Genomic DNA, 144,179 nt, shown 5'->3' with positions numbered 1-144,179 from the left:
TTAGTTTGGACAGATTTGATGAAAATGAATGAATGATAGTGAAATAAGCCGGGTTTAATGACGGTAGTTGACTTGACGGTACAGAGATGCCGGGACAGTCCTAACAATCCTGTCCACAGCATCTCTTCAGTGGAACTACATGTTTTAGTCAAGCAGCTTCTCTTTTTAAAGTAGGTCTGTTCCCCCGGAGTTGGCGTCTAGTTTACACTCCTTACCTTGTAATAATAGACCTCGGGTTCCTGATGCCGGTGCACGAATCTCATTTCATATGCATTTCTGAGACCTATGCACCCACCCCCATAAATAATTAAAGGAAAAAGTGATAATAATATTTTATATGGATTAAAACATCTATAATTTAGAAACTCTTGAGGACACACTGTATTTGGGGGGTGTTTTTAAGTTCAATATAAGTTCAGTTTATACAGGACTGTCTCAGAAAATTAGAATATTGTGATAAAGTCCTTTATTTTCTGTAATGCAAAAATGTCATACATTCTGGATTCATTACAAATCAACTGAAATATTGCAAGCCTTTTATTATTTTAATATTGCTGATCATGGTTTACAGCTTAAGAAAACTCTAATATCCTATCTCAAAAAATTAGAATATCCTGGGAATCTTAATCTTTTTGCATTACATAAAACAAAGAACTTTATCACAATATTCAAATTTTCTGAGACAGTCCTGTATATAAATATGCATATATATATATATATATACATATATATATATATATATATATATATACATATATACAGAGGTGGACAGAGTACTCGACCCCAGTACTTGAGTAAGAGTACAAATACTACTGGTCAAAATTTACTCCGTTACAAGTAAAAGTAGCTCAGTAAAAATATTACTCGAGTAAGAGTAGAAAAGTACTTGCTTTTACAGGTACTTAAGTATCAAAAGTAAATGCTTTTAAATTTACTTTAAGTAAAAGTAAGAGTAAGAGTAAATTTCTTATTTTCCACATCAGTAAATTACTATATTTTTTCTAAATTAATTTAAGGATCTTTTAACTCTTGTTTCTGAGAATTAACTCTTTGAAACCAGCTGCACTGATGTGCTGCTTTTAGAACCACAATGTTATATAAAACCTGCAGAAACACCAAAAACAAATCAAATGAATGGGATCATAAGAGGACAGCAGATGATGCAGAGTTTATTAACTTTCTTCTCCTGACGCAGGCGTAGCCATTGTTGCAGCTCTGTCTTGACTTGTTGCGGCTCTGTCTTGACAAACACAGGCTACTTTGGTGGTATCGTTTTGAGGAGGCTTGACGTATTTCCGGTTTACGTACATCCCAGTGGAGAGCGTGCACTGTGACAGGTCTCCTCCTTTGACAAAAACAGCTTGTGTCCAATAGGATTTTAAGAAAAAAGAGCAGACCTGAAAGTAACGAGTACTTTTCAGCCTTCCTAGAAATTTACTCGAGTAAAAGTAAAAATATTTGTCTTGGAAATGTATTCAAGTAAGAGTAATAAGTACCAAAGAAATCTAATACTCAAGTAAATTACAAATCCTCTGGATATGTACTTAAGTACAGTACTCAAGTAAATTTACTCCGTTACTGTCCACCACTGCATATATATATATATATATATATATATATATATATATATATATATATATATATATATATATAAGCCAGGTGTTCAAGGGTTGAAGCAGCTTTGGCTCACACTTGTCAACGGCAGCCCTGAGATCCAGCAGAAATAAATGGGAAGTTCTCTGCGAGTCAGAGTTGATCTTTAGGTCATCGATTACTCTGAGTTGAGCTGTTAACATGCGGGGCCTGACTCTGAGACCTGATTGGTATGCACCGTAGACACGCGTTTAAAGGATATTCACCCGGCGGTTCACAGACAGTTTCTCCAGTATTTTACAGAAACAAAGGAAGGGTCGGGTATCGACATGTGATCATAGATGGATTGACTTTTCTCTCTTCGGTAGAGGCATGATTACAGCACACTTGAAATAAAACGGGAAAATGCCAGTCTGTTGGGGACTATTGATTATATTAATATGTTTTTTTGTTCAGCATTGAGATGCAGTTTGGAATGGTTTTAGTGACATGAGCTCCAGAGAGTTGAATTGATCTGTTTCGTTACTTATTGACCGATAGATAAAGACACAATGTAATGTGTCACATGCTGATCTGCAGTTGGATCCAAGTCATTTTAAGAGCCAGTGAGGAGTCGATGAATTACAACATGCAGCACTAGAAACTCACAATCCCTTAGAGATCCCTTTTCTCGATCCTTCGCTATCCTCTGGCAAACACTGAGCTGAGCCCTGACACCTACTGATGAGGTGATGAAACAATACACTTGCATCCTAATGAGCTCCTCTTTTCATTTGTTTTTTCTTCCATTTTTCACTTTATTTTGTGTAGAGGGACATTGTACATTGATAAACATTTTAAAATGTAAATAAACCCAATTGTAGCCAAAAGGCTCATTTGCATTGGCATTGGCAAGACTCAGTAAAAAGATACAATCAACATTACACAACTCACAATATTAACAACATTTAAAAGTGTGCATTTGTTACATACAAATCAGATCTTACACCTTGTAGCACCCTATAATGTAATAATTTCCTATAATATAATAATTTCACCCTATAATGTAATAATTTCCTATAATATAATTTCACCCTATAATGTAATAATTTCCTATAATATAATTTCACCCTATAATGTAATAATTTCCTATAATATAATAATTTCACCCTATAATGTAATAATTTCCTGAAAATATAATAACGCCTGAAAATGAAATAAAATTTGCACTTAACTCAATCGAAAAATGTAATAAAACCCAATAATGTAATAACTTCCCCAATAATGTAATAAAATATCCTGACGGATATTGTAATAACATTTTTACCAATAATGTAATACCTTATTACATTATTGGGAATTTATTACATGGTACTCAAAGTCTGCAATTTAACCCAATAGTCATTCTGGTGATTCAAATCCAGCGTATATAACATTCTTAGATACTTAAAACACAAAATGTAGAACTCTGGAGTGAAAATGAACATATATATTACATTATCAGTTTTGGTGAAAAAAAAAAAACCCACCTGAAAATACATTCCCAATAATGTAATAAGGTATTACATTGTCTGTAAAAATGTTATTACAATATCCGTCAGGATATTTTATTACATTATTGGTGAAGTTATTACATTATTGGATTTTATTACATTTTCGATTGAGTTAAGTGCAAATTTTATTACATTTTCAGGCGTTATTACAATTTCAGGAAATGATTACATTATAGGGTGCTACACACCTATTCTACTATTACTACTACTTATCTAGCACACAGATACACTTTGCTGATGGAAGAGAAGTCTGAGAAGCCTTGTAATACAACCTTTCTCCACTAGAGATCAAAATCATTGTAGCCTTCAGTCACGAAAAAGCCTTCGTACAGAGCGCAGCCGTGTCACTCTGGGACACGCCCACTGCACATCAATCGTCGTTAGCTTTGCTCCCAGATCTTTCAGCTGCAACCCCGCTCAAATATCTGCAGATCAGCCCTTTACTACGCTGGCCGAGAGAAAATAAAAGTAACGCTGCAAACAGAAACAAACGCCGCTGAAAATTAAAGAAACGCTGAAAATATAAATAAACCCCGTTGCAAATAAAATAAAAAAGCCACAACGGAAGTGAATTACCGGGAACTATTTTGGCCGATGCACCGGTGTTTTTATGTGAAATTACACGTATGTTAAACACTAACCTTTTCACTTATTTTCTTGTTCGTTGTTCTTCTTATTACTCGCTCTTCCTATTTCTTCCTTTTCACATATGTCCGCTTCGTCTTCTTCTTCTTCTCTCACGTAAAAAAAATATTTTTGTATCAGCAAAAATAGTCCCCGGTAATTCACTTCCGTTGTGGCTTTTTTATTTGCGTGTTTTTTTTTTTTTATTTGCAGCGGGGTGTCTTTATATTAGCAGCGTTTATTTTATTTGCAAAGCGTTTATTTTATTTGCAGCAGCGTTTATTTTTATTTGCAGCGTTTCTTTAATTTGCAGCGGCGTTTGTTTCTGTTTGCAGCTTTACTTTTATTTTCAGCAATGGCAGGTCTCGGCCACCGTACTTTACAGCGGGGTACACCGTTTAATACAGTGCTTTAAGTGGGCCGGTACGCACCGGTACAGAGTACCCGCACTCCTCAATATTAGCCTCTGGGGTACCGGGACTTTTTACGGCGTACCGGGACTTCTCATGAGCTCACAGTACTCTGTTCTCTCCTTGCGATTTGGCTATACAGTGGCGTCTCCATGACAACACGACTGCTCCTCGCGAGACGTTAACTCGTAAAGCCTGATTTATGGTTCCGCGCTAAATCGACACAGAGCCTACGCGGCGGCAGAGTACACGGCGACGTGCAACGCCGCGTACCATACCGCGTAGGCTCTGCGTTGGTGTAATATGGAACCATAATTCACTTTACGGAGGTCCCGCGAGTCGAGTGTGCCAGAAAGCAATAGAAAGAACGCGAAGAAGAAGATATTTTATTTCTTTCTTTAAAAGTGGAGAGGAGAAGAAGTATTCAAGGATTTGGGGAATACAAGGAGCTGAGGGGATCCCGGACACCAGCAGCTCTGAAACCTCTGTTAAAAGCTGTCCATACCACTGCTGTGTCTACCAGTGAATGTGAGCATGCCTTGAGTTTTATGAACAACATTCTTACAGACAGAAGGAACTCCCTTGCTGTTACCAGACTTTCAAACCTGATATTTCTGAAATGTAATGGGTCACCATTAGAACGGTTCAGTCCACAAAGCTATGTGATTTCACGGCTGGCGAAGGGGAGACGAAGCGCAGGAGACGGGAATGTGAAGCTCCAAGCCGTTCCAGCAAAGATGAGCCCAAGACCTGCTGGAGCCTTTTCTAAGTAGGTTGAAATATTATCACAATTGTCTTATACAGGTAAAAGCCAGTAAATTAGAATATTTAGAAAAACTTGATTTATTTCAGTAATTGCAGTCAAAAGGTGTAACTTGTACATTATATGTATTCATTGCACACAGACTGATGCATTCAAATGTTTATTTCATTTAATTTTGATGATTAGAAGTGGCAATAAATGAAAATCCAAAATTCCGTGTGTCACAAAATTAGAATATTGTGTAAGGGTTACATTTTGAAGACACCTGGTGCCTCAAAACACCTGCAAAGGGCTTTAAATGGTCTCTCAGTCCAGTTCTGAAGCCTACACAAACATGGGGAAGACTTCAGATTTGACAGCTGTCCAAAAGGCGACCATCGACACATTGCACAAGGAGGGCAAGACACAAAAGGTTATTGCTGAAGAGGCTGGCTGTTCTCAGAGCTCTGTGTCCAAACACATTAATGGAGAGGCAAAGGGAAGGAAAAACTGTGGTAAGAAAAAGTGTACAAGCGATAGGGATCACCGCGCCCTGGTCAAGATTGTGAAAAAAACCCCATTCAAAAATGTGGGGGAGATTCACAAGGAGTGGACAGCTGCTGGAGTCAGTGCTTCAACATCCACCACCAAGAGACGCTTGAAAGACATGGGTTTCAACTGCCGCATACCTCGTGTCAAGCCACTGTTGACCAAGAAACAGCGCAAAAAGCGTCTCACCTGGGCTAAGGAAAAAAGAGCTGGACTGCTGCTGAGTGGTCCAAGGTCATGTTTTCTGACGAAAGCAAATTTAGCATTTCCTTTGGAAATGGAGGTCCCAGAGTCTGGAGGAGGACAGGAGAGGCACCGGATCCACATTGCCTGAAGTCTAGTGTAAAGTTTCCACCATCAGTGATGGTTTGGGGTGCCATGTCATCTGCTGGTGTCGGTCCACTCTGTTTCCTGAGATCTAGGGTCAACGCAGCAGTCTACCAGCAAGTTTTAGAGCACTTCATGCTTCCTGCTGCTGACCTGCTCTATGGAGATGGAGATTTCAAGTTCCAACAGGACTTGGCGCCTGCACACAGCGCAAAATCTACCCGTGCCTGGTTTACGGACCATGGTATTTCTGTTCTAAATTGGCCAGCCAACTCCCCTGACCTTAGCCCCATAGAAAATCTGTGGGGTATTGTGAAAAGGAAGATGCAGAATGCCAGACCCAAAAATGCAGAAGAGTTGAAGGCCACTATCAGAGCAACCTGGGCTCTCATAACACCTGAGCAGTGCCAGAAACTCATCGACTCCATGCCACGCCGCATTAATGCAGTAATTGAGGCAAAAGGAGCTCCAACCAAGTATTGAGTATTGTACATGCACATATTTTTCATTTTCATACTTTTCAGTTGGCCAACATTTCTAAAAATCCCTTTTTTGTATTTGCCTTAAGTAATATTCTAATTTTGTGACACACGGAATTTTGGATTTTCATTTGTTGCCACTTCAAATCATCACAATTAAATGAAATAAACATTCGAATGCATCAGTCTGTGTGCAATGAATACATATAATGTACAAGTTACACCTTTTGACTGCAATTACTGAAAAAAATCAAGTTTTTCCAAATATTCTAATTTACTGGCTTTTACCTGTATATTCACAGTTCACTTCTTTTGACACATTTGTACAATATAATGCAAACCAGAAGTGCAACACTGCTATGAATTCTACTTAAAAAAGCATCGTAGTTTTTAACATTTGTTGTCTGAAAAAATAATGATTCTTCTTTATGTTTATTATGGGTCTGTGTGTTATTTTCTCCATGCCTTGTCTCCATATTTTATCTATGTGTGTCTCTCATGTGTCCGTCCACAGGGAACTCTAGGTCCAGTTAGTTTGGTTGTGCATCAGCCTCTCTGCTACCTGAGAAAATAAAAATAAATAAATAGAAAAAAGGACAAAAAAATACATAAATAAATTAAAAACATAGGCAATTTGTTTTAAGATGAGAGTATAATGACAACTTAAAACAATGAAAAGAGGTAATAGAACGGAAAAAGAGAGGAAGATTATTCCAATCTGATGGAGCTTTAAAATAAAATGATCTTTTACAAACCTCTTTTAAAATTCTAGGAACAAAGAAAAAAGGAAAATTCATATGTCTAAGTGAGTATGGAGAGTTATATGGAATCATGAGTTCTTTTGAATATGGAGGACAGTGAAAATAAACATATTTATAAAGGAACTGAAGCCAGTGAAATTGCCGTCTAGATTTGGGTTGAAACCAGTTCAATGAATCAAACATAAAACAATGATGTTCTGAAAGGACAACGTACCACAAATCTACATAATTAATTAAATAACACAGTCAGAGGTTTAAGATGGGTATCTGGAGTATTTTGATAAACAATATCTGCATAATCAATAAGTGGTAGTATGAGTTGAGAAATTAACCTTTTTCTGACAGGAAGTGTGAAACAGTTGATTGAACGGTAAAGTGAAGCGAGACAGCCATATGCTTTTTTAACAGTATAATCAATGTGAGGTTTAAAGGTAAGTTCCGGGTCAATCCAAAGTCCAAGATATTTGAATGTGTCAACTTTATCAACAAGAGATCCAATGAAAAATAAATATGAAAATCAGATGAGCGGGATCGGAGGTGACGTGTACTGAAAACCTGCTACAGGACTTCTTTTTGTTCTATATGAGTTTGTTCTTACGGAACCAGTCTTAAACCATATTAAAATCAAGCTGTAAAGAGTTCTGGATGTGTAACCCTGCGTTCACACTGAAAGCGTCACGGGCGTCATAGGCAGCCGGCTGCCATTCATTTCCTATGAAAACGCGCGTGGAGAGGCAGCCGGAGCAGAGCGTCAATTTGAAGTTGAAAAATCTGAACTTTATGCAAATGAGCAACGGCGACACCGAGGCGTCGTCCAATCACAGACCGGGATTCCCGAAGCGAGAAGCCTCAATGCAGATTGTACTTTCATGTACACACAAACGTACACTCATTCATATGCGTACATGAGCAGAGCTGGGCACTAACAAACTTATTTTATGAGGAATTAATATATTTCATCCAGCAAACTGACATTTTTGCTGATTTGACTGCTGTTTTTACCTGAACTGATCATGTGAAACAGTAACTGATGGTTGAGGAGGTGGATGGTCCCAATCAGGGGCGCCACTAGGCCCTTTTTGGGGGGGCTTGAGCCCCCCCAAAAGAAGTCTCAGCCCCCCCAAAAAAATAGAGACAATTTTTTTTTTTTTTTTTTTTTTTTTTTTTTCCCCTCTGGTGGTCATTACTAGCAGTTTCTGATTCCACTCAATGCGCTGTGTGTGAGTTCCCCCCTCTATGTTCTTAGGGTGTGCTGACAAACATTTAGGGGGGTTCATCCCACCAAGGGGGCCCTGACTCAGCCCACCCGAAAAGTTTCTAGAACCGCTACTGCCAGGCGCTCCCTCCTCCATCTATGTGCCTAATCCCTTCACTTCACACAGGTCACACACACACACACACACAACGAAGTAGCCTTTTACAGTCAACAATCATTCTCCCCAGTCCCCACTCATGATGAGACTGTGAGGTGAGCATTGAGCAGTCAGAGTCGTTAGTTACTCAATTAGCGCATATTGATGTGCAAATTAGCGCATACCGTTGTAGTAGCTAAACAAAATAACTTGTCATGTGCCTGCCAGACAGGTGACGATTGGCAAGGCTACCATGACACACCAAGCCAGCCAGCCATCATGCTAGCTCGCAGTAAAGCGGGTCTAAATGGATGCAATGTCTTTTGAGAAACAATATGGGCATAAGTGAAGAACATATTTTCAAACGGGTCTCTTGTCTTCTGAATGAAATTAAGCCCTTCAGAATCGCAAGTGGCTGCTTTTCAACTAGTTGACTGCAAACTCCTGCTTTAGCTTACAGTATATTATTATCTTGTCGGAATATTATTCCAGCCAATAAGTTAGGAAGTTCCATTTGATTTGATTTAATTTTACTTTTGCCTACAAAGCAAAATATTACTTTACTTGAGTCTCCCCTGAAGTGATTTTGGTATTATTTATGCAAGCAAAATTCTACCATAACCTGTATGCAGAATATATATAGGGAAACAATTATTTTTTCATCGCTGTAAAACCACAGAACAGTAAAGAAGATATTGATGTGTATAGGTCTTCATAGATCTAGTCTCTTCATTTTGACCTCAAAGTGCACCAGATTGATCCATTTTTACTTAAAATCTACAAATTTTTCTTCCGGGGGGGCATGCCCCCGGACCCCCCTAGGGGTTCTGTGGTCCATGAACTTTGGTAGGCTGAGCCCCCCCAAAGCTCTGATGCTAAAATCGCCCCTGGTCCCAATTATTTGCTACATTGATGCAACGAAAAATAATAAAAAACCATGCTTATTAATCACAAAACACAGGTTAAACATCATGACCAAATCCGCTCCGACCCGGTGTGTCAGTGATCAGCGCAGACAGACTGCAGTGAAGCCTGAATTATGGTTCCGCGTTAAATCGACGGCGTAGCCGACGGCGTAGGGTCGTGGTACGGTGTGCGTCGCCGCGTACCCCACGCCATCGGTTCTGCGTTGGTGTGACGCGGAACCATAAATCAGCCTAGGCGGATTTATGGTTCACCAGGAGTAAGGCAGGGCTGTACAGTGCGACAGTTTTCATCGCATTTGCGAATAAAAATCATCCGGTGCGAAGAGAAATATGTATCCACTCGCATTTGTGCGAGTGAGTTGCGCTGGGGTCATGTTAAAAAAAGTGTGAAAATCAATATGAATGTCTCTTGACCTACATCAGCCTCTCTCAACCGGGGTGTCGCGGCACCCTGGGGTGTCGACAAAAAAATGACCTATTCTGACATTTCATATATAAATACCGTATTTTCGCGACCATACGGCCGGGGCGCCGTGTGGAAAGGCTATTAATACTATTAATACATCCATGATCCGACCGCGCGTGGCGACTGCGCCTCGACACGCGGACCAAAATCTTACTCCGCTCAGAAGAAAGTAGAACCTTTTTGCGGTCCCGATCACGGGACTCTAGCGGGGTTTTGAGCTCTGAACTTTTAAGTCTGGTGTAGAGTTAAGCCTTACCTTATTAAATTAAACCGTTTTCGGGTCGTGCGTAGGATAAACAGAGGACAACTTCTGCTGAGTTTGAGAGTACTTTACTGTCCGCTCAACAGTGTAGGATTTTAGAACATCAACACAGCAGCTAGTGCTGTATCACTCCGCCCAATCTAAAACATATTAACAACTACAGATAAACTGACTAGTGTCATTATAGTCCCTGATTTACATCAGAATATAAAGAATATATTTATAAAATAATGAACCCTGAATTACCAAAATAACCTTAACAAAAATAAATCTCCTCTTACACTTATAAGGTGAGCATGAATCAATCTTTTTTATTATGTAAAATTGTATGTATTTATTTACTTTTATTTATTTAATTTTAGTTGTTACATTTATGGAAAAGAAAAAAGTCAAATCATACATGATAGAAACTATTCAGTTTGTGGCAAAATATTTGTACTTGTATGAAACTGAAGATGCATAATGCAAACCTGACATTTACTTTTAGTTCATTTTGTGGAAAATGGTTGGCCTGGCTTTCTCTTTAAAACTTAAACAGTTATAAAACATTACAAACTGTAACAATAGGGCAAACGCACAGAATTGTTTTGTATTTTGTGTCTTTCAAATAAAAGACAATTTTTTCCAGTCATATGTTCCTCATGCAAGGTTGTTAAAAAAATACTGCTATAATATCGTATCTTATCGTTATCGTGACCTCAATATCGTGTATCGTGAGATTAGTGTAACGTTACACCCCTACTAACTGTCCACCCGGGTGTGCTAGTAAATTTTTATTTGTGCTACTAAAATTTTTAACTTCCTAGCACCAGTGCTACCATTCAAAAAAGTAAGCGTACAGCCCTGTAAGGGCTTGCTGATGGTTGATGTTGATCCGCGGACCAAACTTGTTAAGGAGCATCAAACTCTCTTATCTACGCGGAAATAACGCTAAAATATAAAGAAGGCGTCCCAAAGCGTGATCTATGGTGAAATAGGAAACTGAAGATGTGCAGCTATATGTGTAGGCTGTTCCCACTGTTCCCTCCAGTTCTGCAGCAGCTTTAGCCCCACCCACTGCAGCTTTAGCTCCGCCCACTGCAGCGTTAGCCCCGCCCACTGCCGATGTAGCCCCGCCCATTGCAGCTTTAGCCCCGCCCACTGCAGGCGTCGACAGTACATGCAGCTTTCAGTGTGAACGCTCCAAACAGCGAGATGCTGGCGTCAGGAGATTTTTGACGCTTTCAGTGTGAACGCAGGGTAATATATCAAAGTTTGAGGTGTATATAACAGTGTCATCAGCATATAAGTGGGTATGACAATTAGAACAGATACTCGGCAAATCATTAAGAAAAATAGAAAAAAGAAGCGGACCCAATGTGGAGCCTTGAGGAACACCTTTGTCAATAATTAAAAAGTCAGACTGATGACCCTGAACAACAACACATTGACGACGATTATGGAAATAAGCATTAAACCAGAGAAGAGCATTTTGATCAAGACCAATAGCAAAAAGTTTGTCGAGAAGTAAATAGTGATCAACCAGGTCAATAAAAATTGCACCAGTAAATTGGCCATGATCAAAGGAGGTGAACACATCATTTGTGAATTTCAATAAATCTGTTGTTGTGGAAAAGTTTGGTCTAAATCCTGATTGGAAAGGTGATAGAATGTTGGATGAGTTTAAATAAAGTGACAGTTGATTAAAAATAAGCCTTTCAATTGTTGTCATGGGGCCCCCGGCTCTGGAGTGGTACGGTTACCTCGTGTGCTTTTGAACAAATCAAAGATTATATTCGTGAATACTTCAAAACCACACATTGGAAATCTTTTTCCATTCTTGGGGAAACAAATGAGTCAGTCTCATTAAAGTTAGCTGCATCCTTAGATGACAGATGTGCTGATTTGCAAGGTGAGACAGAAATGTAGAATCACTGATTCCATTTTACATGAGCTCTTTAATTACTTTTACACCACATTTCATTTCATTAAGGTTAGCCGGCTGTCCATCATGAAGCTTCTCACTTTCATAGCCTGGAGCCTTGACAGCAGGCTTTCGCTTGGACGTCAGGATCATGCACAATCCATGTACTATTTCCAATTAACGGGACTTCATAAACAGAATGATGATCACTTTGATGAAGGGCAAGCTTTGATTTGATAAAAAAAATCGATCACCAGGCTAGCAGTTAACTCTAACCTTCCTCTACCTCTATAACCCAACCGTGTCACTTTGTTTGGGACTCCGTCAGTCTGAAAATCTGTCTTTTAGGGAACTGTTCAGGTTTATAGGGTGGCGTGCCTTGACGAGTTATTCACAACTATGGTTTTGTAGATGAACAGCAACCCGTGAGATTCCTCTAACGTGACTAACTAACGTGAAGGCCGGTTACACAGAGGAAGCAGTGGAGAGTGTTGAATGAGTGGAAAAGAAAACCAATCCTGGATATGACTATACTGAGCATTTATGTGCGTTTCAAACGAGAGTTCATTGTCAAGCCAGTTTCAAAGATAATAAATCTCACAACCATCAAGCAATGACATTTTAATGGCACCCGTTTTATTAGTCTTTAAAAGTAAGTGAAGACTGGCGAACGCACGCTGACCGCTGCTGAAACTGGTCTGTAATGCGTACACTGCAATAGTCAGGGAAGAACCCGAGGTATAGATAGAATAGAATAAAATAAAATAGAATAGAAAGCCTTTATTATCGTTATACTGGTACAATGAGGTTAGGCAGCAGCTCCGTAAAAGTGCACACATGCAAAGACTATGTAAACAAAATAAATAGATATAGATAATGATGAAGTCAGTATATAAATGTACATGAGTCTCCCGGCAGCAAATGTAATGGTATTAATGTAAATGTTACGGTTAATGTAGAAAAACGGCTATTTTGCAAAATAGCCGGCAGGGCGGCTAATGTAGAAAAACGGCTATTTTGCAAAGTACATACATTTTTAAGCTCATGGTGCGCGGACATCACATTTTTAATCATCTCTCCAGTCTCAATGCTCCGGTCAGCTCGAGACAATTGTCTCAATTAAAGCAATTATTCTGAGCCCAAATCCTGTGCATTATATTCCTCAATTGAGTATTCCAAAACGAATAATGCAAACTACAGATCACGTCATTGGCACCCCAGAATAGAGCGTTGCCACCGAGGTGGCAAAGCGCAGTGGAGTTCACTCACCTCTACCAGCCTTATAGGTCTGGGAAATGTACTGTAAATATCCAGTGTGACAGTCTTTGTGAGGAAAGATCTATTCCCACCTTCTCTTTGCACCTCCAAAACAGACAAACAGTCTCTCTCATGGAAGGTGAAGCTCCTAAATTCGAATCGCGCAAACCCGAAGCGCGCGCGTGATGAGATGAGGTCTCTCCTCCTCCTCCATTTGCACAAATTGATGAAACCAAAACAAACTGAGCAAACGTAATTCATTTGGTAGATAGAGTCCAGTTACTACAGAACAGCCTACAGTTCAGTTGAATGGATGAAATTCGCGCTTCAAATCAGTCACTTACAGTCGCCAATCAGTGCAGCCAATGGAAGAAGCCCATACGCTGCACATGCTTGTTGTTGACAAGGCTATTTATGGCTGTTGAAGAATCCTAACGTTACACTCCCCGAAAAAGTGTCGGGTCGGACACATCCACAGCATTAACCGCCTACTGCCTTTTTTCTACATTAGCCGCCCTGACGGTTATTTTGCATATTAGCCGGCTATTTTGCAAAATAACTGTTTGGCCGGCTATTTTACATATTCACCGCCCTGCCGGTTATTTTGCACATTAGCCGTTTTTTTTTATATTTTTATTAGGGGGTAAGGCACAGTTGAACAGGAATAAACAAAAAAAGATATACAGTCTACCTCCTTTTTTTTTTTTTTGGATTAAGAAAAGAACAAAAAATCCACACAAAACAATGACAAATACACGAAAATTATTGTATTCTTATATATAAGTAATATTTAAGTATTTAAGCTAAACAGTATGAATTAAAAAAAATAGATGAATAAAAAGGGGGAGAAAAAAAAGAAAACAAAAAACCCAAAGCAAAAAAAAACAAAAAAAAAACAAAAAAAACCCAAAAACAAAAGAAAAGTAAATAAGAAGATAAATAAAAAGGAGGAAGAAAGAGAGGAATGAGAGAAGAGAGGGAGGGGGGGGGATCCGTCAATCAGGAGGCAGGGACTGGAGAGAGTGGAAGAATGTAAGAAAGGGAAGCCACTTATTATAAAATTTGTTGCAACTACCCTTCAGTGAATATTTAATCTTTTCCAGCTTCAGAAAAAACATGGTGTCGTTGAGCCACTGGGTACTAGAAGGAGCCTTAGTCGACTTCCAGTGGAGAAGAAGGTGGCGTCTTGCCAGTAAGGAAGTAAAAGCCAAAATGTCTATTTGATTTGAAGTAAACCGGCCATGGTCCTCTGGGAGCCCGAATATGGCAACATGGGGGGAGACTTTTATATTCACCAAGAGTATTTTTGACATGGTGTCAAAATAATTCCACCAAAAGCGAGAAAGTAGTGGGCAAGAGTAAAACATATGGGTAAAATTGCAGGACGAGGCATGACATTTGTCGCATTCGTCAGTGACACTGGGATAGATCTGTGAGAGTCGAGCTTTAGAAAAGTGGACTCTAAACAGTACTTTACACTGTATAAGTGTAAGACGAGCGCAGGATGAACTTGTGTCAATTTTTTTAAGAGCAGCGTCCCACCAGTCATCCTCCAAATTTAGATCCAGTTCATCTTCCCAGACAGCCCTAACTTTAATAACTGGAGAGAGATCGAAAAACAGAAGGTCATCGTAAACCTTAGAGATCAGTGATTTTTGAAGTGGATCATGGTTTAAAAGCACCTCCCACTGTAGAGTCGGCGGAGAGGATGGAAAAACTGGAAACAAAGCTTTAGCGCAGTGTCTAATCTGAAAGTATCGAAAGAGATGAGAAGGCGGGAGATTAAATTCACCTGAGAGATCTGCAAAGCTGCGAAAGATACCATCCTTATAAAGATCTCCAAAACTTTTCAGGCCCTTATTATGCCATATGAGAAAGGTTGAATCTGTAAGCGGAGGTCGAAATAAATGATTGTTCAGTAATGGAGCTAAAGTAGATGCTGACTTAAATTTGAAGTGTTTCCTAAATTGATACCAAATTTTAAGTGTGGAGTGAACCACTTGATTATTTGTAAAGACAGAGAGGTTGGATGGAATAGATGAGGTAAGTAGAGCAGGTAAAGAGGATGAAATGCATGACTGTGCCTCCAATTTACACCATGGCATATTCACCGATTTGAACCAAAATTAAATTTTTTGAATATGTGCTGCCCAATAATACAGTTGGAAATTGGGAAGTGCCAGTCCGCCATTGAATTTACATCTCTGAAGTGTGGATTTGCGGATTCTAGGAGCCTTCCCACACCATAAGAAGTCAGAAATAGTTTGATCAATTATTTTAAAAAAGTGTTTTGGTAAGAAAAGTGGAAGACAATGGAACAGAAATAGAAATTTGGGCAAAATATTAATTTTAACTGCGTTAATTCTTCCAATTAACGAAAGAGGTAAGCTTTTCCATCTATGGAGGTCAGATTTAATTGTAGACATTAAAGGTGAGAGATTAGCAGAAAAAAGAGAGCTTAACGTTCTGGTTACGTTGATCCCAAGATACCTAAAGCCGGAAGGACTAATCTTAAAAGGGATATCTGACTGTACGAGCTGTGTTGCTGAGTCATTAATGGGATAGCATTCACTTTTAGATAAGTTCACTTTATAGCCTGAGAAAGACCTGAATCTCTGGAAAGCAGATAAAATTGAAGGAATGGAGAGGACAGGATCCGAGACATATAACAATAAGTCATCAGCGTAAAGTGACAGCTTATATTCTGTTCCCAATCGGGAGATCCCAGTAAAAGTGGGGGAGGACCTCAGAAAGATTGACAGGGGCTCTATAGCTAGTGCGAATAATAGGGGAGAGAGGGGACACCCCTGTCTGGTGCCACGGGCTAGAGTAAAAAAATTGGACTGAATGCCATTAGTGGAAACGCTTGCTTGTGGAGACGTGTAAAGGAGACGTATCAAAGAAATGAACCCATTCCCCAGCCCAAACTTCTTCAGTACAGTAAATAAATAGTCCCATTCAATCCTATCAAATGCCTTTTCAGCATGGACCGAGATTACGACTTCAGGTGTTGTGGTGACAGTTTTAGAGTGAATAATATTTAAAAGTGTCCGCACATTAAAGAATAACTGTCGCCCCTTGACAAATCCTGTCTGTTCATTTGAGACAATAGTTGGCACAATGTTCTCCAAGCGATAAGCCAAGGCTTTAGCAAGGATCTTAGCATCTACATTTATTAACGAAAGAGGTCTGTATGAGCCGCAGAGAGTTGGATCCTTATCTTTTTTTAAGAGGAGACTTATGGAGGCTTGCCTTAAAGTGGGAGGGAGAGTGCCATGTTCCAGTGATTCCTTATAAACAGCATGCAATAAAGGGGACAATTTATCCTGAAATTTCTTAAAAAATTCCACTGGAAATCCATCAGGGCCAGGAGCTTTGTTATTTTGCATACTTCTCAGAGCGAGATTAATTTCTTCTACCGTTAATGGCGAGTCAAGATTTTTAGCAGCATCGGAGCCTATAACAGGAAAGTTGAGGCTATCTAAGAATTAATTCAATTCAGTGGAGCCAGATGGAGATTCAGACGTATATAAAGAGGAATAAAATGAGTGAAAGACAGAATTAATGGCGGTGGGATCCTGATGCAATGAGCCTGATGAATCTTTTATCTGAAGGATCATACGTGAGGCTGCCTGGCGACGTAACTGATGAGCCATGAGCCGACTTGCCTTGTCTCCATGTTCATAATATACGGAGCGTGATCGTAAGAGAAGTCGCTCTGCGTCATTAGTGGTAAGGAGATCAAATTCAGTCTGTAAATCGACACGTTGCTTAAGAAAACTGGGAGAGGGGCAAGTAGCAAGTTGTTGGTCCAATTTTGTGATCTTAATAGAGAGTTCTTGTAATTTGGCTTTCCGGGACTTATTCAAGTGAGCAGAGAAGGAGATAATTTGTCCCCGCAAATATGCTTTTAATGATTCCCACAGCAGTGAAGATGAAATTGGTTCCATATCATTTTGATTTATAGAGATGTAATCATCAATTTTAGTTGTAATAAAATTGGTGAACTTATCATCTGAGAGAAGTAATGTATTGAACCTCCAAGATGTTGAGTAGCGTGGCTGCAAAGAGAACTGAATATCCAAAGAAAGAGGAGCGTGGTCGGAAATCACAATAGGATGATAATCAACAGACAGTACTTTGGGAATTAGTTTAGCATCAATAAAATAATAATCAATCCGAGAGAAAGATTGATGCATCTGAGAAAAGAAGGAATATTTTTTGGTACGAGGGTTATAAAATCTCCAAGGATCGGTGCAACCGTTCTTGGACACAAAATCTGAAAGAGACCTCGACATTGAAGAAGGAGTCAGATTTCGTGGGCTGGAGCGGTCTAGTTTGGGGTCAATTACGCAGTTCATATCCCCGCCAATTATAAGAAGACTGTCGTTCAATGAGGGGAGACATTCAAAAAGCTTGTTCATAAAGTGTGGGTTGTCAAAATTGGGGGCATATATATTAACTAATAATATGGGAATATGAAATAGCGTACCCGCCACAATTAAGTATCTGCCGTTTTTGTCTGAAATCACCTTAGAAGCTGAAAACTGCATTGACTTACCAATTAATATAGCAACCCCTCTGGCCTTAGAGTTGAAATCAGAGTGAAACACCTCAGAAACCCAGGGACATTTAAGTCTGACCTGGTCTTTGGTGCGCATGTGGGTTTCCTGAAGGAACACTAAGTCAGCTTTAAGACGTCTCAGGTGAGCAAATATTCTCGATCTCTTAATTGGACTCCCCATGCCTTTAATATTCCAGCTCAACAATCTCACAGAAGTACCAGTATTAGTGGCCATATGTTAAATTCCTAAAGATAGAGATGTACCGAATGCGGATCCCCAAGGAAGGAAAGGAAAGGAAAGAAAGGGATGGAGGGAGGAAAGAAAGAAAGAAAGAAAGAAAGAAAGAAAGAAAGAAAGAAAGAAAGAAAGAAAGAAAGAAAGAAAGAAAGAAAGAAAGAAAGAAAGAAAGAAAGAAAGAAAGAAAGAAAGAAAGAAAGAAGAAGAAGAAAAAAAAAGGGGGGGAAAATTGAAAACAACAACAAACTTAACCTACTGAACCCCCCACCCCCCACCCCCCAATTGCACTTACAACGACCCCATCCCCAAACGATGGAGAACCCAGTGCAAACTCCAGAAGGAGTCAGATCCCTGAAAAGAACACTTACGGCTTTAAGCATAACTAATAACTAACAAGCTTCGTGTTGAGCTCCCGCAAGCCCAGCAACATTAACAGAGAGGTACAACCAATCACGACCAAGTTAAACTGAAAACCACATACCGACGGGGGGTCACCACGAGGCGGGGATGCGGCGTGCGGAGAGGGCCGCGGCGGTGGTGCGGATGGTTTGAGTTTTGGAGGCATTTTGGTCGGAAAAAATACGGGGCCAAAGTAGAATAATGAAGGTCGGGAAAAATAAACCGAAGGAAGATGAAAAAGCTGTACCAAAAATAGATATTTTTAAAGGTTGTTGCAGGAGCTCAAAAAAACACGTCCTACTCCATTTAGTCGCTACACCGGAAGTCTCGGACACTTGTATTTTAAAGTGTGTGAGAAGAAACCAAACTAAGGAGATTATCCTGCACAACTAAGGAGTGAAAGCCCATGAGGCAGAACTCAAATGCAGACTATTTTACTATCCGGCAGTTTATTGCCGGACGGGAACTTGATATCATTGGGAGTGGGATATATGGAGGACAGGTGGTATCCAGGTAGAGCAGATCTCCAGAAGCTCAAGAGAGTAATGGATACATGTCAGGCCCGTGGGATCCAGAGGTTGGGGACAGATGAACTACATAAAGCTGACAGTTGACATACAATGGAAATTTGAAAATTTGAATATGGCATGTGATCCCAATATAGTTTTTGCTCTCTTGAATTTCCTAGAGAATTTTGATTGTTTGATAAAAAAAGCACTTTTCGTGTCCATCACAGATAAAATCATTTTCATATTCTGCCCCACATCTCCACATCAGGGCCGCCGCAAGGGGTGTGCGAACTGTGCGACCGCACGGGTCCTTGCGCGCTTTTTTTTTTTTTCATTTTTTTTCCTTCTTTCCCTTATAAATATCATCAGTAAATATATGTGCAATGATGTGCTTGCTGATTGATGTCGCTGCGCAGCTGCGCGTGTCTGTTGTTCAATACAACTGCGTCTGACCAAGCGCAGACACAAGCTGCTCTGATCCAGACGGGTGGAGTTGGAACAAACTGTCACACAATGTCGAGAGAACGAGACAGATTCAGGAAATTTCCATCAGGGAATGAAAAAAGAAAAAACTAAAGAAAATGGAAGAGTTTAATGCCTCTCTGAAAGGCTCGTTTGATAAATTTGTTACAAAAATCACCGATCCGACCGGGTCTCAAGCAGCCGTGGGGCCCCGCGTCGAGGCAAGAGATGATGATGAGGCAGGGGAAGGTAAAATTGTGCATATACTTTAAACACCCGACCCGAAAAACCCAAAATTTTCGCGAGGGCCCCCCCCCGGCCATTTCGCTCACAAATCTGCCAGACGGCTCTGCCCCACATGACCAAGACTTCCATCCATTTCCATCCTTTGCAGGGTCACGGTGGAGCTGGAGCCTCTCCCAGCACATCACAGGCGAGAGGCAGGGCTTCACCTGGACAGGTCACCAGTCCAACACAGGGCCACATATACAGACAGACAACCATACACACTTGCACTCACACCTACGGGCATTTTAGAAACATTAATTAACCTAACACGCATGTTTTTGAACTGTGGGAGGAAGCCGGAGGAAACCCACGCAGGCACAGGGAGAACATGCAAACTCCACACAGAAAGACTCAAGAACCACCGTGCTGTGAGCCTCCGTGCTGCCCGTGACCAGGCTTAGTAACATCTATTCATGAATAACATTTATTCAGAGGCCAAGATTGGAATGGAAATCAGATTTGACATCATAATTATTATTATTTGTTTTTTGCATAGGCTACGCATTTATGCACACCCATCCATCATTTACACCCCCTAATTTCTATTCAAGGTCAGGCTGGCACGTATCCCAGCTCCAGCTCTGAAAAGCAGTTTTACACCTTGGACAGGTGGCGAGTCTCTGGTAGTGCCACACATTGAAGGAAAAAGAAGGAAAAACCCACACACGCTCACTCCAACAGCCAGTTTACAATCACCGGTTGATCCGACACGCATGGTTTTGGATTGTGGGAGGAAACCCGGAGAAAACCCCTTCAAACTCAGCCGCAGTTTTAAATCTCCTAACTGACTGACAGTGAATTTAAAATAATCTGCAGATCTTTTCATCTACATTCCCAGAATCGTCTCATATAGTTTAACGTATTGTTAGAGAGAAAAAACACTCAGTGATCTGAAGAAAGAGGCTGAGACATCTTATTTTCTTGCATGCAAGGGTAGGCGCACGAGCAGCGAACTACAACGGTCCTGCCCCCAGCAAAGTTTATTTAAAGACATGAAAAAATGGGTGTGTATTTACAGAAGAAAAGGGTGTAGATTTCAGAGTACAATCAGGAAGTAGGTGTGCCGTGGGTGTGGTGTGGATCACATCATCGCACAGTAGATTCAGATGAGGCGACCTTGACACGGCTCACATGATGCAGCCAAGAATGGTGAGAAAAGCAGATAGATAAAAGAAACAAATCAAACAGGCCACATCATGGGAAAATATTCTCACTCTAACATTCCCCCCTGTTTATCATTTTAGGATAATGCACATGCAGTATATCAAATCTTCGTAACTTGACAAGCATTTTCTACCAGATCATCATTAATTACACGTCATCATCCTGCATCGCCTGTTGGAATTTCGCCTCCAGCAGTGCGAGGTCCGAATCTTCAGCAGTGGACGCATAGCATAGCATAGCAGTATATTGAATCATGGAGACGTTGATCATACATGATATCATACAGCGGACAGAGGGTATGATGCAGCTAATGAACACACAGAATACAATACACTTAAATTGCAAGACATAGTTAATCTGAACACCACTTTGATAATGTACAAGGCTTATAACAAATCACTTCCGGGCTGCAGGAACTGTTCAAGCCAAGAGAGGGCAAATACGACCTCAGGGGAACAGCAATGTTTGACACAACAGCAATAAGAACAAACACAAAAGGCAGATGTATATCTGTTTTAGGAGTAAAACTGTGGAACTCATTACACAACGACCTTAAACAAACTCAATAAAAGCATACAAGATATTATTCAAAGCAAAGGTAATACACATATATAGAAACACAATAAGCAAACAAAGAAGAATGTACACATGCATGAGATAAAATGACAACTTAAATTGGGTTTGTCGGGTTTCCTCAGCATCTTTTCACTTTCTGTTTTCAGAGCTATCATTATTATCATCATCATTATTATTGCCATTACTGTTGTTATTATTATTATTATTATCATAATTGTCATTATTGGTATTATTATCACTATTACTATTATTATTATTTTGTGTAGACCCATGATACTTAATTTGTTCTTCTTGTATATTCTATTCTGTTAAAAGGTGGGCAAGACAAGCTTTATGCCTCAAGCCCAGACCTCCTCGGCCAAAACAATCACAACGTTGACCAGGGAAAAACCTGTGTTAACTCATTTGTTGATTTTTTTGTGATTTACCGAAATAAATATTAACTATAACTATAATAATATGGGAACACTACCAACGGGCATAAGTAGCTTAATAGGTCTTCCAGACCAGCCTCCTGACCAGATCCAGGACCATATATCCCAGCCGGAGGCGGATTCATAAGCATCACCTTTTTTCATTTGCGCAAGCAGATCATTCATATGACTGAGGGTGTCAGAAATATTTGCAGCCGCATCAGGAATGTAAGTACAACGTTTTTCACCAATGACATGACACAAACCTCCTTGTGAGGCTAAGATCAGCCTGGTACGCGTGGCGATCATGACGGGCGGGAGAGATGACATGCCCTTAGTCAGAATTGCTGTTAAGTTCTCCAATTGAACATGCACTGCTTCTACGCCGTGAGCATTCTTAACAGCCCCCCACCACGGAAACACACCGGCAAAGAACTTCTCTCCTACGGTGGTCTGTACTGGAACATCGCCAGCACGCTTCTGCCTGTAGTGGGGATAATGACGGTGGAGTATGTCAACTGGTTGTACAGGGTAATAGCAGGTGTGAGTTCAATCAGGTTGCAGGTCCCGATCCAACCGTAGGGAGGGACCTGATACACATCATAACCACAGAGCCAGGCAGCGCTGGTGGGGCTGCTGCATCCTTCATCAGAAGGCCAGGAAACAGCATCTGTGTCAGAAAAGTTACCTGTCAGGTCACTTACAGAGGCGGCGTTAGCGCGGGGACCGAGGCAAACCGACTGATTATAAAAAGGCCCTTCACCACACGTGGCGTGGACTGTCATCCGACAGCCGGAGGTGGAGCCTACTGGAACGCTCGGTTTAGCACCCTCATATGAACGCCTGAAACAAAGTTGAAAGTTTTCAGGAACTTGTGCAGGTTCAATAGACATCACAGGCTGGTTAAGGTCAGGGTGTTCTCTGGCTTCCGTGCCATTCACTCTGATCAGATTCTGATTCCAGCGAGAACATTCGGAGACATCAGTTAAGTTCAACTTTAACCACTTCGTCCTGACAGGTTTTCCAGACGTATTTGTTGCTTTGAACATACCCTTTAACACACAGATAACATCAGAGACAGTCAATGGTTTAGGTTTTACAAAGGACGAGTCCCGCTGTGAGTGGGACATGAGGGAACATGCATAACAAGAGGAGTTAACATGTAAGGCGTCAACAATAGACTTCACAGCCGTCCACCAGGAGTTTACTCGTCCTGCAGGATCTCGGTCGGACCCTGCATCTGTAATGGGAGCAGACATTGTTTCACCTTTACCATTGATTAGAACATGTTTATCATGTTTACTCTTCACATTCCCATTCCATGTTGTGATTTCAACTTTGGGAGCACTGTCCGTGTAGCAGATCTTGTACTGGTACCGGGGAGGCTTCGCCTCCACCCAAGGAGAGATGAGGAAATCAGCACAAGATGCAGCGTTAGGTGAGCTGCGATGGTCAGGTCGCAGAGTGATGACGAGGTTTCTTCTGGAGGATGTGAGGCTGAGTTGCTTCCTCCACTGTAGAGCTTTCCGGTCAGTGGTGGAGGACGACCAGTCGGCGCTGGACTCACCTACAAGGTATTTCCAGGACCATGTGTAATAGTCACCGAGAGTCATGTACCAAATCATTTAAGGATACGTGTCACCAGACATCCTCATCACCCCACTCATGTCGATTCGCCACACGTCGTTGGACTTGGGTGACGTGTGGAAGGGGATGACGAAGGTGGTGTTCTTGGTTCGTGGAGCACATAAAATGGTGTTATGCGGGTCAGAGGTGAAACATTTCATCACATCAGTCACAGACCTTTTTCTCCTGGCAGTAGTGCGTTGAATGTCCGATGAGGAACGAAGCATCAGCAGGGTACACGCCACGAGGCCCAAAAAGGCCAGGATCACCAGACAGCGCAGAGCCATGTCTTCTTTTCTTCACCGGTTTGAGACGACAGGCCCCTATTGGTTCCTGCCCCCTTTGTAGCCGGGCTTCGTTGCTACTCTATCAGTAGATTCTCACTCTGGCTCGGTGATGATGCGCTTACAGTGTGACTGGTGGATCCAAGAGGGCCTTTCCGCAATTTTAATCGCCGTGGGTGTCGTCAGGAGAACTTGATACGGCCCGTCCCATCGTGGTGCCGCCCAGTTGTCTCGCCGTAGGACTTTGACGAGGACAAAGTCTCCGGCCTTGAGTGCCTGTAAGATAGGAGCAGAAGACTCTGGGAGATCATTGTGTTCCTTGACAAGCCTGTGGGAAAACATGCTTTTCATCCAGTCCGCCAATGTGTGCTCATTATCACTCTTGGTAAGAGGCACGTCTGTATTAGGGAGGGGGAACCTTCTCCCATGTACTATTTCGAAGGGAGTTAACCCTCCGTGGCATGCAGTAATACGCATCCACATTTTAACTAGAGACAGACAATCGGGCCAAGGTCTTCTAGTTTCCGCCATAGTTTTGCTGAGCCTCTCTTTAATCGTAGCATTGGTTCTTTCCACTAGTCCTGCACTTTGGAGGTGATATGAGCAATGATTTTTCAGCTCAAACCCCAGGGTGGTGGCACACAATGCTAACACTTCATTTACAAAATGAGTTCCATTATCTGATCTTATGATAAGAGGAATACCATAAGTCGGGAAAAAATGTGAACACAGGTGTTTAGCCACTGTTACAGCATCACAACGCTTTACAGGGTACATTTCTGGCCATTTAGAAAATGTGTCTACTATCACCAAACAGTATTTACATCCTTGTGATGGTGAAAGTTCAATGAAGTCCATGTGAATTACTTCAAATGGATGTTTTGGTTCTGGGAACCTTCCCCTTTTGGGTCTCAGTCTCCCTTGTGCATTATGTTTCATACATATCATGCACCGTCTGCAGAAGTCTCTGGCATAATCCGAAAAATTTAAAGTATGGAATGTTTCATTTACTATGTTTACCATCCCCCCTGTTGAGACATGGGTCAAACCCGTGACTCATCTGTGCTGCGCCTTTAAAAAGTGACTTGGGAAGGATTGGCTTGCCATTTACATACTGAACATCATTTTTTATTCCGGGTCTGAATTTTAACCACGTCTTTTGTTCATTCAAAGGTTCTGTCTTTTGAGCGTCACTTATGATCGTGGAATCGAGTGGAGCTAAGATAAAAAGTAAGTCAGCGTGAGGGTCATTTCGAGTGGCAGCTCGTTTTGCTGCCTGACCTGCAGTACGGCCTTCATAAAACCCTCTGCTGCATCAACCGAAAGATAAAACGGTCTATCGTCATCAGGCAATGCCAGGACGATATTTGTTTGCAACAACTGTTTCAGTGTTATGAATGCCTGAATAGTGGCTGGGTTCCAAATTACCTTGTCTGTGAGAGACAGGCTGTTACCATTGATAATGTTTTGAATAGGCTGGATAACTTTAGCATATTCTGGAATCCAGGTCCTGCAGAAGTTACACAGCTCAGGAATCACAAAGACAGCGATAGTTTTCACCTTGAATACTGAGGGTTATGAATGGCAATTCATTATTTTGTCGGGCATGTTTAAGGGCTGCAAAGATGTCTACCACATCGTTTGGACCCTGTTTCGGAGGTTCAGGTACTACTCATTTCTGTTGGGCTGAGTTGGGATTATTTGGGCGTTTATCTTGCTGTGGCTGTTTCTTTTATTTGCAGGATTAATCTTGCAATCCCTGGAAAAATGTCCAGGTTTCCCGCAATGCCAGCAATTTGGATCAGATTTTGGTCTGTTTTCCCAATTTCCTCCTGTATTCCTCCCCCCTGACTTTTCTTTCACAGCCAGCGCCCTTTGTGCGTGGGAGGCAAATTCCACGGCCTGTGCTACAGAGAACGTGGTCTGATGAACCCAGTATTTCGTTACAAAGTGTCGCTGTGGTCCCTCCAGGAACGCTTTTTTTTATTTTTGCTGGTAAGCTCCATTGTCTGCGGGGTCATAAGGAATGCCAGAATTATGCCGGAAAACCGCTTCTAAACGAACTACGTATTCTTCAGCAGGTTCTGGATCCCTTTGTTTGCATACCGCAATACGGGTGTAGTCTGCGCCTCGACGGAAGGTCGTAATAATACGATTGTTTAACCGTGTTACTGCTTCGGTCAAGGCCTGAGAGTCAGTAGGTAAAATCACTGGAGGATTTGCTGCGTCATGTCCAGTGAAGTCACCTTGTATACGTCCAAGTCTGTGCCCAAGTTTTTTACTGACTACATGAAGCACCTCTAAGCCATTCAGGTGAAAGCTGTTCATCAATTCTACCAAGTCAGTTACGAACTGGTCGGCATCCTGAAATGGGTCTGCAACACCATCAGCAGCTTTCATCATTTCATCTTTGGACCACGCTCGAAAAACCATAATGGTCGGGTTGTCATCACCACCTTGACCGTAACGTGGATTGGCCACCTGGATTAATGGACAACTCAGGTCGGTGGGGGGCGCGGCACATCCTGGGTCAGATTCAGAGTCTGGGTCAGAGTCTGAGCCGGAGCCTGAGTCCGCCTCACCATATCCAGGTTTTTGTTTTATTTCTTTAAGGTCGGACACAGGATACAGCTCTTTCTTCTGTTTGCGAAGTTCAACTTTATGTTTTGTTTTTACGTCTTGGGTTTGTTGAACCCGAGATGGTGCAGGAAAAGCACGTTTCGAGATCTTTTTCAGTTTAACAGAATCCTTACTATTCTTACGGGAGTCACGCGTATTCGTTTTAGCAGTCTCGGGTTCGTTTTGATCAGTTACAGTTGGTCATTAGGGCGTCCCCTATTACCGTTCTCAACATCACAGTTTCTCCGTGAAGAAGTCGTTTCTTCATCTTCTTTTATCATTGCATATATTTTTTCAGCTTTCTTTTTCTCCTCCTCCTCTCGTCTCTTACTCTGTCAGCCACTGCTCAGAAAATCCATAATGGACCTTTAATTCTACTTTTCTTTTCTTCTTCAAATTAATCAGAATTTATTTACAAAGTCCTAAACAAAACTTAGGATAAATTCTGATGCTTAAACTACACATAAACAACAACTAACTAAACATTAAACACAAACTTGAGATCATCTATGTGTGGGTTTGTGTATCAGTGCGTATGTGTGAATTATTTCTTTTCAAACTAAATTCTTGAGTGAATTTTTCAGAGTGAACTAAAAACACGAGTGTTCTTATGCAGTGAAACACCGTCCTGAACACGACTTCACATCTGCAAAAACGTCCTCTCTGAAGCTCACGTGTTGTTTACCAGATAAAAAGTCTCCCTCGTGTGAAACAGATTACATCATCCAAAGAGAGCTGGTTATTCGTATTATTTTAACAAAAATGTCAACAGAGAACCTCATAGGAAATTTAACATTGAACTTATGGACATCTAGTCTTAAAATGACAGGGTATTTCTATTCGCAGGCTTCATTAAGCCTCCAACTTACGCAGCTTCTCGTGAACGCGCATCAGACAGGCAACCTTGGAGCGCGCTTTCTCACACACTGCTGCAGCCGTTACATACAGTACACACACACACTGTGCTCACACATTGGCCACAACGGCTTTGTTTTCTCTTTCATATATATATAGCATCCTTAGTCAATACACACTGTTTCGAGTTAGAGGTACCCATGGTTCTGTGTAAAATGTCACTGACACACAAATTGACAGTAGGTTCATGAACACACTGTATCTAAAATACACGGGTGCTCATTTTACGGGCTGAAACCCAACCTGTTGAAACCGTCAATTGTCAGTACATGATTTTACGACAGATAAAATAAAAAAAATGACTGATATGTTTCACGCTCGTGTAACAATCAATCCAGTCATACACATCTTATTCATACAATGGCATGAATTACGTTTCATTCCGGTCAAAACGTACAAAACCAGGTCAAATACAGCATTACAACAGTAATCTGTGCCAATTCGTGCGGTGAATCAACCCTAATTTAACAATTCTATGCCACAAGTGACGAGAATTACGTTTCTATACGGTCAAAACGTACAAAGACCGGGTCAAATACAGTATTACAACAGTAATCTGTGCCAATTCGTGCGGTGAATCAACCCTAATTTAACAATTCAACGTCACTTCACCTGCAGGGCTTTTTGCAACACAAACTTTTCCAACACTAACTTCGCGCGGTTCCAATCATACATCTCACCCTTTCCGAGATCACTGGTTTTGAGTTCGTTGATCCCTCAGCCTCCCACCGCCGTCGAGGACCAAACTAAGGCCACCGACCTGGGATGAATTCACGTCCCAGGATTTTGGCACCGCAGATGGCTATTCAGCGATGACTGTCGACAGATTTCAGTGGTGGTTATCTTGGCGTCGGCGGGAGGTCTTCGGGATCCGGCTCGAAGGACCAATTTATGTTAGAGAGAAAAAACACTCAGTGATCTGAAGAAAGAGGCTGAGACATCTTATTTTCTTGCATGCAAGGGTAGGCGCACGAGCAGCGAACTACAACGGTCCTGCCCCCAGCAAAGTTTATTTAAAGACATGAAAAAATGGGTGTGTATTTACAGAAGAAAAGGGTGTAGATTTCAGAGTACAATCAGGAAGTAGGTGTGCCGTGGGTGTGGTGTGGATCACATCATCGCACAGTAGATTCAGATGAGGCGACCTTGACACGGCTCACATGATGCAGCCAAGAATGGTGAGAAAAGCAGATAGATAAAAGAAACAAATCAAACAGGCCACATCATGGGAAAATATTCTCACTCTAACACGTATTATGGATACATCATAACTCCAGGCAAAACTACGAGTCTTTGCTCAAGCGCCATAAGCTTTTAATGAAACGTACATGGCTGAGCGTGGTTCCTGCTGCTCCCCAGCACCTCCAAGAGTGTTGTTTTAGATGGAGCTGAAATATTTAGGAGTTGGGCGAGCAGTTAGCACTGTCGGTGCTGTCAGGAGCCTCAGCAGCTTTCACTGAGAACAGGGAGATAAGGAGAGCTTCCCTGTGGACACTCAGCTTAAAAGATTCTCAGCTCTTTTTTCCCCATCTTCAGAAAGTCGTTTTCCATTTCAAAACTCGGAGAGCCGTGCGGCGCTGAGAATAATGTGCATTTTCTGTGTGAGAGGATGATAATTTTCTTCAGAAATGTTGAGTGGCTCGCTGTGAGCTGAAGGACAGTTCCCCTAATTGAAAGCATCATCCAAACAGAGAGGATTTCAGGGGCGCAGCGCAATAATCAATCCCAAAATGGATTCCTCAAAAGTGAAATGGCAATTGTTATTTTGTTGGCCATGCTGAAAGTTAATCAATTTAGCCACTCTTAAAAGCAAAACAGTTGACAGTTGACGCCTTACTGGGTCTTAATTGAATCAGAAAATTCTTCTTATTAACCTAAAATGCCCAGTACACCCAGCAGCCACTGTTTTCATCGCCTCTCTAGTCCCAAAAATGAACCAACCAATAACAACAAATTTTCTGACACTGCTTGAAACTTAAAAGTAAGACAAATCTCCTTCCTTGTGTTTAATTTCCAAGACATTTCCTTTGGATCTGACTGAAGAGTCCTTACCAAGTAAAACCATAACCTGTGAAACATTTCTTTTGCACTTGGCTGAGGAAGGTTGAATGCAGCCAGATAATATTCAGCATGGTTGTGACTCAGATCATTCATGTAGATTAAAAACCCTTCCTAACCATACAGATGTTCGAGATTTCTCCAGACCCATTTCAAACCTTTAAAGATGGTCCAGAATCCAGCACCAGAACACCAGGTGCTCAGCTATCTAAATAGGACTCGTGTCACACCATTACTCAAATGTTTCCTACAAATAAGATCTGGATCTGCACCCACTTTACACCCTATCCTTGAAACGTTCGACCCAGCCTGATCATTACATTCTTGTCTGGAATGCCGTCTGGCATCGGCACCACTGTACACATGGCAGCCATAACCGTTCTCATGTGGACTTCCAGGGTGGTGGAAGGAGCGACCACAGGCATCCCTCTCCACTTTCAAGATTCTCTTGAGGATGCATCTCTTCCAAGAACACTGTGGCAGGGTGGAAGGGCAGCCACTCAGCTGATTGGGCACAGGTGTGCCCAATCAACCTCTCCACCCTGCCTGGCTACATAAAAAGCGGCTGCACAGCAGCAAGGGTCTCTGCTGAGAGGAAGGGCAGAGCTACTGAGGGTGCTGTCACACTTGTGTCTGGGTGAATAAAACGTTTCCTGCAGGAAACCCTGTGTCCTCTGTCCTGTCGGGTGACCCCAGTAGCACGAGCTTGCTACAGTGGCTAGCCCGGATGGTCCCCGGCCTGAGTCGGGCGATGGGGGTGTGTGGCAGGGTGGAGGAGCAGCCACTCAGCTGATTGGGCAGCTGTGCCCAATAAACCTCTCCACCCTGCCTGGCTACATAAAAAGCGGCTGCAGTCTGCCACTCCCCATGGCTCTGTAACAGGGCTGCCAGGTCCGCCAGCACCTCTGCCAGTATCTCCAGGGTCCGCTCCCCGCATTCCTCCTCCATCCTGTTGGGCGCCACTGTAGCAAGCTCGTGCTACTGGGGTCACCCGACAGGACAGAGGACACAGGGTTTAATGCAGGAAACGTTTTATTCACCCAGACACACGTGCCAGCAGCTCTCCTCTCTCCCAGTAGAGACCCATTGCTGGTGTGCAGCCGCTTTTTATGTAGCCAGGCAGGGTGGAGAGGTTGATTGGGCACACCTGTGCCCATCAGCTGAGTGGCTGCTCCTCCACCCTGCCACAAACACCTCCTCCCCTTACCTCGCAAACATCCAAACTTATCTAACTGGCATCTTACAGGACTTTTAGACCTCCGCAGCTCTACCTTTCATTTGTCCTTTTTTGCCACCGAAAGCCTGATTTCTGCTTCTGATTCGAGTCAACAGCTTCATGACGCAGGGCCTCCCGGTCAATGTGAACCCCACCTTCTGCATCATTGGACATACAACTCCAACGTTTTTCTGACTACGCGCCAACGTGGCCCCAAACCTTGAGGGTTGTGACCGGAACATCAGTTCCGGTACTTTGCTTTTGCTTCACAGACTACCTCCTCCCATGACTTTTCTTTCGTTTAAGATGTGACATTTTCAATTAAAGTATTTGCTGTTCCAACTCCAATGATGTCTTCTCCCACAGAAAGCCCCAACAAGGGCGTAAACCCATGACCTTCATCTGATTCATTAAGGATCTTTTGCAAACTTGACACTAGGGCTGGGCGATATATCGAGTATAGTTGATGTTTCGCGGCTTCTACTCTGTGCGATGTACAAAATGACTATATCGTGAATATTCGGGTATACATTGTCACGCATTTGCTTTTAGCCGCAGGCTTTAAATTACAGGCTTTTCTCACTCTCGTCTCGTCTCTTTCTCAGAGAGATAAAACAAGTTTTCTCCTTGCACGCCACGCTGATGCAGCTCCAACTATCCGCTCAGTGCAACACGCGTCTGCGCGCCGCCGAGCCTTTCTCTTAACATCACCTAGTGTTGCTTAAATGTGGCCGCATGAAATCAATCACTATCATCGAAACAAAGTCAAATAAGACAATATGACGTCATATTTTCTAAAAGTAAGTGAAAGTGATGCAAAGTAAAGGAGGAGAGGATGAAACAATGCAGTCCCTACACCTACAATAGTCTGAATATAAAGGTGCTGTAAAGGCCCCTCCTGCTCAGAGCAGCTCATCCTGGTAAAACCAGGTAAAACCAGGTAAAACCAGGTAAAACCGGGACCAGAACATGTTCTTAGAAAATGTCCTTCAGACGGGAATCAGAGATGCAACGTGCACTTTCTGTTTTGAAATTACACTTTTTATGTCTGTGCCACTCACTGCTTAGTAAATGTTGAATAAATACAGTTTTGGTAAATTTGACTTATTCCCCCTTTTTGCATGAAAGTTAGTTAAAATGAGCATATATTAATGCAGTATGAACAAGAATGTTTTAATGTAGACATATAGAATCATCCTACTTGTCAGGATGCGGTTTTAGGGAATGACAAGACCATATACACATGACAGAACTGAAACTCACAATCTGGGGGGAAGTGTCAAACCCTGACACTACTGGTGTGATTGTAGGCATCAAAGTGTTAATTCAAGGCTAAGGCAAAATATCGAGATATATATCGTGTATCGTGACATGGGCTAAGAATATTGAGATATTAATAAAAGGCCTTATTGCCCAGCCCTACTTTACACCCCCTAGCTTTTAATTGATACGAACTAATGGCAGGGTCTTTAACTGTATGATGGGTTGCTTGTTATTCCTCTCTTGTACATTATTTTGGATAACAGTGTCTGCTAAATAATTGCGTCTTCAACGACTGCATATAAGCCCCCCGGGTTGTGTGAACAACCAAAGTTCTTCATTCTGGGTGAAATTAGAGCAATGCACATGGGTTTGTTTGGTTAATAATACCATGACTACTGCTTACATAATAATTACGTTTGCATCACGATTCAAAATGACGCAGACATTGTGGTGACAAATAAAACTTCCTACTGTAATTGATTACTCTTAAAGTCATGCATGAAAGAAAAATACAACTTCAGGCATCAAAACTTCCTGATTAGTTTTTGGAAAAGTTTCAAGTTATCACTGTGCATTAAATGAGATGGTTCAGAACTTTAAGAAGGCTGCGTTTTTATTTCCTCATTAACAGCTCATAGAGAGGAGCCAGAAGAGTTTCTCCCTTCAGTATAACCTAGCGAGGGGGGACCCAGAAACTTGCTGTATTTCAAAAATTTCCCCCGTATATCTTATCTATAATGCTCATGGTTGTTCATTTAGGCCTTTCTGAATATCTTCTGTTTTTTTTTTCTGGTGTTAATTAAGAAGATAGCTGAGGGCTTAACATTTCCATCAAACTGCCAGGAGAGGATTATGCACCTCTGCACATTTACATATCGCATGTAAAGACGGAAGCTTGGAAGGCTAACCCTCCCGGTTTATCCAAAAAGCCCAGTCTGATCTAATTGGTACAGTAGCTTCGGTATCCTGATGAGGCACCGCCCACCATTCTCCACCAGCTCCACAGACTGTATACATTATGGATGAAGCTATTTGCAGTTGGAAGTCAGTAAAAATTTCCCCCAGGAGTAATTTCAGTCCCAGTGGCTAAATTCATAGCTGTCTCAAACGCACCAGTCAGCTTTATCGCGCTCCTGTTTCACCTTCTTGTCCAACTGTGGTCACTTCCAGCCTCACACTGGCGAACAGGTTGTCAAAATGGCAGTAGTGCATGAACCCGTCGGTGATGTCACTGGGGGTTTGACCATTCGTTTATACTCAGTCATTAACAAGCACCACTGAAATCCAAAAGTCAAGATCATATTTAATTGGATGCAAATTTATAAGATGCCCTGAGTGCAGGGGGTTTCATCAGCATTTTAGAGCATTTCATAGAAAATCATCAGCAAATTTGAAAAAAAGGTAATGAAGTACACCCACAAAACTACTCTTTCCCTCCGGGCTGGACCTGAATAGCTACTAGATATCCAGGTATCAGCTTGTTAGGTGGACATCCAGCTCTCAATTTAGTCAATTTTAGTTGCGTTCAAAGAATATTCTGGAGTTAGTACAGTAGATCTCAATAAAGGTCAACTTTTGTGAGGGAGAAAACTGAGGTGAATTTGCAGTTTAATTGCCATTAACTCTAGTCCAGAGGGCAACGTCAGAATAAATGGCTATTTTAAGCCTCTGACAAGAGTTAAAAGTGTTGTTCCAGTTAAGTAATGGTGTGGACAGGGTCCCTACAGACAAACCAAGCTAATTATGGGCAGGCCATTATTGGCATGTCCAAAGGGCCATTTTGCAAGCATTTTGCTAACAAGCTAAAGTCGCAAAAGTACAGCATGACCCCGCTCTGATATGGAAAAAAAAATCCCCAAAAAATAAGACACGCCCGAAAAATTCGGCCACCATCAACACTGCCTGACTTCTTTTTGACGTTGCAGTTCCAGTAACAGAACTCCGATCGGGAGTATTATGATTGTATAGTTTGAGCAGACGGGTCGCATCAGAGCATCGGGACGTACAGTGTGAGACTCATGGGCTGCCAACTTTTGAACTCAGCGATCTAGTCATGCAGTTTGAGATGGGGCTGAATCCATCGATTTAAAATATTACACAGTGTATGCCCGGCTTAACTGCCCAATACAGGCAGATTTTGCGGCTGAAATCGGGATGTCCCTTCTATGAAGGCTGCGCGCTCCCGATCGGATCGCGGATGAAAGCTCAATAATATAATAATATAATAAAATAAAATAATTGCAAAGCGGCTGCTCTGCTCCGATAGCTCAGCCAGATCACACCGCGTCTTTGGATGTAATGATCTTAAAGGGATTGTGACATGAAAAACACATTTTTCTTGATTTTTTGTGTTTTTGTGATTTTTTGTGTTTTGTTGGGTGTCTTGACATCAACTGCTGCGAGTTCCTGTTGGAACTCGCAGCAGCAGCAGCAGCAGCGCACGTGTGAGTGCACGCGGGGGCGATTTTCTCCGTCGCGCCAGCGGCGACAGCCCCAGCCACCACCAGTGACTCCGACCGGCGGCGGTTCCGCCTTGCGGCGGTTCCGACCACCAGAGGCTCCGACCGGCGGAGGTTCCGACCTCCAGAGGCTCCGACTGGCGGCGGTTCCGTCCTGCGGCGGTTCCGACCTCCAGAGGCTCCGACCAGCGGCGATTCCGACCATCTGAGGCTCCGACCGGCGGAGGTTCCGACCTCCAGAGGCTCCAGCCAGCGGCGGTTCCGACCACCAGAGGCTCCGACCGGCGGAGGTTCCGACCTCCAGAGGCTCCGACTGGCGGCGGTTCCGTCCTGCGGCGGTTCCGACCTCCAGAGGCTCCGACCAGCGGCGATTCCGACCATCTGAGGCTCCGACCGGCGGAGGTTCCGTCCTGCGGCGGTTCCGACCTCCAGAGGCTCCAGCCAGCGGCGGTTCCGACCACCAGAGGCTCCGACCGGCGGAGGTTCCGTCCTGCGGCGGTTCCGACCTCCAGAAGCTCCGACCAGCGGCGGTTCCAACCTCCAGAGGCTCCGACCGGCGGAGGTTCCGTCCTGCGGCGGTTCCGACCACCAGAGGCTCCGACCAGCGGCGGTTCCGACCACCAGAGGCTCCGACCAGCGGCGGTTCCGACCACCAGAGGCTCCGACCAGCGGCGGTTCCGACCACCAGAGGCTCCAACCGGCGGCGGCTCCGACCACCAGAGGCTCCAACCGGCGGCGGTTCCGACCACCAGAGGCTCCAACCGGCGGCGGCTCCGACCACCAGAGGCTCCAACCGGCGGCGGCTCCGACCACCAGAGGCTCCGACCAGCGGCGGTTCTGACCCACGGCGGTTCTGACCCACGGCGGTTCTGACCCACGGCGGTTCTGACCCACGGCAGTTCTGACCCACGGCGGTTCTGACCCACGGCGGTTCCGACCAACGGCAGTTCCGACCAACGGCAGTTCTGACCAACGGCAGTTCCGACCAACGGCAGTTCCGACCAACGGCAGTTCTGACCAACGGCAGTTCCGACCAACGGCAGTTCTGACCAACGGCAGTTCCGACCAACGGCGGTTCCGACCACCAGAGGCTCCGACCAGCGGCGGTTCTGACCCACGGCGGTTCTGACCCACGGCGGCTCTGACCCACGGCGGCTCTGACCCACGGCGGCTCTGACCCACGGCGGTTCTGACCCACGGCGGTTCTGACCCACGGCGGTTCCGACCAACGGCGGTTCCGACCAACGGCAGTTCCGACCAACGGCAGTTCCGACCAACGGCAGTTCCGACCAACGGCAGTTCCGACCAACGGCAGTTCCGACCAACGGCAGTTCCGACCAACGGCAACCAGGCCCAGGCCCAGGCCTTGCAGCAGTTTAGCCACCAGGCCACGCCCTGCAGTTGCTTCTAAATTGAAATTGCGGCTTTTGGTGGCAAGATGGCCACTAAGGAAATTAAAAAAGACATTGAGGAATTGAAGAATGCTGTGAGCATGATGACTGAAGAACTGGCAAATATAGCCAACCAGCAACGTTCAATACTAAATCTGATGAATGAAATTAAAGAGCTCAAGAAACAGAATGAGGAGCAAAAGAGCAAAATTAATTTCCTTGAGAACCGAGTATCGGACTTAGAACAGTACTCGAGAATGAACAATGTCATTATAACTGGTCTGTCGATCAAGCCACGATCTTATGCCAAGGCCCTGAAAGGAGTGCAACAAGACGACACTGATGAACATGATGAATCAACAGAGGCACAGGTAACAACTTTCCTTCATGACAATGACATCTCTATAAACAGGGTGGACATTGAAGCATGTCACATTGTACCATCAAAGGTCCAAAAAGGCAAACAAGTTGTCATTGTCCGTTTTGCTAACAGAAAGAACAAAACTGACCTGCTTAAGCAGGGCAGGAAATTGAAGGGCACAAATGTGTATATTAACGAGCATCTCACTAAAGTAAATGCTGATATAGCAAAACAAGCACGGTTCCTGAAAAAGAAGGGGAAAATTCAGTCCACGTGGACTGCAAATTGCAAGGTGTTCGTTAAATTAAATGGTAGTCCTGAACAGGCCAAAGTGATATGTATTAGGAGCACTGAGCAGCTGGATAAGTTATGTAACCATTAGTTCAAATATGTTCATGATTCTGAATAACCTAGTGAATAGGTAGTAATGTTTAGTTTAGATATTTTTAAATGTTCTTTTTGTTTGTTTTGCTATTGTTCTCATCTTTACCACAAACATGTCTGATAACATAAATGATTTTCAGTATATTGAGCATCTCAACCTGGGACAAAACTTAATAGAATATGAACAGGATATAGATCCAGAATATAATCTTTTTAAAAATATAAACACCAGTTGCTGTTATTATACAGAGAAGCAGTTTAACAATAATATTACTATTGAACATGGGATACATATTATTCATTTCAACAGCAGAAGTTTATATACAAACTTCCAAAGTATAAAAGAATATTTATCACAGTTCAAAACGCATTTTAATATTATCGCCGTCTCAGAAACATGGCTTAACGAAGGAAGAGGCACAGATTTTGTTTTGCAGGGATATGAGCTGAATTACATTAGTAGAGAAAGCAAAGTTGGAGGAGGTGTGGCTCTATTTGTTGATAAAGGCCTCAGATATAAGGTTGTGAACAATATGTCGGTTACCATTGATGATGTAATGGAGTGCATTACTATTGAAATATGCATGGAAAAAATTAAAAATGTAATTGTCAGTTGTGTGTATAGGAAACCTGGGTCAAACATTGGAATCTTTATAGAAAATATGGAAAAGGTGTTCACTAAAGAAAAGCAAAAAGTCAAATATGTCTGTGGGGATTTTAACATTGACTTGTTGAATCCCAGCAGGCATAAAATGACAGATGACTTTGTTGAGGCAATGTACAGTATGGGTTTATTTCCAACAATCATAAAACCAACCAGAATAACATCCCACTCAGCCACTTTGATTGACAACATTTTTACAAACAATATGGACAATACTGTAAGCGGAGTATTAGTTAATGATATTAGTGATCACCTGCCTGTCTTTGTGATTCATGAATGTAGCTACAAAAGGAACTGGTCGTGTAAAGAAGTTGAGTACAGGAGAGTAAGATCTGAGGAATCGATAACAGCATTTAGAAATGACTTAATGAATTATAATTGGAAAGTACTTTGTGAAGAAACTGATGTTAACAAAGCGTATGAATTATTTTTAGACATATTCAAAAATGCATATGACAAAAACTGTCCAATCAAACAATGTACTAGTAACAAAAAGTATTCTGAAAACCCCTGGATGACGAAGGGACTGCAAAATGCCTGTAAGAAAAAGAATACTCTGTATAGGCATTTTATAAAATATAGAACAAAAGAGGCGGAGGTTAAATATAAGAAATATAAAAACAAATTAACTAATATTATGAGGGTATGTAAGAAGGATTATTATAATAAATTATTGGATAATAATAAAAATAACATAAAAAGTACATGGACTATATTAAATAATATTATTAGAAAAAAACAAAACAAACCAGACTACCCTGAATGGTTTACGGACAAAGACATAACAATTACTAATAGGAATGAAGTGGTTGATAGATTTAACAATTTCTTTGTTAATGTGGGTCCTGAACTGGCCAAAGAAATAAAAAACTCCGGGAAGAAATTTGCTGAGGAAAAATGGGTGGAGAGAAATCCAAACTCAATCATACTGGGAACTGTAGAAAGTAAGGAAATTATAGATATTGTAAATAAGTGTACAAGTAAGACATCAAAAGATTGGAATGATATTGATATGTTTCTTGTAAAGAAAATAATACATGGAATTGTGAAACCGCTAACTCACTTATGTAATTTATCATTCAAAACAGGAACATTTCCAGAAAAAATGAAAGTGGCTAAAGTAATTCCGTTGTATAAAGATGGTGACAAACACCTGTTCACCAACTATAGACCTGTATCCTTGCTTTCTCAGTTCTCAAAAATAATCGAAAAACTTTTTGTTACAAGACTGGATAATTTCATTGAAAAAAACAATATACTAATGGACAGTCAGTATGGGTTTAGGTCGGGCAGATCAACTTCCATGGCATTAATTGAGTTGGTAGAGGAAATAACAAACTGTATAGAGGATAAGAAATATGCTATGGGAATATTTGTTGACCTAAAAAAAGCATTTGACACAATTGATCATGAGATACTACTAAAAAAACTGGAGCGGCATGGCATAAGAGGGGTTGCATCTGATTGGATTAAGAGCTACATTAAAAACAGGCGTCAATTTGTGCAGATGGGTCAGCATAAGTCAAAGAGTCTTAATATTACCTGTGGTGTCCCACAAGGGTCAGTCTTAGGCCCAAAACTTTTTATTTTGTATATCAATGATATTTGTAAAGTTTCAAAGGTACTTAAGTTTGTTGTATTTGCGGATGACACAAATATTTTTTGTTCTGGAGAAGACTTGCCGCAGCTCGTGGAAGTGGTCACGAATGAATTGGTTAAATTAAAATGTTGGTTTGATACAAATAAGTTATCATTGAATTTGAAGAAAACTAAATTTATGTTATTTGGAAATCGTAAAATGAATGAAGATGTTCAAATAGAAATGAATAATGTTGTATTAGAAAGAGTTTATGAAAACAAATTTTTGGGTGTCTTAATAGACCACAAGTTATGCTGGAAGGCCCACATTAGGTATCTGTGTTCTAAAATGGCAAGGAGTATTGGAGTGCTGAATAAATGTAGACACATCTTGAACCAAACAACACTATACAATCTGTACTGTGCACTCATATTACCATATCTGATCTATTGTGTTGAAATCTGGGGTAATACTTACAAGAGCACCTTACAAAGGATATGCACATTGCAAAAAAGAGCAGTAAGGATAATAAATCATGCTGGGTATCTCGATCACACCAATCCTCTATTTCTTAAATTACAGACTTTGAAATTTATGGACTTAGTGAAAATTAGAACAGCAATAATAATGTTCAAAGCAAGAAATAATTCACTGCCTGAAAACATTCAAAAAATGTTTCAAGCTAATGAAGGACAATATAGTCTAAGAGGAAAATTACATTTTAAACAACCATGTGTACGCACTACTCTTAAAACTATGTGCGTATCAGTTTGTGGGGTAACTTTGTGGAATGGTCTTGATGATAAAATCAAACATAGTACTAACTCTATACAGTTTAAAAACACATACAAGAAAGCAATTCTTGACAAGTATAATAATGGGGACCTCTAAGGAAAGTAATTCACATTACATATGTATTTCTTTGATTATTATTTTGTTTTATTGTGAATGGAGTATATATGATACAAATATAACTGCCAGCATTCAAGGCTGTTCGTGGATCATTGTAGAGGTGACTGGGAGATGGACTCTGGAATTTAGGATATTGAGGAGACCGGTTCAATTATGATTATAATTACGGATATTGCTTATTGGTTGTTTGTGTTGTATTTATTTATTTTTTGTTATATTTTTTTTTTTTTTCTTTTAACTTTATTTAATTTTTATAGTTTATATATGATATTGTGAGGAAGGGACAGGACTAAATAAGCGTTCTGCTTCCTCCTGTTCCCTCTCGAACACATTGTTTTGATTTGTGTTTTACTTTTGAATGAGACTGTTAAATTGTTTTGCTTTTATTTTATTTTTTTATTCTGATGCTTTTAATTTGATTGGGTTTTGTTGTGTTCGAGACAAAGCCAATAAATAAAAAAAAAAAAAAAAAAAAAAAATTACACCCAAAAAACAACGAACTTTTAACATTCAGTGTATTGTGTGCTTTCTGGGATTTTCCGCATAACTGTGCAAAAACGGCGCATGTGGTTTGCTGGCGGATCGTTACGTAACGATCCGCTAAATCACCGCCCCCTCCACCCAGCTCCCTGCCTCCTCTCCTCTCCAGCGCACCATAAAGGCTGATTTATGGTTCCGCGTTACATCGACGCAGAGGCTACGGCGTAGGCTCTGCGTCGATTTAACGCGGAACCATAAATGAGGCTTAACACGGAGCTGTTTAGAGCGTCTTTTGTTCTAATCACCGGAGGAAAACTGCTAAGAAGACCTGCGGCCACTGACTGGACTTAAGATAAGGGGACAGTGCTGCTTGCATGCCTTTATTTTTATGATTGTTTGCTGTGGTTCGCCCTGCTGCTTTTCCGTGCATGCTTCGCCTGTCGCTCCCGGCTTAACTCTCCGACGCCGCTGTGAGCGTATGGCTGGAGGAGGAGGAGGTTTGGAGGAGGAGCGGAGCAATGATTGACAGGAAAGGGGGGAAAGGAAGCATTTTTCACGGCGCAAAAAAACACTGTAATAAAAAGCCAGGAATAGAGTACTAGAGTGAAGTTTTTCTTGTTACACTCTTTTAGACACATTTGAGGGATGTTGGCCAAGACTTTTAATAGTGTTAAAAGCATGTTAAAAATGATGTCACAATACCTTTAAATCCCCCAAAACTCAGTCACGCTCGTTAAATACAGTCCAACACACATTAAACACACATTAAACACAATACTTACGTGACTCTGTGAATCCACACATTGCTGCAACTATAACACGCGAGAGGGAACTGCGCGCGCAGATTGGCTAATTGGCTCCCCATGACATTTGGGGATAGGGCTCCAACACACATGGTAGCTGGATGTCTGGATACTATACTCCCACCCCTTCACTCAAGTAATGATTGAGCCTTACTAAAAGGATGCTGTCTCTAAACATAACTAGGATTGTGCATGTAAACACAGGCAGTGCTATTGGTATTAAGACAACATGACAATATAGGTCTAATTTATTGGGCCAAACGAATGGCATTGATACACACGGAGGCTTCTTCATATTCTTGCCTGTGCTTCAGGTGATTCCTTCCCCTTTTCTTCAACCAAGCAACAATGTGTATCTTTCTCAAATTAGTGAAAGTGAAAGGAACCGATATTCCTAATCCTTGTGCATATTGTGGTTTTGCTTTTCCCCCCAGCGGGAGACAGATGGAAGATCGAATGTGTGAGGGAGAGGCAATAACAAATAACCAGCGAGGTTATTAACATCCAGTCAATATTCAGCCTGAGACCGGCTCAGTTATTGAGATCAGTCTTTGAAAGAGACTTTCCTGGCAGCTCTGAAGGTTCAGCTGCCGGCACCCTGAGCTCTGCCTCCACCGGGGGATTAAAGTCCTTCTCACGCCTAACCAAGCAGCTCTGACCGGGTAAAGCTCGTCCGTGTCTCTGGTAAAGCTCGTCCGTCTCTTCCGCTGAAGCTGGAGATTCAAAGTGAATCTCACTGTCCCTAAACTAAATATCTATCCAACGTCGGTGCTCTCGAATCTGCATCTTAATCTGGGATGTTTAATTACTTTCAGATGCTAACTGGATTCGTAGCGTCTGTGGATTTTCTTGTAGTTGGTCGAGTCAATGTTGACATTTTATAAAGAATTATTGAATGTTTGGTTCTTTCTGGAAGAATTATGCACATTTTCTGATTCAATAATGTTTATTTATAAGACTTTACAGGTTTTTTTTTAAGCATTCCTTACATTCAGTGGATATTAGTCCTGGGCTTGTTTATCCCAACGCAGCAATAGGACTTGACAGGATTAATAACCTTCACTGTCTTTGTAATCAATCCCTCAGTCTTTTCTCCTTCTTTTTTCCATCTCATCTTTCTTCTTTCTTCTCCCTTGCTTTCTTTTGTTCACCCTGCCATCTCTCACTTCATCATTTCCTGTACTGTATGCTCTTCTCCCATTCATTTCAGTTGTAGCGGCATTCAACTCAACTCCCCTGCGCTCTTTGCCCACCACCCTCCTCCTCCTCCTCCTCCTCCTCCTCCCCTTCCTCTCCCTCTTTATTTTAATGACTGCTGTGTGTTTCATCTCCCGAGCACTGGCTGCATCTCTGATCTCTGCAGCATTGCATCAAATGCTCCTCGAGGCCTGTGGGGATTGGAACCGTCCTGCAGTGTGATCCTTCAGGCTGCTGCAGACGGGAGCGCCAGCATTTCATCTGGTTGTTTTTTTTTTCTAATTCTTCCTCAGCGATATATTTATGCACAAATTCTTTTGGTGGGGTGTGTGATCCAGAACCAATCAATGAACTAACAGCCGAGCACCTGCCAGTCTTCAGTCGTTAATCAAAACACATATTTGGACTAAAAGTTTGCACAACTATTGTTGATGGACATAACTCTGGAGGTTCCTACGGTGGCCGAGACCCGCCATTGCGGAAAATTAAAGAAACGCTGCAAATAAAAAGAAACGCTTTGCAAATAAAATAAACGCTGAAAATAAAAACAAACGCTGCTGCAAATAAAAGAAACGCTGCAAATATAAAGAAACGCAGCTGCAAAAAAAAACAAAAAACGATGCAAATAAAAAAGCCACAACGGAAGTGAATTACCGGGGACTATTTTTGCTGATGCACCGGTATTTTTTACGTGAGAGGAGAAGAAGAAGACGAAGAGGACGTAAGTGAAAAGGAGAAAATAAGAAGAGCGAGGAATAAGAAGAACAACGAACGAGAAAATAAGTGAAAAGGTTAGTGTTCAACGTCGCTACGTGTAATTTTTAATGTGCAACACCGGTGCATCGGCAAAAATAGTCCCCGGTAATTCACTTCCGTTGTGGCTCTTTTAATTGCGTTGTTTTTTTATTTTATTTGCAGCGTTTCTTTTATTTGCAGCGTTTCTTTTATTTGCAGCTGCGTTTCTTTTTGTTTGCAGCATTTATTTTATTTGCTAAGCGTTTATTTTATTTGCAGCGGCGTTTGTTTCTGTTTGCAGCGTTACTTTTATTTTCAGCAATGACGGGTCTCGGCCACCGTAGGTTCCTGTGGTGGAAGGATGCACAGAAAGAAATGGTGGCATTTTTGCAATCACTCTGCAGTTGAAAGTTTTCTGCATAATAATTGGCAGCGCCTCAATTTGGAAGCTCTTGTATACGTGACGTCTGCCGTATGCTCAAATGATTGCAGTTCCCATGGAAGCGTAAAGAGTAAATCCTTCCCACTTAACACTCTTGACATGTTGCAACTGAAACGCTGCACAAAAATCATATAAAATCATCATATTGGATATGATTTAATGGTCTTTGTCAGATGCATTTTAATGTACGAACTGCGATGGGAACTTCCCAGAGGAGTGTTCATACAAGCGAGGGCTGATGGTCGGTAGTGGCCTTTTACTGTTCACTTTATTCATACTGTATACACACACACACACACATCTTATTTTTCCGCTTTCTCTGTTGGAGAGTTCAGATTTTACAAGTTAATACATTTGACTCAGAAGTCTTTTTTTTTAGAAATGAATAGAGCCTCATGAATGTGTTGAGATGTCAAACTTGAGACACATTTGATTTAAATCCACCTCAGGTGAATTTAAATCTATTTCAAGGGCCAGAAAAGCCTCCTCTTGGATCGCGGGACTGCCCTGAGTGACGGTAAATCGCGTCTTGTTTGTGTGTGTGCGTTGACTGTTTTCTGTCTTTTCTGTATTTATAATGCAACTTTTGTGGCTTTTGGGATTTGCAACGCCTCTTCTCTCTGCTTCTTTTAAAGGAGATTTTTAATCTCAATGAGAATTTGGTTGTATTTACATGTGGATGACTGTTTAAACACAAAAGAAGAAGAAGAAGAAGCATTAATTGATTTTCTCCAAGTTTTATGAGCTAATCTTTGAATCATCTTTGAATATTCTCAGTATTTTCAGAAGTCCAGAAGAGTTTTTCTGTTACTATGACACAAATGTATTGCTTTTTGTGTATTTTTTCCACATCAGTTTCACAAGCTGTGTTTTAAAAGAGAATAATTTCCGGCTTTAAACCTGTATTCTTGCTTAGAGCGCTATTTTTAGTGATGAACTGTCATTTTCACCTCTCGTACATTCAGAGTCTGACGGGCAGTACTGGAGTTGAGGGGGGATGAGGGGGGATGAGGGGGGACGGCATCCCCCCCTGAAATAAAAACCGTCCAAATCATCCCCCTGTAAAACTTTCATCCCTCCTTTCCATCCCTTATGTCATTTCATCAATGAATGTGGTTTTACTGCTATTTCAACATTTAGAGTCATCACCAGAAAAATAACACCAGAAAAATAACTTATTTGACAATTTTCACCTGTTTCAAGTAAGTTTTCACTTGAAATAAGTAGAACAATCTGCCAGTGGGACAAGATTTATCTTCTCATTACAAGCAAAAAAATCTTGTTCCACTGGCAGATTTTTCTACTTATTTCAAGTGAAAATCTACTTGAAACAGGTGAAAATTGTTGTTTTTTCCAGTGATGAGTCTTGTTTTAAGTGTAATGAGATTTTTTTACTAAAATGAGACATTTTAACTAGAAATAAGACAAATATTCTTGTTAAGATTGTGAGTTTTTGCAGTGATCCATGTTACTTATCCTGTGAAGGACAGAGTCATATTGATAAGTTCAGAAAAGTGTTTTTTATTGTTGTGTTTTGATGTATTTGATGTAAGCCCAGTGGATATTTAAAGCTTACAGAAGGCTGCATTTAACTGCTGCTATGTCATTCCTGCAGTATTTCTGCAGCTGTTTTGGTCACTGCTATTATTTGTAATATATTATATTATTTGTAATCAGCACAAATTATCTGTCCCCATATGATAAAATCCACCATCCCCCCTGATTTCTTTTACAACTGGAGTACTGCTGACGGGCAATATCTTGTTTCACCAAAGAGTCTCTGCAGTCGGTCCTGAGACGGGAGTACCGGTCTGTCTGGAGAGTAGATTAGTTTGGTCACTGGCCAGACGTCGCATCTGTCCGGCTGGTGAAGCTAAACTCCGTCTGCTTCCTGGTTAATCAGCTGCAGTCACACTTGTGAGTTTGTCATCTATAGTTGAAGATTTAATCCTTCACCTGGATCCACCTGTGCAGGAATGTCGAACCAACACATTATTAAACCTCTTTCCCAGAAGGTGCTTTTGTGAAGACTTCATTAACTTGCAATCTGCTCCTTGTTCTTCTCTAATTATCTCCTCTCCCTTCTTACTTCTCACTCGTCTTTTATCCATCTCTCCTCACCTGCCTTTTGATTCCCTCTCTCCTCCTCACCTCTCCTCCTTCAGGAGACGGTAGTTGACCGGCGGTGTTGCTCCCGGCGACAGGCAGCCTCTCAGATCTCCCTGTTACCGCAGCAACCACCTTCAGACTACAGAAGACGGTGCAGGATTGGATCTTGTGCAGGTTTGTGTGTTTAACTGAAGAGAAACCAGACAGCTGTCATGTTTCTCTCCAGTAACATCACGGCCAAAGAAAGAAATATAAAGCGATTTCTGACTTTCAGCTGAATCTTTCAGCGCCTTTGGTCAGTATTTCTGGTCCAGAGAAAAGCTGTTTCTAAAGATAGTTCTGATTTTTATCACAATTGTCTTTAGCAGAGCTGGTAGAGGAGCCAAACATTGTACTCAAGTAAAAGTACTGTTACTTCAGAATAATATGACTCAAGTAAAGTAAAAAGTAGTCATCCAAATAATTACTTGAGTAAAAGTAAAAAAGAACTTGGTGAAAAAACTACTCAAGTACTGAGTAACTGTTGAGTAACGTCTGATTTATTTTTTTAACACAACCATTCAAACAGACAAAAGTACAAAATAATCATCTTCAGGCAAATTAAATCAATAAAATAATAAAATAAATTAAAAATAATAAAAAATAAAAAGTAGCTTAAATTAAAATAATCTTAAAGTAAATTCAAGTACTTTAATAAATGATAAAATAAATAAAATAATAATAGAATAAAAAAATAAATTAAGCACAAGTAGCACAAAATGTCCAGCCTTTGTACTTTTCTTTTTTAACCAGCAGAACTAGAACAAACATGAACTCATAGAAACTCTGTGTGTGTTTCAGTCTGTGTAAATGTGACAAAACATGCAAAAAAAAACATTTTTCCCCAAAGAATCACCCAGTGATGTCATGAGATTGACGCGTACGCGGATAAAAGGTGTTAGGTTCCTAAATCATCACAACATAAATAACTTGGAAAAAGACACCAGAGACCTGTGGAATGATTTTCAAGGCCTTCTGCAGAAGGTTGGAGAGAAGTCTGAGGAGCTTCAGGGGCAACACGACCCTCCTCTTAGAGCTCGTCAGGCATCTCCCCAAAATCTCCTTGCAGAGCTGGCACTTTTATTCAGCAAGGATGACAGGAATGACCATATTCGGAACAGTGACTGTAGGGAGACCGGGTACAGTTGTAACACATTTTGCTTTTCCCCCTCCCATTTGATGACTGTTAGTGCTAATCCTCTCAAACTTTGAAAGATTGGAGCCCAAGTTGTGTTCTACAAATAGACATCACAGGGAGGGTGCTACATAGCTCCAAAGGTCCGTGATTATATCTCAAATAAAGAGAGACACATTGTTACTACCGTACCCGGTACCAGGTACAGTTGTAACACTGTCCAAGGACAGTAGTAACAGTGAGAGTTATTAAAGCAAATAAGCTTTGGATAATCCAATATTTGCAGCAATCTTTATTCTATCACAAAAATAAACAGGATATGACAATGGGGAACATGTCAACAATAAAACACAAGTTGTCAAATTTTAAAACTGAATTCAAAAGACTTTACTTAATTAGAGAGAACCAATGAGTCCACTGCACTCTTCTTAAATTTGAAAAAGGTTTAATTTAGGGCTTAGTTCATATTTGAATTAAAAAACTGCCACTCTACTTAATTAATTGAACTTCCTGTGGAACATTAGAACTTGGAACAACAGTGAGAGTCCAGTGTATGTGTGTGGACTAAGTTCCTACTCACATGGTCTTTGCACATACAAAGGCCAGTGCCTGGGGTGCAGGCCTCATGGGCCAAGAGCTTGCATTCAAAGCATCGAACCCACTTCTCCTTCTCCTTGCCCATGTCCATGCAAACGATGCATAAATTGTCTTCATCATCAGATGAATCTGTCAGTGTGGGGCTTCTTGCTCTTTTCTTCCTTTGGTTTTTGGTTTGTTTTTTGGGTTTTTTGGAAGGAGACTGATTTAGCTTTCTCTTGGCACGGGGTGCCATTTTCTTTTTCTTTTCTCTGGCCTCTTCCTCACGTGCAGCCTTCACAGGGGTGTCTGTGAGGATCTCGCTTTGTACCTTCTTCCGGTTGCCCTTCACGGTTTTCCTGGGTGCCGCTTTAGCAAGGGGACGCACAGATGCTGGACTGAATACAAGTGGAGCAGAGCTGGTTGTTGGGTGGGACGGCGTGGCAGGGCTGGTTGTTGGGTGGGACTGGGTGGCAGGGTTGGTTGTCAAAGTCGGATCGGGTCGATCGGTAACCTGTGATGCCTACAGACCTTATGCATCTCTTATGTAGGAGTATGAAATGTGCCTTACGGGTACCGTTGTAACATTTTTTTTTTGTGTTACAACGGTACCCGTACTCATCAGCCATGCTTAAGCTAACATTTTCTCCATGTGGTTGCTAGCTAGCATGAAAAAGTCCCCGTAAGATTGGAACCAAGAGCCACGAGATTACAGCCATTTGCAAAACAAATGTGTATCTTGAGCACATAAGACATTAAACAAAAAACTGTGAGAAAGAAAAAGTTTGGATTCTTACCTGAAAATGTGTTTTTTGAACATAAAATGAAGAAAAATCTTCTCAGAGAGTGCAGGCTGCCTGTGGGAGCTCAAAATGGAAAGGGGGCGTGGCCTATACCGATGACATCACTACAGCTCTTTTCCAATTGGTTGAACTTGGACTGTTACAACTGTCCCAGTGTTACAACTGTACCCGGTCTCCATAGATAACAGACGTTGGGGGGTAAAAGACACCCAATAGTAAATAGTTGAATGGACAATGGACAGAAACAGATGGTCACACATCGAGGTTTAAGAAGCCACACATGTGACATGTGAAACTTAAGCTTTAAAACCAAAGGTCACTGAGGTCAAATGCCTCCCGGACCTAAAACAGGAAACAGATGGAGAACAAACATGGTATCAGATGATGTGGTTGAAAAGTCATACCTATGACTTTCCAGTTAATAAACAACTTATCTGTGCTGTGCAGAGCAACAGACATCCTTTTAAGAAACCTTAAGTGGTCTTGTCATCAGATGGTCAACTAACCCTTAAAGACAATGAGACGGCTGTCAGTCGACCCCCCTGACAAAAACGGATAACAGGCTTCCCTGTTATCTGTTAGAGCATGTGATGGGGGTCTTGAAAGAGATGTGTCTAAAGACAATGGTTAATTTACCAACGAGGAAATCAGCAGTTTTAACCTCCTGCGTGTGTCAAAGCATGTCACAAACACAGTCAGCTCTCTGACTTGACTTGATTCTGATTCTCATAAGAACAACCTTAACTCAGACTTTGATTAATCTGACAAAGGGATAAAAGAAAAGCAACAGCTCAACGTAGCCTAATGTAGTGGAGTAAGAGTAACAGTTTCTTCGTCACAAATCTACTCAAATAAAAGTAAAAAGTATAGTGATTCAAAAGTACTCCTAAAAGTACAACATTTCCCAAAACGTACTCGAGTAAATGTAACTCGTTACTACCCACCTCTGGTCTTTAGTGATTTAACACACGGAAGAGGCTGGATTACCAGTTGGGTAGTTGGGTTGCTAGAGGAGTTCAGGTATCCAGCGGATTTGTCCATGAGTTGGTGGACCAGAGGAGGATGGGGTCTGTTGGTTTTTTTTAGTGACAACAGAGCTGAGGCGAAAGGTTAAACCCGCCAGTTTAGCGGTTGATGTACAGCCCTAGAGTACGGTCGTGATCTCTGGCGAGCTCTGCTCAGACTGTTGCCCCGGCAACCCAGACGTCAGGTCTCCTGGTGGCTACCAAGTACAAGCTTGTTGGCCCTTTCTGTTCGGCATCTGCATGCGCTTCCTGTGCAGAGGTGTCAAGTGCCGAAGTACAAATACTTCGTTACCTTACTTAAGTAGAAATTTTGGTTATCTATACTTCACTGGAGTAATTATTTTTCAGACGACTTTTTACTTTTACTCGCAATTATCTGTACTTTTTACTCTTTACATTTTAAAAACAGCCTTGTTACTCTATTTCATTTCGGCCTTTAAATAAAAACTATCCAGTTAAATTGCTCCATCCGGATAGAGTGAATTTGGTTGTGGTTGTTTCAGATGTTCTTGTCCAGTTTTGTTCTTACATCCGTTCCCTCAGATTCCTGCAACTAAACTTGGATGTAAATTCCAATAAAGGTTAGGATAAATGATAACATGCCTCTGAAGTTTGACTTTTTGCACCATTACAATACTTATAGGCAACTATTCATCATATCTCCTGCTCTCTGAAACACATGTTAATGCTCAATAGTACACATATATGCTTCTTTAATATATTTACATTATACTAAGATGCATTCGCTTTCAATGGCTTTTGTCCTTAATGGCTTTTTTCCCCCTTACATTACTTTTACTTTTATACTTTAAGTAGTTTTGAAACCAGTACTTTTATACTTTTACTTGAGTAAAAAACTTGAGTTGATACTTCAACTTCTACAGGAGTATTTTTAAACTCTAGTATCTATACTTCTACCTGAGTAATGAATGTGAATACTGAAGACACCTCTGTTCCTGTGCTTGTGGGTTTTTTTTCTCCAGGTTGGTTTCCTTTCCTTAGGGCTCAAAAGTTGACTTCCATCATTAATTTAAGAGATTTTATTTAACAATGCCATTTACCATTAAGGATTAAGGGCCGTTTTAAACAAAACACCTCTGTTTTCTAAGCTCAAAAGCATTTAAACAGCAGACTGACAGGATGTTCATTGCTGAGATGTAAGCTGTCCATAAAATGACATCTGCACCAACAGAAGTGAGTTTCTCTCCGTCTGCGCTGCACAGCAGCTTTGTTAATCCAGTGAACGGTCCTCTTAAGAAAAGTTTCACGTTAAACAGTCCAGATATCAGCTGTTGTGGAGATATGATCCTGGCAGGAGTCTTAGTACCTCTACATAAATTATTTGTGTCAGTAATGTTCCTCTCAACTTTCTTCATAGCAAAAATCCAAGTAAATGACACATTTCCAACCAGTAACTGGGACGCTCCGTCTCCATCTTCCAGCTTAGCTGCTGGCGGTTGCAGCACGTCATGACTTGTTTTGGAAACTTCATAAAAAAACCTCTAAAAGTAATGCTTATTTAATCTTGTAGCCAGTGGCGTCAATTCAGTGGAAGCTAAGGTATGGCAAGGTTACGAGTCTCAGAACTTAACTAGAGTATCAATCAACACGTCCAGCAAATACTCATCACAGAAGTTTATGTAGCTTATCTGTGTGGTCAAGAAAACTGGAACTTTTTCAAATACAGTCTCACTCACTGCAAAAACTCAAAATCTTACCAGGAATATTTGTCTTATTTCTAGTTAAAATGTCTCATTTTTAGTCATTTTTAGTCTCATTACACTTAAAACAATTTATTTGACCATTTTCACCTGTTTCAAGTAAATTTTCAATTGAAATAAGTAGAAAAATCTGCCAGTGGGACAAGATTTATCTTCTCATTACAAGCAAAAAAATGTTCTACTTATTTTAAGTGAAAATCTACTTGAAACAGGTGAAAATTGTTGTTTTTTGAGTCTTGTCTTAAATGTAATGAGATTTTTTTGACTAAAAATTAGACATTTTAACTAGAAATAAAACAAATATTCTTGTTAAGATTTCGAGTTTTTGCAGTGTATAATAACTAGTGAAATCGATCATGTTGTTCTGATTTGCATTTGTAGTTATTTTATATGTATTAAATAATAGAATAATCAATACAAATAGACAGAGTAATTCCATAAATGTATTTAAAAACCAACATTTACATTTTCCCTTGAAGCCAAGGTGTGGCGGCTGCCGTACCTTCATACCCAATTGACGCCCCTGCTTGTAGCTACAATGATATTATTACTGAAAAGTCTTTTAGTAGTTTCTTACACTACTTGTTACTGGAAAATGCATGATCATAATATTGTATAGGAAGAACTGAACAAACCCTCCTGCCAGAACTCAAACAAGAACTTGTGGAGCTCCGACCCAGGACTGGTTGGCAACCAGGACCTGCAATCTGTTGGTGCCAGGTCTCGACTGACCCAAGCTTAGCCCTCAACCCGGCCTGAAGGCAGCTGGTCGCATGAGTCCGCACACCCTTAAACTAATACTTTAATGGAGCACCTCTTGATTTAATCTCAGCGTTCAGTCTTCTTGGGTGCACACCCACCATCAATTTAAGAGACTGATAACCAGAGGTGGGGAGTAACGAGTTACATTTACTCTGTTACATTTACTTGAGTAAGTTTTGGGAAATTTTCTACTTTTAGGAGTAGTTTTGAATCACTATACTTTGTACTTTTACTTGAGTAGATTTGTGAAGAAGAAACTGTTCCTCTTACTCCGCTACATTAGGCTACGTTGAGCTGTTACTTTTCTTTTATCCCTTTTATCCACGTACGCGTCAATCTCATGACATCACTGGGTGATTCTTTGGGAAAAATGTTTGTTTTTGCATGTTTTGTCACATTTACACAGACTCAAACACACACAGAGTTTCTATGAGTTCATGTTTGTTCTAGTTCTGCCTGGTTAAAAAAGAAAAGTACAAAGGCTTGAAATTTTGTGCTACTTGTGCTTAATTTATTTTTTTATTCTGTTATTTTATTTATTTATTATTTATTAAAGTACTTGAATTTACTTTAAGATTATTTTAATTTAAACTATATTTTATTTTTTATTAATTTTAATTTATTTTATTATTTTATTGATTTAATTTGCCTGAAGATGATTATTTTGTACTTTTGTCTGTTTGAATGGTTGTGTTAAAAAAAATAAATCAGACGTTACTCAACAGTTACTCAGTACTTGAGTAGTTTTTTCACCAAGTACTTTTTTACTTTTACTCAAGTAATTATTTGGATGACTACTTTTTACTTCTACTTGAGTCATATTATTCTGAAGTAACAGTACTTTTACTTGAGTACAATTTTTGGCTCCTCTACCAACCCAACGCAGATCTGGCGGGATCGGGCGGTTTGAACTCTCCTGCGGGCGAGGAAGGGCGGCCAAAAAAATCCCAATGCGGGATCGGGATGTAGTGTAGCGACAAGGTGGAAATCAATGACGTGGAAAACAAACCTCAAACAAGGTTTTTACAAAACAAAGACAAAGCAAGGAAAGTCAGATATTTGGAGAAACTGCGTTTAGTGTCTGTGGAGCATCGTGGAAGAGAGACGAGGGATTGGGACGGCAGTCGGTCAGCAGCATTCTCTTCCTCCACAGCAATGTAATGGCCACGTGATTAATTTGTTAAATGAATTTGTTTCATTCGTTAACTTTGTTTATTTTATGTTATTTATTAGTGTTTGAGCCACTCACAGCTACTCTCGTTGCTATAACCTCAATCACATAATTGATGCGTGCGCAAAAGGCAAAAAAGCGTGCGATGATGACAATGATGAATTTGCATCTAACTTTCGGTCAGGTGACCTATCCATCCATCCATCCATCCATCCATCCATCCATCCATCCATCCATCCATCCATCCATCCATCCATCCATCCATCCATCCATCCATCCATCCATGAATCCATCCATCCATCCATCCATCCATCCATCCATGAATCCATCCATCCATCCATCCATCCATCCATCCATCCATCCATGAATCCATCCATCCATCCATCCATCCATCCATCCATCCATGCATCCATCCATCCATCCATCCATCCATCCATCCATCCATCCATCCATCCGTCCATCCATCCATCCATCCATCCATCCATCCATCCATCCATGCATCCATCCATCCATCCATCCATCCATCCATCCGTCCATCCATCCATCCATCCATCCATCCATCCATCCATCCATGCATCCATCCATCCATCCATCCATCCATCCATCCATGCATCCATCCATCCATCCATCCATCCATCCATCCATCCATCCATCCATCCATGCATCCATCCATCCATCCATCCATCCATCCATCCATGCATCCATCCATCCATCCGTCCGTCCGTCCGTCCATCCATCCATCCATCCATCCATCCATCCATCCATGCATCCATCCATGAATCAATCCATCCATCCATCCATCCGTCCATCCATCCATCCATCCATCCATCCATCCATCCATCCATCCATCCGTCCGTCCGTCCGTCCATCCATCCATCCATCCATCCATCCATCCATGAATCCATGAATCCATCCATCCATCCATCCATCCATCCATCCATCCATCCATCCATCCATGCATCCATCCATCCATCCATCCATCCATCCATCCATCCATCCATCCATCCATCCATCCATCCATCCATCCATCCATCCATCCATCATCCATCCGTCCATCCATCCATCCATGAATCAATCCATCCATCCATCCATCCATCCATCCATGCATCCATCCATCCATCCATCCATCCATCCATCCATCCATCCATCCATCCATCCATCCATCCATCCATCCATCCATCCGTCCATCCATCCATCCATGAATCAATCCATCCATCCATCCATCCATCCATCCATCCATCCATCCATCCATCCATCCATCCATCCATCCATCCATCCATCCATCCATCCATCCATCCATCCATCCATCCATCCATCGTCGGCCGCTTATGTCGCGGGGGCAGCAGCCTCAGCAGAGATGCCCAGACTTCCTTCACCCCAGACACTTCCTCCATCTCTTCCTCCATCTCTTCCTCCAGCTCTTCCTCCAGCTCTTCCTCCATCTCTTCCTCCAGCTCTTCCTCCAGCTCTTCCTCCTCCTCTTCCTCCAGCTCTTCCTCCTCCTCTTCCTCCATCTCTTCCTCCTTCTCTTCCTCCAGCTCTTCCGGGGGGAGTCCGAGGCATTCCCAGGCCAGCCGAGAGACATAGTCTCTCCAGCGTGTCCTGGGTCTTCCCCGGGGTCTCCTCCCGGTGGGACATGCCTGGAACACCTCCCTTGGGAGGAGGGACATGCCTGGAACACCTCCCTTGGGAGGAGGGACATGCCTGGAACACCTCCCTAGGGAGGAGAGACATGCCTGGAACACCTCCCTAGGGAAGATCCAGGAGGATCCGGTACAGATGCCCAAGCCACCTCAGCTGACTCCTCTCAATGTGAAGGAGCAGCGGCTCGACTCCGAGCTCCTCCCGGGTGACCGAACTCCTCACCCTATCTCTAAGGGAGCGTACAGCCACCCTGCGGAGGAAACTCATCTCTAAGGGAGCGTCCAGCCGCCCTGCGGAGGAAACTCATCTCTAAGGGAGCGTCCAGCCACCCTGCGGAGGAAACTCATCTCTAAGGGAGCGTCCAGCCACCCTGCGGAGGAAACTCATCTCTAAGGGAGCGTCCAGCCACCCTGCGGAGGAAACTCATCTCTAAGGGAGCGTCCAGCCACCCTGCGGAGGAAACTCATCTCTAAGGGAGGAAACTCATCTCTAAGGGAGCGTCCAGCCGCCCTGCGGAGGAAACTCATCTCGGCCGCTTGTATCCGCGATCTCGTCCTTTCGGTCACTACCCAAAGTTCATGACCATAGGTGAGGGTAGGGGCGTAGATTGACGGTAAATCCAGAGCTTCATCTTTCGACTCAGCTCCTTCTTCACCACGACGGTCCGGTACATCGACCGCATAACTGCAGACGCTGCACCGATCCGTCTGTCAATCTCACGCCCCATCGTTCCCTCACTCGTGAACAAGATCCCGAGATACTTGAACTCCTCCACCTGAGGCAGGACTCCCACCCTTTCCCGGTGGAGAACCATGGCCTCGGTTTTGGAGGTGCTGATCCTCATCCCTGCCGCGTCGCACTTGGCCTCAAACCTCCCCAGCAGCAGGTGACCTATGAACTGTCAATTATCCATCAAGCTCCACAATGATCACGTTAACATTAAATCAGATAGATTTGTGTAGGACATTTCTCTTGCGGGACAGGAGAAGACACTAAATCAATGCATCTCTATTATTGTGCGGGCGTGAATTCTCAGAGTTTTGCGGGTGCGGGCGGTAATGGTCAGAAATTCAGCGGGTGCGGGCGGGAGCGGGATGAAGAAAACAGTCCTGCGCAGGGCTCTAGTTCACATCCATCCAGCTTCCAAGGCATCGAGTCAGGAAAATCTGGGATCTGTTTCACCTCTCAGTTTGACAATGACCCCCAAGCATGCACCCAAAACAATAAAAGGATGGCTTCAACTGGAAGAAAACTCAAGTTTTGGACCCAAATCCAGTGGAAAATCTGTGGGCTGACCGGAAGAGAGGGCTGCAAACACGACATACACTCACAATCTCACAGGTTTGGAGGCATTTGCGAGGAAGCATGGGTAACTATTTCCAGGTAAAGATGGCTAAAAGACTAAAAAGGCTGTGATTAAATCTGTTACTTCAACAGTGTGGTGAAAGTACAGAGCTGCAGATATAAGAATGCAGTGAAATGAAGCGAGGAAGCGCCGTCTCACAGTGAACGTTCCTTTATTAAGACATTTTTTCCAGGGCTTTCTTTTGTCTCATCAACGTTACAGACATTCAGAGGAAACATTCTCCACGGCGATGTGCAAAAACAGCGTATGAAAAGAAAAACAGGTACATTCTCAAACTCTTCACCGTGAGACTCCGTTGCAGCCTGCTGACTTTTAGCCATATTTTCTCTTTTTCAGAACTACTCCAAACACAAACAACAACAAGCTTAGTTCATTGCATTTTTTTTAGCACTAAAATGAGAATAAGATTTCTTTTGATGTAGATAACAAGAGGTGAAAGGTTGACGCTGGATTTGGACCGTCAGACGGCCAGTTAAACGCGCAGCCGTCCTTCCCAGCTCATCCAGGACGTTCCACTCACGTACTTCCATCTGCAATCGGACGGTCGACCTCCGTCAGCTTATTTTATTTTATTGGACTTCAACTGAATGGGCAGCAAACATCAGAACTTTTTCTTCCTTTGTTAAAAATGACATTTAGGCCCAGTCCCAATCCCCCCCTAGTCCTACTTTTCAGCACTATCCCTAAATTTTGCGCGTTCCCGTGAGGGTAGTGGTGTCCCAATTCCTCTTTTCATGTAGGGGTAGTGGACATAACGAGGGCTAGTGGACATAACGAGGGCTAGTGGACATAACGAGGGCTAGTGGACATAACGAGGGCTAGTGGACATAACGAGGGCTAGTGGACATAACGAGGGCTAGTGGACATAACGAGGGCTAGTGGACATAACGAGGGCTAGTGTGTATGAATCTGTCCCTTCACAGCGAGGGATTTCAGATGCACACTAGTTTTCTAGGGCCAGAAAAATTTCCCAGAATGGTTTTCGTCGTCATTTGCAGACTGAATAAAAAAAAAACATGGGGGACATTTCTAATTTTTAGTGAATAAAATCAATATTTTGAGTTATTTTCTGCATAAAAATGCATTTTGATTACATTTCTAGCGAGAAATATATATTTTACTTTCATAATATTCACTCAGTGAATGTACATAATCACTCGCTTGCCCGTTGTTGCGAAGTCTTTTTCAAACCTCGCCAGAATAAAGGCTGATTTATGGTTCCGCGTTACACCAACGCAGAGCCTACGGCGTAGGTTACGCGGCGATGCGCGCCGTACGCCGTACCCTACGCCGTAGGTTCTGCGTCGATTTAACGTGGAACCATAAATCAGCTCCCGAGCCGGCAGGCATTTTTTGATCCCGAAATTTTCGGAGCAAATTTCTTAACAGGCGTAGCTACAACTGTTAGATTTCATCTATTAAACCAACATTTATTTTGATTGATGATTTGATGATTTATTTCAGCCAGCGGTAATTCTCCACAGAGCTGCAGGTTTCTCCCCGGGACGACGGCGCAGGTTGACCCGGAAATCACGTCTGTACTCCGGCTGCTGCTGCTGCTCTGGACCGGCGGCTCTTATACGAAAACATCGGAGCGAATTTCTTAACAGGCTTTATTTGGATAAACTGAGCCCAGGTTGGGGATCTTAACGGTTACTTTTACGCCTGAAAAAATATTAAAACTTAATAAAGAGGCATATTAACAGCGCTACAGCTGAAATTAAAACAGCTTTTAGCTCTGGGCTTCCTGATATGGTGTGACGTATGTGCAAACGTAACTACACAGTCGCTTACGTACCCGAACATAAACCACGCAGTGACGTAGCAAGCAAAATTTAGGGGTAGTGCTGAAAAGTAGGAGTAGTGGGAGTTTTGGGACCGGGCCCTGGGAAGATTTCAAGTGCCCTAAAATCTGTGGCTTCTTTTTTAGGGGTAGTGGTAGTGAGGGAGGGCTAGTGGTAAAAATTGTGGAGTCACAGTCTATTTTATTCATGCTTATCCCTCGTTCACCTTAATTAAATCCAAATCAGACAAATGTTTATAAAACATAAGTGTCTACTTATGTGTTTTTTAAGTCTTTCCACTGAGCTACAACTGTGTGAAGCTGCTTGTAGCCTGCAGATAATTAGCTGCAGCACTTTTCACCTTATTTTAGTGGTGACACTGCGTCAGGTTTGAGAGACAGTATTTGTATTTGGCAGAGATTCTTCGAGTCAAACAGACAACATGGGCGAGATTTTCTTTACATGTGAAGAAATGCAGTGAACAAGTGGGACGAACTGTGTACCTGATTCAGTGGGAATAACCTTCTCAAAACCACTTCTCATTTTCAGGGTGTCACAAACAGACTGCGTTTCCATGCATCAATAACCCTTTTAAAACCCGAATATTGGCAACCTGAATTTGCACGACCATGTAAACACCAATAACCCCTTTGAATAACCCAAATTTGCTCATATTCAGGTTTTTAAAAACCTGAATATGAGCCCTGGGTTACTCCTTTTAAAACCTGAATATTGGGTCATGTAAACACCAAACGGAATATCCCCATCAAACGGAACAGGAATTTGTTTTCTGCACATGCTCTGTTCACAAGGAATCCTGGTCTTTTGAGTCCAGGAAGTTCTTATAAACACGGAGAAACCAAGACCAGGAGGAGACTAATCACTTCATAAATGTAATGAAGGATATGAACATTTCTGCATTTGTAGACGGTAGAAAGTACCGGGATAGAAGATTTACAAGAAGGAGAGAGAAAAGTTGCGCGAAGCAGCATTTGTTTTGAATTTGGATACAGGAAGAAGAAGTGGAAATGACGGGAATTGTGTCATGACGTTCTCCGTGCGTCGCTGCTTTGATCCAGATATCCCAAATGATTAATTACCATGTAAACTGAATATTCCGAACGTCTCAGTAATCGGATTATTAGCAATAACCCGAATTTTGACTGCATGTAAACGTAGTCACAGTTGTGTCTTGGGGGAGTTGACATTCTGGTAGCATCAACGTTAGATGAGTGAATACCAAATTCTCTAAACTTCATATTTAGCTTTAGGAAAGGACCGTGATCAGAGTGAAAAAAAACACAAATTCACAAGGTTAATCTGGATGTCAAATAATGATGTGGAAACACCTTACATTTATGCATTTATCCTGTTTATCTGAGAAAAAAATGCCTTAAATCGACAGTGGAATGGCAGATTATGATTGTAGCACCTCTGGTCTGTATGTGAAGCGCACGGAGGCGGAAACATGTCATATTTTACTGCAAACTCTGCACGGGGAAGCTGACAGACAGAAGTCTGACAGCGCTGTCAGGTCAGTGCCTTCGAAAAGCAAGCAAAAGCTTTAAAGATGTAGCCAAAATAAAATAAATAAAAAGGTTTGTAATAGGTTTTGTCCCTCCTGCTAACATCGCTGAATGAAGCGATGAATGTCTGAATGAAGCAGCTCAAGAATGCACGTGTGGAAGCTGAAGGCAGGATTCACCAGGATCTCTGTAAAACTGGCTAAAGAAAAACAATCTGAGTACAATCACTGCAGAAGAAAAACCCCAAACTATCTCGTAACAACTTTTTTTTAACACTTTTTTAGTGCTAATTGAAAAAAGACACACAATGAAGGAAGAGGTCATTTGAAATGTTAATTAGTGAGCCTCTGGAGAGGACCGAGCTCCAGGTTTTTCAGGTTTTCACGTCACTTATCAGGAGAGAAAAACCCTTTTAAACAAATAAAGCGTCAAATAATGCTTGAAGAAAAAGAAAAGACTGTACTTTTATGTAAATTGGGCGATCACTAAAACGAACAGTTTGACATTCTCGACTGATTCTCCTGTCAACAGCTAACAGCTGATTTAATGAGCTTTGTAAAAAGGAAGGTACAGCAGCCAAGCATGATGTCCATCAACCGGTTTGTCCACAGCTGTCCCGTGTTTCTCTAAGTCTGATTGCCTATAAATTACAGCGCTGGAGGCTTTTACATTTGTCATAAACTCGGCGAGTCGGGCTGGGACTGGAGCCAGCAACACTTTGGCAGGAACCGAACACGCTCTCTTTAAAACTGCTGGTCCTGCTGGGAAGAATGGAGGCTCCTTAAAACCGGGGCCGACCCGGTCCCAGGGCTACGGAAGAGTATTAGGGCCAGGCAGGAGAAAAATACAAATAGTATTGGAGAGGAGGAAGATTTTTTTTCATTATGCACTTCGAGAAAAAAGTCGAAATGTCGAGAAAAAAGTTGAAATGTCGAGAAAAAAGTCGAAATGTCGAGAAAAAGTCAAGATTTCGAGAAAAAAGTCGAAATATTGAGAAAAAAGTTGAAATGTCGAGGAAAAAAGTCGAAATGTCGAGATTAATGTTGAAGTACAATTTCTAGAAAAAAGTCATTTCGACTTTTTTCTCGACATTTGGACTTTTTTCTCAAAATTGAATTTCAACTTTTTTCTCGACATTTCGGCTTTTTCCTCAAAATTTTATTTCAACATTATTCTCCAAATTTCGACTTTTTTCTCAAAAATTTATTTAAACATTATTCTCGACATTTCGACTTTTTTCTCAAAATTTTATTTCAACATTATTCTCGACATTTCGACTTTTTTCTCAAAATTTTATTTCAACATTAATCTTGACATTTCAACTTTTTTCTCGAAGTGCACAATAAAAAAAAATCTTCCCCTCTCAAATATCTTTTTCTCCTGCATGGCCCTAATACTCTTCTGTACAGGGCAGCTGGAGTCACACACATTAAAATGGGAGTGAAGCAGAAGCAGATGACCAGAGCAGCGAAAACCCCTCACACTCACGCACACGCAACATCCACCTCCCACTTTCCAGGAGCCAGAAACACAGTGATGTGGTCAGAATGAGAAAGAGAGGTGAAAAAGAGAAGAAAAAAAGTAAGAAAAGTCCCTGTAGCACCCTATAATGTAATAATTTCCTATAATGTACGGTAATAATTTCCTGAAAATGTAATAACGCTTGAAAATTTGCACTTAACTCAATCGAAAATGTAATAAAACCCATTAATGTAATAACTTCACCAATAATGTAATAAAATATCCTGACTGATATTGTAATAACATTTTTACCAATAATGTAATACCTTATTACATTATTCGGAATGTATTACGTGCTACTCAAAGTCTGCAATTTTACCCAATAGTCATTCAATAGTCATTCATGTTTCAAATCGAGCGTATAAAACATTCTTAGATACTTAAAACACAAAATGTAGAACTCTGCACTGAAAATGAACATATATATTACATTATTTGTCAAGTATTACATTATCAGTTTTGGAAAAAAATAAAAGACCTGCTTGAAAATGTAATAAATTCCCAATAACGTAATAAGGTATTATATTATCGGCAAAAATGTTATTACAATATCAGTCAGGATATTTTATTACATTATTGGTGAAGTTATTACATTATTGGATTTTATTACATTTTCAGTTGAGTTAAGTGCAAGTTTTATTACATTTTTCAGGCGTTATTACATTTTCAGGAAATTATTACATTATAGAAAATTATTACATTATAGGGTGAAATTATTACATTATAGGGTGAAATTATTACATTATAGGGTGAAATTATTACATTATAGGGTGCTACAGTCCCCGTATTGCTTTGCAGCGGCGTGAAAAATGTTTTCAATGACACAGATCTGTGCAGCGTGCAGCGTGCAGCAAAAGTGCAGCAAAAGTGCAGCAGAGGTGCAGCAGAAGTGCAGCAGAGGTGCAGCAGAAGTGCAGCAGAGGTGCAGCAGAAGTGCAGCAGAAGTGCAGCAGAAGTGCAGCAGAAGTGCAGCAGAAGTGCAGCAGAAGTGCAGCAGAGGTGCAGCGTCTCTTCTGCCGGCGCTGCCTCCGTCCCAGGGAGAGAAGCCAAAGACGGGACAAGGTGAAATGAAAAAAAAAAAAGTCATGTCCTCTAATAAGAAAACCCAGAGTCATAGAAGTTGGCACTGAAAGTCAAGTCCAAATCCAAGATGTTATGTTTTATTGGGCATTTTTGCATTTTGTCCTTGATACCAGATAAAGTACAGAATTTAAGCTGATTGTATTTTACTTCCCTTTAGAGACCGCCATGGATTTTGAATGATATCACCCACTTTATGCCACTTTTAGACTTAATCAAACATGTGGGTCCACATTAGAGCGACAGCAGCACAAATGACTTGCTGAGTGGATTTATATCCGTCCAGTTACTTTTTTAAATATGTTTTTTAAGACACACAATGAGCTACGGCCACCGGGCTGTTCTTTTCTAGTCCCAGTGTTCATGCACGTAATGGTTTTGCTGCATCCTCCGTAATGATGCGTGGCCATGCTCACGTGCAGGAATTAGCCGCATTATCACGGTGCCCTGGTCGGGCTATAAAAAGCCGGGTTTAGCTCGATTTCAGGCCGACTAAGATGATTACATGCACTTTAAAGTTTCAGTTGGACTACCCTTGTCTCATTCCTAAATGCGAGACAGGATTTACTGCTGAATATATGCAAATCCTCAGTCATCCATGAGTCCCAATTAACTACGCCCAAGACCGCCACCCCATAATGCACTCTGTTACAGAGGTTGTGCATGTTTCTTGGCCGTCCTAGACCAATAACAGCTGGTGGAGCAGGATTTTCTGAAATATATAATAAGACAAAAGCAAATATCTTTTCATATTTAATCAAGAAACAAAAAGGTTTCCATGAGGGTGAAGGGGGAGGTGGGAGGAATCAAAGCTCACGCCCTGAACCATCTCTGAAAGGCATTTTTATCCCGTTCATTAGGTTCAGGAAGCAGTCATGGTTCTGTTTTACCAAAGTTGTGTTGTGGTACGAAGCTCCATTAGGTTAGCTCAGGGGTCGGCAACCCAAAATGTTTTAGAGCCATATTGGACCAAAAACACAAAAAACAAATATGTCTGGAGCCCCAAAAAGTGAAAAGTCTTGTATTAGAATGAAGGCAAATGGCGAAAGGCCAAATGGCGAGAAAAAAGTCGAAATATTGAGAAAAAAGTCGAAATGTTAGGGAAAAAGTTGAAATTATCGAAAAAAAAAAGTCGAAATGTCGAGGAAAAGTCGAAATGTCGAGATTAATTTTGAAATACAATCTCGAGAAAAAGTCGAAATGTTGAGAAAAAAGTCGAAATTATCGAAAAAAAAAGTCGAAATGTGGAGAAAAAAGTCGAAATGTTGAGAAAAAAGTCGAAATGATCGAAAAAAAAAAAGTCGAAATGTTGAGAAAAAAGTCGAAATGATCGAAAAAAAAAAGTAGAAATGTTGAGAAAAAAGTCGAAATGTTGAGGAAATATTCCGAATATCGAGAAAAAGTCGAAATGGCGAGAAAAAAGTCGAAATGTCGAGAAAACAGTCGAAATTATCGAAAAAAAAAAGTCGAAATGTGGAGAAAAAAGTCGAAATGTTGAGAAAAAAGTCGAAATGTCAAGGTAATAGCCCGAATTTCGAGAATTGTCGAGATTAATGTTGAAGTCCAATCTCGGGAAAAAAGTTGAAATGTTGAGATTTAAAAGGAAAGGACAAAATGAAGAAAAAAAAGGGAAAAAAAATGTCAAACATTTTTGAAAAAGCTCCAGGAGCCACTAGGGCGGCGCTAAAGAGCCGTGGGTTGCCGACCCCGGGTTAGCTATTGAGAGGGAAACAGGAGATGGGAGTGGCTTGAGAAGACGAGTGGTTTTTCCATCAACAACAATCATCCCAGGCTGGTGCACGATGACACAAGCTACAATGTTTTCCTTTCAGCTGCCAACACCCCTCCTAACGGGTCATCCAAGTGACACGTCCACGTCAACAAGATTATCCACAGAGAGCCGTCGCCCGCGGCAACAGCTGCCACAGTCGGGAACCTGAAGACAGCGCAGGTGAATAAGACGGCCACGCGCGTCGCTTAGAAAAAGCCCCGCAGTCGCGAAAAAGGGACGGCTAGTTAGAGATTTTGGCAATTAAATGATCTTTTTTTTTCTCTTTTATATATAAAAATATAATTTATAAATTTAAATCAAATATCTCATTTAGCTAGACAGTTGTGCTTGTATATTAGGACATTTATTACAGTCTTTCACATGCAGTTACATGATGCAGAAAGGGTGGCTGGTTATATCTGAAAACCACTTCCCACTGTGGCACGTGGGCAAAAAAGTTCATTTACAACCCGGCGGGAGCTCAAACGCCAACAAACGCCTCACATAAACATTCACATCCTTTTAAATGAGCCTTAAGTTAATAATTAGACCATACTGATTAGTTGGCTTTTTTCTATGGTTGTTTTTAGTGGCTGAAGGAAACTTGGTTATTTCTTCGGCGCTAGCATGTTAGCGTTAGCATGACGCTGCAATTCGTAGCACCTGTTTGTTTGTGTCAAGTTGTGATATTTACAAGTTAAAAAATCCTTTTTAATCAAAGTCCTCCCTCCGTTTTTTCCCTCTTGGTATCTTTTTGCTTTCCTTAAAGAAAATATTGAATCCAACTTTAACATACATTTGTGTTTTTTGCAAATAAACAACACTTGGGAGTTTATTTAGCATCTCAATTTAAAAAAAAAAAGTTCAGACAGAACCTTTTAATTGTGTCAGAAGTTCAAACCACATTATTATTTCTCTCCAAAGGTTATGTTCATCACATGTTCCGTCTCGTGGGGAAGATAAATCACACTAGTAGAGAATGTTCTGCATCAAAATGAATCAGGCTGAAGAGGATGATCACAATATTTTCACATCCAACATCAAAATGAAATATGAAGCTGCTTTATTCATAAGCAACCAGTCATTTTATACTTACAACAATAATTCATGACTCCCTCACCGGAGACGGTTTTGAAGAAACGTATTAGAGTTGCTTCCAAACTCTGCTCTCTGCCTGGCTCTTACATTTTTAAAAGTCTCTCAGTTTCCCTGAAGGCATCACTGATAACTCAGTGTAGTATCATGTACTTTATTTCCTCTCCACCCTCCACCGCTCCTCCTCCAGCTATACAAGTTTACCTATTTTTATCTTTCATACCAAATGTTTGTGGTTCTTCCTTTCACAGGACTTTCATTTGTTTTTGTTCCTCCTCATTAGTCCTGTTTTTTCCTCTTTGTCAAGTTCCTTTTTTTCCCCCTCATGGCTTTTTTTATTATGATTTTTTTTAAATTATTATTTTCACATTGTCATTAAAAATTACCCCTCAATCTGTGTATCATTTGTTCTTTCCATTTTCAATTGGCAATCAAAAATCAAAACATGAAAAAGTGACTGGTTATTTTGTTATTTGTTTTTTATTATAACACAAAAACGGAAAAAAAACGTCCTGTTTTTCATATTTCAATTTTAAGCACAGATCAAAAATACGAAATAGAAAAACGGGCCACAGGAATGAATTTGATTTTAATATTTAATTGGACGAGTTTACGTGACCCGGCGGTTTCTACATCCATGGTACGTGGCAGTTCAGGTAACCATGGCTACCATGGCGGCGCTGGAACAACAGATTAAGGATTATTTTTTAAAACCAGACGAATTAAATATTAAAATCAAATTCAGTTCGTTTTGATCTGTGCCTAAAATTGAAATATGAAAACTAGGCCTGTGTTGAAAAAAATCGATTTTCCGATTCTAAATCGATTCTCATATTAATTCCTAAAAATCGATTCTTATGTCTAAAGATCGATTTTTTTTTTTTTTTTTTTTTTTTAATTCCATCATTTTCTCCAGGTGAACTTTAATCCCAGTAGTCGGACACACAGTTTGTCATGACACTTCTGAAAAATGCCAAGTGCTTCATGGCAATATGTGTGCGTGGTGACAGAATAAATTAGATAAGCTAAAATGATTTGTTTACTGCATGAACTGTTGCGATTTCTTTCTTTTTTTGCACTTTAAATGGATATTGAAAGGCCTGTTTGAGTTATTTCTTAGTAATTCACAATAATTATTGTGAAATTATTATTTCACTAGTTATTTTACAGTCATATAATTCAGGCAACAGCTCAAAAAACATTTTAAATAACACTAAGCCAAATCAATATCGAATCGGATCATGATAATCGATTCTGAATATTAAGAATCGGAATCGAATCGATTCTTGACATTTGAATCGATACCCAGCCCTAATGAAAACCAGACTTTTTCCGTTTTTTGTTATAATAAAAAACAAATAACAAAACAACCAGTCACTTTTTCACGTTTTGATTTTTGATTGCCAATTGAAAATGGAAAGAACGAACGATACACGGATTGATTCCCCCCTTGCTCTCGGCGTTTTCATCTCAGCAGTGGAACTTGAAGATGATCAGGACGATCCTCTTGTACTCCTTCCTGAAGTTGTGATTCAGGACGCCGTAGATGACGGCGTTGAGGCAGCTGTTGAAATACGCCATGAAGTAACTGGCCGTGAACAGCCACTCCGGGATGGCCCGGGCCAGCCGGGAGTCCAGAGCCACGGCCAGCCCGATCAGGTTCAGCGGCGCCCAGCACACGGCGAACAGCACAAACACCACGAACATGGTGAGGAAGTTGCGTAAATCGTGCGGCTTGATTTTGGGCCGCGAGTCCGGCTTGACCCTCCGCCTCACCTGGATCACCAGGATCCAGATGCGCAGGTAGCAGTACGTGACGATGCCGATGGGCAGGATGAAGTGCACCACCACCACCGTGATGGTGTACAGTGAGCTCACCGACTGCGCGAACGTGCAGGAGTAAACGCGCGGGTCGTACTGCAGCGACTCCACGAACCAGTTGGGCACGATGGCGAGGATGGTGAGCGCCCACACCAGGATGACGTAGCACATGGTGTTGCTGCCGGAGAACAGTTTGTCGTACTTGAGGTTGTGGCAGATGTAGCAGTAGCGGTTGATGGCGATGCCGGTGATGTTGAAGATGGAGCCGATGACGCTGAGGCCCATGAGGAAGCCGCTGATCTGGCAGTGGATGTAGCCGGCGATCCAGCCGCCGTGGAAGATGGCGGTCAGGACCAGCGGGTACGGGTAGATGGCGACCACCAGGTCGGCGAGGGCCAGGCTCACCACGAAGGCATTTCCTGCCCAGGAAGAAGAGGAGGAAAATCAGTGAGCAGAATAAAATTAATCAGAATCAGAATCAGAAAAAGGTTTATTGCTAAGTTTGTTAAACACACAAGGAATTTGTTTTGGTGATTGGTAGGGCTGGGGATCGATTCAAATGTCAAGAATCGATTCGATTCTGATTCTTAAGATTCAGAATCGATTATCAAGATTTGATTCGATCCGATCCGATATTGATTTGGGTTAGTGTTATCAAATAACTGTTTTTTGAGCTGTTGCATGAATTATATGACTGTAGTTCTGCAAAATATTACTACTAGTATTATATTGAGATTAAACAGCAAGTATTGCAGCTAATGATGCTGTAAGGACCAATCAGCTCCCAGAATGCTGATAGAACTGCTTTCAGAAACATCATGGGTCAGAATTACCAAACAGATCCAGGGAGGAAACAGAGACGGATGAAATCGGTTTTAATTTTTCCCACATTCCGTTTGTATTTGTTCCATTTTCGGTCCATTTTGGTTTTTAATTTTTGAGCATTTGGTTTTTATTTTTATTTTTGCAAATATAACCCCAAGACAGTATATAAAGTAATGAAATATAGACAATTTATGCAATTATAACCTAACACTTTAATGTTTTCATACCTTTAAACATATTTAAAGGCAAAAACATGGCACTAGTTATTCTCGTGTCCAACAAAACATTCCTTTTTTGGGGATAAACAAAAAAATAAAAAAGGTTGTAATGTAATGATGAAAAAAAAAACATAAATAAATAAAAGAAGAAAAAAAAAACCCCAAACCAAAATAAAAAAAAATAAAAAAAAATCGATCTTTAGACATATGAATCGATTTTTAGGAATTAATATGAGAATCGATTTAGAATTGGGAAATCGATTTTTTCAACACAGGCCTAGTGATTGGTGCAATACAGTACATTTTTTGATTGAACTTTTTATTTATGTGTCATGCACATGACGTACCCAACAAAATGAGCCAACTTAAAAACATTGACGTTAAACAACCCGTCCATTCTATCATCGTCAGAGCACCAGAACATTTCCGGGTTTTTAACAAACATTTCAGTAAATAATGGAGTTCTCAGTTCATCATACAGTTCTCAGTTCATCATACAGAGGGCAATATAACAGAAAATGTGATTCACTTTCCACTTCATTAAGTTCACATAATTCACACAACCTTTCATCTTCGGGAATGTTTTTAAATCTGCCGACTTCAAGATTCAAGGGAAGGATTCCTGTTCTCAGCTGAGCCATTAAAGACCTTTGATTTCTTGTTAGGTTTGCTTTAACAGAAGGTTCAGGGCCATAATTGTGCTTGATTTGGATGTATGTTCGTAATTTGGGTTTAAACAAAATCTCATTTAACCATTTTGTCTCAAATAAACAGTACAAATATAAAATATAAAAGCAAATGCAAATATATAAGAGAGATAAAATATAAAAGCAAATATATAAGAGAGAAAATGTATAAACAAAAATGTACAATATGAGGTTTTTAAAGTGCCGGATATGAGTCTGTGCAAAAGTGATTTAGGATTAGGGCTGGGGATCGATTCAAATGTCAAGAATCGATTCGATTCCGATTCTTAAGATTCAGAATCGATTATCAAGATTTGATTTGATCCGATATTGATTTGGGTTAGTGTTACTAAAACTGTTTTTTGAGCTGTTGCCTGAATTATATGACTGTAGTTCTGCAACATATTACTACTGGGTGTTATATTGAGATTAAACAGCAAGTATTGCAGCTAATGATGCTGTAAGGACCAATCAGCTCCCAGAATGCTGATAGAACTGCTTTCAGAAACATCGTGGGGCAGAATTACCAAACAGATCCAGGGAGGAAACAGAGACGCATGAAATCGGTTTTATTTTTTCCCACATTCCGTTTTTATTTGTTCCATTTTCGGTCTATTTTGGTTTTAAATTTTTAATAAGTTGGTTTTTAGCATTTTTTGCAAATGTAACCCCAAGACAGTGTATAAAGTAATGAAATATAGACAATTTATGCAATTATAACTGAACACTTTAATGTTTTCATACCTTTAAACATATTTAAAGGCAAAAACATGGCACCAGTTATTCTCGTGTCCAACAAAACATTCCTTTTTTGGGGATAAACATAAAAATAACCAAAAGTTGTAATGTAATGATGAAAAAAATATATACATAAATAAATAAAAGAACCCCCTCCCCCCCCAAAAAAAATAAAAAGAAAAAAATAAAAGAAAAACCGATCTTTAGACATATGAATCGATTTTTAGGAATTAATATGAGAATCGATTTAGAATTGGGAAATCGATTTTTTCAACACAGGCCTACTTAGGATGTGCGTTAATGTAACGCATAAGGTCAGGATTGGAATCTTTACGTTAATGTAACGTAGAGTGGGCTAGGGGGGGCGGTCCGTGGTAGACGGGGGAGAGACCCCGGTCCCCCCTCTCCCCTCTCTTAAGTATGAAAATAAAATATATTTCTGCGGTAACAGCATTTTCATAACTCAGATTAGTTACACAACAGTAAACCGAGTATCCCAATAATCTCGGCGTTCTTCCTCTCCACTCTCACACTCTCCCTCACATTCAAGAACTCTGAAAATTTGATGCAATTTCTCTAGCTGGACTGCTTTTAATAGAAATGCCATGATATGAAATCATTTTTAATGAACTGAACCGAATTTAAATTAAGTGGTTTATAACCCACCAAAAATAAATGAGATGTATTATGTATTATGATTGGATTATAATCATATTCTGACCAAATTATGTAAAAAACCGAGGACAGCCCATTACTTTTGCCTGTAGAAGCAGAAAAAATAACTTGTCATAATTATTTTCTAAATTACGTTAACAATCTCTCACAAGTGGAAAATTGTGGCCCATTCCTCCTTCCAATGGTAAAGATATCCAAAAGTGTCAGCATCAGTAAACTGTACCGATAGTGATAAAATCCTCTAATCTTTAGTCCCGATTGGTAACAAAACATCTTATGATTTCTCACAAGATATGATAAACATCCATCCATCAACTTCACTCAAATACAGGGTTTAAGCTCGAGCAGATATTCCCTCTCCTTGGCCGGCTCCTTCACCCCCTCCAGGGGAATACTGAGGCCTTCCGTAGCCAGTTGAGAGAGATCATCTCTCTATAGTGTGTCCCAGTTCTTCCCTGTGGCCTCCACCTGCTAGGTCATGCCCAAAATACCTCTCCAGGAGGAGTCTAGGGAGATTCCTAACCTATCTCCAAACCGCCTCAACAAGCTTCTCTCCAACAGCCACTCCTCTCCCGAGTCCCTCCTTGAATGTTCCCCTCCAAATAGAGAAAAAAAATTTAAGCTTCTTATATGCACAACTAGGGCTGTTTGATTTTGCCCAAAAATAAAATCTCGATTTTTTTCTCTCAAAATCCGATTTTCGATTACGATTACGATTATTTTTTGAATTGACAAAAGGCAAAGAAATGATTTCAAATATGCTGTTTTTTTATTGAACATTTGCCCCATTGGGCTTTAAGTGCAAACTTTGCTCTTATTAAACCAAAAATGAATGAATAAAGTGCAAAACTGTAAAATAAGTTGAAAAAAAGTTTTAAAAAATATAATAAAATATAAAGTTTTATCTCTGAAAAAAAAAATCAGCAAAATCAGCACTTGCAAACATACAGTTAGTTATATTTCCAATTAAATAAAACAAGACATTTTCTAATTAAACTAAACTGGGTCTTTGCATGCTAAATAATAATGCAACCCATGAAGGAGGTAGAGGTGTGTAATGTCAGTCATTACATTTGCTATTCACATTTGCAAGTTTTTTGCAAGGAACACGAGCCGGTCTACGGCATCTGGCTTGAGGGATGCCCGGTGGCTTGTTAGTATATCACCATGGTTACAACGCCCCCTCCTACACTAAAGAGCCTCTCCCATGGGGCACTTGTCGCAGGTATGGAGAGGTATTTCCATCAATCATTAATATGGTATCAATCATTAATATGTGTGCAGACAAGGTAAAAAAAAATAAATAAAAAAAAAAAAGTGAAAAATCGATTTTACGATTTTCACATTTTAACATCGTTCTAATTACATAATCGCGATTACGATTTAAAATCGATTAATCGAACAGCCCTATGCACAACCCTTTTTTTGGTCACAACCCACAGTTGGTGACCATAGGTGAGGGTAAAGCCGGGCAGACACTGTGCGATTATTGGCTCGTTTTGAGACGATTTTCCAGTCGTGCGACTATTTTTTCGATCAGGCCGGATTTCGACCCAATCGTTGCTCGTCCCTCGTGCAGTAAACGTGGAGTAACGACGAGAGAGTAACACCTCACGACGAGAGATTAACACCTCACGACGAGAGATTAACATCTCACGACGAGAGATTAACACCTCACGACGAGAGATTAACATCTCACGACGAGAGATTAACACCTCACGACGAGCTCCCGATCACAAATCGTGTGCTCGCAAGAAAATCAAACGTGTTTGAAATCCTGGTCGCTCCTCGTGAAGGTATCGCACAGTTGAAGCAGCTACGACCCGATTGGACTCATCCTTTCACAGAGAGCATGCGCAATCTCTGATGTCACGTCAAAAACTATTATTTGTAGTTTAAAGTGTTGCAAATTCACATTACAAATCATGTTTTAATAGCAGAGAAAAAGACCGCATTTCCCACGTACGGTGCGCGTCGCCGCGTACCCTACGCCGTAGGCTCTGCGTTGGTGTAACGCGGAACCATAAATCAGCCTTAAGTGTGTTAATTTTGCTGGGACGCCGGGTCCCTCCGCCGAGATACAACTTTTGTGGTATGCGTTCATTGTTGTGTCTAAAAATGATGCGCAGTGCCGACCCAATCAGAAACGGTACAGATATTTTGTGATTTTTATATATATATATATATATATATATATATATATATATATATATATATAAAAAATGTAATTATAAAAAAATAAAGGATCCCATAACCTTTGATCGGGAGGGCAGGACGCACGTTTGCGTGGGCACAGCCCACCCCTGCCCCAAAACCGGCCTCGAGTTCCAGTACACAGAGGTCCGACGGGAGGATTATGATCGTATAGTGTGAGCAGACGGAGCATCAGAGCATCGGCTCGTACAGTGTGAGAACATAAATCGTGGGCTGTGAACTTTTGAACTCCGCGATCTAGTCGTGCAGTTTGAGATGGGGCTGAATCAAACGATTTAAAATATCGCACAGTGTACGCCCAGTAAGAACATAGATTACCTAGAGCAGTGATTCTTAACCATAGGGCCGCGGCCCACACTTGGGCCGCGAGCGCCATCTAGTGGGCCGCCAAAAAAATTCAGTTTTGCACGTGTGGGCCGCGAGGGCCGCGGGACTGCATAGCAACTCCCAACCAAATGAGGAGAAGAAGACACTCAGCTAGCTGTACGTGTAATAGTAAGAGAAATGGTGTGTATTTACAGAGAAAATCCTTCAGTTTGCATAGAGTAGGTTTAGATCCGCCAGGATTAGGGATCGATTAATTGGGTCTGCGCCCAGAGCGAGCGAGCGCGGCGTGATCATTTACCCTGACGCGTCCCCGCGGCCGGCGAGGTCGGCTGAGGCTGCCGCTCGGGCGGTGGGCTCCGTCGTTACCGGTGAAAGATGGTAGATGTAGATGCGTGGGCTGTCGTGTCTGCTGGACTGGACTGTTCGGGCTTTCGAAAAAGCATCGGAAAGTAACTGCTGCAGCGCGACCAGAGAGCTGCGGTGCAGGCTGTGCCCGTCGCAGCTGATCAGGCTCGGATGAACCCGACACACTGAGTCCTGACAACTTATTAATGTAAATAACTTAAAGTAAAATCAAACTAAGTTTTGTCCTCGCTGTATTTTTAAATATGCAACCCGGAATGGACAAATTCATCCTGTTCAGTCTTCCCACTGGGACAAAACCAGTGTCTCATACGTTCAGAGGCCGTGGCGTTCAAAGTGCGAAAGTGAAACGCCACTGAAACAAAACACAAGTTTTTCATCAAACATATCCACTCAAGTCTGAACTGAAGTCACAGAAAAATAAACTGACCATCTTAAAACATCCTGCCCATGTCTGGGTCCAGATACAGCTGTGAAGCAGCTTTCTCCACAGTGAACATAATTAAAACTAAATATCGTTTCAGGCTCAACAATGAGAACCTGACACCATCCAGCCCAGATTTAAAGTCCTGACAGGAGAAGTTAGAGCTCAGTTCTCTCACTGAACGACAGAAAGTGGGGGCATAAGATTATAAGAGGGGAATAAAGAAAAACTGCAAAACTGTTAAATTGTTAAGATGTGTTTATATTAATTTAGTATAAAAATGTGTTGAGACAATTAACAAAGAAAAGGGGAAATTCAAACTGCTGGTAGAGAAATAAAATAAGATAGCATTTGAAAAATAAAATAAAATCTACTTTATTTTTAAGAGAAAAAAATATGTTTAATTCAAGTTAAACATGTTAATTGGCAAATATGTACTTTTTTTAATATAACAGTCAGATGCAGATGTTGATACAACTATGAGGCTACTTGAATATATACACACACACACATACATATATATATATATATATATATATATATATATATATATATATATATATATATATATATATATATATATATATATATATATATATATATATATTATTATGATGTTCTGGACCTTCGCTTGAGTAAATTTTCTCTAAATGGACCTCTTAAAGTTTTAGTTGAATACCCCTGCTATACAGTGTTTATATTTAATGGGCCCCGGGCCACTCTGTACTGAAAAAATTGGGCCCCAAGGTCAGAAAGGTTAAGAACCCCTGACCTAGAGAACCCTTCACCACAGCAGACTGGGACAGAGTCTATAGAACTGCAGAAGTCACATCAATCAACCTGTCAATCTCTTGCTTTTATTTTTCCCCTCTCTTCAGGACAAAAACACTTAAACTCCGTTCCTTGAGAAAGAAGCCTCACCCCAAACGTGGAGGATAAATCGAGATCCTATAAGTTTGGGGTTTTTGTAAACAAAACATGAAAGGACACTTGAATACTTCCTTGTGCCGTTTCACTGACCCTGTGAAACCAGGGAAAAGGTCATCTGCAGAGCTGTTTGTGATTGTGGCAGGGTGGAGGTGCAGCCACTCAGGTGATTGGGCACAGGTGTGCCCCATCAACCTCTCCACCCTGCCTGGCTACATAAGAAGTGGCTGCACAGCAGCAAGGGGTCTCTGCTGAAGGTGCTGGTGTATGTGTGTCTGCAGTGAAGGAGTGAATAAACGTTTCGTGCACGAAATCCTGTGTCCTCTGTCCTGTCGGTCGGCCCCAGTGGCAACGAGCGTGCTACAGTGATGAATAAAAGCAGATTTGAGAGTACAGTCCTATACGTTTTGCGACACTAAGCAAAAGGCAGTCAGCGCTGTTTGTCATGGCAGATGAGTGTCAGGATTAAAATAACTGAAGGCAGCCTGAAATCAATCTACAGCATCAGATACTTACAGGACTGTCTCAGAAAATTAGAATATTGTGATAAAGTTCTTTATTTTCTGTAATGCAATTTAAAAAAACAAAAATGTCATACATTCTGGATTCATTACAAATCAACTGAAATATTGCAAGCCTTTTATTATTTTAATATTGCTGATTATGGTTTACAGTTTAAGATTAAGATTCCCAGAATATTCAAATTTCTTTAGATAGGATATTTGAGTTTTCTTAAACTGTAAGCCATGATCAGCAATATTAAAATAATAAAAGGCTTGCAATATTTCAGTTGATTTGTAATGAATCCAGAATGTATGACATTTTTCACAATATTCTAATTTTCTGAGACAGTCCTGTATGAGCAGTCAGCCGATTGATTTTGCTAATCCGATATTTGTTGGACAAAAACTAAATATGTATTTGAAATACATTCTCTTGAGCCCTAGGAAATATGTTAAACGCAGTCCCAAAGGAATGTAATCGACTGTAAATCCCACGCACTGCTCTACTGACAGCTGTGTTAGCAGTTTAAGAGATGCCAAGCAGTGGACCAAATCATTGTGCTCTGCATCAACACCTCGTCAGACTCTGGCGGCTGCACTGGCCTCTAATAATGTGCCTTAAGTGATCTTGTTAAAGGCAACAGAACAGGGATCATGATGTTCTCAACTGAAAAAAACAAAACAAGAAAAAAGATCCTTTACCACTTTTCAGAACTATGATACTGAGCTACCAATCAATCAATAACTTTATTTGTCCCCAATGGGGCAATTAATTTTGCAGCAATATATACACATAGTAAACAAGTGACAAGGAGTTTAAATCTAAAAATCCAAGCATCACATCAGCTACCTTTTCCTCATGGAATTGAGAAGGAGATGCAGAAGGTACAAAAGAATGTTTATATCTGTTAGTTTTGACAAGTGGAAGTCTGAGCAAAGTACCCGATGGGAGAAACTGAAACTCTTGGTGTAGAGGACGGAACAGTCCCATAGGATAGTTTTTGCTTTCCTATAAAACTGTTTGTTCTACGGGTCCAGTAGAGCAGCCTTTCTCAACAGGGGTGTCGCGGCACCCTGGGGTGTCCTCTGACTGCTTTAGGGGTGTCGCCAAAAAATTACCTATTCTGACATTTCATATATAAATATATGAATGCATACATAAATACATTCTTTTTGCCTATGAATGAATAAATAAATAAGATACCGTATTTTGACGACCATTAGGCGCAGACAAACGTCTTTTTTTAAAATGTGCCGCGCGCCCATTGACGCAATGCGCCCATTGTATTATTGTAAGGCGGACATAATTGAGGCCACCATGAGAAGTTAAAGGCGGAAGGGGGCGCGTGAATCACCCGTGATTTGCGGACGTGTTAGAGACCATCATCATTAGAGACCAGCTGACTTTTGACATACCAGTGAATCACACGGTGGAGAGGAAGGGGACCAGCACGGTGACGATGAGAACTCATCGTTCACTGTTGTGCTTGCCTGCACGCTGATGGACAGAAACTATGGTGATTTTTAAAAGAAAAACTTTGCCTGAAGACACTTTTCCAGCCGGAGTCACTATAAAGGCAAATGAAAAGTGCTGGATGGATGAAGGGATAATGATGAGTGGCTGAGGCAGGACTATGTAAGGTGACCCGGTGGTTTTTTCCACACATCACCATCGGTGTTGATCTGTGACTCTATGCGCACACATCTCACAGACAATGTAAAAAAAGAAGTGAAAAATATGAACGCTGTGCTGGCTGTTATTTCGGGAAGTCTGACGAAGGAGTTCCAACCGCTGGACGTCGGTGTGAACCGGCCGTTCAAAGTGAAGCCTGAATTATGGTTCTGCGTTAAATCGACGCGTAGCCTACGGCATAGGGTACGCCGTAGGCTACGCGGCGCCGCACACCGTACGTGCACGTCATATGCATTTACAGCGATGCAGTGTGGTTTTAATTATATTTTACTCTGGGGTGTCGTGAGATTTTATTCACTTTTGAAAGGTGTCATGACTGAAAAAAGGTTGAGAAAGGCTGCAGTAGAGTCACCTGAGCAGTGCAAATTATTTTGCTACAGACATTAACCACCTGAGGCCTCAGGTGGAGGAGTTCAAGTATCTCGGGGTCTTGTTCACGAGTGAGGGAACGATGGAGCGTGAGATTGACAGATGGATCGGTGCAGCGTCCGCAGTTATGCGGTCGATGTACCGGACCGTCGTGGTGAAGAAGGAGCTGAGTCGAAAGGCGAAGCTCTCGATTTACCGGTCAATCTACGCCCCTACCCTCACCTATGGTCATGAACTTTGGGTAGTGACCGAAAGGACGAGATTGCGGATACAAGCGGCCGAGATGAGTTTCCTCCGCAGGGTGGCTGGACGCTCCCTTAGAGATGAGTTTCCTCCGCAGGGTGGCTGGACGCTCCCTTAGAGATGAGTTTCCTCCGCAGGGTGGCTGGACGCTCCCTTAGAGATGAGTTTCCTCTGCAGGGCGGCTGGACGCTCCCTTAGAGATAGGGTGAGGAGTTCGGTCACCCGGGAGGAGCTCGGAGTCGAGCCGCTGCTCCTTCACATTGAGAGGAGTCAGCTGAGGTGGCTTGGGCATCTGTACCGGATCCTCCTGGACGCCTCCCTAGGGAGGTGTTCCAGGCATGTCCCTCCTCCCTAGCGAGGTGTTCCAGGCATGTCCCTCCTCCCTAGGGAGGAGTTCCAGGCATGTCCCTCCTCCCTAGGGAGGTGTTCCAGGCATGTCCCTCCTCCCTAGGGAGGAGTTCCAGGCATGTCCCACTGGGAGGAGACCCCGGGGGAGGACCCAGGACACGCTGGAGAGACTATGTCTCTCGGCTGGCATGGGAGCGCCTCGGACTCCCCTTGGAGGAGCTGGAGGAAGAGCTGGAGGAAAAAGAGCTGGAGGAAGTGTCTGGGGTGAAGGAAGTCTGGGCATCTCTGTTGAGACTGCTGCCCCCGCGACCCGGGAACGGATAAGCGGCGGACGATGGATGGATGGATGGATTAACCACCTTGGTAAGAACAGTTTTCTGCTTTATCCTAAGTGATGAAAACCAACAAATGAAAGAAAAAGTTAATACAGACTCAATGAAAGAGTGATAGAACATTGACATCAAGGATGAATCAACTACACTCATCAACGAGCTAGGATCTCAATAAGGACACATAATAAAAAAAAACGGACATAATTTCCGCATGTGTTCATGAAATATCTGCAATGACCTTTGGTCCAACCCACGCCGTCCAAAGCAGCCACGTCTTTACAGCAGCAGGTTTTGGGACCAACCCGAATCCACCACTCTACTCTGAAGCCAGGGAAGCAAAAGTAAAGCTAGATTATTGTCCTCTAATCTTGGTCTGTGATATACGTTAAGGGTGCTTTCACACCTGTCCCGTTTGGAGCAGTTGTTCCGGAAAAGGGAGCATTTCCCCCTAAAGATCGGATCGTTTGGTACATGTGAACACAGAAATCGCGCTCGGAAACGGCACAAAACAAGCGAGCCAAGATCAACTAGGAGAGGTGGTCTCTGCCCGATTCCATTCCAGACCTGAAGCGGTTCATTTTTTTTATTTGTACTGAGAACATAATCGACACAGCAATCGACACAACTCCATTCATTGTGTATGGGCGACCGCGGTTCAAGGAAAAGAGGCGGTGCAGCCTCCACCACCTTCTCTCCTATTTGACGTGCCGAGATGTCGTCCCAGCGCGGCACGGTGAAATTAAAACATTTTCAATTGTGCAGCGCAAACCCTGTGGCAGGCGGCCTCTCGCCCGCCGCTGAGCTCTGCACCGGTAGCACATAAATGAATGGGTAAAGCCTGAATTATGGTTCCGCGTCAAATCGACGCAGAGCCTACGCCATACCCTACGCCGTAGGGTACTGTAGCGCTGTTAATATGCCACTTAATTAAGTTTTAATATTTTTTCAGGCGTAAAAGTAACCGTTAAGATCCCCAACCATGGCTCAGTTTATCCAAATAACGCCTGTTAAATAACGCCTGTTAAGAAATTTGATCCGATGTTTTCGGAGAAGAGCCGCCGGTTTAAAATGTTGGTTTAATAGATGAAATCTAACAGTTGTAGCTACGCCTGTTAAGAAATTTGCTCCGAAAATTTCGGGATCAAAAAATGCCTGCCGGCTCGGGAGCTGATTTATGGTTCCGCGTTAGATCGACGCAGAGCCTACGGCGTAGGGTACGGCGTATGGCGCGCGTCGCCGCGTAACCTACACCGTAGGCTCTGCATTGGTGTAACGCGGAACCATAAATCAGCCTAAAGCCGGCGGCGGTCTGCGCTTTGCGCCCTCTCTGTGAAAGGGGGGTGTTGTTTATCCCGGGGTGCGGAAGAGGAAACTCCTTCCGCGTTCATTTGACCAATCAGAGAGCAGTTGGTTCACACATGGCATTTGTTAACAACTTTGAACTGGTACAGACGGTTGCCTTGTGAACACAAACCCCACGAACGAGAAACGAAACAACTGTATCGATTTAGCCCCTGAATCGGAACAAAACAAACGGGCCACAGGTCTGAAAGAACCCTAAAATAAAATAAGGACCAAAGGTGCGGTCACACCAGCCCCTGTTTGGTTCACTTCAAACTTGACAGGTATGGTTTGTTTTGGGGGGAAAGTGAACGTGCAATCAAACTTTGGTCTGCCTAAAAGCATAGTTTGATTAGAGCAAACCAAATGTGAAAATTATCCGACAACAACACACGGGGCATTGTGGGTAAACAGAACCAATACACTCATGCGTGTACCGTGGTCAGTGGTTATCTTGTCTTCTTCTTTAGTGATTCTTGATGCAGTGCAACCAAACTGAAGAAGTATACGTTAATCTGACCTTTTTAACCCTTGTGCTGTCTTCGGGTCAAGGAAGGAGGAAGGGAAGAAGGGAGGAAAGAAGGAAGGAAGGAAGAAAGAAAAGAAGGAAGGGAGGAAAGAAGGAAGGAATGGAGAAAAGAAGGAAGGAAGGAAGGGAGAAAATAAGGAAGGAAGGAAGGGAGAAAAGAAGGGAGGAAAAAAGGAAGGAAGGGAAAAAAGAAGGAAGGAAGGGAGAAAAGAAGGAAAGAAGGAAGGAAGTGAGGAAAAAAGGAAGGAAGGGAGAAAAGAAGGAAGGAAGGGAGGAAAGAAAGAAGGAAGGAAGGGAGAAAGGAAGGAAGGAAGGGAGGAAAGAAAGAAGGAAGGAAGGGAGAAAAGAAGGAAGGAAGGGAGGAAAAAAGGAAGGAAGGGAGAAAAGAAAAAAGGAAGGAAGGGACGAAAGAAGGAAGGAAGGAAGGAAGGAAGGAAGGAAGGAAGGAAGGAAGGAAGGAAGGAAGGAAGGAAGGGAAAAAGAAGGAAGGAAAGAAGGGAAAAAGAAGGAAGGAAGGGAAAAAAGAAGGAAGGAAGGGAGAAAAGAAGGAAGGAAGGAAAGAAGGGAGGAAAGAAGGAAAGAAGGGAGAAAAGAAGGAAGGAAGGGAAAAAAGAAGGAAGGAAGGAAGGAAGGAAGGAAGGAAGGAAGGAAGGAAGGAAGGAAGGAAGGAAGGAAGGAAGGAAGGAAGGAAGGAAGGAAGGAAGGAAGGAAGGAAGGAAGGACAGGAGTAAAGAAGAAAGGAAGGGAGAAAAGAGGAAGGTAGAAGGAAGGAGAGAGCAGGAGGAAGGAAGGAAGGAAGGAAGGAAGGAAGGAAGGAAGGAAGGAGAGAGCAGGAGGAAGGAAGGAAGGAAGGAAGGAAGGAAGGAAGGAAGGAAGGAAGGAAGGAAGGAAGGAAGGAAGGAAGGAAGGAAGGAAGGAAGGAAGGAAGGAAGGAAGGAAGGAAGGAAGGAAGGAAGGAAGGAAGGGAGAAAAGAGGAAGGGAGAAGGAAGGAGAGAGCAGGGGGAAAGAAGGAACAGGAGAATTAGGTCATGTTGACCCAAAGACAGTACCAGGGTTAAGAGGCCACGCCGTCTTCACCTCCACCTGGACTTTAACCCTGGAAATGAAGAAACGCAGGCGACGTTGTTCTCTGGATCGCCAGCATCAGTTTCAGCAGAATATGTTCCTCAATCACATCAAGGGGCCAGAAGATCGCTTCATAAGTTCCTTTGAGGGCAGAGTGCACATTATTCTAGTAGTTCCTGGATTTAAATCCCATCCGTACCAAATATGCAAACATCTAGAACAAAAAGGCATGGTTCGACAAAAAGAGGAATGAAATATTAGGCATTGAACAGACAGACCGACACGCATCCACCTCCAGCTTCTCTTCAGTAACGCCTCGATCATTAAACTCTTCAAACCTCATCAGTGCCACTTTGAAGCCTTCATCATCATGTCAGGGGTAGTGAATACATCTGCCAAAAGCAGCTCCTAAACACACAGCGTACACCAGCGTGTAATCACCGCACGAGACAGCTGGAGCACACGTGTCGTCCTAACATAATGATGGACTATTGTTTTCTCCTGCAGGGGAGGTGTAAACATTGGATGCCAGCCATGCTTGCAGGTGGATTCAGTATTTTATTTTTCTCTTTCTCGCTGCAATTCTTTGCCTCTTTGCGGGGGCAAATACTGTATTCTTTGAAAGTAAAAAATGCTCTTACTTTGCTCAAGTGCTGTACACGTAAAACTCTCACAAGAGGAATTAGAGATGAGTTCCTGATTTAGGAGTTTAGGAAGGGAGAAAAGGAGAAAAGGAGGAATGAAGGAAGGGAGGAAGGAAGGGAGGAAGGAAGGGAGGAAGGAAGGGAGAAAAGAATGAAGGAAGGAAAGAAGGAAGGGAGGAAAGACAGAAGGAAGGGAGGAAGGAAGGAAGGAAGGGAGAAAAGAAGGAAGGAAGGGAGAAAAGAAGGAAGGAAGGGAGAAAAGAGGAAGGGAGGAAAGAAGGAAGGGAGGAAAGACAGAAGGAAGGGAGGAAGGAAGGAAGGAAGGGAGAAAAGAAGGAAGGGAGAAAAGAAGGAAGGGAGGAAAGACAGAAGGAAGGGAGGAAGGAAGGAAGGAAGGGAGAAAAGAAGGAAGAAAGGGAGGAAGGAAGGAAGGAAGGAAGGAAGGAAGGAAGGAAGGAAGGAAGGAAGGAAGGAAGGAAGGAAGGGAGGGAGAAAGAAGGAAGGAAGGAAGGGAAGGAAGGAAGGAAGGAAGGGAGGGAGGGAGGGAGGGAGAAAGAAGGAAAGAAGGGAGGGAGGAAGGAAGGAAGGAAGGAAGGAAGGAAGGAAGGAAGGAAGGAAGGGAGGGAGAAAAGAAGGAAAGAAGGGAGGGAGGGAGGGAGGAAGAAGGAAGGAAGGAAGGAAGGAAGGAAGGAAGGAAGGAAGGAAGGAAGGAAGGAAGGAAGGAAGGAAGGAAGGAAGGAAGGAAGGAAGGAAGGAAGGAAGGGAGGGAGGGAGGGAGGGAGGGAGGGAGGGAGGGAGGGAGGAGGAGGGAGGAGGGAGGGAGGGAGGGAGAGGAGGAAGGAAGGAAGGAAGGAAGGAAGGAAGGAAGGAAGGAAGGAAGGAAGGAAGGAAGGAAGGAAGGAAGGAAGGAAGGAAGGAAGGGAGGAAAGAAGGAAGAAAGGAAGGGAGAAAGAAGGGGGAAGGGAGAAAAGATGGAAGGAAGGAAAGAAGGAAGGAAGGAAAGAAGGAAGGAATGAAGGAAGGGAGGGAAGAAGGTAGGAAGGAAAGAAGGCAAAAAAGAAAGAAGGAAGGGAGAAAGAAGGAAGGGAGAAAAGAAGGAAGGAAGGGAGAAAAGAAGAAGAGGAAGGAGGAAAGTGAAGGAAGGGAGAAAAGAAGGAAGGGAGGAAAGAAGGAAGGAAGGAAGAAAGGAAGGAAGGAAGAGAAATGATGGAAAGGGATGTACAAGGGGAGAAGAGAAAGAAGGAAAGGAGTAAGAAGGAAGGGAGAAAGGAAGGAAGGAAGGAAAGAAGGAAGGAAGGAAGGAAGGAAGGAAGGAAGGTAGGAAGGAAGGAAGGAAGGAAGGAAGGAAGAAAAGAAGGAAGGAAGGGAGAAAAGAAGGAAGGGAGGAAGAAGGAAAGGAAGGGAAAAAACAAGGAAAGGGATGTACAAGGGGAGAAGAGAAAGAAGGAAAGGAGTAAAGAAGGAAGGGAGAAAGGAAGAAGGAAGGAAAGAAGGAAGGAAGGAAGGAAGGAAGGAAGGAAGGAAGGGAGGAAGAAAAGAAGGAAGGAAGGGAGAAAAGAAGGAAGGGAGGAAAGAAGGAAGGAAGGGAAAAAGAAGGAAGGAAGGAAGGAAGGAAGGAAGGAAGGAAGGAAGGAAGGAAGGAAGGGAGGAAAGAAGGTTTAACGTTCATCTGCTGCTGCATTTCAGTCGTTTTTCTCTCCACTGTTTTATGAAACTGTTGTGAATCTCAACAAGTTCAGGAGTTCAGGCGGGTGTTGTTTGTCAGATAAAGTGTTTATTTTCCAAATGTAATGGAGCCAATGTGGTCCACAAACCAGGCATGGTCTTTGGATTAAAGCTGTCATCTTTCTCACAGCCCCCCCCCCTAGGCATTTCTGTCTTCACTTCACCATTTGAAGAGAAGAAGAAGAAGTATTTAACAGGACGTTTACCAACCAACGTTGCTTTCAGACAATCCACGAGCGTTATATTGGGATTATATATTTGTTTGAAGTCAATACTAGAGTTGGCGGATTGTGTTGCAGCTGCGGAGAGAGCTATGTGAGACGCATCAAGCAGCAAGACGATCTCAATGGAATAGATTTGGGTGTCACAAGAAATCCAGTCAAAAGCCATAGGTTGGCATTCCCGGTGTATAATACGTGTATTCAGCGGCTGTTTATCCACAATCAGCTGACAAGATAAACACATTCAGGGACCCTGATGGTTTACGTGGTCAGATTCAGCTTCTCATCTTCCAGGTCTTTGATAACAGTTGAACACAACATACCACATCTATACTCAAACTTGGTCATGTCAGGCTCTGTGCATTCTTGGTCGTGGTCCTAACTTAACAGGCGTTCATTTAAAGCAGGGGTCGGCAACCCGCGGCTCTTTAGCGCCGCCCTAGTGGCTCCCTGGAGCTTTTTCAAAAATGTTAGACCTTTTTTTCTTCTTTTTTTCACGTTTTTCTTCTTTTTTTCCCTTTTTTTCTTCCTTTTTCCTTTCCTTTTTAATATCGACATTTCGACTTTTTTCTCAACATTTCCAGAATTTCCCGAAATTTTGACTTTTTTCTCGAAGTTTTGACTTTTTTCTCAACATTTCGACTTTTTTCCCGAGATTGTACTTCGACATTAATCTCGACATTTCGACTTTTTTCTCAAAATTTTTACTTTTTTCTCAAAATTTTTACTTTTTTCCCGAAGTTTTTACTTTTTTCTCAACATTTCGATTTTTTTCTCAACATTTCAACTTTTTTCTCAAGATTGTACTTCAACATTAATCTCGATATTTTGACTTTTTTCTCGACATTTCGACTTTTTTCTCAACATTTCAACTTTTTTCTCAACATTTCGCCTTTCGCCATTTGCCTTAATTCTAAGGCTTATACCAGGCTTTTCATTTTTTGCAGCTCCAGACATATTTGTTTTTTGTTGTTTTTGGTCCAATATGGCTCTTTCAACATTTTGGGTTGCCGACCCCTGGAAAAATGTCTTCATTTCAACACCTCTCCACAGGAGTGACCCAAGGCTTAGTGTTCGGGCCCCCTCAGTGACAAATTGACCACCTCTCTGGGCGAAATTATTTAATAACACAGCTTCTTAAACCACTGTTACGCAGATAATACACAACAAGCTCTGGAAACCTTTTCACTTCCAAGAACACCCGCTATTGGAAGCTGCACTTGAATGTCCCTGAGCTTCACTTAGTTGAACACTTACCTAACTATGGCTTGATTATGATTACTTTTGGATAAAATCTTCTGGTAAATTCTAACTGCTATCTGCTAACTTATGTTGTAATAGACGCTATATAAATGAAATGGAATTGAATTGAATTGAAATGTACAGTAATGGGATGCAATGGCCATAAGGTTGAATTGGAGGAGAGATGCAGCTCACATTGCAGGCAGAAGAATTATCTTACCGTCATCACAATTGCAGATGACAAGATCCAGAATCGATTTCTTTCTTTCTTTCTTTCTTTCTTTCTTTCTTTCTTTCTTTCTTGCTCATATCTTTCTTTCTTTCTGGCTCATTTCCTTCCTTCCTTCCTTCCTTCCTTCCTTCCTTCCTTCCTTCCTTCCTTCCTTCCTTCCTTCCTTCCTTCCTTCCTTCCTTCCTTCCTTCCTTCCTTCCTTCCTTCCTTCCTTCCTTCCTTTTACGTTGTGCGTGGATTTAACACAGAACCATAAATCAGTTTTACACAAAAACGTCATCAACGGGAATTTATCATTTTTACTGCGAGATGACAAATTCTTACCGTAGGGAATTTTTTTGACGGTATATCGTGAACGGTAAAATATCGTTCACTCCTACCTAAAATACAAATGATTATTATTCAAAGCTCTCAAATAACCACCTCAAATGTTGACAACTGTACTTTTAACTTCCTAAGACTAGATTTAAAAGTTATAACTTTGCCGCTGTTGCTCTTTAACTCCATAATCCTCCATAATAAAATGAAATGTAATAAGATACACTCCATTGCCTTTCCACTTGGGATACCTGGAATCGGTATTCAAAGTACCCCAGACACGTTTGCAGCACGGCGAGTGCTACGGGGCCCGACCGACAGGACAGAGAGGACACAGAGTTTTGTGCAGAACCCTTTTTATTCCGAACACCCACACGTGCACAAGCCCAGCAACACACCGATCACCAGCAGCTCCTCCAACATCAGCAGACCCCCGGTCTCAGCAGCAGCTTCTCCTCTTATAAGGCTGGCAGGGTGGAGAGGCTGACGGGCCACACCTGTGTCCCGTCAGCCTGAGTGGCTGCAGCTCCTCCACCCTGCCACAACGTTCTTTTTTGTGACAAAAAGATTCGTCAAAATTGTATCTATAATTGTCTGATAAAGTTAACAAATGGTGGTTTATCAGATTTTATATGCCTGATCGGTAGGGGTGTAACAATATATCGTGCCATGAAATTTCGCGATACAAAAACATTACAATACGTGTCGTGGAGGTGACAAACTGTATCGCGATATTGGGTTATTAATATTAATCTATTGTGTTGACGCATCTGCGACCGCGCGGACCAAAATCTTCCTCCGCTCAGAAGAAACTAGTCCCGTTTTGCGGTCCCGTTTTGAGCTCTGAACTTTTCCTTATGTAAGTCTAGTGTAGAGTTAAGCCTTACCTTATTAAATTAAACCTTTTTGGGGTGGTGAGTAGGATAAACACGGGAACAACTTCTGCTGAGTTCCAGTGTACTTTAATGTCCCTCAACAGTGTAGGATTTTAGAACATCAACACAGCACCTAGTGCCGTACTGTGGTGTATCACTCCGCCCAATCTAAAACAGACTAATCACTACAGATAAACTGACTAGTGTCATTATAGTCCCTGATTTACATCAGAATATAAAGAATATATTTATAAAATAATGAACCCTGAATTACCAAAATAACCTTAACAAAAATAAATCTCCTCTTACACTTATAAGGTGAGCATGAATCAATCTTTTTTATGATGTAAAATCGTATGTATTTATTTACTTTTATTTATTTATTTAATTTTAGTTGTTACATTTCTGGAAAAGAAAAAAGTCAAATCGTACATGAGAGAAACTATTCAGTTTGTGGCTAAATATTTGTACTTGTATGAAACTGAAGATGCATAATGCAAACCTGACATTTACTTTTAGTTCAGTTTGTGGAAAATGGTTGGCCTGGCTTTCTCTTTAAAACTTAAACAGTTATAAAGCATTACAAACTGTAACAATAGGGCGAATGCACAGCATTGTTTTGTATTTTGTGTCTTTCAAATAAAAGACCATTTTTTCCAGTCATGTGTTCCTCATTCAAGGTTGTTAAAAGAAATACTGCTATAATATCGTATTGTTATCGTGACCTCAATATCGTGTATCGTACCGTATCGTGAGATTAGTGTATCGTTACACCCCTACTGATCTGCAAGTAACAGACCAGATTGAAATCCCAATGTGTAACGAGTGCAACCCTCACTTGTTTCAGACTGCAGCCCGTGGCTACAAAAGCTTTGTTTATCAGCCAGTAAACTTTGTACTTTGTGCTGCAAAACTGGACAGTTTAATGGGATGGCCTTTTGGGATGCCCCCTCATTTGGGTCTGGCCTGGAGGGGTCATTCGGGGCTATGCAGCTTTTGGCACAGTCGAGTTTATTTTATTATGTTTAGCCCCGGAGGCTGCTGTTGTCAGGAATGCCGTGGCAGGTGGAGGACCCAGCTGCAGGCTCACACGCAGAGGAGGGTTGATGTTAAATTAACAGGACATTGAGATAATACACACAACATAAACAAATAAGCCTAAGGCTCTGCAGTTGCAGGTAATGCAAAAACAGGGATGGGATAAAACCAAAGCATCTCAAACAAAGACACGGATCTGGAACCGGGCCGAGGAAACCTGCAAGTACAGTACAGTTTTAAAAGGAGACTGAAGCAGCTGTGGTTCAGAAGGAAGTCATGATCGGTCCTAGGCAGTACTCGAGTTGTAAAAAAAAATCAGGGGGGATGGTGGATTTTATCATATGGGGACAGATAATTTGTGCTGATTACAAATAATATAATATAATATATTACAAATAATAGCAGTGACCAAAACACCTGCAGAAATACTGCAGGAATGACATAGCAGCAGTTAAATGCAGCCTTCTGTAAGCTTTAAATATCCACTGGGCTTACATCAAATACATCAAAACACAACAATAAAAAACACTTTTCTGAACTTATCAATATGACTCTGTCCTTCACAGGATAAGTAACATGGATCACTGCAAAAACTCACAATCTTAACAAGAATATTTGTCTTATTTCTAGTTAAAATGTCTCATTTTAGTAAAACAATCTCATTACACTTAAAATAAGACTCATCACTGGAAAAAACAAAAATTTTCACCTTTTTCAAGTAGATTTTCACTTGAAATAAGTAGAAAAATCTGCCAGTGGAACAAGATTTCTTTTGCTTGTAATAGGATCTTGTCCCACTGGCAGATTTTTCTACTTATTTCAAGTGAAAATTTACTTGAAACAGGTGAAAATTGTCAAATAAGTTATTTTTCTGGTGATGACTCTAAATGTTGAAATAGCAGTAAAACCACATTCATTGATGAAATGACATAAGGGATGGAAAGGAGGGATGGCAGTTTTACAGGGGGGATGATTTGGACCGTTTTTATTTCAGGGGGGGATGCCATCCCCCCTCATCCCCCCTCAACTCCAATACTGGTCCTAGTGTGATTATTGTGCAAATTTTAAGTATATTATAAATTTAATAGTAAATATATTCTAAATTACTGTAGGTTATGAGTGTATATATAGTATAGTAGTATACGTATATTATAATGTATAAGTATATTATGATATATAGTATATTTATACTACTATAAATAGTGGTATAGGTATATTATAAATTATAAAGTCGTTGCAAACTATTTTTCTTGGAAGTGGATACAGATCTGGTGATAGTAGCAAATATTGTTACTTAAGATGTGGATGGTTTTGCTTGGTTACTTAATCTTTTATTTTTGTTTCAATGTATTATTTCAGGAATTCTGGTGAATGTTTTTCACCCTTTTTGAGTTGTATTATTGTTCTTTTGTATGTCTATGTGTGGACCCCAGGAAGAATAGTCTTCCCATGGTGAAGACTAATGGGGATCCTTTTTAAATAAACAAATAAACACCACGGGAGGTAAATGAAGGATGTGATGCAGATATCTGTATAAAAGACACAAAATTGAAGTCTCAGAATGCTTTTAAATCTATGAAATCATGATATCTGATATACTAGCGCCCCCTGAAAGAAGCTAGTCCTGCTTTGTACCATATTTTTACCGCCTCAGGGACAATGGTTGACACCCACTTTTCTTTTCTTTTCTTTTTTTTTAAATTGCACAAGTTTCACTTAAAGCAGCACAACGTAACTTTCAGGTTTTGTTGAGTTTGGCGTCTCCTTTGGACAAAAGCAATAGTGCTTTACCAGTCGTGTGGCAGGGTTCCTACCATGCTCCTCAAAGTTACATAGTGCCAGTGAAGGCGATACAGACCCCTCAGACCATGACAGAGGTTCATTAAACCTGTTGGAAGTTGATGTACCATCACAATGATGATGATGAAATATTAGATTAAGGTGGAAAAGTTACATTGTGCTGCTTTAAATTGTGATTTAAATGTGACATAAAGTTCCCCAAACCCTTTGTTTTCCTAACAACAAACCAGTTCATTTTGGCGCTTGACTCGACTTCTGAGATGTGAATAAAGACCTACCGGTGCATACGGTAATCACTTTAATGTAAAAGATAACTCTTTTAGTGTTGTGAATTGTGCTGGAGGTCCTGGACAGCCTCATTTGTTGATCGCTAGTAGGCCTGTGTTGAAAAAAATCGATTTTCCGATTCTAAATCGATTCTCATATTAATTCCTAAAAATCGATTCTTATGTCTAAAGATCGATTTTATTTTATTTTTTCCATCATTACATTTTCACCAGGTGAACTTTAATCCCAGTAGCCGGACACACAGTTTGTCATGACACTTCTGAAAAATGCCAGGTGCTTCATGGCAATATGTGTGCGTGGTGACAGAATAAATTAGATAAGCTAAAATTATTTGTTTACTGCATGAACTGTTGCAATTTATTTCTTTTTTGCACTTTAAATGGATATTGAAAGGCCTGTTTGAGTTATTTATTTCTTAGTTATTTCACAATAATTATTGTGAAATTATTATTTCACTAGTTATTTTACAGTCATATAATTCAGGCAACAGCTCAAAAAACATTTTAAATAACACTAAGCCAAATCAATATCGAATCGGATCGAATCAAATCGAATCATGATAATCGATTCTGAATATTAAGAATCGGAATTGAATCGATTCTTGACATTTGAATCGATACCCAGCCCTAACCGCTAGCATTGGAAGCAGCAGGGATGGGCGGTGTGAACTAAAAAATTGATCACGATAATTTCTGGCATTTATCCCGATATCCCGAAAAATGATGATAAAAAAAATACCAATTCAACTCCACTTTTGTAACTATAAAACTATCACCACATTCAGTCTTTGGAGCCCCCAAAACACTGCTCTAAAAGAATACTAAATGCTACTAAACTACACCAATTATTACACCATAATAAGACCTCAGCAGCAGCTGTTATATATAATAATATATAATTGAAAAATATATAATAAATTACTTGTATTGCCATCATTTTTCACTCACTGTTTTTTTGCAGACTCTGCATATAATAGATGATGTTTGCTCCTCGTCTCTCTTTTTAAATCCAAACCAGTTCCAGATAACGGAGCTGGAGCCTCGTTTAACAACGAGCTCCTCGCTCTCAGATCTGATTTATGGTTCTGCATTAATTTAAATCGACGCAGAGCCTACGGCGTAGGTTACGCGGCGACGCGGACCGTACTGTACGTTGCGCGTCGCCGCGTAACCTACGCCGTAGGCTCTGCGTCGATTTAACGCAGAACCATAAATCAGCTTTTTATGTTTTATTCCTGTCACATATATAACAGCCTTGATCTGCATGAAATTAAGCTGTTTCTTTTACACACAACATATTTCATGTTTTTTCCTGACATTCCTTGACAGGAAAGGGCTTTTACCTCATCTTATTTGAGGGTCTTAGGAAACTTGTAATTAAATGAAATTGGACTTGATAATGAAATGGTATATGACTCAGCATTTGACCTTTACTTTAACTGCGATCCGCTTCCATCAACATGTAACATACTGGGTTTAAAGCGAAGCCTCCAATCAGCGCTGAACTTACTAAAACTAATTATGCTGTGGGATTGAAATGTCACGGAAAGCTGCTACTAGACTGACTGCGTCCGCCGCCTCAAAGGTGTGTTCCGCTCGTCTGACGCTCCTTAATTGATGCATTTTTGGTGAGAGCTTTTATCCAAGTACAAACACCGGGTGTGTGTAGTCATTAACCTTGGCATCCTCGATAACACCTTGTTCAGTATTTACCGGGCAAAATCTCCATCTTCATAATGAGGAGGTCTCATTGTTAATATTCTGGATGACACGCTTTCCCTCCTGCACATCTGAAGTTTCAAAGTAAGAGCTCACTGAACAGAGACAGGGGACTTGTTAACTGCCAGTCAATTTGTATTAGCTGGTGGTTTCGTCTTTATTACTCAGGTCGCCCTTGGCAGCAGAATCCCTCCTCTGGTGTTAACGGCAGCTCTACGTTAATAAGCCATGAGAGCGAGATTACGATTAGAGGTTCAATGTCCTCATCAGTTCCACGAGTCGTCAGAGCGACACATGCTGCAAATATGCAGCATTAAAGCACCAGAAAATCAAACATGCAGCATTAAAGCACCAGAAATCTAATCTTCTCCATCAGCTGCATTGAATTGTGGACAGAGGTGTCAAGTAACGAAGTACAAATACTTTGTTACCTTACTTAAGTAGAAATTTTGGTTATCTATACTTCACTGGAGTAATAATTTTTCAGACGACTTTTTACTTTTACTCCTTACATTTTCACGCAATTATCTGTACTTTTTACTCCTTACATTTTAAAAACAGCCTCGTTACTCTATTTCATTTCGGTCTTTAAACAAAAACTATCCAGTTAAATTGCTCCATCCGGATAGAGTGAATTTGGTTGTGGTTGTTTCAGATGTTCTTGTCCAGTTTTGTTCTTACATCCGTTCCCTCAGATTCCTGCAACTAAACTTGGATGTACATTCCAATAAAGGTTAGGATAAATGATAACAAGCCTCTGAAGTTTGACTTTTTGCACCATTACAATACTTATAGGCAACTAGTCATCATATCTGCTGCTCTCTGAAACACATGTTAATGCTCAATAGTACACATATATGCTTCTTTAATATATTTACATTATACTAAGATACATTCATTTTCAATGGCTTTTGTCCTTAATAGCTTTTTCCCCCCTTACATTACTTTTACTTTTATACTTTAAGTAGTTTTGAAACCAGTACTTTTATACTTTTACTTGAGTAAAAAACTGAGTTGATACTTCAACTTCTACAGGAGTATTTTTAAACTCTAGTATCTATACTTCTACCTGAGTAATGAATGTGAATACTGAAGACACCTCTGATTCTGGAAGAACTCGGCCAGGTCACGCTATCATCTTCTTTCAGGTGTCTCATCTGGGGCTGATGGTTCTCCAGATTGAGCTCTAAAGTTCAGAGTGGTGACACTTTGCTTCCTTTGTGTCCTACATTTACAAGCATCACACTGACTCTCCTAAACCTGCTTCCCAGGGCCGGTTCTAGAAAATGACGACTACGGTGCATCTCAGATCAGAGGGGGTCAACATGCCTGGCACGTTATTCAACTCTAAATTATGCATTTTCCCATATTTTCAAGCGGAATGATACTAGCAAAACAAGAATATTTAAAGTGTATTTCAAATGCTTTATTGCAGCAATATTGCTGCAGAACAAAGGAAATGCTACATTTAGTCTGGGCTACCTCACCCATCAGACAATCTAGCAACACATGTTTCTTACCCTGAAAATAAAACATAGAAATTCAAACTAATTTTATCTATACAGCTCAAAACCATCACTAAACATGACAGTGATTTCAAGTGGAATGATACCAGTCAAACAATAATATCTAAAGTGTCTTTCAAGTGCATTTTTGCAGCAATATCGCTGCAAAACAAAGTAAATGCTACATTTAGTCTGGGCTACCTCACCCATCAGACAATCTAGCAACAGAAAATAAATCATAGAAAAATAAATAACAAAGATAAATATAACTATTGTTGTGCTTGAACCACTTCCGAATATCCATCGTTACTTTGTGTTAACGGCGCAGCAGAGAGCAGCGTCTTGCTGGTGCAGGACACCGCTGGACGCATGAGTGACGGACACTAAAGGCTGATTTATGGTTCCGCGTTGCACCAACGCAGAACCTACGGCGTAGGATACGCGGGGACGCGAACATACGGTGCGCGTCGCTGCGTACCCTACGCCGTAGGCTACGCCGCCGATTTAACGCGGAACCATAAATCAGGCTTAACGCGCGCGCATTTGTCAGTTTTCTTTTCGTCTTTTCAACTGAGCATGCAAACACTTAAACTGAGGGTGCAATGCTTATGCACCCTCGTAGAACCGGGCCTGCTGCTTCCAGACCCAACCACCAGGACATCAAAGGCTGGTTGGTCTTCCACCTTTTTTAAACCTTTAAATTTGACTTCTTGATCTTTCTTTTTGGAACCGAGGTGACCATATTTGGACAGAAAATGAGTATAATTGTGGCTTAATGTTTGTCTTATCACATCGTTAACTGTTATCTTAAAGGGCGCCCGGGAGAGGAGTAAATCCAGCTAATGATCCCATATTACCTCGAGTTAGAATTTAATTAATTCAGTATTTCAAGAGAAGTTGATTGTAAGAGAGAATGTGTTGAGAGAGGTGTTGGAACAAGCTCTCATTTAAAGAGATTATGTGCATTCAGGTTCTGAACTGGACCCGGAGGCACGACTAGATTGGATAATTATTTTTCTACTTTGTTTCATATTATGAAAGAAAGTTGTTCACTTCCTGAAGTTGTAGTACATTTTTTTATGTTTAGTTAAAAGTGGCAGAAGTAGTAATGAGAGGAATTCAGCAGGGGGCGTGTCACTGACAGACACAGGTCGCTTCTGTTTTTGGGTCAATACATGCATGAAGGGGAGATTGCATCCATTACTTTTTTTACATTTTCTTTTTCAGAAGTTTAATGCTGCAAGTTTCAGCTTTGAGGAGCTCCGAGATGACTTTGTGGGTTAATTTCATTTTTGGTCGATGACTGGACAAAGGTTGGCGGCTGAAACTTGAGGTGTCTTCAACAGTGAACCAGGTGCGTCCACTTTTCTGTAGATAGCAAAACTTATCATGAACTATTCAGTGTTAGGGCCAATCCCAATCCCCCCCTACTTTCTACCACTAGCCCTAAAAATGAAGCCACAGGCGTAGGGTCCTTGTAATGTTCCCTAGGGATTGGGACACCACTTGCTACGTCACTGCGTGGTTTACGTCCGGGTACGTAAGCGACTGTGTAGTTACGTTTGCACAAACGTCACACCATATCAGGAAGCCCAGAGATAAAAGCTGTTTTAATTTCCGCTGTAGCGCTGTTAATATGCCACTTTATTAAGTTTTAATATTTTTTCAGGCATAAAAGTAACCGTTAAGATCCCCAACCTGGGCTCAGTTTATCCAAATAACGCCTGTTAAGAAATTTGCTCTGATGTTTTCGGGGATGAGAAGAGCCGCCGGCTCAGGAGCTGATTTATGGTTCCGTGTTAAATCAACGCAGAAAGTACGGCGTAGGTTACGCGGTGACGCGCACCGTACGACGCGCGTCGCCGCGTAACCTACTGTACGCCGTACGTTCTGCGTTGGTGTAACGCGGAACAATAAATCAGCCTTTATTCTGGCGAGATCTGAAAAAACAACGCGACAACGGGCAAGCGAGTGATTATGTACATTCACTGAGTGAATATTATGAAAGTAAAATATATATTTCTCGCTAGAAATGTAATCAAAACGCATTTTTATGCAGAAACTAACTCAAAATATTGATTTTATTCACTAAAAATGAGAAATGTCTGCCATGTTTTTTTGTTTGATTCAGTCTGCAAATGATGACGTGAAGCATTCTGGGAAATTTTCTCTAGCCCTCGGTCAGCGAGTCAGCATCTTAAATCCCTCGCTGTAGATTCATACACACTAGCCCTCGTTATGTCCGCTAGCCCTCGTTATGTCCACTAGCCCTCGTTATGTCCACTAGCCCTCGTTATGTCCACTAGCCCTCGTTATGTCCACTAGCCCTACATGCAAAGAGGAATTGGGACACCACTACCCTCATGGGAACGCGCAAAACTTAGGTGTAGTGCTGAAAAGTAGGACTAGGGGGGGATTGGGACTGGGCCTTAGTGTCTTTAGTCTCTCTTTTTAGTAAAAGAATGAAATGCTTCTAAGAAGTTTTGTTTGGGGATAACTAACTTAACTAATTAATAGTATGTGTGAATAAAGCAGATTAATTTAAGGTTTGGTCATTCATTCATTCCCTTTTCCATTCAGGGTGAAGAAGCTCTGCTGCGTCATAGCCCATGACGTGCACGACGTCCTTGGGATTTCAATCCGGTCTGTAACTTGCACATCATATAAAATGTTATTAACGACCTTCATCTGTTAACTTTATCAAACAATAATAGACTTTCACTGGCTTCCTGAGAGGCAGGAATGTACTGTACGTGGGACAGGGCTCCATCACAGGCTCAGTTTTTGTCATATTTACTGAAACCTTCACTATTCGCTTTTCCATCATCTTTTGAGTTGCACAAATTAGAAAAGCATACAGAAAATATGTTTAACGGGAACATATCTAGGGTTGCCACCTTTCAGAAATAGAATTAAGGGACAACCATACTAGCAACTGAAATATCCTCCTATTCTACGTATGTCCACATCAGCCCAGATGTATAATATAGCTTACAGGTGAAGAATATGGTGTAAAAGTTAATTTATTTCAATAATTCAACTAGAATATGGTGTAAAAGTTAATTTATTTCAATAATACAGCTAGAATATGGTGTAAAAGTTAATTTATTTCAATAATTCAACTAGAATATGGTGTAAAAGTTAATTTATTTCAATAATTCAACTAGAATATGGTGTAAAAGTTAACTTATTTCAATAATTCAACTAGAATATGGTGTAAAAGTTAATTTATTTCAATAATTCAACTAGAATATGGTGTAAAAGTTAATGAAAATACGGTACAAATCGTGTCCCGTATTAGTTCAATAAAGGACGCAACATTTTTTTCTCAAATAAAGGTCAATTCCGTATTTTACGGGACGGGTGGCAACCCTAAACATATCCATTCCACAAACTCACATGTATCTCAAAAAAAAAAACTACTGCCATGGAAACGCCTTCATTTCTGCATCTACAGAGGAGTCCATTCACTTTTCTGTAGGAACTGTCTCCCTTAGGCGTGATGTTCGGGTGCAGCAGGAGGAATTATTGCCTTGCATGGCACATCATCCATTCTTTGTGAGTCATTCTAACTTCTTGGATCCACTGCTCCTCTGTGGAAGTGTGCACAGTGACCTCCCTGTAATCCCTCGGTTCCTGCCAGCTCCACATAAGAGGCTTGTCCTGCTACAGTTCACTGCCAATGTCTGGAGGAAAAAGTAATGACAGCTCGAGTGGCTGCAGAAGTACGATTTGATCTCCCAAAATTCAGCATTTTCTGGACATCCATCGCCAATATTCTTGGAAGATCTCATCGAGAGGAGGAGAGGAGATGTGCTTTTATTACTCAGTTGACTTTTACAACATTTTGGAATGATGAGCGAGGGGCATACAAGTTATATTAAAGACATTTTAGACCTACAGAACTGATAAATAGCTTGAAAGCGATCACTCTTTCAGAATGGATGTGTTTTTAACTCCCTGCCCCCAAATACTCCTAACATCCTGCTCCTGCATCAAAAGATTTAGTGCCTCATCACATCCTCCAATTAACAAGCTCACATTTGAGATATTTCCCAATCCTGCCGTAAAATGTCCCTCACCTTTGTGTCTTGACTCCATAAAGTGGCAAAGGAACTTCTGCAATTGTTTGTCTGTAACCGTGGAGGTAAAGCTGCTGATAACTCTAGACTGGTGTCCTGTTCACCCACTGTCTTCCTCTTTTCTTCTGCCATTACCATCTTGGATCTCTGACGTCTGCCGCCAGCTACCTCCATCACTGTGTGATGTGGAGTTGTCAGTCTGGAGACGGTTACCACTAGAGGCGACTGGGGTGGAAGGCCAGAGTTACTTTAGGTGGGTTTTTGCAGGTGCTATGTACGGGAGACTGTAAGAGCAGGTAACTGTAAGGGCCAATCCCAATCCCCCCCCCCTACTTTCTACCACTAGCCCTAAAAATGAATCCACAAACCGTAGGGCCCTTGTAATGTTCCCTAGGGATTGGGACACCACTTGCTACGTCACTGCGTGGTTTACGTTCGGGTACGTAAGCGACTGCGTAGTTACGTTTGCACAAACGTCACACCATATCAGGAAGCCCAGAGATAAAAGCTGTTTTAATTTCCGCTGCAGTGCTGTTAATATGCCACTTTATTAAGTTTTAATATTTTTTCAGGCGTAAAAGTAACCGTTAAGATCCCCAACCTGGGCTCAGTTTATCCAAATAACGCCTGTTAAGAAATTTGCTCCGATGTTTTCGGGATGAAAAGAGCCGCCGGCTCGGAAGCTGATTTATTGTTCCACGTTAAATCAACGCAGAGTCTACGGCATAGGTTACGGCGTAGGGTACGGTGTACGGCGCGCGTCGCCGCGTAACCTACGCCCGTACGTTCTGCGTTGGTGTAACGCGGAACCATAAATCAGCCTTTATTCTGGCGAGATCTTCGCAACAACGGGCAAACGAGTGATTATGTACATTCACTGGGTGAAAATTATAAAACTAAAATATATATTTCTTGCTAGAAATGTAATCAAAATGCATTTTTATGCAGAAACTAACTCAAAATATTGATTTTATTCACTAAAAAATAATAAATGTCCGCCATGTTTTTTTTTTAAATTCAGTCTGAAAATGATGACGTAAAGCATTCTGGGAAATTTTTCTAGCCCTCGGTCAGCTAGTGTGCATCTGAAATCCCTCGCTCTGTAAGCCCAGATTCATACTCACTACCCTCGTTATGTCCACTAGCCCTACATGCAAAGAGGAATTGGGACACCACTACCCTCACGGGAACGCGCAAAATTTAGGGGTAGTGCTGAAAAGTAGGACTAGGGGGGGGATTGGGAATGGGCCTAAGTGTTGCTTTGAAAAAAAATTTTTTTTAGAAATGTTGGAAGTATTTCAAAAAGCATGAAGTTAGAGTTTAAGTTGGAGACTGAAGGTTGGGGATCTGGTGGAGTCTTTATCTACACTTTATTACTTTGGGAATCGAAGGATAACGACATCATGGAACGACATGGTCTGCAGGAGAAACGATAAAAGACTTGTGATGGTATTAAACATTTATAGGAATCAGAAAAGACTCAGATTACCACCTTAAACCTTTTAATGATTTTCCTCTGACTGGAAATTTGAAGCCACTTTGACAAGCCACTTTTCAAAGTGCTAAGTGTGACATTGAAAGAGTTAAATAATAGTGTGTAGGTACAGGTAGGTAGTAGTTAAATCTGTCTCCTATGTGTCTTCCAAGTATGACCCGATACCCCTGCAGAGTACCAGTCTCGTCCTAAATGCAGAGCTTTTACTTGGCACCAACACGGTCCACCAACAAAAGCACCTGAGCTCCTCGTGACAAATGAAACTGCAGGCTTTGCCAATTACCTCGTTCATTAAGATAAGTGATGACTTCATCCTCAATCTCCAAGTGCAGGGACTTTTGCTCTCCATGGGCTCTGAGAAAGTACAGTCGTTTTTAAAGTTACTGTCATTTACGCATTAAAATGTAAATGTATGCACAGAGCGGCGCCAAACTCTAATAAGATCATGCGCTCTGCCGAGAGAGGAGCGCTGTGAACTTTCTCCTGACGTCTTCCTGGGTTCATGTGTTTGTCAAACGGAACAGGAATTTGTTTTCTGCTCATGTTCTGTTCACAAGGAATCCTGGTCTTTTGAGTCCAGGAAGTTCTTATAAACACGGAGAAACACAAGACCAGGAGGAGACTAATCACTTCATAAATGTAATGAAGGATATGAACATTTCTGCATTTGTAGACGGTAGAAAGTATCGGGATAGAAGATTTACAAGAAGGTGAGAGAAAAGTTGCGCGAAGCAGCATTTGTTTTGAATTTGGATTAAGGCTGGGCGATATATATCGAGATTTCAATATATATCGATATATTTTCAAACGCGATATGGTACGAGACAATATCGTTTATATCGATTTAAAAAAAAAATAATAATAATAATTTTGATATAGCTTATTTTGTGACAAATTGACTTGAATGTTTTATTTGAGATTTACACAAATGTTTTGTTATTTGCACAACTGTCAACCTCAGTGGAAAAGTCTGCCTGTTACTGTCTACATTGTATTAATTGCACAGTGTATTTTAATGTAATTGTTATGCAGGAAAGGGATATTTGTTTTATTTTATTCAAGAAGCATTTTTATTCTATATATACAGGCAGTTTATTTTTATTTCATTTGTTTTATACATTTTGATATTGTGCAGACCTCTGTTAATAAAGGAACCTGTGTGACATTTGGCACGAGGCTTTGTATTAAAACTGACTGTTTTTTTAAGGGTTTGCCTCAGAAAAAAATGAAGCTAACAGAAATGCTATGCTATAATGCCGTAATTATGTCACAGAAAACATATCGATATATATCGAGTATCGCCATTCAGCTAGAAAATATCAAGATATGACTTTTGGTCCATATCACCCAGCCCTAATTTGGATACAGGAAGAAGAAGCGGAAATGACAGGAATTGCGTCATGACGTGTTCCGTGCGTCGCTGGTTTGATCCAGATATCCCAAATAATTTATTACCATGTAAACGGAATATTCCAAATGTTTAAGTAACCGGAATATTAGCAATAACCCGAATTTTGACTGCATGTAAACGTAGTCAGTGTAAGAACCTGAACTCTCGTGTGTTGTGGAGATTTGACAAAAAAAAAAAAAAAAAAAAAGTTCACACATGAATAGTGCAGGGACTTTTGCTCTCCATGGGCTCTGAGAAAGTACAGTCGTTTTTAAAGTTACTGGTGGCATTTACGCATTAAAATGTAAATGTATGCACAGAGCGGCGCCAAACTCTAATAAGATCACGCGCTCTGCCGAGAGAGGAGCGCTGTGAACTTTCTCCTGACGTCTTCCTGGGTTCATGTGTTTGTAACAGCATGTTTCACACAAACTGGCAGCTGCCAGCATGAGGGAGCGTCTAGTTACCGCGGAGAGTCTGTTTGGAGATGTGGGTTTCAGTTGTTTTCCCTGCAGTGAGAGCGTTGCCACCGCCGGAGCCTCTGATCCCGTCGGCAGCTCTGTCTGCCTGTAACACGCTGAAGTGCATCAGTAAACACCGCTGTCACCCTCAAACTGATATCAGGTGTCAGTCTGCTGGTAAAAATAGATGCTTTTTTTTTTTGGGATGTGGAATATAACAAAAACACCAGCACTTGAGATTTCAAAACGGATATTGGGAGCACGCAAAGAGTCACATTCAGGTCTGAGGCGGATTTAAAGAAATCCTGCGGTCAGAAGTCAAAAAGAATCTACATCTGAAATGTTTTCAGAGCGGAGAAACCCTATGGAGGGGGTAAGTTTCAGATGTTTTCATGCCACTTTCTGTTTGTTTTCATCTGCTCACAGTTCTGACACACCATAGCATCTGCACCGAAGATCCACGGCTATATACGACGCTCCGAGGGCTCAGAATCAAGAGGAGAGGTTTTTTTTTTTAAACAAACATAAAAAAAATTTTTTTTGACGTAAAATATTCTGAAGGGGATCTGAAGTGACTACCAGATCCAAACCTCTGAAATAACACAACCCTCTACTCTGAAAATATGTCATTTTATGATCAGTTGAGCAAGTTTTTGTGAAATCACAGATCCAGATAAGATCAGAATTAGCACTTTCCCCTTCTTTACTTAGATCATGCTGCATTTGCTGTATCCTAGACGTCAGTAGCACAAAAAAGTGTAACAGAACTCAAAGGAGGTTCACTCCCTGGAAAAAGAAGGCAGAGCAAGCTGAGACCCCGTCCACACGTAGCCGGATATCTGCGGATATCTGCTAAACCGGAGATATTTTCCTACGTTTTGACCTGTCATCCACATGAAAACGCAAATAAACGAAGGTTTAAAAAAACTCCGGGCAAAATGAAGATTTTTGAAAACTTCGTTTATGTAGATGCGTGTAGACACACACCACCCGGAGTTTTGCGTTTTCGAACGTCACATAATGCGCCAAAACAACAACAAATCTGCTCTGACGTGCGGCTTTTGTTTACTACAGAACTACAGATGATCCAGCATCTGTTCTCCAAGCTATTTATTAAATAAATGGTCTCTGGTCTTCACCACCACTTACTGCGTTACAACGACACAGAGCCTACGCCGTAGGGTACGCGGCGACGCGCACCCTACGCCGCACCCTACGGCGTAGGCTACGGCGTAGGGCTGCGTCGATAACGCGGCAGCTCCGTGGCGACCGAGAAGGAGACGCGCCTGCCGGGGAAGCGGAGCCGCGGAGGTGCAGCTTCCCTGGGAGCCGCAGATGATCTAGAGGTTTGAAATGCTTATGAATGTGGTCGAAAACGCAGATCTTCGGTTACGTGTGGAAGGGGTTTTTTTTTTAAACGATGTAATGTGGATGCACATTTTTTTATAAACGGAGGGGGGAAATATTCGGTTTTAAAAATACCCGGCTACGTGTGGACGGGGTCTGAAGGTGCTTTCACACCTGTCCCGTTTGGAGCAGTTGTTCCGGAACAGGGATCGTTTCCCCATAAAGATCGGAATGTTTGGTATACACGAATCCGGCGACCGGTTTGTGTGTGCCGCCATCTTGCAGCGGCGCCATTGCTGCGGTGGCAGGTGTCAATCTGCCACCGCACCGCTGTTATTGTAACCTCTACACAGCATCATGAATAGCTGGATTGATGATGTTAGACAGTGGCCTCCCATAAGTAATGAGGGTATCTTAAATGAATGCTGATGTTAATTTATAAATAATGATTTGTTTGAGCGATAAGCAGGAAAGAATAGAGGAATAGGGAGATAAGGGAGTGTATGATTAAACACTGTAATATAGCATACGTTACGTGTGCTGACGTTAGAAAGCTAGCAACGCGACATTTAATCATTATGGAAAGGTTACGTGATTAAAAAAAACAACAACAACAACACCTGTTTATGTTTTGTTTTATTTTAGGTATCCAAGAATATTTTATTGATCGCCTGGCGTCCGATGACCAAAAAAAACGCAATTACAGGTCTCTAATTGAAGGGCAGAACTATCTCAGCTCCGGATGATACAGAATACATACATACATAACCCCAATCTGCAGATAAAACTAGTTTGTTGAGGAAAAGATATTAACTCTATTTGTAGCTGCAGAGGAAAAAAATAATCTCACGAGGAAAACAAAAATATTGCTCACGCCTCGGAGCGTCTTCAGCATAATATAGCGGTAAAAAAAAAGAAAAGAGAAGTAAGAGGGATACAAAACATGTACTGTATGTTGTACTATTATACAAATTTATTGAAACACATGGCAAGTCAAACATTTAAGCAGCTGCCAAACACTCCTAAACAAGGTAGTAAGACGTGGGTTCTGCAGAACCGCGGCAGTAAATCCTTTCTAAAGAGTGCAGCTCCGACGAGGAGCTCCACTCTTCAGTAGGGATTTCATATGAACCCAAACCGTTAATAATCATTATTTTCTCCATATACCGCTCCCTGGCTCCCTTGTTTAAGGTATCCCGGTCAATTCCAGTTCCTTTCCAGCAGTTTAACAACTTTTGTTTGCGTTCCGTCTGTTCACTTTGTGAAACAGAAAAGTAGTTTAGAAAATCCGTCCCGTCTTTATTCGCTATCAAAACAAATGCACGCGACGGGACAGGAGTTTTCCGATGATACTAATTATCCAATTAGTCGACTAATCGTTTCAATAGTCGGTGACTAGTCGACTATTAAAATAGTGGTTAGTTGCAGCCCTACTGAACTCTCCTGTTTTGTGGAGATTTGACACAAAAACAAATAAAAAGTTCACATATAACATTTTCTATAATTATGTCATTATTTGTCACTTTCACATAACAATGGCCAGTAGAAACACACACTGGTGATTCCCAGTGACTCACAATGCCGTATTGGTCCGTCCACAGAGCGGTATTCCACAGAGCATCTCAGCGTTGTCTGTTTCCTCAACTCTGCAGTCCAAACTCAGCAACAAGTACCGTGTTTCTCTGATCTTTGACTGTTTTAAAACATCATTTCTGAAGTTTCAGCCGGAGCGAGTTCATCCAGGTTGCTGAGCGAGGCATCACGGTTCGTTGAGCAGCTACTGCCCCGAGTTGAGTTGAGTTTACCACCCAACCTGTCCAGTCGGTCCCTGCCTCTCCTACATCCGTGGTGGGAAACCTGCTTGTTTTTTCCCCTGCAGCCTCATTCCCTTGCTCGACCCGTGGATAGGCATTCTGACAGCAGCCGGGCCATCACTGGGCCGTCTTTCAATGCCCCAACGGGCCTGAATACCGCCCACTGCACACTGTTGGAGACTGATTTCATCCTCTACGGAGAATTTGCATCCATCATTTTTCTCCTTCAATTACAACTCTGATATAACCTCTAAGGGCGGAACAGAGACGTATCAGCAGTGGGATGAAATATTATACTGTTGTGCCTCCGAGCAGTTCACCCAGCATCACCTGGCAGTATAACGGCACTAGAAAGGAACTAACCTGCTAATGATGTTGACTGATAGCCCACAAGAATAGGGCAATTCATCAACCGGAAACCACGTCTAAACACTTGCATGGTTGGATCTAAACTTCCCGAACAACGACAGTACACAAGAAAAGGAAAAAAGACAGTCAAAAATATTTCTTAAGGAAAGATTTGATCACAATGAGGTCGACTGATCATGATTTCATCTCTATCATCTCTATGCAGATGCTCTATACAATTCTATACTGTTCTGCTGATACTGCTCAGTCGACTATTGAAACCCTTCAAATAGCTTTTGACATCCCACAAGATACACTTTTCAAGTTAAAATTATGACTGAATCCAAACAAGACGAAATGTATGTTTTTTTCAAGAAATGATGTTGACATCGACATGCCGCTGGGCAGGGCCGCCGCAAGGGGTGTACGAACCGTGCGACCGCACAGGGCCTCGCGCACCAAGGGGCCTCGCGCTATGGGCCGTTTTCTTTTTTTTTATTTTTTCAAACATTTTTTTTTCAAAAAAAATTTTTTTCACATTTTTTTTTTTTGCCCTTATAAATATCAACAGTCACGTTCCATTACAGACCTAAATGTGTACTAGTCTGTGCATATCAATAAATATATGTGCAATGATGCGCGTGTCTGTTGTTCAATACAACTGATCAGACCAAGCGCAGACACAAGCTGCTCTGATCCAGACGGTGGAGTTGGAACAAACTGTCACACAATGTCGAGAGAACGAGACAGAATCAGGAAATTTCGATCAGGGGATGAAAAAAGAAAAAAACTAAAGAAAATGGAAGAGTTTAATGCCTCTCTGAAAGGCTCGTTTGATAAATTTGTTACAAAAATCATCAATCCGACCGGGTCTCAAGCAGCCATGGGGCCCCGCGTCGAGGCAGGCCAGATGATGATGAGGCAAGGGGAGGTATCCAGTATTTTGCTAATTGGAGAGTTAAAATTGCGCATATATACACCCGATCCGACCCGAAAAACCCCAAAAATTTTGTGCGAGGGCCCCCCAAGCCATTTCGCACAGGGCCTCGCAAATCTCCCAGGCAGCTCTGCCGCTGGGCATCAGGACCCAGGAGGGTCAAAATATTGAAAGGGTTCCAGAATATAAATATCTTGGTATTTGGCTGGATCAAAAACTCACTTTCAAGCATCATATCACCATACTAGTCACAAAGCTGCGTCAGAAAATTGTGTATTTTTATAAATACAGAGAAAATGCTCCTATGTCCTGCAGAAAGCGGGTTATTGAGGCAGATCTTCCTGTCAGTTCTGGATTAAGGTGATGTTATTTATCAACACGCATCTGCTTCCACCCTAAAACCACTTGATGCTGTTTATCACTCAGCTCTGAGATTCATCACTGGTGACAGTTATTCTACTCATCACTGCATCTTATACGAAAAACTTGGCATTGGTTTCTTTTTGTTTCTAAAGCCCTAATTGGAAGGCTTCCTCATTCCCTTAGCTCCTTACTGTGGTGGCATAATGGCAGATACTCAACCCATTGCTCTGATTTTCTCATGCTGGAAGTGTCATGTCCACGGACTGAATTGGGAAAAACTGCATTTAGCTACTGCGCGGCTCACAGTTGGAACATTTTGCAACATGCATTGAAGTTGGAAACGTTGGTGCAGTTTGGTCAATTGAAATCCTTAATTGCTGACCATTTGTAATTTTTAATTTTTCTCTTTTATTTTTATTGTATTATTCTTTTTATATGGTTGTTGTATATTCGGCATCATTGTAAATGAGGGCTTGCTCTCAATGATTTCTCCGAATTCGAATAAAGGTTGATGATTCGGTTATCAGCACTAAAGAAAACACAGCCCAGTTCTTTTACATCTGCAGACGCTTGGACAAATATGGCAGCGCCAAGTTATTGAAAAGCTAAATCTAGCAATATAATCTTCCAAGCTATCTCAGAGCAGACACTAGAGATCGATATAGAGATATCAGCTGCTCAGGTTTTCAAATATGTACCAGACAAATCTCAAAAAGTGCAACGGTATCTCTCAAGTGTTCTGTACAGCAAAGTAGTAAAATACTTTCCAAGCCTGTAGAGATTCCTTTAATGCAGATGCCTTGCAGATACGGTAATTCAAATCAATTGTCAATTCAATTTCATACATATAGCACTTATTACAACACAAGTTGTCTCCAGGCGGTTTTTGGAGACCCAGAACATACAGTAACCCCCCAGCAATTATTACATAACCAATGACCACACTGTTGGACCCTATTGTTCAATATCACCAGGGGATCGAAGCTCCAAACATTTTAACAAGCCTTCAGAAGATGGATGTGTTTGGACTGAACAGCACTGAGGAACAGCCCAAACTTCTCTAACCAGATGCAGAAACAAACAGTCCAGATGGAGTCTGGACCTCGGGGGGCAGCGTTAACGATGAGCCGAGCCGGGGGCCAGGACAGGAGATGATGTCAGGGAGGGAGGCCAGGCCGTGGCTTCATGTTACACACTGCGGCACAGCGCATGCCTTCACGTCTGTTGGCTTGTTAGGCCTCCTGCCAGCTGTCGTTATCGCCGTGGTAACGGCTCTCTGCGGAGCAGAGCCCTTTACCGGTACGCCTCATTAATTAGAGTTAAGCACAGTTTAAAGTTGAACTGGCATCCCAGAATAATGGAGGCCGATGCTCTGTTTCTCTGACGCGTAATTCAGCGCAGGTGTTTGTTTCTTCTCACCAAACAATTTAGTTAGATTCGAGGAAATTGGATGGGGATAACGAGTTTAGGGCCAGGACGGGAGACAATCTCCACATGTTTCCACACCGGACTGCTTCTAACACCAACTTTGGGTCCGCTCACTTTCTTCTATCTCATCTCTTTCCTGAACACAACAGTTCTGTTTTACACAAAGCACAAGAGACAAGGGCCCTGTCCCGATACTCCCACTTCCCCTACTTTTCAGTCCTACCCCTAAATTTTGCACGTTCCCGTGAGGGTAGTGGTGTCCCAATTCCTCTTTTCACCTAGGGGGAGGGCTGAAAACGAGGGTAGTGTGTATGAATCTAGCCCTTCACAGCTAAGGATTTCGGATACACCCTAGTTGACCGAGGGCCAGAAAAATTTCCCAGAATGCTTTTCGTTGTCATTTGCGGACTGAATAAAAAAAAAACATGGCGGATATTTCTTATTTTTTAGTGAATAAAATCAATATTTTGAGTTAGTTTCTGCATAAAAATGCGTTTTGATTACATTTCTAGCGAGAAATATATATTTTACTTTCATGATATTCACTCAGTGAATGTACATAATCACTCGTTTGCCCGTTTGCCGAAGATCAAGCCAGAGTAAAGGCTGATTTATGGTTCCGCGTTACACCAACGCAGAGCCTACGCCGTAGGTTACGTACCCTACGCCGTAGGCTCTGCGTCTATTTAACGCGGACCCAAAAACAGCTTCCGAGCCGGCAGGCAGAAATCCCGAAATTTTCGGAGCAAATTTCTTAACAGGCGTAGCTACAACTGGTAAATTTCATCTATTAAACCAACATTTATCTTCCTAAATGATTTATTTCAGCCAGTGGTAATTCTCCACAGACCTGCATGTTTCTCCCCGGGACGACGGAGCAGCGCGATCACGTCTGTACTCCGGCTGCTGCTGCTGCTCCGATCCGGCAGCTCTTATTGCCGAAAACATCATATCAAATTTCTTAACAGGCGTTATTTGGATAAACTGAGCCCAGGTTGGGGATCTTAACGGTTACTTTTACGTAGGGCTGGGCGATATGGACCAAAAGTCATATCTCGATATTTTCTAGCTAAATGGCGATACTCGATATATATCTCGATATTTTTTCTGTGCCTTAATTGGGGTTTCCCCCAAAGCATTATAGCATAGCATCTCTGTTAGCTTCATTTTTGTCTGAGGCAAACCCTTAAAAAAACAGTCAGTTTTAATACAAAGCCTCGTGCCAAATGTCACACAGGTACATTTATTAACAGAGGTCTGCACAATATCAAAATGTATAAAACAAATGAAATAAAAATAAACTGCCTGCATATATAGAATAAAAATGCTTCTTGAATAAAATAAAACAAATATCCCTTTCCTGCATAACAATTCAATTAAAATACACTGTGCAATTAATACAATGTAGACAGTAACAGGCAGACTTTTCCACTGAGGTTGACAGTTGTGCAAATAACAAAACATTTGTGCAAATCTCAAATAAAACATTCAAGTCAATTTGTCACAAAATAAGCTATATCAAAATCATTAAAAAAAAAAATGTAAAAAAAAAAAACAATTTATTTATTTATTTATTTTTAAATCGATATAAACGATATTGTCTCGTACCATATCGTGTTTGAAAATATATCGATGTATATTAAAATCTCGATATATCGCCCAGCCCTACTTTTACGCCTGAAAAAATATTAAAACTCAATAAAGTGGCATATTAACAGCGCTACAGCTGAAATTAAAACAGCGTTTGGCTCTCAGCTTCCTGATTTTAGTGGTGGTGATGAAAGTAGGAGTAGTGGGAGTATTGGGAAAGACCTGGGAAGATTTCAAGTGCCCTAAAATGTGTGGCTTCTTTTTTAGGGGTGGTGGTAGTGAGGGAGGGCTAGTGAAAGAAAGTAGGGGGAGTATTGGGATTGGCCCAAGATATCCACCTCTGACAGGATAAAACAGGGGGTGAAACCCTGAAACAGTTCTCCACCTCCGTGGACTGTTCAAACTCTCAGATTAGATCAATCAAAAGCTCAGCATGTTAGGATTGGGGATTACCGAAGCTCTGGCTCCTCAAACCTTTTCACAAGAACAGCCGCTCCTCTGACAAGCCTGCAAGAAGTTGGAAATGGTTGTTTTTTTAACTTCTCTTGTAGAAAACTTTCCACAAGGACTGTTAGGACTCAGAAAACAGGCAAATGAAAGGTCCTGTTTGGATATATAAGATCTTTAGGAGGACTCTGCACTGGAGGATTAGTCTTCTGCTCTTCACTGAACGCCTGAACTAATATAACCTTCATGAAAGGGCCCTAAGGGATAAACCTCTCCTACGACTGCAAAACATCATCAAACTCTGCAAAGGAGGCAAGGAAAGGGAGGAGAAAAACGTCCTGAAATACTCAAAATCCGAAGGTTTTGCTAGACTGAGTGAATAGAAATCCTTCCTGCAAAAATAAAACTGCTTCTATTAACAGCGTTTACCCCTAAGGTAAGCGCTGTGTTTAACAGTTCGAAAGTCTTGTCATCATTAATCCACTGAATATTCAACTTGCTGAAGATCAGAATATGAATGCATTAGATGAAAATACTGTATTTGAAGCCCCATTATGACAGATTTTATATTTAGGGCCCGAGCACTTACAGTGCGAAGGCCCTATTGTATCTGTAGGAATTTTTTCTTTCTTTTTCTTTCTTTTTATTCTTCCGACAAAAGGAGGGCCTTTTTTTCCCCCTAAACGTGCCCCAAAAGTCACCAAATTTTGCACCAAGCCAGGCCTGGCGATAAATTTGATATTTAATAGTTTGCATTAATGGGCGTGGCAAAATGGCTCAACAGCGCCCCCTAGAAAACTTTGTGCCTCAAGCCCCATAATACGGTTTGACGTACATGCACGAAAATCGGTACACACCTGTATCATGTCGCAACTTAAAGAAAAGTCTCTTGGCGCCATGGCCTTAACCGAACAGGAAGTCGGCCATTTTGAATTAATCGTGTCATTTTGGCGCAATTTATGCCACTTCTTCGGCAGTTAATACGGCCCGAACCGTAACGTGCACCCAGGTGTGTTATACATCAAAATGTGCGTCTCCATCCTGCGATAACGCACATTACTTTTCTCTTTCAAAAGTGTTACCGTGGCGACGCTAGATGCCCAAAAGCGCGCCCCCCCTTCATCTGATTGGTCCATATTTGATAGTTCCCCAAAAGTCACCAAATTTTGCACGCAAGCCAATTGGATATTTCATGGTTTGCATTAATGGGCGTGGCCTAACGGCTCAACAGCGCCCCCTAGAATACTTTTCTCTGCTATAACTTTTGAATGGTTTGACATAAAGACTCGCGGGTGGTGTCATGGGACTCGGTATTGAGTCCTTGACCATAATTAGTGAAAATTAGCCCCGCCCCTTCTTCTGATTGGTTGTCCCTTTTTTCTGCTATAACTTCTGAATGGTTTGACATAGGAAGTCGTGGGTGGTGTCATTTCTGATATGCTTATGGGGGGCGGTGGCCATGATTGCGAGGGCCCGTTCATCGCTGCTTGCAGCTTTAATTTCTCCTTGTGTTCAAATCGTCAAACTGAATTACAACCTGGATGCAGTAATGTTCAGTGCTTAAATGGTTAATGGTTATTACTTAATACTTTGCTTTATAAAATCAGATCCTTAATTTTTCTTCAGGGATCAGAACCCCTGCAGTATTTGATCACCATTACAGATTTAAGTAATACTTTACATTATGTTATAGATGCTGAGGAAAACATGAAAAACAAAATACACAAAGATTTGCTTTGATTGCGGATGATATAAGACACAGATGTTGCTTTAAACAGGCAACATCCACAAGGTATTGTACTTAAAATGTGGAACGAAAACAGTATTCATGAGAAGAGGATGCTCTAGGGAGCAAAGATGGGCCGAGGATTTCCCAAGAAATGCGTGACACAAACTGTTAAACAGAGCGTTTCTGCGAGACACCTTGGAAGGGATTTGCATAGTTCTCATTCTACGGAAAGAGACATCGGGAATGGGCCATCATAGACGCTACGGTCAGGTGAATTAGTCTGCCAGATCGACTTTTTGGAAGAAATGGACACTGTGTGCGCAGACCAGAACAGAAAAGGACCATCCTGACTGTTATTAGCCAAAACAATTCATCCCTAAGCGAGGCTCATTTCCACTTCTGTGAAGGCAGCATGAATACACACCAGCCTGCTCTCAGATGACGTGTGCCCCCTGTAGAAGGGGCTCTGGTAATCAAGGGGCTGCTGAAAAGTAAAATGAGATTTCGGGAACAACATGAGCTGCCTTCAAGACCTCATCTTTTCCAGGCACATCCAAGAACATCTTATTTTAACAAATTGAAAAGATGATGGAAGTGACGTGCACTCAGCGCTAACACATCCTCAATGACAGAACACCAAGAGCTGTGAGACGGATCGGCAACTTCACAGAGCAGCACTATGGAGCTAGAACAGTCTCATAATTCGCAAATGCACACACCATTTCACAAATGCACACACTGATATGCAAATGCACACACCATTTCACAAATGCACACACTGATATGCAAATGCACACACCGTTTCACACATGCACAGGACAAAATTCACAAATGCACAGACCGATCCACAAATGCACACACCGTTTCACAAATGCACAGGACAAGTTTCACACGTGCACAGAACAATTCACACGTGCGTAGGACAAGATATACAAATGTATTTTTGATGCACACACAAATATAACCTGATTTACAAACGTTTTTTTGTCTGTGAGCTGCGCTGGATTTGCGTGTGAGTTTTGAGACTCCCCTGGTTTTTCTCCTGAACCGTTGCTTGTTTGAAATGAATTGGCAAATAAATGTAGAGGAGTAAAAGTGATTTCTCCAGTAGGCCTCCATGTGGAGAAACCCCTCACTTGGGAGACGCAAGGCATCCTGACCCCGTGTCCAACCACCTCATCCCTGAGGGCCATGCCTGACCCCTGGAGGTCAGCGAGGTGTCAGCCCCGAGTGTTCAGCCGAGGAACTGCAATGTTTCTTACCCTGCGTTCACACTGAAAGCGTCAAAAATCTCCTGACGCCAGCATCTCGCTGCTTGGTGCGTTCACACTGAAGGCTGCATGTACTGTTGACGCCTGCAGTGGGCGGGGCTAAAGCTGCAGTGGGGGGGGCTAAAGATGCAGTGGGCGGGGCTAAAGCTGCGCTTCAGAACTGGAAGGAACAGTGGGAACAGCCTAAACATATAGCGTGCACATCTGCGCTGATACTGACACAGGGTTGGAGCAGATTTGGTCATGATGTTTAACCTGTGTTTTGTTATTAATAAGCACGGTTTTTAATTATTTTGCGTTGGATCAATGTAGCAAATAAAATCGTTGGGACCATCCAGCTCCTCAACCATCCAGCTCCTCAACCATCAGATATGTGTTTCACATGAGCAGTTCAGGTAAAAACGGCAGTCAAACCAGCAAAAATATCAGTTTGCTGGATGAAATATATTAATTCCTGATAAAATAAGTTTGTTAGTGACAGCTCTGCTCCTGTACGCATGTGAATGCGTGTACGTTTGTGTGTACATGAAAGTACAATCTGCATTGAGGCTTCTCGCTTCGGGAATCCCGGTCTGTGATTGGACGCTGCCTCGGCGTCGCCGCTGCTCATTTGCATAAAGTTCAGATTTTTCAACTTCAAATTGACGCGCCGCCCCCGCCGCTCTCGCCGCCCCCGCCGCTTCTTGACGCACGTTTTCATAGACAATGAATGGCAGCCGGACGCCTATGACGCCCGTGACGCTTTCAGTGTGAACGCAGGGTAACCCTAACCCTATTTTTTCCACAAAGGAAACGTTAATCAACCAGACAATCCTAAGTACCCCCTGACCGCCTCAAAGATTTAACAGGGGAATTTGCAGGTCTGGATGTTTAGGTGTGTGTACACACAATGCCCAAAGGGAAAGAAATCAGCACACTTATCTGTATAAGATTATTAAATAATTTATTAAATCATTGGAGTTGAGTTGTGTGTAGTAGGAAAGATTGTTCATGTGAGGTCAAAATTGAAATCAGTTGTGAACCCTCTCAGGAGTGTATGTCGCGGCAAACGTAACCCAGGATTGGACTATGAAATGCTCGGGGAAATTAGGAAGCGGATGAGGCAGCTGAAACAGCAGTGGGGTGTGTACCCACACGAATGATGTTTGTTAGTGCACAGCTCTGCTCCTGTACGCATGTGAATGAGTGTACGTTTGTGTCTACACGAAAGTACAATCTGCATTGAGGCTTCTCGCTTCCGGAATCTCGGTGTGTGATTGGACGACGGCTCGGCGTCGACGCTGCTCATTTGCATAAAGTTCAGATTTTCAACTTCAAATTGACGCGCTGCTCCGGCTGCTCCCGACGCCTCCGCCGCCTCTGCTGCTCTTGCTGCCTCTCGACGCGCGTTTTCATAGAAAATGAATGGCAGCCGGCTGCCTATGTGACGCTTTCAGTGTGAATGCAGGGTTACTTCCTCAGTTTTAATGTTTCCACCTATCTACAACAAGTTGGCTGTAGCCTCCCATTCGTAAAAGAATTACTTACATCGAACATCAAGGGGCATGCGCCGTATTTCACACGGATCGATGGAGGTTGAGTGGAAATCAGGCGTCACTGCCTCCACTGACAAAAGCTCATTCCAACTACTTGAATTCACCATCTCATTCTTCCAGCCCCCCGACACTTTGACACTTTGTGTTGCAGCGCGGTCCCTCCACCCAGACAGAGGTGGAGTTCTGCCCCGTTTCACTCATCAATCTCCTGCTCCACGTTCTCCCAGCGGAGCTGGAGGAGGAGGCTGGGGAGAGGGAGGTCTGGGGATGTCGTCTCAGTCCGTCACCCCCTGCCAAGCTGCCTCGGATAAGTGGAAGAAAATGAGTGGAGGCAATAAAACTAAAAGCTTGCACGGGACTTTTCTTGTATTGGCCTTTGTTCTCCCATTCCTCTGAGTTGCAATTAAAAGCCACTGTTGCTGTTGCAAACAGACTGCAGCTTTTCAAAGTGATGTTCTGTGAAACTGTGATCCACAACCAGCACAAATCAAAGTCTAAAACCTAAACGTGATGCTGGTATCGGAAACAAAGCAGGGGATCACCAAAGATCTCAGCCGGGAGAAAATAAGCACGTTTTAAAAAGCTAAAACGACATCGTTTGGCTGTTTATCTGAGACTAAAGCTCCATCTAATGTCGGAAGTCAACACTAATTGAACATCAAGTGGAAACTAGAAAGCTTTTAGTATCAAACCCTGATTCTTCACAAATTCTGCACATTAAGGACGGGGGGGAAGTGTGTTCAGGGTGCATACAGATGAGACGTCGCGTCCCCCTGAGCCGCAGATATCCAGCTTGATTAATATTTAGATGATATGGTGCACTTCATTCCCCGTGTGTATCCTTCTTATTCCTCTCTACTTGTGTTATCCAACAAGAGCTTTAAAAAAAATGGCCAAAAAGGGAAGAAGAAAATGATGAGGGATTTAAAAGGATGTTGTGATGGATGACTTCAAACCCCAGATCTAATCACAGCCGCCGTCTGCATGTTTGCTCTGCGTACGTTCAAATCTGGTCATCGCAGATGCCCCCGAACATCTCACGGCCGACCCTCTGCAGAGTGTGCCGATTTGCATAATACGTTTTTGCAGGCTGAGAGCTTCGGGGCTCGTTGAGAGGATCGGAGAGAGGACTCCAATCAGATGTCAAGGTGAAGATGAAGGTCAAAGAAGACTCGGGAAGTTATTTGGAGCGAATACTGCGAGTTGGCAGCATTTCCCGCGCCGGACTCCCATCCAGCAGGTTTCCAGCTGTCAAGTTCATCACAAACTCATCCAGTTTCTCAGATCTACTAGAGAGGATGTGGAGACAAGTGACAACACACATCACTGCCACCCTGAAAGCTGCCCGTCTGACCGCGGACACGCAGCACGAACGCTGCCATGTCTGAATACCGCAGCCTTTAGGGCTAAGTAATATCCTGCTGCTTTAAAGCCGTTTCATTCAGCCATCTGCGCAGTTTCACAGAGTCAAAAACAGCTTGAGTCCAGCGGAGGGAGTCAGTTTTCACTATGAGCTTTTGATCACCAAATGCATTATGGAGTAAGCGTTTTATGATTTGACATGATGGACATTCGAGCAGCATGTTCCTGCTAAATGTCTGCAGGCGGCAGGAAGTGATGAAAGGAAGTGAGGCAAAACTCTAAACACAAAAATGTTTAACAAATGGCATTTAGTCAGAGGTGCCAAAAGTATTCACATTCATTACTCAGGTAGAAGTATAGATACTAGAGTTTAAAAATACTCCTGTAGAAGTTGAAGTATCAACTCAAGTTTTTATTCAAGTAAAAGTATAAAAGTACTGGTTCCAAAACTACTTAAAGTATAAAAGTAAAAGTAATGTAAGGGGGAAAAAAGCCATTAAGGACTTCTTAGTATAATGCAAATATATTAAAGAACCATATATGTGTACTATTGAGCATTAACATGTGACTAGTTGCCTATAAGTATTGTAATGGTGCAAAAAGTCAAACTTCATGTTCATGTTATCATTTATCCTAACCTTTATTGGAATGTACATCCAAGTTTAGTTGCAGGAATCTGAGGGAACGGATGTAAGAACAAAACTGGACAAGAACATCTGAAACAACCACAACCAAATTCACTCTATCCGGATGGAGCAATTTAACTGGATAGTTTTTATTTAAAGGCCGAAATGAAATAGAGTAACAAGGCTTTTTTTTAAATGTAAGGAGTAAAAAGTACAGATAATTGCGTGAAATTGTAAGGAGTAAAAGTAAAAAGTCGTCTGAAAAATAATTACTCCATTGAAGTATAGATAACCAAAATTTCTACTTAAGTAAGGTAAAGAAGTATTTGTACTTCGTTACTTGACACCTCTGCATTTAGTGCACTGTCAGGGTCTACATGCCGGGTTTTGGTAGTCAGTTTAGTAAGCCACCGCTCTTCTAGCAGTGCTTATTCTCTTCTTGGAGCGTCCCGTCTTTTTGTGGGCGTCGTTGTCCTGAATAAAGACTTTCTTACACCGACCCAGGCCGGTCTAAGGTCAACGGCGTTGCCACTGACGGTTAATGGCAGTTCCACATCTATTACCACCTCTGCAACACTTGAGTTCACATAAGATGAGTACACGTAATCACCATGGAAACAAGGAGAAAGACAAATTACCGCCCCTTCTTCCGAGCCAAATAATTGGACGTGTTCTTTACAATGCCCTTTCTTCCACCGATGACAGATGCTTTTTTTTTTTTTACATTGATCTCAGGCTTGTGTCACAAAGAGCATCCATTATAAACCCAAGAGGGGGAAAGCCAAAACAATAGTGTTTTTTTTTTTCATAAGAACGTAAAAAAACGATTGGCGCCAATAAAACGTAAAGTGCATTTTGAAATAATCCCCAAATCCTGTTTTAGGAAGAACAGCAAGTGCTGCATGACGTGAAGCTGAATAGAGGAAAAGATCTGGGGCCTCATTTATAAAGCTTGCTTGCGCACAAAACAGGGCTTGAAAGATGCGCACGCCACCTTCTACGCAAAGGTTGGGATTTAAAAATAAAAAACTAACCGAAAAATGTGCGTATCCCTACGCCAACCCTAACCCTCCCGTAGGAACTTACTTAAGATATGGGGAACTGGCGACGCAGGCGGTGAGGTGGTGAAATGAAGCCAGATTCATCTCATACTCTTAATGTCATCACATATCAGACTTATAATATAATAGCGCTGATCGTGTCTCTCTGTGTTTTAAGCTCAGCGTCAGTCAGGACTCTGTTGCTGCTGCAACCGCGGTGCAGGACACGCCGGGAACCTCCTCTTCACCCACCGCGACAACCGTAGAGTGACTGAGGACAGAACAATTGAGTGCGGGGCCACTCTACGGAGCCCCTAAAGGGACTCAGACTTGTTTTTAATATATATAATGAGTTACGCGTGCGCGTTCGATGTTAAAACGACGCAGAGCCTACGCCGTAGGGTACGCGGCGACACGCACCTACGCCGTAGGCTCTGCGTTGGTGTAACGCGGAACCATAAATCAGCCTTAAAGGTTTCACACGCGCACGTAAAACTCATTATATATAAAAAAAAAAATCTGTGTCCCTTTATGGGCTCCATAACTCTTGGCCTCCACCTTCAAATCAAACCACTTCTTTTTTTTCTGCACCATCTGTCCGTGGCACTCGGACGCGGCGTTTAGCGCAGCAACGACGTGCTGCCACTCACTCGCTTTATTTTATACTATTTATGTACAATTTATACTTTTACTGTGACCACCAAATAATGTGGTTTTCCTGCCTCCACCTCATCCACATCTCCATCTCAGTCTCTGTGAAATTTAGTGGCGCGGTGGCTCGACACGTCTCATTCATCCTGGCGTGCAGCAGAAACAGCATGCTCAGCAGGCTCATTCATATGCAAATACAGTCATAAACTACTTTGCATTGCCCATTTATGGTATGAAGTGGGCGTGTAGAGGGCGGGATATGAGGCGAATTCACGTGCGCAACCTTCCAGCTGGACTGCGATTTATAAAGCGAACATTGCGTGCAAGCGTGCACACGGTTTTATAAATCCGTATTTTATTTTGCGCCCGCCATTTTTGGCTTTTGGGTTTACGTGCACTTTTAATATCCAATCCCACACACTCTTTTATAAATGAGGCCCCTGGACTGCTCACTGAGTGACACGTCTACAGACTCTGGTCAAAACACAGTTAGAGGATTGCGTGAAGTCAGAGTGTCTTTTCTCTGTCCGCCGCTTCAAACATCCGAACCACCACCGTCCCCTTCACTTCATGTGGCAACTTTAACGCTTCTCTGCCATGTTGTGAGATGTTCATTAGCACTGGTGACAGTTACATGTATTAAAAATGGATCCCCCACATGTGGGTGACACGGTGAGTTTATCACCGGCCCGGCACTTCGCCGCTGATCTCCAGGCTTCCAGATCGATGGAAACGCTCGCAGTCCTCCGATTGATTTGCAGCCGGGGACAGCTCGTAGATTCAGGAGCAGCAGATGAGTTTAATACGGTGAGTTGGGGCAGAGAGCCAGAATCCCCCAAGTCAAACACAAGACACTTCACTTCCCTCCATCTCCCCAGTCCTGTTACTTTTCTGCACTGGAACTCAGCGCTCGCACACTTCCCTCTTAACCCTGGTACTGTCTTTGAGTCAAAATGACCTACTTCTCATGTCCTTCTTTCCTCCTGCTCTCTCTTTCTTTCTCCCTTCCTCTTTACGCCCTTCCTTCCTTCCTTCCTTCCTTCCTTCCTTCCTTCTTCCCTTCCTTCTTTTCTTCCCTTCCTTCTTTCCTCCTGCTCTCTCCTCCTTTCTCCCTTCCTCTTTACGCCCTTCCTTCCTTCCTTCCTTCCTTCCTTCCTTCCTTCCTTCCTTCCTTCCTTCCTTCCTTCCTTCCTTCCTTCCTTCCTTCCTTCTTTACTCCTTTCTTTTCTCCCCTCGTACATTCTTTCCTTGTTATCTCCTTTCCTTCCTTCCTTCTTTTTTCCCTTCTTTTCTCCCTTCCTTCCTTCCTCCCTTCCTTCCTTCTTTCCTTCCTTCCTTCTCTTCTCCCTTCCCTCTTTTATCCCTTCCTTCCTTCTTTTATCCCTTCTTTCCTTCATTCCTTCCTTCCTTCCTTCCTCCCTTCCTTCCTTCTTTTCTTCCTTCCTTCCTTCTCCCTCCCTCCCTTCTTTCCTTCCTTCCTTCTTTTCTCCCTTCCCTCTTTTATCCCTTCCTTCCTTCTTTCCTTCCTTCCACCCTTCCTTCTTTCCTTCATTCCTTCCTTCCTTCTTTCCTCCCTTCCTTCCTTCCTTTTTTTTCCTTCCTTCCTTCCTTCCTTCCTTCCTTATTTACTCCTTTCTTTTCTCCCCTCGTACATTCTTTCCTTGTTATCTCCTTTCCTTCCTTCCTTCTTTTTTCCCTTCTTTCCTTCCTTCATTCCTTCTTTTCTCCCTTCCTTCCTTCCTTCCTCCCTTCCTTCCTTCTTTTCTTCCTTCCTTCCTTCTCCCTCCCTCCCTTCTTTCCTTCCTTCCTTCTTTTCTCCCTTCCCTCTTTTATCCCTTCCTTCCTTCTTTTCTCCCTTCCTTCCTTCTTTCCTTCCTTCCACCCTTCCTTCTTTCCTTCATTCCTTCCTTCCTTCTTTCCTCCCTTCCTTCCTTCCTTTTTTCCTTCCTCCCTTCCTTCCGCCCTTCTTTCCTCCCTTCCTTCCTTCCTTCTTTTCTCCCTTCCTTATTTTCTCCCTTCCTTCCTTTTTTCCTTCCTCCCTTCCTTCTTTCCTTCCTTCCTTCCTTCCTTCCTTCTTTTCTCCCTTCCTTCCTTCCTTCCTTCCTTCCACCCTCCCTTCTTCCCTTCCTCCTTCCTTCCTTCCTTCCTTCTTTTCTCCCTTCCTTCCTTCCTCCCTCCCTTCTTTTCTTTCCTTCCTTCCTTCTTTTCTCCCTTCCTTCCTTCCTTCCTTCCTTCCTTCCTTCCTTCCTTCCTTCCTTCCTTCCTTCCTTCCTTCCTTCCTTCCTTCCTTCCTTCCTCCCTCCCTCCCTCCCTTCTTCCCTTCCTCCTTCCTTGACCCGAGGACAGCACGAGGGTTAAGCTGTCACTATTTGCAGGAGTAACTTCTTCAGTCCAAGTGTTTCCTGTTTTTCACGGGTGTCGAGACGGAAAAGTAAGAGCTGGCAGGAAATGAATGAAGGTAATTTCTCTGATTTCTTAAGCAGAATCTCTCGATGCTGAGAAGATGAACACTGCCGGCACTTAACTGATAATCTGATAATGGGCTTCACTTGGGCGGATGGAGGAAAACGCAGAAAAGAGGGGAACAATATAGCGGTGAGGAGTTTGAATTTAAAGGAGAAAATAAGGAGGCTGGAGAGTTATAAAGGAGTGGGGAGTCAATGAAACGGGATAAAATGGGGCACAAAGGGCATGCAGAGGAAGGGTGAAGAGTCTTAAAGGGATGAATCAAAGGGAAAGGACATGAAAGGCAGGATGGCAGAGGAGGGAAGAACTGGAAAAGCCAGGGAATGAATTGAAAGGAAGAGATGGGGTTACTGCAGAAAAAGACGAATAAATGAAAGAGGGGAACAATTCTTTCGAGTTTTCTGGCTCCAGTTGGTAAATTTCCTACTCAAAGATTCAAGGAATAGACGGAGAAAGACAGAAAAAAAGGCCTGATGGATTGAGGTTAGCTGGAAGAAATGCCAGAATATGGGATTTGTGTTTTCATCAAAGACGCGCTTATCTATTAGCATTACAGGACTGGAGCTCTGCTGCGCCGAGACGACTGGAAGCTGCAGATTAAGACGCTCAGGTGATGGAATATTGGCTCAGGTGGAGATGAAGAGGATGTAGATGAACTTTGAAACCCTGCCAAGATGGAAGCTCCCCCCTGATTTACATCTGTCACGTCCCCCAGGTTAAGCCACACCGATGCGTGGTCGCTCTACTGTGACGGCTAACAGGCTCGAATGGGGCTCTCACCGTCTCGTGGAAGTTTATTTGAAAATCTTGACATTTAGTTAAGGTTCAAAGGAGCATAAAACTGTTTTCTGAAAGCTTTTCAGCAAAATGACGTCAGTCAGAACCAGGTCAGATCTACAGGCTGAAATAATGCCAATCATGGTGCAGCATCCTCTGCCGGTGGCGAAGAGCATCTCTGAAAGCAAAACACCGGATCCTGCAGCGTGGGAGTGAGAGGGGCAGGGTAACGGCCCGGGCAGGCGGGGGAGAGATTTATCCGTCAAGACTCCTCTCCCTGGCCCTGCCCCTTCTCAACCTTTCCCAAACCCTGCATAACCCTGCACCCCAACCTGGGACTTGCTGATTGGGCCGGAGCTTCGGGAGCTGCGTGCTGGCCTGCGGTCTCCACCCCTGGTCATCCCGTTGCTGCTTCCACCTGCCTGCTGTGCTGTTGCCGTCCCCGACACCCAGTCTGGCCCTCGGCTTATAATCCAGGTCCTGCTCAAGGTTTCTTCCTCCTAAAGGGGAGTTTTTCCTTGCAACTGTTTGGCTTACGGTTTTTCTCCCACTAGGGGAGTTTTTACCTGCCATTGTTTATGTAATAACTGCTCGGGGGTCATGTTCTGGGTATGGGTCTCTGGAAAGCGTCTAGAGACAACTTTTGTTGTATTAGACGCTATATAAATAAAAATTGAATTGAATTGAAAATAAAGAGATTAGGAACTGAAAACATTCACTTCTTAAACTATTTACCAGGCTGACAGCCAATGTGGACAATCGCTCGTCTTTATCCGTTCCTCTTTTCCTGCTGTTCATCTTTGATAACCGTGCAACAAAATCTGCGATCACCAGATGAATTGTTTTGTGACTTTTCATCACTTTTCGTGCAACTTTGGTCGCACCTAACAGGTGTGAAATGTCCTGTCAGATACGGTTCTGCAGGGAGCACTGGAGTGGAGCCTGAAGAGGAAGCGGGATCTCGGAGGAGACGTGACCTTTCAGCGGTGTCAGGTGGATGCTTTGTGTTTTTCTTTCTTCTTTATCTTGTTGTGTTGGAGGTCAGGGTCTCTCAGAGGGGTGCGAACCTACAACAGCTGCGCAAGCTGTTCCTCCACTCGCCAACGTTTTATCGAGAAGTGTCTGATCTGGCTGTGAATGCACTGTGATTGTGTTGAGCACTGCTTTGTTTTAATAGATAACACATAAAGTTATGTGGTCCCTTTTTTAATAGGCAGCTGTAATAATGAAGTTCCCCCTGAAGGATTAATAAAGTGCTGCCTCGTTCAGCACAAACATTTTTAGAGCAGACGTGTGAACGTGAAGCCCCTGAGTAGCGACGGTGGCACTCAGCCTCGGGGCGACCTCCCGCAGAGCGCCGTTTGCACAGATTGGGTTAAATTGATTCAGTGAGAGCCTCTTCGTTTAAGCCTCCAGAGAAAGGTGGATGCCCTTTTGTTTCTACCACCTCAGCTGCTTTTGTCAACTTTATGACCATCGTGTCTCGTAAAAACTGCACATCTGGTTCTACCGGGGATGCAAAGGGAGTTACAGCTCTTTCACAGTCTAATAAACAGTCTTCATATTCGCAATAAACACTACTACTACTACTACTAAAAAAAAGTATACAGTCATAAGCATAAAGAAGATTTGGCAACGCTCTGGACTATGGACTATGCAAAATCCACAGCAAGTGGGGGTTTCTATCTGATGGCATCTATGATTTTGGAACCATGAGCTGCTCCACAAGTGGATTCGGACACATTTTCTGCCCCGGCTCCAAAAACATCACCTGCCGGAGTCACTGAGAGCGAAACATGAAGCAGTCACTTCCTGATGTCTCTAGAGACAACAGCATGTCTCTCAAGACAGAAAAATGTCTCCCAGAGACAGGAGAATGCAGACAATATATCATACATACAAGCCCAAGACTATTTATCGTTTTTCTCTCCTTTTTATTCCAGGTACTTTATGTAGATTATTCACACACTATGCACTTTGTTTTTATGTCTCTTTTAACTGCAAATGATGAGCCTGCACAAACACGTTTTTTTTACCCATGTTACTGAGTAATATGATGTGACAATAAAGATTGATTGATTGATTGACAAAGATCCAGAGCATTAAATCCCACAGGAGAAGGACTACACATGCAACCTAATCTTACCTCCTTGGTGGAGAGCACATGCTGGAGGTTTATGTGTCAGTAAATACTCATTTTACTATCACAGCTAAATCTTCTTGATCTCACAGTCAACTTAACCAAACTCGCTTTGCTTTTTTTTTTTTTTTTTTTGCTTTACAGATTCATGCGTTTGAATATCTTAAAGGTACCCCGAGTAAAATCAGAACCCGACGCCACATACTATGAGTTACCATGTGCGTCCATGGAAAAAGGTAAACATACACACGCACAAAGCGCGCTCATTTTTGCAACACTTTAAACTGCTCGCTCTAGGGCTGCCACCTTTCAGAAATAGAAATAAGGGACGCCCTGATTTCAGCAGCGCAGGAGCCAAAATAAAGCCCTGAAACTTCTAAACTGAATAAAAATGTGTTTATTTTATATGAAAAACAAAATGCTTTGATTTAAAGTTTAAAGTGCTTTAGCATTGAACTTTCATGACTGTACAGACAGCCAATCATACTAGCAACTGAAATATCATCCTATGCTACTTATGTCCACATCAGCCCAGATGTATAATATAGCTACAGGTGAAGAATATGGTGTAAAAGTTAATTTATTTCAATAATTCAACTAGAATAAGGTGTAAAAGTTAATTTATTTCAATAATTCAACTAGAATATGGTGTAAAAGTTAATTTATTTCAACAATTCAACTAGAATATGGTGTAAAAGTTAATTTATCTCAATAATTCAACTAGAATATGGTGTAAAAGTTAACTTATCTCAATAATTCAACTAGAATATGGTGTAAAAGTTAATTTATTTCAATAATTCAACTAGAATATGGCGTAAAAGTTAATTTATTTCAATAATTCAACTAGAATATGGTGTAAAAATTAATGAAAATACGGGACAAATCGCGTCCCGTATTAGTTCAATACGGGACGCAACATTTTTTTTCTCAAATAAAGGACAATTCCGTATTTTACGGGACGGGTGGCAACCCTAGCTCGCTCTGTCCAACAACTCCAGTGAAACGGCATATTATCTCCTATATATACCTGCTTTCCTGAGTTTCCTGTTCCTGAACACGGACACGATGACCAGCAGGTTCCCCACCACGTCCACCACGATGGTGGTGATGAGCACGCCGGCCAGCAGGGTGACCGCCCAGGGGAACGACTGCTGCGTCGGCCCCGGCGCGCCCTCCCCGCCCGTCGGGGTGGAGTTGCGGGGCTCCAGGGTTCCCAGGGTTCCGTCCACCGTGGTCGCAGGCTCATGCTCCTCCAGGGACATGAGCTGCGGGAGGTGCCGAGGGTCGACGAGTCGCATCGGGTCGTGGTGGCCGCGGAGCGTCTGTCCATTCAGCATTACGCGCGGCGGCGGCGGGGGTCAGACTCGGCGCGCCCCGGGTACTGCGCGCAAAAGGGAACCGAAGCGAAGCAGGGGAATCCAAGTCTCAAAGGAAGGCATAGCGGGACATTTCAGGGTTTCTTATTATAGATTTGCCTTTTTTTTCCTGAGCCACGGGTTTTTGACACCTATGAAGCCTCACCTGCTGCCAATCTGAGCCGGGAAACCCTAATCGGTGAATTTGTGCCAGAGGAAATATCCCTCAGTCCGTCAGCTGACTCCCGTTTAAAGTGGAAAAATAAAGCTGCGCGGCTGCTTGTGTCCCCAGATTCATGATGAGAACCACATGGCTCCGTGTCCACGCTGAGGCATCGTTCACACACCCATTCCGTCAGTCATTATCCAGGGAAGTCCGTTCAGGTCTGCGCTGGGATTCTGTGTGAAGGACGTTTTACGCGCATCCAGCGCAAGATCGACGCGCTCTCTCCTTTTCAACCCACCTCCCTCTTGGTGCTCGTGAGTGCACACGTGGTTTTTTTCTGACACTCAGTTAGTGTACATGATCCACCTGAGACGAAATCCCTTCACCTCCTCTTCCTCGGTCTGTCATGATGCTGATGTTCCTCCTTCTCTCACTCTTTCCTTCGTTTTTCTGCGTGCGTGGACGGATGTAGAGTAAACCTGGGAATTCACTCCGTCTCTCATTTTCATAAGTTAGGCTTAACCCCCCTTTTTATTTAAGATAATTCAGAAACACACACACACACACACACACACACACACACACACACACACACACACACACACACACACACACACACACATATATAAATATTCATACATTCATGCATGCACACATACACACACATAGCCACACATGTGCACACACAGACACATTTAGCCACACATACACACACACACACACACACACACACACACACACACACACACACACACACACACACACACACGGATGTAAACCTGGGAAATCACTCCGTCTCTTATTTTCATAAGTATATCTTAATCATATCTTAAATAAAAAGGGGGGTTACCTTTTTATTTAAGATAATTCATAAAAAAAAACACACACACACACACACACACACACACACACACACTGACGTCAGAAATAACTCCATTAAAAATCTAGCTGGGAAGTGCGAGGTCAAAAGTGCCGGAAAAAAAATAAAACATATGATATTGTAAATATACTAAAGGCGGGTGTTGCTGAATGCCTCAGGTCATATTTTCCATGACGTCCCGGCAACTAATGGAAGATAACAGAGTTAAAGCTATCACTCCCTTCTCTCTAATTACATTTTGAAAAGAAATTGCTTTTCCTGTAATGATTTACTTTAATTGACTTATTCTTTCTTCACGTGTCACCGTTGTATTTGTCCCTAGTTTTCCTCCTGCTGACAGACAGACCTGTGCAGGTGGGACTCGTACTCCTCCCTGGACTCCCCACAATGACGCCAGAGTTTCTGAAGGTGGCGCTGTTTTCTTATGGTATCACTGAAATCCCTTGTTTGCAGAGGTGTTAAAAGTATTCACATTCATTACTCAGGTAGAAGTATAGATACTAGAGTTTAAAAATACTCCTGTAGAAGTTGAAGTATCAACTCAAGTTTTTTACTCAAGTAAAAGTATAAAAGTACTGGTTTCAAAACTACTTAAAGTATAAAAGTAAAAGTAATGTAAGGGGGAAAAAATCCATTAAGGAAAAAAGACATTGAAAATGAATGTGTCTTAGTATAATGTAAATATATTAAAGAAGCATATATGTGTACTATTGAGCATTAACATGTGTTTCAGAGAGCAGGAGATATGATGACTAGTTGCCTATAAGTATTGTAATGGTGCAAAAAGTCAAACTTCAGAGGCATGTTATCATTTATCCTAACCTTTATTACAGTGGTTCTCAAATGGGGGTACGTGAGATTTTAAAATATACATATATTTAAAAAGTAGCATCCATGCAAAAATCCTTTTAAAATAATTATTTCATAAATAATTGAGGAAAATATAAGTCTAAATTCACAAAATGAATGTTATCTTCTGGAGTAGGCTATTCAACTTATTATCCTTAAACCGCAGAGTCTCCCCCACATCAGGATGGTTCCACCTAACCTGTCAATCACCTGGCTTCACCTGTCAATCACTTGGACCAACGATGGAGTCGTGGTTGAAGCATAGCAGCAATATCTTTATGTTTAATAAATCAGTTACTGATGGCACAGTGCTCTGTTTTAGGTCTTTTTTTTACAACCAAAAATGCTTTGCGCTGGTTAGGGGGTACATCACTGAAAAAAGGTTGAGGACCACTGCTTTATTGGAATGTACATCCAAGTTTAGTTGCAGGAATCTGAGGGAACGGATGTAAGAACAAAACTGGACAAGAACATCTGAAACAACCACAACCAAATTCACTCTATCCGGATGGAGCAATTTAACTGGATAGTTTTTATTTAAAGGCCGAAATGAAATAGAGTAACAAGGCTGTTTTTAAAATGTAAGGAGTAAAAAGTACAGATAAATGTGTGAAAATGTAAATAGTAAAACTAAAAAGTCGTCTGAAAAATAATTACTCCAGTGAAGTATAGATAACCAAAATTTCTACTTAAGTAAGGTAACGAAGTATTTGTACTTCGTTACTTGACACTTCTGCTTGTTTGTGTGTGGCATGTGAAGGGCAAGCAGACCGCCAACCAAAGAAAGGAGGTCAGTAAGGGTCCCGGTTTGGGATTGTTGAGGTGAAAACTGCAGCATTCAAACATCTGCCTGTCACTGAAAACAAAAACAGACAAACAACAAAACAATAAAGGCAGTGAAGATCTACATTCTGTTTTTCGGGCCGTGTTATCACCGTGATTTGAATTTTCATCAAGCGTAGAGTCCAAATCACATGAACCCACTTTTCCTTGTACGTCCACTCATTCCTCTCTTTATGAGCGATTAAAGTCTTTGGCACTGAATCCAGACTGCCCTCCTCTAATCAACACAGCCCAGCGGAGACTGGGACAGAGTCATGTTCTCCAAATAACCTCACTTCAAGCTGTTTGGGACATCGGAAACATCCTTTGTCTGCTGGAGAAACGCTGAATGCCACAGCGAGTCCTGTATCCCGTCCTGATAGCATCCGTTCCATCTGAAGGAGATTGTTAGCTGTCTCTTATCTCTTATCTCTTATCTTATCTCACCAGAATCAGTGCCAAGAGTTAGTGGCATCAACATTTCCTCAGGTCCAGTCTGGTGATGATGGGCCCTGCATTTACTAGCATAATAGGATGATTGATTGATTGATTGATTGATATCTTTATTTTGAACTCAAACACACACAGAAAAAGGTAAATCAAAAAGGAACAATAATAATCACTAAATAATAAGTGTAGCTTCGTAAACAAAGTAGACGGAAATTGATGAATATAAATACTAAATACGTTCAGTGTCATGCTGGAAAAGGAATAGGAAGAAGTAATAAACTTATTACATCCCACCCCTAGTCTATATACATACTTGCATACACACAATTTACATAATACATACATACATATATATACTTACTTACTTATATGCATACATATATACATACATAGATACTTGCCTAAATACAATTTACATAATACATACTTGCCTACCACACATGCATACATACATGCATCCAGTACTGGAGATGAGGGGGGATGAGGGGGACGGCATCCCCCCTGAAATAAAAACGGTCCAAATCATCCCCTCCTGTAAAACTGCCATCCCCCCTTTCCATCCCTTATGTCATTTCATCAATGAATGTGGTTTTACTACTTTTTTACTAAAATGAGACATTTTAACAAGAAATAAGACAAATATTCTTGTTAAGATTGTGATTTTTTGCAGTGATCCATGTTACTTATCCTGTGAAGGACAGAGTCATATTGATAAGTTCAGAAAAGTGTTTTTTATTGTTGTGTTTTGATGTATTTGATGTAAGCCCAGTGGATATTTAAAGCTTACAGAAGGCTGCATTTAACTGCTGCTATGTCATTCCTGCAGTATTTCTGCAGGTGTTTTGGTCACTGCTATTATTTGTAATATATTATATTATTTGTAATCAGCACAAATTATCTGTCCCCATATGATAAAATCCACCATCCCCCCTGATTCTTTTTTACAACTCGAGTACTGGCTACATACATACATACATACATACATACATACATACAGACATACAGACAGACAGACAGACAGACAGACAGACAGACAGACAGACAGACAGACAGACAGACAGACAGACAGACAGACAGACAGACAGACAGACAGACAGACAGACAGACAGACTGGAACTGTGCCATCCATCACCAGGAAACTCCACTGAGAACATGTGGTCAAAAGCTTTTAAAAAAACAAAAACCGGTGAACATCATACGGCAAGAATGAACCTCCATCACTCAATATTCGGCACAGAAATTGATTTTCAACATCAAAGAGCAAATTGCAAAAGATTTGAAGAAGAGGAGTTGACAGTATACATATTTCATCTTCTAATTAAGCTCCTCTATTTGCATGTAAAAACCCTTGAAAGTCATGAAATGCATGTAAATGTTTCCTCACATGAGCACAAACTAATCCTGCCGAAGCAGAGAAGTGTTGGCAGGAGCCCACATTTGCACTAATGCCTGCTGGGGCCGGCTGTACTCCGGTTACAGAATCTGATAAAGTCTTGTCACTCATGTGCTGATATCCAGATGCAGCACACCAACCGTGTCCTCTTTTGCTCACTGCCAGATGTGCAACATCAGGAGAGACGTGGGGGGATTTGAAATGGTCCCTGTTTTGTTGTTAGACATGTTAAAAGTTGTGTTTCTGCTCCATCAAGAGAACGTGTTTCCATAACCCTGGAGCCTCCGATGAGCAGCAGTGGGTTTCTATCTGCTTCCCCCGTGTGTTCTTCTGACGGCGGACTCGTGAATGCTAATCTGAGCCAATGTGAGACCAGTGGCGTCAATTCAGTCAAAGCTAAGGTATGGCAAGGTTACGAGTCTCAGAACTTAACTACAGTATCAATGAACATGCCCAGTATACTCGTCACTGTTGTGCAACTCAGGTAGCTAAGCTGATCACTTATCGAAGGCTTATTAATAATTTTATTCAAGAATTATTAATAATTAATAAAGTTGACTATTTATCAAATTGAATGACCAATATGATAAATAAAATCCTCGGGGCACCACCCTGGGGCCTTAATCCAGGGAAATGATAACTTAACAGCAGAATATCAGTCTCAAAGTAATAACTATACCCAGTTATTAATTGAAGGAGTGAGATCCGAACACACACTTCGTCACCCAGCCTTGGCGGCAGACATGCGTAGAATAAACAGAGACGACTTCTTTCGATCAGAAATTTATTCACACTAGTGTCAAACAGTTGGTAAACAACACTCCGAATAAATTCTGATAGTTCAATTACACAAACAGAGACAGGAAATCATAAAGGAAAGAAAAAGGGGGTTCTTCGGATCCTCCGGGCGGAGACTGGTGTGTGTGTGTGTGTGTGTGTGTGTGTGTGTGTGTGTGTGTGTGTGTGTGTGTGTGTGTGTGTGTGTGTGTGCGTGTGTGTGTGTGTGTGGGTGTGGGTGTGTGCGTGTGGGTGTGTGCGTGTATGCGTCAGAGCAGCGTATGCTGCGCGTCATGCGGTCTGGGGGCGGGTCACGCTGCGGTACGTGAGCACGTAGCCCGAAGGGCGTGCTACGTTGCGCTACGTGAACACGCCTCCCGGAAGGCGGACCACGGCAGTGCAGCCGTGAGGGAAATATGACGGAAAGCGCAGCAGACCACGGATAAAACAACGGTGAAACACCACGTGGATCTGACGCGCAACTGGGTTTAGTGAAGAGAGGGGGGGGGCGGAGGAGCGGGTCAGCGGACCGCGCTCGGACGTCGCACCGCTGTGCCTGCGGGATCGTCGACGCGTCACACAGATGCGCGGCTGCAGGTGGTCACACCGCAGCCGGGGGACCCAAAGGGGGTTTGTAACGGCCGGTTCGGTAGATCGGCCGCAGGTCCCACTCGAGAGCCGGGTCGGGAGTGAAGCCCCACCCACTCCGAGATACAGTCGGGAGCCGCGGTCCGATCACTCGGCGGTGAAAGCTCACGTAAACAGGCGTACAGTACAATCAATACGTCACACAATGTATAAACTCAATAAACAGGATCAAAACAACCGAAATAAACTTTACTAAGTCTGCCCAGACGCTAGTTGCCTCTTACTTTGCAGTAGATGGGAGAGCAGCCGCTCTGTTTGAGGAGGAGGAGGAGGAGGGGGAGTGCGTCCAGCCCGTGGTGCAGTATAATGCTCCTTGCGCGCACCCGGGGGGGGACTCCGTCTCGCCCCGTCCGACTCTGAGGGAAAGGAACACAGGCAGGATTGCAGGACCGGCGACCCTATTACCAGCGCTTGACGGTCTCCAGTGGCCCTTTGTGGCGGTCGGCGCCGGGCCCCGATGTCGGGATGCTCCGGGAAAGACCTTTCTACTGCGGTGGCGCCCACGGAGTCGGCTGGCAGGATGCCCGGGGCAGATGCTGCGCTGGTTGGATGCGGGAGTCGGGCTAGGAAAAATTGCACCTCTGCCAGCAGGCAAAAAGGCCGGGCAGATGAAAAAGTGAAAAGGAAAAAGGAAAAGAAAAATAAAACTTGGAGCTAAACTCCAAGTTTTGGCCTGATGCCAGGAGTGGCAACAGAAAAACGGAAAAAGCAGAGCAAACGAAAAAAGCAGAGAGAGCATCAGGTGGTTGCTCCTTTTTATAGTCTCTTGGGGGTGGGACTGGCAGCAGGCAGTGCCCCCCACTTCCTCGGCCGGTTGAGGCCTGGCGTTTGGGCTCCGCTGCGTCCAGCCCTCCCAGTTGTCGTAAACCCCCAGGGAGTCTGTTCCCTGGCAGAAACCCTGCTGATTCACTGTTTTGACCCCCCTCTAGGTGTCATAAACCTTAGTTCTGTTTCCGTGGACCTTCTTTGATCTGGGCATAAGCGGACCATATCGAGCCAGGCCGCAGAGGTCATGGATTGAGCAAGAAGATAGCAGCAGGGCCATAAAACTCTGCTTTCAGGAAGGAGGCCGAGTCTGGCTTTCACTGGAATTTGATGACAATGTAATGTTCCTCCGATCGCACATGTCATGAATTCATCATCATATTTTCACATGGGCTGAGCCCAACATCACATAAGTCTGCTATGTAGCTTATCTGTGTGGTCAAGAAAATTTGAACTTTTTCAAATGCAGCCTCACTCACATCCTGCTAACTATGAACACTACACTTAACTCTGATTTACGGTTCCGCGTTACACCAACGAAGAGCCTACGGCGTAGGCTACGCCGTCGATTTAACGCAGAACCATAATTCAGGCTTTACGTGCTGATTGTGCTGATGATACACATCCGTTTCGGCACCGACAGCAAGCGGTAGAGTTAGAGAGCAGAAAAAGCGTATCTGACAAAGGCCATTTAACTCATTCTGTTCACTTCATCCACTATGTCAGTGCAACAACATCACGTGGACATCCCAGTTTAACTTAAAACAGTTAAAGTCCAAATGCAAAAAGGAGAGGGAAGGAGCAGAAGACAGAAAGAGAGAGAGTAAAAAAAGTCTAATATTTCCCTTAAACAGATTTATAAGAGGGTAGGGTGATTTGATATCTTACCTTAAGATGAACTTGCATAATTAATCCATCAGTGGCTAACAGCCTCGTTAATAGCCTGACTGGGGCAACATTGGACCCATCACTTGCCTTCTTTTTTGAAAAAATCTTGCGGAGTTGCCTGCTTTCTTTTCATTTTTGTAAGTTTGTAAGTTTGTAAGTTTTGTAAGTTAGTAACACTGCAGAGCGCTAAAAACGAGATTTGTAGCGACCACTGTCGTCAGGGACGCTGGGACATCACATTTCAAGATATGAGGGGGATACAAGTGTTGGGAAAGATAATACCTAGTGAAATCGATCATGTTGTTCTGATATGCATTTGTAGTTATTCTATATGTATTAAATAATAGAATAATCAATACAAATAGACACAGAGTAATTCCATAAATGTATTTAAAAAACAAACATTTACATTTTCCCCTGAAGCCAAGTTGTGGCGGCTGCCATACCTTCATAACCAATTGACGCCCCTGCGTGAGACCAGAGGTGGGTAGAGGAGCCAAAAATTGTACTCAAGTAAAAGTACTGTTACTTCAGAATAATATGACTCAAGTAGAAGTAAAAAGTAGTCATCCAAATAATTACTTGAGTAAAAGTAAAAAAAGTACTTGGTGAAAAAAGTACTGATTTATTTTTTTAACACAACCATTCAAACAGACAAAAGTACAAAATAATTGGTGCTGCATTTACGAGATCAGGTCACAGCTGTTTGGGAAGAAGTTTCTCAACCTCCATCTTCCCAGCCAACTGTTTTAGCTCTGCCGAGGAAGCACGGAGATGTTCCCAGGCAAGCTGAGGGATTATCTGTCCGTGGAGTCCTGGGTCGGCCCCACGGCCTCTTTCTGACAGATGTCCATAAGACTTCCTCTGGGACGGGTCAAGAAGACATCCTGACCAGATGCCCAAACCACCTAAACTTTATCACCCTCCTAAGGGTGGGCCCAGTCATCCTGCAGAAAGAAACATTCATTTCTGCTGGTTGTATTTGCAACCCCCGTTCTTTAAACCACTACCTGAAGCTCATGATCAGAGGTGGGTAGAGGAGCCAAAAATTGTACTCAAGTAAAAGTACTGTTACTTCAAAATAATATGACTCAAGTACAAGTAAAAAGTAGTCATCCAAATAATTACTTGAGTAAAAGTAAAAAAGTACTTGGGGAAAAAACTACTCAAGTACTGAGTAACTGTTGAGTAACGTCTGATTTTTTTTTTTAACACAACCATTCAAACAGACAAAAGTTCAGGCAAATTAAATCAATACAATAATAAAATAAATTAAAATTAATAAAAAATAAAATATAGTTTAAATTAAAATCAGCTTAAAGTAAATGCAAGTACTTTAATAAATAATAAAATAAATAAAATAACAGAATAAAAAAATAAATTAAGCACAAGTAGCACAAAATTTCAAGCCTTTGTACTTTTCTTTTTTAACCAGGCAGAACTAGAACAAGCCCATGAACTCATAGAAACTCTGTGTGTGTTTGAGTCTGTGTAAATGTGACAAAACATGCAAAAACAAACATTTTTCCCAAAGAATCAACCAGTGATGTCATGAGATTGACGCGTACGTGGATAAAAGGGATAAAAGAAAAGTAACAGCTCAACGTCGCCTAATGTAGCGGAGTAAGAGGAACAGTTTCTTCTTCACAAATCTACTCAAGTAAAAGTAAAAAATATAGTGATTCAAAACTACTCCTAAAAGTACAACTGTAGCACAGCGTGTGCTACGGGGGTCACAGAGACAGCGGACACCGGGATCTTTGCAGGACTTTTTATTTCCTTTGCACGTGCACACACTTCAGAGGCTTCGTCAGCCGAGCTGCTCGTCCCCTCTGCTCTGCTTCCGTCCTTCTCCGCGACGCAGCCCTGCGCGGGCTGCTGGTCCGCCCCCGTCTCCGCGGGACCCGCCGTCGCTGGCGGCTGCGCCTCCGCAGCCGCCTCCCCAGCCAACTCCGCCGCTGACTCCGTCCCAGGAGCCGTCGCCTGGCGGCCCGCAGCTTCTGCCTCCCGGCCGGTCAGCTGCGGCGCCGCCAGCGCTGCCGCGGTGAACCTCAGACGGGGTGCAGGGATGGGTCGCTCCGTGGGTCCCGCCGCCTCGGGAGCCGTCGCTTGGCGGCCCGCAGCTTCTGCCTCCCGGCCTCTCAGCTGTGGCGCCGCCAGCTCCTCCCGCGCTGCTGCGGCGACCCTTAAGCGGGGTGCAGGGCTGGGTCGCCCCGCGGCCACGAGCGCTTCCATTGCGGCGAGCTGCCGCTCGCCCTGGTCGCGGAACACGGCTGTCATGCCCGCCATGGCCTGGGCGAGCGCGTCCAGGGCCCGCTCCATGCCTCTCTCGTCCACCCTTCGAGGCCCCACGTTGGGCTCCAGTGTAGCAAGGCTAGTGCTACCGGGGGATGGAGAGACACGGAGTTTCGTGCAGACCCTTTTTTATTTAACGCAAATCACCCGCCACACGTGCCCAAGCACCGCATCACACATCAGCATGCCAGCAGCTCCTCCGGACCCTTTGCTGCTGTCCAGCTCTGCCTTATAAAGGCAGACAGGGTGGAGAGCGGCAGCCACTCAGGTGGATGGGACACAGGTGCGCGTGTCCCATCAACCTCTCCACCCTGACACAACAACATTTCCCCAAACTTACTCAAGTAAATGTAACGGAGTAAATGTAACTCGTTACTACCCACCTCTGCGTGAGACACACATTTAGTCACGTGGGAGTGGATCTGGCCTCGCAAACAATCACACATTCTGCTCCCCGAGTGGTTTTTGGTTGGTTGACAAACCCTGGGGAGGTGGAATGGCCTTTGTTGTCGTCTGACACAATCTGGCTGACGGTGGAGTCCAAACCCTGTTAGACTGGTTAATAAACTAACTAACAAACATTTCCAGCCTGAATAGCACCGATCACACCTAAACCCAGAATGTCCTTCTTTCTTTCCTTCTTTCCTTCTTTCTTTCTTTCTTTCTTTCTTTCTTTCTTTCTTTCTTTCTTTCTTTCTTTCTTTCTTTCTTTCTTTCTTTCTTTCTTTCTTTCTTTCTTTCTTTCTTTCTTTCTTTCTTTCTTTCTTTCTTTCTGGCTCATTTCTTTCTTTCTTTCTTTCTTTCTTTCTGGCTCATTTCTTTCTTTCTTTCTTTCTTTCTTTCTTTCTTTCTTTCTGGCTCATTTCTTTCTTTCTTTCTTTCTTTCTTTCTTTCAGGCTCATATCTTTCCTTCCTTCCTTCCTTCCTTCCTTCCTTCCTTCCTTCCTTCCTTCCTTCCTTCCTTCCTTCCTTCCTTCCTTCACGTACATTGTGCGTGGATTTAACACAGAACTATAAATCAGTTTTACACAAAAACGTCATCAATGGAATTTATCATTTTTACCGTGAGATACAAATTCTTACCGTGGGGGATTTTTTTGACGGTAAATCGTGAACGGTAAAATATCACCCATTCCTACTTGGAAGATACATAGGAGACAGACTCTTTCAAACTCTTTCAATGTCACACTTAACACTTTGACAAATGGCTCGTCAAAGTGGCTTCAAATTTCCCACCATTCAAACAGACAAAAGTACAAAATTGTTGTCGTCTGTACACAATCTGTCTGACGGTGGAGTCCAAACCCTGTACACAGACTGGTTAATAAACAAACTAACAAACATTTCCAGCCGGAATAGCACCGATCACACCTCAACCCAGAATGTCCTTTGTTCCATGTTATTCTTCCAGTGTTGTATTTGGGCTGGGATTGATCCTGGATGTGAGGAGACACTTACAGCTCCTTCTTATCTACAGTCACGAGCAAAAAAATCAATACTCCCTCTTTTAGTCTTCTTTTGTTCGCCCAAAAAAGAAAAATACTTGACTGGGTCCAAAGTATTTAAGACGCTAGACGGCTGCATGACGGCCCTTGATGAACTGATCATCAGGTGTGCAGATACAAAAAAAAACAAAAAAAACAGACACTTTGGGAACATTCAGGAATGTAATAACACAACGGGAAGACGGAAAGACAAACGGGACTGTCTCAGAAATTTAGAATATTGTGATAAAGTCCTTTATTTTCTGTAATGCAATTAAAAAAAACAAAAATGTCATACATTCTGGATTCATTACAGATAAACTGAAATATTGCAAGCCTTTTATTATTTTAATATTGCTGATTAATTCATTAAAAAAGTAACTCAGTTAGTAACTCAGTTACTTACACCAAAAGTAATGCGTTACTATGAAAAGTAACTATTGAGTTACTTTAAATAAAAACATTTTTTTTAAATGCTCCCATTAATGCCCCTCTAGCCTTCATTTCAGCAGGTACTGTATGGATTTGCATTGTGCATCGTGTTCTGCATTCTGATTGGCTAAACAGTCTCCCCGCTTTTTCACTTCCTGTGTCAATAACGTTGGTCTCTTAGCAACAAGCTGAGAACGGCCAATGAGCTTCAGCAGCAGCTCAAGAGCGGGACCTTTGATGAATCGTTCATTACAGTCTCAGATATAATCCATGGTGGCATGTCGGTTTATAAGAATCTTTTGCCCAGAAGAAAAAAGAGCGACAACAACTACCTATAACTATTTTCTTCTCTCGAAAAAACACAGCTGCACCGTGGGCTTTAGGAGAAAAAGACACTACAGAGTCGGGATGCAGCGGCTCAGAAGAGCAGGGAAATATGTGCGAGGCGGGGCTGATCTCTGCAATTTGAAGCCTTCTATAATTGTAAAAAGAATTTCACTTATAACGGGTTCTTTTTGGAACATAACCCCTGCGAAAAACCAGGGATTAATAATGTAATGACAATATCTCCACGTTGCGAAACTCGCATTCTCTTGGCTCGCCGTGACAGCCAGTTTTTGAGTTTCAGTTCTGTCCCTCCTGTGTCCCATCTGCCCTGATTGTCTGCACCTGTGTCTCGTTATCCCCAGTGTATATCTGGTCTTGTCATTCCCCTTGTCCCTGTCGGTCCGTACTGTTTGTTCCCTCCATGTCTCCTCTGGTTTTTGGTTTTTGCGCTCGTGTTTTGGTTTATCCTGCTCTGCAGCGTTTTTGGTTCTTGTTTTTGGTTAATAAACTCAGTTTTTTGCAACTTCTGGCTCCTGCTCTCCTGCGTTTGGGTCCTCAACAAACCACTTCCGTGACAGTCATGTTTTTGAATGTACACACACACGCCCACTACGTTTCCTCTGGTCTCCGCGTGCGGGTAAAAAAAGCTTCACTGTGGCCAGAAATAACAGAGTAATGCACTGTTTGGTAACTGCGTTACTGAATTTAAAAAGTAATGCGTTAGAGTATGAGTTACCGCAAAACTAACGGCGTTACTGTAACGTGTTACTAAATAACGCGTTAGTCCAAACACTGCTAATTACTAATAGTAACACATTTGTATTTGTCTTAATACATGACTGTAAAGCACCAAAACTCCTGACTCTGACTTCACAGAACTCGGTGATAAGTTTTAAAGCCCTACTGGGCTCCGACCTCTGCCTCTGTCTTTCTATCATCCCCTCACTAATAACATCCTTTTTCAGCTGAGCGTGGAAGGTGATCTTTATCTCTCCTTCTTCTGTGACTTCGCCTCTCATCTCTGTCTCCCCCCTCGCTCCGGTGTGTCACATTGGGTTGAACCAGTCAAACAGCGGGGGGGCTTCTCGCTGTTCCAATACTTTGTCCGGGGAGGTCACACGACGGCCAAGTCACCGTTGGTTTCCCATCTCCGTGGTCCACTCCCAAAGTAGGAAACCTGGCCTGTTGTGAGGGAAAACAGAACTCCTGCTTCACTACTTCTGGAGCCTACAGATCCGTCCGTAGGTGTGAAGCGATTAGTTTGCCTTGATGTGAATGACCTATTTACCATTCAGCTTTGCCAAAGGAGATGACAGATGAATTACTCATTTACTGCAATTTAAGATAAATGCACCTCATCTTATCCCACGTCCTTTTCAGCATCACCCACAGCCGCAGGAGACCGCATCCTTCCCCTGGTGATGGGATTTCCCGTTAAAGTCGCCTCCTGCAACTAATATGAGTTAAGTAACACTGTGCTACGAAGTGGAGGATAATGGTCTGTATCCGCAAAGCTTCTCCCCTGATTTGTCTAAAGCAGGGGTCGGCAACCCGCGGCTCTAGAGCCGCATGCGGGTCTTTTGCACCGCTCTAGTAGCTCCTGGAGATTTTTTAAAAAATGTTTGAAATTTTTTTCTTCTTTTTTTTCCTTTTTTTTTCCTTTTTTTCCTTATTTTCTCTTTTTTTCCTTTTTTTATTCTTTTTTTATTCCTTTTTCCTTTCCTTTTTAATCTCGATATTTCGACTTTTTTCTCGAAACTTTGACTTTTTTCTCGACATTTCAACTTTTTTCTCGACATTTTGACTTTTTTTTCGAAATTGTACTTCAACACTTATCTCGACATTTCGAGTTTTTTCTCAAAATTTTGACTTTTTCCTCAACATTTTGAGTTTTTTCTTGACATTTAGACTTTTTTCTCGACATTTCGACACAATCTTCCCCCAGTTATAACTAATATAGAAACATGCAGCATGTGTTGCCTTCATTCTAAGGCTTATACAAGACTTAATTTTTTGTGGCTCCAGACATATATGTTTTTTGTGTTTTTGGTCCAATATGGCTCTTTCAACATTTTGGGTTGCCGACCCCTGGTCTAAACACTATCCAAAAGTTGTGCTATTTCATATATATTTTGCTCAGACCAGTACGCATGGTTCCCAGGATGACAAGTCTTGCCTCCAGCGGTGAAAAGACACGTTTATTTGTGGAGCACAATTAATCCACAAAGCACAATGCTTTATTTTGGTCTCTACATTCAATTCAATTCAATTTTATTTATATATTACAACAGAAGTTGTCTCTAGGCGCTTTCCAGAGATCCAGAACATGAACCCCCGAGCAATTATTGCATAAACATAAACCATAAACATAAACACTGGCAGGTAAAAACTCCCCTAATGGGAGAAAAGCCTTAAGCCAAACAGTGGCAAGAAAAACTCCCCTTTAGGAGGGATGAAACCTGGACCAGGACCTGGATCATAAGGGGGAGGCCAGCCGGGCAGAGCAGGAAATGAGAAATGCTAGAGAGAAAAAAACACTCAGTGATCTGAAGAAAGGGGCTGAGACATCTTTTTTTCTTGCATGCAAGGGTAGACGCACGATCAGAGAGCAGCGAGCAGCGAGCTACAACGGTCCTGCCCCCAGCAAAGTTCATTTAAAGACATGAAAAAATGGGTGTGTATTTACAGAAGAAAAGGGTGTAGATTTCAGAGTACAATCAGGAAGTAGGCGTGCTGTGGGTGTGGTGTGGATCACATCATCGCACAGTGGATTCAGATGAGGCGACCTTGACACGGCTCACATGACACAGCAAGGAATGGTGAGAAAAGAAGATGGATAAAAGAAACAAATGAAACAGGCCACATCATGAGTAAATATTTTCCCCTCTAACATTCCCCCCTGTTTATCATTTTAGGATAATGCACATGCAGTATATCAAATCTTGGTAACTTGACAAGCATATTCTACCAGATCATCATTAATTACATGTCAACATCCTGCATCGCCTGTTGGAATTTCACCTCCAGCAGTGCGAGGTCCGAATCTTCAGCAGTGGACGTAGCATACTGGACCATAGCAGCAGGCCAGCTGACAGTCTTGCCGGGGCCCCGGACAAAATAATCTAAGATGGGCCCCCCTGCACCCGGATCTCTCCTTCTCCTCTCCCTCTCCTCTCCCTCTGCTCTTCAGGTTTTTATACAAGCTAATGGACGTTAACATTAGAACTAGCCAGTTAGGTTAAGTTACAAGGTTGGTAAACGTTGGCTGCGCTGATTCTTGCCTTGCTCTACGCTGACTTTATTAATTCCAGCTTCACCGTCACCACCTTTTTAAAATATTTGTGTAGAGAATCTCTGAGGCCTCTACTTTCTTCTTTTCTTCTTCTCTTTTCTGAGCACCGGACTTGTGCTGACCGGACATTTTGACCATTCTAATGGTTGAATTAAATGATAACGTCAAATTTTGATCAGCGGCCAAACCATTTTTGTGTTGGGGGTTCTTGACCACAAGGACAATTAGGAAGAAAACAAATAACAAGCTTTTATGTAACTCAAATACTACATATTTTTTCCACAAATAGGCATATTTTGAAACATTTTGAAAAATAACTCCATAATTTAATGAGAATAAAAAAAAAAATATATATATATATATTTTTTTTTTTCAGTTCTGCCCCCCCCCCCCCTACCCTGGGCCCGGGACAACAGACCCGTTTGTCCCCCCCTATCGGCGGGCGTGCATAGCAGTATATTGAATCATGGAGACGTTGATCATACGTGATATCATACAGCGGACACAGGGTATGATGCAGCTAATGAACACACAGAATAGTGTGAGAACACTACCAACGGGCATAAGTAGCTTAATAAGTCTTCCAGACCAGCCTCCTGACCAGATCCAGGACCATATATCCCAGCCGGAGGTGGATTCATAGACGTCACCTTTTTTCACTTGCGCAAGCAGATCATTCATATGACTGACGGTGTCAGAAATATTTGCAGCAGCATCAGGAATGTAAGTGCAACATTTTTCACCAATGACATGCCGTTAGTCAGAATTGCTGTTAAGTTCTCCAATTGAACATGCACTGCATCTACGCCGTGAGCATTTTTAACACCCCCCCTTTTGATCTCTCCTCAGAGATCACCCCGTGTTTCTTCCTTCTTCTTTCTTCTGTCTTCGGGTTTCAGGGGTAGACTCAAAGATACTCTATACAGAAGATAGCGCATTACCGTTACTGCCAATGTTATGAAATGGTATCCACTTCCTGTCTCCTAAGTGGGCGTGGCCGCCCCTCTCCCCACATCGTTTTGGAACATAAAACACTAGATACAGAACAACTTTCTTCCAAAAAGACTTAAATAATAAAAATAACAGTATTATTAAGTAAAGAAGCAAGTTTTATTTTAGTTTTAAACTTCATTTTATCCGATGGGAAAACGATGAGAGCCAAATCTCGCGAGAGTGTGTTGCTCAGACAGAGACAGGTCTCAAACAAAGTTCATTTTCTCCTAATCTGTCGGTCTGAAAATTGCCATTTTGGTTTCAGAATGTTCAGAAGGTTTGTGGCTTTTGAAAAATGGGTCCCATATTTACTTAGGTTACTATGGGGCGAAGGAATTGGTAATAATCTGTGCTCACGTTCACTTTTCCCATAGGACTCAATAGACTCATGACCTACTTCCTGTCTCCTAAAGGGGCGTGGCAGTCACGTGACAAAGATACAGGAAACCAAACCATAGTGGACTGTCTCATTTATTGAACGTCTCTGGTAGACTACCCTGACCCCTGTTGGACCTGCCCAGGGGATTATTCTGCCCCTTTGTTGAGGGCTCAGGTCTGATGTCCGCTGCTGCGCCAGATCCAGACGGATCTGGGATTCTGATCTTCGTGGTGGGTACGGTGGGGCACACTGCGACCAGTGACACCACGTGTCACCTTTCCTGTGGAGTCGGACAGCGTGGGAGGTCCGTTCTGAGTCCTGTCCACCTCGGCTCCGAGCTTGCTTCTGATGACTCTCAGGAGAACCCACTCCGTCTGTGGGGCTGGTGTCTCTCCTTCTCTGGAGTCTCCGACCTGTTTGGAGTAAGCAGAGACCAAACTTTGCAGTTCGGAGAAGTAAGCTTTCTGACCAAGTTGGTCTCCGTCAAGTAGGGGCGTTCTGTGGCCCTGGAAACAGTCGTCCGGTCTGTAGTTCGTACGGGGTCAGTGCGTGGCCCGTGTTCACCGAGATCCTCACGGCCATCAGGGCCAAGGGTAGCGCATCCACCCATGTCATTTTGGTCTGTGCACAGATTTTTGCCAATTCAGTCTTTATATTTGAGTTTCCCATCTGGCGTTTTCCAAACGCCCTCATGATCTTACCCACCTCAAAACCCACAAAGTTCTTTCCTGCGGGGAAGCCTTTACTAACATGATTTTCAGTTCTACCCGGCCCCCATGCATATCTGTCCGTTTCTGCCTGTACTATCATGGGTGTGGGTACACAACCCGCTGCTGTTTCAGCTACTTCATCCGCTTTCTTATTTCCCCGAGCATTTCATAGTCCAATCCTGGGTTACGTTTGCCGCGACATACACTCCTGAGAGGGTTTACAACTGATTTCAATTTTGACCTCACATGAACAATCTTTCCTACTACACACAACTCAACTCCAATGATTTAATAAATTATTTAATAATCTTATACAGATAAGTGTGCTGATTTCTTTCCCTTTGGGCATTGTGTGTACACACACTAAACAATCCAGACCTGCAAATTGCCCTGTTAAATCTTTGAGGCAGTCAGGGGGTACTTAGGATTGTCTGCTTGATTAACGTTTCCTTTGTGGAAAAAATAGGGTTAGGGTTAGAGAATGAATAACAGAGAAAGAAGAGACACAGACACAATGGCTAACTGATGCAGTACAGGGATGACTATATAATCAGATGTACAGCAGATACTGAGGTGGTCGGGGTGGGGTGGGGGGGCAGGCCAGGATGTCAGCAAGCATATAGCAAACATCGACACAGACAAGTGGAAACAGCAGTGGGATGATCACGGGGGGGGGGGGGACTGCAGGTCAGCACGCAGCTCCTGAAGCTCCGGCCTGCAAACCAGCACAAAAAACTACAAGAACGATGGACAAAAATGATGCAGCTCATGAATAAAGAGAACGGTTGAAGCATAAATCAGCTGGTAAAATGTTAGCCTCCGTTTATCGGCCCGTCACTCTCCCCGGGACAGACTGGTACGGCGTCTGCATCACTAGATTTCAAGAAACCTTTCCAGTTTCTGTTTTCCCCTGGGTCCTTTCCCCATTTCTCTCCATTTCCACTACACGAACAACCTACTCAGCGTTCCAGGGAAGAAATTTTCATCCCAAGTAAAGTAATTATATCAAATTTATTCCCTTCAGGGAAATTAATTTGAGTGCTCTGGATTCCTTGGCTTGGTATAAAACAAATATAGGAATCTTGCCAGTGAAACAGGAACCTATTTTGCTACACTACTAACTACATAAGTACAGAGCATGCATATATTTGCGTGTGTCAGGTCTGAGCGATTAACCTGAATCTGCAGGGATTGCACATCGCTGAAACATCTCCTTTTGGTGAAGTAATGCAGCATTTTATTTCTGCCTCTCTGTCTCAGACACAAATGCTTCCAAAATATCTGAGTCTTAAGTTGTGCAACAGGAATAGTTGTAAATATGACCCTGATTTATGCAGTCTCAATCATCTGAGACAACACCGGCCCGTCCAGAGGGAGCTCCAGAGTAAATGGGAGGACAGAGCTCCAGCTGCGATTACAAAGCAGGGAAATCAGAGCCATTAAGCATCAGTTTCTCATTATTTGACAGAGGTTATGATCAAATGTTCACTTAAAAAAATACCCAAACCTGTAGAAATGTATGAATTAAATTACACGTTAAAGCAGCACTATGTAACTTTTCCACCTTAATATAATATTTCCAGAGTCATTGTGATGGTACATCAACTTCCAACAGGTTTAATGAACCTCTGTCATGGTCTGAGGGGTCTGTATCGCCTTCACTGGCACTATGTAACTTTGAGGAGCATGGTAGGAACCCTGCCACACTAAAAAACTACACATTTTTACGGCTTTGACTGCTTTACGGCATACGTCACTTCCCCCTCCTTTCCAATTCGTAGTCGAGACGGAAGCTGGGCGGGGCGTGGAGTGCAGAGCTCAGCAGAAGCTGGTGTCATGGCCGAAGCAGCGGAAAAACCCAAGAAAATAAAAGTTTTATCGTTTAGCCAAAAATAGATACATTACCTCTTCACTATCCATCCTGCAAACGACCGCTGAAAACAGAAAAGTAGTTTTGAAAGTCTGTCCCGTCTTATTTCATTCACTATCAAAACAAATGCAGTGACGGGGACAGAAGTTTTCCGTCAGTACGCGCTGGTGCTCATGGGAAATGTAGTGTTCTTTCTGGTAAAGCACTACCGCTTTTGTCCAAATGGGCCACCAAACTCAACAAAAGCTTAAAGTTACGTTGTGCTGCTTTAAAGAGGAAATAAAAAATACCCCAAACCTCGTAGACCTGGAGCTGATGAGCCTGTCCTCGATTTACACTCTCACCAGCAAGGCTCTGCCGACAGTGAGGACTGTTGCTGAATAGGAAGCATTTCTAAAAAAAAAGAAAAAACCAACACTGTGACATGATTAAAGGAGCCGTCCAGAGTTGAATCAACTATCATTAGATGATAAGAAGTGTAAACGTCAGTTGGGGAATAAAACAACGTAAATAGGAGCAGTTTTGAGTTATTATGAGCTATGTTAAGCTTCTGACAAGACTCAAAAATGTAATTGCCAATTAAAACCTAAGTGACAGTGTTGGATAAGGTTCCTACAGACAAACCAGAGCAACAAGTGCATAAAAGGCATATTAAAAGCAATGATCTGAAAATCAATCTTTAAAACTTCTGAGTGGAAGGCAAAATATTACCTCAGTGTGTTCTAAATGAGTGAATTGGAAAATATATGAGTAAATAAGAAGCTGTACTTGAGGCTTTTTGTACACTGAGAATAAACCACAGTGGCATGTGTTATCATGCGAAGCATGACATTCTGGAGGAAGTCTAACATTAGCGTCTTTCACACAGTGATGGCGGTTTAAAGCAGGGGTCTGCAACCCAAAATGTTGAAAGAGCCATATTGGACCAAAAACACAAAAAACAAATATGTCTGGACCCGCAAAAAATGAAAAGTCTTGTATAAACCTTAGAATGAAGACAACACATGCTGCATGTATCTATATTAGTTAGAACTGGGGGGGGGGGGGGGGTTTGTTTTTCATTATGCACTTCGAGAAAAGTCGAAATTTTGAGAAAAAAGTAGAAATGTCAAGATTAATGTTGAAGTACAATCTTGAGAAAAAAGTCAAAATGTCGAGAAAAAAGTCGAAATGTTGAGAAAAAAGTCGAAATGTCGAGAAAAAAGTCGAAATGTTGAGAAAAAAAGTCGAAATGTCGAGAAAAAATTCAAGATTTCGAGAAAAAAGTCGAAATGTCGAGATTAAAAAGGAAGGGAAAAAGGAAGAAAAAAACAGAAAAAAGGAAAAAAGAAGAAAAAATTAATAAAAAAAGAAAAAAAAGAAAATAAAATGAAGAAAAAAAGGAAATAAAAGGTCAAACATTTTTGAAACAGCTCCAGGAGCCAACTAGGGCAACACTAAAGAGCCGCATGCGGCTCTAGAGCCGTGCGTTGCCGACCCCTGAGCTAGAGTATACCCTATACTCTCACAAAGCATTATGATGTCCTGCAGTCTCCACTTCATGGTCCACAGTTGACAACAAGCCCCTAACGTCCCTGGTGACTGACTGCTTTATTCTGTCAGTTCTGAAGAAACAGCAGAGAAATCTAAGTGGTTGTGAGCTGGTTGTTCTCATGGGACACTCACAGCAGTGCTGGATGAAGATGTCAGCCGGCTTCAGCACGACAGAGCTGCCAGCTGACTGGCGGGAGCGGACGCTCCTTCCTGATCCTTCTGATCTTTTTCCGCTGCATCCTCAGCGTACTTGTAACTCTGTAATTCTGACAGTAGACCTGGACCTGTCCAACCGCACCATCCCTGTTACAGACTGACTTCATTAGTCTGCACTCCTGATCAGTACTGGAGTTGAGGTGGGATGAGGGGGGGTGGCATCCCCCCTGAAATAAAAACGGTCCAAATCCTCCCCCCTGTAAAACTGCCACCCCCCTTCCCATCCCTAATGTAATTTAATCAATGAATGTGGTTTTACTGCTATTTCAACATTTAGAATCATCACCAGAAAAATAACACCAGAAAAATAAGTTATTTGAAAATTCTTCCAGTGATGAGTCTTGTTTTAAGTGTAATGAGATTTTTTTTACTAAAATGAGACATTTTAACTAGAAATAAGACAAATATTCTTGTAAAGATTGTGAGTTTTTGCAGTGATCCATTTCACTTATCCTGTGAAGGACAGAGTCATATTGATAAGTTCAGAAAAGTGTTTTTTATTGTTGTGTTTTGATGTATTTGATGTAAGCCCAGTGGATATTTAAAGCTTACAGAAGGCTGCATTTAACTGCTGCTATGTCATTCCTGCAGTATTTCTGCAGGTGTTTTGGTCACTGCTATTATTTGTAATATATTATATTATTTGTAATCAGCACAAATAATCTGTCCCCGTATGATCAAATCCCCCATCCCCCCCTGATTTTATTTTACAACTCGAGTACTGCTCCTGATGCACTTTACACAACACCAGTTCACACTGCTGTAATTTAATCCCCATTTCACATCTGTTTCCTCC

At 42.1% G+C, this 144,179-nt stretch overlaps 1 protein-coding gene across 1 annotated transcript; it reads right to left on the bottom strand.

Moving 5' to 3' along the window:
* Positions 1–65,780: 65,780 nt before the first annotated feature.
* mtnr1al (melatonin receptor type 1A like) lies at positions 65,781–122,592 on the bottom strand. Its single transcript, XM_061726115.1, has 2 exons — positions 121,887–122,592; positions 65,781–66,552 (listed from the first exon to the last, which is right to left on the bottom strand). Exons 1-2 carry the CDS (start codon positions 122,194–122,196, stop codon positions 65,783–65,785), a joined length of 1,080 nt encoding a protein of 359 aa, XP_061582099.1. The 5' UTR covers positions 122,197–122,592; the 3' UTR covers positions 65,781–65,782.
* Positions 122,593–144,179: the final 21,587 nt, after the last annotated feature.

Source organism: Cololabis saira, chromosome 7 (genome assembly GCF_033807715.1).
Source record: "Cololabis saira isolate AMF1-May2022 chromosome 7, fColSai1.1, whole genome shotgun sequence".
NCBI classification, from domain to species: domain Eukaryota; kingdom Metazoa; phylum Chordata; class Actinopteri; order Beloniformes; family Belonidae; genus Cololabis; species Cololabis saira.
The sequence above is the reverse complement of the archived record's forward strand: the minus strand, read 5'-3'. Positions and strand labels throughout refer to the sequence as shown.

Bases quoted from the DNA above. Each gene is read 5' to 3' on its own strand.
- mtnr1al (XM_061726115.1), bottom strand. From the start codon at position 122,196: ATGCTGAATGGACAGACGCTCCGCGGCCACCACGACCCGATGCGACTC. The intron at 66,553-121,886 runs GTATATATAGGA...CTTCCTGGGCAG, and splicing joins CAGGAAACTCAGGAAAGCAG to GAAATGCCTTCGTGGTGAGC.